The sequence below is a fragment of the Hordeum vulgare genome, chromosome 2H (genome assembly GCF_904849725.1).
Source record: "Hordeum vulgare subsp. vulgare chromosome 2H, MorexV3_pseudomolecules_assembly, whole genome shotgun sequence".
NCBI lineage: Eukaryota > Viridiplantae > Streptophyta > Magnoliopsida > Poales > Poaceae > Hordeum > Hordeum vulgare.
The window spans coordinates 567,441,473-567,585,651 of NC_058519.1; the positions used below are offsets into that span (position 1 = coordinate 567,441,473).

The 144,179-nt window shown below is 44.0% G+C and overlaps 1 protein-coding gene across 1 annotated transcript; it reads right to left on the bottom strand.

Annotated features, from left to right (window-relative positions):
- Positions 1–15,683: 15,683 nt before the first annotated feature.
- Positions 15,684–16,660, bottom strand: LOC123430569. Its single transcript, XM_045114427.1, has one exon. It carries the CDS (start codon positions 16,245–16,247, stop codon positions 15,984–15,986), a length of 264 nt encoding a protein of 87 aa, XP_044970362.1. The 5' UTR covers positions 16,248–16,660; the 3' UTR covers positions 15,684–15,983.
- Between the last annotated feature and the right edge of the window lie 127,519 nt (positions 16,661–144,179).

Sequence of the window (144,179 nt, forward strand, 5' to 3'; positions counted from 1 at the left end):
GGAAGATCCTGCTGATTCCGCGCCATCGTCTGCTGATGTTTAATTCATCTATGTTAATTTGGTACTATACTGGCTCCATGTACTGTGAGACTTCTGCTTGCTCGGTCTTTTGGTTATCTGAACCTTGGTCGCACAGGCTATTACATAGCCCTGCTTTTTCTCTATATATATTGTGCAATGGATAGTCGTTCTACGAGAAGTTGGCGTGTGCTGTGTTGGAATGTGCGTGGCCTAAATTCGGACCATAGGCAACGTGCGGTCCGTAACAAGACTGATGAGAGCCTAGCTGTTGTGGTGTGCTTGCAGGAAACCAAAATGCAGTCAATTGAGTTTCGTACAGTCAAATGTTTCTGTCCCAAACGCTTTGATCAGTTTGCCTACTCTCCCTCCAGGGGTGCATCAGGGGGGCTTATCACCCTTTGGAACTCCTCCATTCTTAATGGTCAGTTAGTTGAATGCACACCCTGTGGCTTGATCATCTCCTTTACCTCAAATCATACTGGTGAATCCTGGACTTTGGTGAATGTCTATGGTCCTTGTCAAGGTGAAGCCAGAGATCTTTTTGTTAGCTGGCTATACAATCTTCATATACCCACTGGGGCTAATTGGTTGCTTCTTGGAGACTTTAATTTCATTAGATCCCCTGACAACAGAAACCTTCCTGGGGCTGATGTAAATGACATGTTCATATTCAATGAAATTATTGGGCATCTGGGATTGCTGGAACTACCCATTAAAGGCAGATCTTTCACTTGGTCCAATATGCAAGATTCCCCTCTTCTGGAGCAGCTTGACTGGTTTTTCACATCAGCCAACTGGATCTCCTCATATCCTCTTACACAAGTGCTACCCCTTGCAAAGACAGCTTCTGATCATGTTCCTTGTGTGGTCACTGTCAACACTTCCATCCCTAAGTGCAACCTATTCCGCTTTGAAAACTACTGGGTTGAAATGGAGGGCTTCATGGAATGTGTTCAGCAATCCTGGCTCATTCCTTCCAGGAAATCCCATCTTACTGCTGTCATTATGGATAAGATGAAACATCTTAGGCAGGCTCTGAAAAAGTGGCAGACAAATCTATCTCAGTTGAAAACTTTTATCTCCATATGTAATCAAGTTGTGTTGTGTTTGGATGAGCTTGAGGAATTGAGGACACTTTTCAGACCAGAGGCTAACTTCAGGAAAATTGTTAAGTTACATTTGGAGCATCTTTTGCATCTCCAGTGCTTATACTGGAAAAAGAGAGCCACTATCAGATTTGTTAAAGTTGGTGAGGAAAACACTAAATTCTTCCATGCTATGGCTACTGAGAGATATAGGAGGAATTCCATTGCATCTCTCAAGTTAAATGATGGTTCCATCATATCTGATCATGATCAAATTGCTGCATGCTTTTGGGCATCTTTTAAGGATAGAATGGGTACTTCTCTTGGCATTAACATGGCATTTGATTTACAATCTATGCTTCATAAGGTGGAGGGTCTGGATATTCTCACAGAACCTTTTTCTAAGTCTGAAATGGACAAGACTGTTCAGGAAATGCCCATTGACAAAGCTCCTGGTCCTGATGGGTTTAATGGTCTTTTCTTCAAGAAATGTTGGCCCATTATCTCCCCTGAGTTTTATCAACTTGCTGCTGCTTTCCATGCTGGTCATGCTCAACTTGAGACCATGAACTCATCTTATATTACTCTGATTCCCAAGAAGAGATCACCTAAACAAGTGGGAGATTACAGATCTATATCACTTACTGGGATGGGTCTCAAATTTCTGTCCAAAATGATTGCTAACAGGCTACAGTTGCAGATTGTGAAGTGTCTTCACACAAACCAGTATGGTTTTATCAAGTCTAGAACCATTCAAGATTGTGTTGGATGGACTCTAGAGTACCTGCACCAATGCCATCAATCCAAGAAACCTATAGTCATTCTCAAGCCGGATTTTGAAAAGGCATTTGACTCTGTGGAACATGAGTTCATTTTTTTTCAGATTCTCAAGCACAAAGGCTTCAATGACAGATGGATACTTTGGGTCCAGCAGCTACTAACTTCTGGCTCATCTTCCGTCCTGATCAATGGTGTGCCTGGAAAGAAGTTTATGTGCAAGAAAGGAGTCAGGCAGGGAGATCCCATGTCCCCACTGCTTTTTTCTATTGCTGCTGATTTTTTACAGTCTCTGGTTAACCAACTGCTGGTGGAGGGTCTGATTCAGCTGCCCATACCTTGTCATGATAAGGATTTCCCCATAGTGCAATATGCTGATGATACCCCTATCATCCTACCTACTGATAAACCTCAATTGTTATAGTTCAAGAAAATGCTCTTACTTTTTTCACAGTCCAGTGGATTACAGGTGAATTATCACAAATCTGCCCTTCTACCTGTCAACACTCCTCCACAGCAACTCCAGGACTTGGCAGACTCCATTGGCTGCAAAGTGGGATCTTTGCCCTTCACATACCTTGGCCTACCAGTTGGGACAACTAAACCAAGAATCATTGATCTCATGCCATTGGTTGATAACATGGAAAGAAGACTCAGTGCTAGTTCACCTTTTCTAGCTCAGGGGGGAAGGCTACAGTATTTAAACTCAGCATTGTCTTCTGTGCCTATCTTCTTTCTATGCAGTCTCGATATCCCACCAGGCATATTGAAGCAGCTTGAAAGAATTCAAAGGCAATGTCTATGGAGAAAAAATGGGCAAGATCATGCACCCCCTCTTGCTGCCTGGCAACTGGTGGCAGACCTAAAAATAAAGGGGGGTTAGGAATTATGAACCTAGCAATCCAGAATGAAGCACTCCTGCTCAAGCATGTTGATAAATTTCTAAATCATGCTGATATCCCATGGGTTCACTTGATTTGGAACACTTACTATCATGACACCGTACCTCAGGGAACTGCCCTTTGTGGTTCTTTCTGGTGGAAGGATATCTGTAAACGTCTTGAAAAATTCAGATCAGTTACATATGTTCAGCCTAACAAGGGTGACTCCTTCCTGTTTTGGTCTGACTCCTGGTTGATTGGAAACTCCACTAGGCCCCTGGCTGCTAGATTTCAAAGACTGTTTTCTTTTGTGGCTGATCCTTTCTGCACAGCTCAAGAGGTCTTTACAGCCTTTTATGATGACAGCATGCTCTCTATGTTCCACTTGCCACTGTCTGCTCAAGCTTACCAGGAGCTGCTTTCAGTCCAATCTTTGCTTCAAGACCTGGATATTGATCATCAGGCCTGTGACAGATGGGTATGGGGAAAAGATGCTAAGGCCTACACAACCAAGAGATACTATACTCACATTCACAGCAGTATTACACCAAACCCTTTACTCAAATGGATCTGGAAAAGCTTTTGTACCATGAAGATTAAGATGTTTGCCTGGATGCTCATCATGGACAGGCTTAACACTCAAGGCATGCTTGAACGGCGTCACTGGAATGTTTCCGACTCCAATCTCTGTGTTCTATGTCATGCTCGAGACAAGGAAGACAGAGATCACTTATTCTTCACCTGTCTTTTCAGTACGAGGGTCTGGAATTACCTGCACATCACATGGCAGGGTCCATCCATGTGGAGTTCTACTGTTGCTGCTAAAAGAGACTTACATAGCCCCTTCTTTGCTGAGGTGGTCTTCACTGCATGTTGGAACATCTGGACTATCAGAAATGCAAAGGTCTTCAACCAGGAGCAGCCAAAGTTCAGAAAATGGGGATCTGGCTTCATTCATGACATTTCCGTGTTAGCTCATAGAATTAAGGCTAGTTTCAGGGATGATCTCCTTAAATGGGTTTCCTTTTTGCCTCCTTGAGGTTTGTAGCCTTAGCTCCTCTTCCCTTTTGTACATTCTAATTTCTTCTTCTACATACTCCTCTTATATATGGGAATAAAAGAAAAAAAGGCTGTGGGGGGTTTTCCCTACAGTAGCCGGTCAAATTTTTTTTTACTTGAGAGGCAGCTACGACACTAATAACAAGTCAAGTTGTGATAGCCCGAGACCGACGTTCCAGAAGATTCCCCCCCCCTTTATTTCCGTTTCCGTCGTGTGGCTATTTTATTTTGTTGGTTGCATCTTCATTTAGTTTGAATCGTCGCGTCATGCATGGCATCTTGCATCGTTTGTCACGTGTGGTGTATGGAGCGTTGTGCTTCGAGTGATCACCGAGTCGTAGAGCGATAGTAGTTCTCCCCCTCTCCCCTCTTATTTCGTTTTTGCGGTTGCTAAAGTTTCCCGTTTTAAACCCCTATTTAAAAGGGTTCGTCTTCTTCTTTTCAATAAAAGTCCTTTTACTAAATGTGGGGGCAACCCTTGGGTTTTTATTTCATTTCTCCTTTTGTTTTATTTTAAAACGGAGTCCCATTTTTTCTTTTCTCCTTTAAAAGAGCTTTTATTTTATTCTTTTGTTTAAATGGGGTTTTCATTTTATTCTTAAAAAAAGGTTTTATTTTTATTCGTTAAAAAAAGCCCAAACTATTTCTTATAGTTGGGGTATTTTTTTTAAAAAAAGAGTAAAAGGCATTTTTATTTTGTTAAAAACATTTTCTTTTGCGTTTGTTCTCTGTTTTTTTATAAAAGAAAAAAAATCAAAGAGAGGGAGGGAGGAGCTGCCGGCCAGGCCCAAGGCCCAGCCAAATACACCCTGACCTAGCGAGCGTGGAATCGTTCCCTCGTGGCCTCGTCCCCCCCCCCCCGCTGCGCCGTCGTCTGCCTCCCCTCGAGCCCCTCCCTCCTTCCTCCCAGCGCTCCTCCCGCGCCATGGCCGGCCTCCTCCTCCCGAGCCGCGCGAGCCCTCGCCTCTGTCCCCGCGCGCCGCCCTCGATCCTGCCGGTAGCCGCTAGCTCCAGCGCTCCCTTCCCGCCTCCAGCAGTCCCCGTCGCCCTGGCCTCGCCTCCCTTGCCCCGCCATGGCCTCGCCTCTCCTCTCCCTCGCCGCCGGTTACCCGCCTCCAGCCCCGTGCCGCCCAGCTGCGCCGCCTGCACCTCCCTGCGCCAGCAGCCCCGTGCGCCGCCTCGCCCCTCGCCCCTCGCAAGCTCGCCTCCCCGCGATGCGCCCCGCCGTGCTCCTCCCCGCGCGCCGCCCTCGTCCCGTGCCGCCCGCGCTGGCGCCGCGCGCCGCCGGCTTGCCTGCCCCGCGCGTGCAACTCTCCCCTCGCCTCCGAGCGTCTCCTCCCGCAGAACCTCGCCTCCGGTCGCCACCCGCCGGAGGTCCTCCTCCCAGCGCCGCTGTGCTCTCCTCGACGACCGTGCCGCCGCGCTCGCCGTGGCCGTAGTCGTTGCCTGCCCCCGCCTCCAGGGCCCCGGCCTCCTCCTCCTGCCGAGGTTGTGTTGTCGCGTGCTGTGCCACATGCCGTTGTTGCATTTGTTGTTGTTGGTTGCTTATGCTGTCATGCTCGCAATGTCGTTGCTACCGTTTGCTTGATGTCGCTGTCGAAGGCTGTAGCGTGCTGCCCTGCTGTTGCGTTGCTAAGCTGCTGCTCCTGCTGCCGATTGCTTTGCTATCTGCTTGCTGCTAATGCTAGCCGTCGCTAGTTGCTGCTAGTGCTGTTGGTTGCTATGCCGTATAGCTGCTGCTCTGGTTGCCTGTAGGTTGCTGTTGCGGGCTGCTGCTTGGAGATGCCCTTGTTGCCCATGCCGTGTTGCCAGCATGCTGCTGCCGTGCCTGCTTGCTATAGCCGTGTGGTGGCTAGCTCGCCTTGTTGTTAGTTGCATGCTAGGCTAGTTGTTGTAGCTGCTGCTAGATTGCCTTAGTTGTTGCTGCTGTAGCTGTTGCTTTGCTGCCGCCTTGCTGCTTGCGTCGCGTTGTGTTTGCTGTCGTTGGTTACGTCGCCAAAGACCACGAGCACCATCCCCTCTTGTCGTGGGTCGACGACAAATTCATCGAACACCACGACGTCCTCGACGACCCCGGAAAAGAGTTCGACTTCCTCGACGTCGCCGAAGACCCATGATCGCCTACCGATGTGAAGACCGTGAACCAACGCCGAAGACCCGTGAACCACGACGCTGAGAGAACGACTACCATCGACGAGACCGGTACCACGACTTCCACGACGTCCACGACGACCGTTGTTCCCCTTCACCAAACCGAACCGCTCCGATTCGCACGCGTCGAAGGTATACCGATAAGACGTGTCGTGACCGTGTGCAATGTGTTGTATGAGTTGAATGTATGTATGCACAGTATGTTGCCCGTTGCACGTTGTCCCTCTTATGTTGTGCCTCGACACATGGGAACCCGAGATACGGGATCACCCCATCTTTATTTTAGCATTCCCGCAAGCGCTCCCTATTCGTTGGCACGATATCTCGTCGAGTTATCAGGATAGGAACGTTGCCGTGGCATCGTTTCCGTTTTGCCGCCTTGGTTCGTTTTCGCTCGCCGTAGCGACATATGTTTCTTTCTCCTCTTGCCGTGGTGTTGATGACTCGCATGCATGACGCATTCATGGCATATAATCGTGTGTTGCATGCCTCTTGTGCCGTATCTCTGTTCTAAGTCCCGCGTGTTAACCGACTAGTATGACATGTAGAATCATCGCTACACCCTTGCCATGTTAAAAACATTTAATATTGCCGTGTAAATAATCGGGAGCGAATTAAATAATTAATCATGGAGTTTCGTCGATATGCAACCTGTTGCACATCGAGCTTCACTTAATGTGTAGAGTTTGCGTGAGGTGAATTTCCATGCCATCCCTTGCATCTTTGAACTGATCATGCATCATAGTAGGTTATGCATCATGTTGTGCATAGTGTGGTGAATATCTGTGTTGATGTTTGTTTCCGGTTTGCTCCGTCTCGATAGAGTTCCGCAAGCGTGTCGGAATGTGAGGACCCGTTCGACTACATTGGTTCGTCTGCTTCACCGAGTTGTTCTTCTTCCAAGCGGGATCTCAGGCAAGATGACCATTTCCCCAGATACCATTACTATCATTGCCATGCTAGTTATTTCGATGCTATCGATTATGTCTTGTTGCCTACCACATGTTAAATTCCAGCCTCTCAACAATGCCATGATTACCTTCAACCTGTTCGACCTAGAAAACCACTGATTGGCTATGTTACTGCTTGCTTAACCCTGTTGATAGCGTTGCTAGTTGCAGGTGTAGTTGCTTCCATGTGATAACATGGGTTCCTTGTCATATCACCATACTAATGCTATTTAATTTAATGCACCTATATACTTGGTAAAAGGTGGAAGGCTCGGCCTTTCTAGCCTGGTGTTTTGTTCCACCTTTGCTCCCTTAGTTTCGGCTACCGGTGTTATGTTCCATAATTGAGCGCTCCTAACACGATCGGGGTTGTTATGGGGACCCCCTTGATAATTCGTTTAGATTAAAGCTGGTCTGGCAAGGCCCAACTTTGGTACTAAGTTTGGCTAATAACTAATGAACTGCATAGGGAGTAACTAACCCGAGGAAATTTAATCAACCCCTGGGCCAGTGCTCCTCATGAGTCTTGGCCCCACCTGAGCGATGTCCGGCGTCCCTCTGGTCACCTGGAGGTTTAGCGATCCCGACGTCTAGCTCATCCGTCGTGTCCTGAGAAAGAGGTACGTGACTCCTATCAGGATCGTCAACACGTCGGGCGGCCTTGCTGGATTAGTTTTACCTTTGACGAGATATCTTGTGCATCGGGATTCTGGTGATGCTTTGGGTAATCTTAGAGTTGAGGTTTTCCACTAAGGAATCCGACGAGATTGCGAGCTTCGTGATCGAGGATTTCTATGCGACTTGTGGTAATTTGTGATGGACTAGTTGGAGCACCCCTGCAGGGTTAAATCTTTTTGGAAAGCCGTGCCCGCGGTTATGTGGCAACGTGGAAGCTTTGTTTAACACTGGTTCTAGATAACTTGAAGTTAATTTAATTAAAATATGCCAACTATGTGCGTAACCGTGGCTGTCTCTTTCGTGAGTTCCTTCTCCGATCGAGGACACGGTGGGGTTATGTCTCACGTAGGTAGGTGTTCAGGATCATTCATTTGATCATCAGTAGTTCACGTCCGCTATGCGTAGATCTTCCCCCTCTTATTTCTTGTACTCGTAAATTAGCCACCTCATATATGCTTAGTCGCTGCTGCAACCTCACCACTTAACCATGCCTCACCCATTAAGCTTTGCTAGTCTTGATACCTTTGGAAATGAGATTGCCGAGTCCCCTATGGCTCATAGATTACTATAACACTAGTTGCAGGTACAGGTAAAGGTTACTTGACGCGAGCGCGTTGATTGTTCATTTGGATTTGCTTCTTCTTCTTCGTCATCGATCTAGGATGGGTTCCAGGCCGGCAGCCTGGGATAGCAAGGATGGACGTCGTTCTTTCTTTTCTCGTTTGTTTTCGTCCGTAGTCGGACCCTGCTCTTACTCTTGATGAATATGTAATGTACTGATGTGACTCTGATGTAGCTTGTGGCGAGTGTAAGCCAACTCTCTATGTATATCTCTTCTTTTCAGTACATGTACTTGTAACGATATCCATTCTTGCGACACGACGAGATGCGCTTCTATCCTGACGAGGCCTTCGTGCCAAATTGAGCATAGGGTCGCATCTTGGGCGTGACACAAGTATACCCTACACATGCAATTCTAGTAGTATAGCAGCGGAAAGTAAACATGCACGTGTAAAGTAGAGGAGTAAGCTAGGGAGATCAAATGCATGAGGTTGACACGACGATTTTTGGCATGGTTCCGATAGGTGGCGCTATCGTAAGTCCATGTTAGTGGAGACTTCAACCCAGGGAGGGTAACGGCTGCGAGAGTCCATGGAAAGCTCCACCCACGGAGGGTCCACAAGAAGCGGCCTTGTCTATTCCACCATGGCTTCCGTCCACGGAGGACTAGTCTTACTCACGGTAGATCTTCACAAAGTAGGCGATCTCCTTGCCCTTACAAACATCTTGGTTCAACTCCACAACACGAAGTAGGAGGCTCCGAAGCGACACCTAACCAATCTAGGAGGCACCACCCTCAAAAAGGTAATAGATGTGGTAGATCAATGAACTCTTTGCTCTTGTGCTTCTAAAGATAGTCTCCTCAACACAAATCTCTCTCACAGAGAATATGCATAGGTAGGAGAGGTTGATTTGATGGAAAGCAGTTTGGGGAGTCTAGAGATCAAGTTTCAAATGATTGGAATGGAATATCTTGGTCTCAACACATGAGTAGGTGGTTCTGTCTCAGAAAATGGATATGGAAATGAAGTGTGTGTTCTGAGTGCTTCTCTCACGAGTGAGAAGTGGTTCAAGGGGTATATATAGGCAACAACCAAAACCCAACCGTTACACACAAAAGGGCAAACTCTGTGACACTAAAGTGGACAACTCGGTGGTACCGATTAGCACAAAGATGTGAACTTTTGACTCTCGGTGAGACCGATATATGAAACTCGGTGGCATCGAAAAGGTGACTAACGGTCAGAAGGTGAAACTTGGTGGCACCGATACTCAAACTCGGAAATTCCGATTTTGTGTATCCTGACAACAGAATGTCAGTCACACTAAACTCAGTAGCACCGACTTGGTTTCGGTTGCACCGATTTGGAGGGAATGGCTAGGGTTTCTGTGTGAGGTCAAACTCGATGGGTCCGATATGGATATGTTGGTGACACCGAATTTGTGTATGTGGAACTTGACAGAGTGGATATGTGGGAAAAATGACTGAGTGTTTTGGTGGCTAACTTTGAGCATTTGAGCAATCAGTTCATTTTACTACATCACCCCCTTTTAATAGTATTGGCTTTCCTATGGACTCAAAAGTGATATCTCACAAATATAAAATGAAGAGTCTTCTAGCTTGAAGCTTTATCCAATATTATTCCTTTCTTGCATCAAGGGGCATGTCCACATAAACCTTAAGCCATAGCATCTTTTGAACTTTTTCTAAAATATACTTGGAAAACACATTAGTCCAATGATGCATATGTTGTGATCAATTATCAAAATCACCCTAGGGAGCAATTGTGCTTTCAAAATGGTCTAGTAACCCTAGTTGCTCCTTTTGTGATCAAGTTGAGTCCTCTCGACACATATTTTGTATGTGGCTTGTGGCTAGAGTGAAGTGGAGAATAATGCGCCCGATCTTTGATATTGATCTTTTCCCTAACAATACGTGACAATATTTCTCTTGGTGTTATTCTTTTTGTCCTGATGGAGAGAAGTTCTTTACTGTTGTTTGTGTGTTGTTACATATATGGACCATATGGAAATTTTGTAACATGTTACCTTTGAGAATAAGATGTTTAAGACTCCTTTTTGAGATCATTTTTCGTAACCTTCACTTCGAGTTATCCTCAACAGGTCTTCAAAATACTAGAGTGGATGTGTTGAAGAAAGGGGTCCGGCTACTTCGAAGCAAGGCTGCCAACTTGACGGGAATTTGTAGTGCTCGTCAAGACATTCAGACTACTATGTCAAACTCGTGATTCCCAACTGAGGGTTGTTGTCATTGTGCGTTATATGTGATGTTAATGTGGGTAATTTCATAGGATCACACACCGAGGTGCTCCATTCCTTGAATCTAACCCAAGCATGTGCCTAGGAATCCGCATCGAGGTTGTATTTTTCATATGTATTCATGATGTATGTTTAATTTCCAATGATTTTTGAATCCTGTAATAGATGCAAGTTGCCTTGTGTAAGCTTGGCCCTCTACAAACCGATGAGGATTACACTCACGCGTGGTCGATTTTTCCGCTTAGAATTTTAATCACACCACACTTATAATTAAGTTTGAGTTACTAAGTTCAGCCTCCTTAGTTCAAAGATTCCAATACTTTTCTAACTCAAGTTCCTGACTTAAACTCAAACTTAATATCTCCATACACCCATTAATACACTTTATGATATAGAAAATTTAAAGTATTTAGTCCATATGTTCCATTTTTTCACAGAAGTTCCACACTTTAAATATACATACATCATGCATGATCATATTACAAAAATTAAAAAATCATTGAAGTTCCTAATTTAAATTAGAACTTCAAATCTGCATCCAAGCAAGATGGAATATGCCATTTTTTGCTAATCTGGAAGCCCAATAGCATCATCAAATGCACACCTATTCTTCGTAGCTTTAAGACTTAGCATCACCAACTCAATACATAATCATGAAGTAAACATGATTAATAAAGTGTTTGCTCCAAAAATTGACTAAAATAAGTGGAAAGCCAAATGAGTGAACAAATGCATGGAAATGTGCAATCAATCCATTATAATTCCAAAAATAAAATGTCACCAGTTTTTGGGAAGACCCTCTCAAGTTATTATCAATCGATTTAAATATTTCCAACATTTCAAGATACCAATTCATAGAAATTTCAAGATACCAATTATTTGAAATTATGTCTTCCAAGACAACTAAGAATTTCATGATACTAGTTCCATGGTTTTTTGAAAGAAAACATTTACACTAGTTCCCGAATTAAATTCAAAATGAAAGTTTAAGACTCAGGATTCCACGATCCTGGTTTTGACAATTTTCATTATGATGACTTCGGGACTGCTATAATAGAAAATATGTGAGAATTTCATGATACAAATTCTACCATTTTGTAAGAAGACACTTATCTCTGTTATCATTTGTCCTATTAGCATTTGCACTAGTTTGTTAGTACAACTTGTTTTGTTGTTCTACTAAGTAAGCATTACACTTAGAGCACCAATGCATGATGCACTTGCATTGGGTGTGGCATCAAGGTTGCCCCGTGAATTCAATGTGCTACACACCCAAAATTCAACGGTACTCTCTCTTCGGAGGAGTAAATTCCTTCCACTCAGTAATTGTGTTAGAAAGAGCCATTACAATGTATAGCTTAGTTATTTGTTGGTAGTATTCATCAATATATATTATATGTAGCTCTAGAGAGAATAATGGTTGGTATAGATATAGGGTTGTTGCGCACCTTAGAGCCAAAAAATCGTATCATGTTGGTATGTGTCTTTTGTGTTTACTATCTCGTTTGTTATGTGAGAAACTTTTGCATCTCTTTCTGCACTAATATGTTCTCGCCCCATGATAAACGTGTTGATAGTTAGCATATGTTGTGGGCTTAATAGTAGGGCATGAACTTGCTTTCTTTTCCTTTTCCCGTCCTTTATCATCTTCTCTGCGTCCTTTGAATGTTTTTGTTATATAAAAAATAATGGAAAATGAGACTAACTTTCAACGAATGATACTTAAGCCATTGCGTATTCGGTGTTTTTTTAAATGGTATTAGCTAGGTTAGAATAAGGACACTGGGAACCATCACACTTGTGGTGGGAGCAACATCCGACCACCGGCCCCACGAGCTCGGATTGGGCCATGTCATCGCATGTATGCACAAGTGACGAAAATGATGATGTGAGCAGAAATCTTTCGCCGTTTTAGTTTCTAAAATGTTTTATCTTTGAAAAAAAATCCGATTGAAAAACCGTTTTCACCGTTAAATCGGTCGTGATGAGATCTTCAAACTAGATCTCATATCGATATGTTTCGATGACCTTTTTTGGGTTAAAAGTTGCCATGTCTATTGCACATAACTTGCCATCATGATTAAACCGAAAATTGCCATGATATATTTTAACTATTTTTCTTCTATGTTTAAAGTAAATTTTGACATGTTATAAAAAAGGAATTAACAAACTGAACTTGACATGATGGATTACTAAAATTTCCCATGACCCATGAAATAATTTTGACATGGTTCATAAGTAAAAGAAATATGTCATCAATTACTTTAAAAATGCATAGCCAATGGCTCAAATTGGCCATGAACCATAAACTAAAGTTGCCATGGTGAATTACTTAAATTTGCCATGATATATGCCCTGAAATTTTCCATGGTTCGTGCAAAAAATATTTTTCATGTTCAAAATACTAGAATTTTCATGGTTAAAATACTAAAATTGCCATGATCTATAAACTCAATTTGCCATGATGAATTACCAAAAATTGCCATGATCCATGAATTAAATTTGTTGTGGTTAATTACTAAAAATTGTTGTGATCAATTAATAAAATTTCCGTGAAAAGTAGTTGAAATACAATGACAACTTTAAATCTAGAAGAGAAAAAATAGATGAAACATGACGTGGAAACTTTATTGTAAACAGTGACACTTTCAGTGTAAATATCATGGCAACTTTTGGCCTAAAAAAGGTCGTCGAAACATATCAATATGAGATCTAGTTTTGTAGTTCTAGGCGAGACGGGTGTAATGATGAAAACATATTTTTAATTGGATTTTTTATTTAAGAGATAAAACATTTTTAAATTCAAAAAATCAAAAAATATTCCGCTAATGTCATATGTTTGATGTGGCAAGATGGATGGTTATGAAGGCGTGTGAACCATGTTACCTCGTGCAACATGTTGCCTTAGTTTTGTTGTTCTACTAGGTAAGCATTGCACTAAGAACATCAATGTATGATGTACTTGTATTGAGTGAGGCATCAAGGTTGAGCCCGCAAATTTAGTGTGCTACACACCCAAGATTCAACGGTACTCTCCGTTCAGAGGAGTAACTTCCTTCCACTCAATAATTGTGTTAGAAAGAACCATTACATAGTATAGCTTAGTTACTTGTTGGTAGTATTCATCAATACATTTAATATGTAGACCGAGAGAGAATAACGGTTGGTATAGATATATGGGTGTTGCGCACGTGAGAGCCAAAAAACCGTATCATGCTAATGTGTGTCTTTTGTGTTTACTATCTCATTGTTACGTGAGAAACTTTTGCATCTGTTTCTACGTAGGGCATGAACTTGCTTTTCTTTTTGAATTTTCATCAGGGAAGGAAGGGAAAGCCCTTCAACCACCTGAATTGTATTCAATATTGCCTCTAAGGCTTGCAGCCTCGTAAGATAGGTTCAAGTGAATCAGAAGTATAAAAAACACAAGAAAAAAGAGAGAAACAAATAAATGCACGCCAACAACACACATTATAAGAAGAACAAAGAAGGAAAACATAACAATGAGCACCATAGAAAAGATAATCAACATTGATCAGCCGAACCAAACCATGACACTGCACCGTTGACGCAATCAAAAGGTTTCACGCATCTAAGACCGCACAACCCTGTGATACAGGACCTTGCTTTTTTTTCCTTTCCCGTCCTTTGTCATCTGCCCTCTGTTCTTTGAATGTTTCCGTTATGTCAAAAATACTAGAAGATGAGGCTAACTTTCAATGAATGATTCGTAAGCCATTGCGTATTCGTGATTTCTTTTAAAAATGGGATTGGCTAGGTTAGAATAATGGACCACACTAAGGAGGGACGCCGCACTTGGGTCTTCCGGTGCAGCGGCTCAGTTAATGGAACAGTAGTATGCATGCAAAATTAGTATGTTCCTCTAGTTGCATACTCGTTACTTTAAATAGCTTGGACATGCAGCGGCAAATTCCCCTCTCTTCATCATGCATGCATGCAATGACGTCATCAAGATTCCCTTCTATGTTTGAAATTCAAAAAGTTTTATCTATAAAACCGTTAATTCAATTAATGATCCGCTTTCACCACTGACTTTTTCGCGACGAGATCTTCAAAACTAGCTCCCATGTCGACATGTTTCGATAACTTTTGTTTTCTTCGGTACTTGCCAGATTACGATCACTTACTTGTCATATTATTTGTTACATAGTTCTCACATTAAATCAACTTGGTTATCAGGTTTATGAATGTTGATATACCCCACTAAAAGAACTTGATTCATTGTACGTGTGCTGGTTCATGTATTTACTTGCTTGTTGTTAGTGGTTTAATACCCACTTTTTAGCTTCACATAACATTGCAATACTTAAAAAGTATAAAAGTATTGTCCTGATAACTATGTATAACTTTTGTGATAACTATACATCCGTAAAATGACAACTATGATAACATAAATGTGGCAACTAGGAACGACGAAAAAAAATTCAACGAAACATGTCAACATGGGATCTTATTTTGAAGGTCTCGTCGAGACGAACCTAACGATGAAAGCGAATCTTTAATAAAATTATTAACTGTGAGATAAATTATTTATAAAATTTAAAAAAGCAATGCAATGATGTAAGCATGAGGTGGTAATTTTTGCATGTGTACCGGGCTGCGCGAGCCGCTGTATGGGAGAGCTGTGATGGAGCGCTTCTCTTTATAATTTTGCTAGAATAATAGCGGAACGCCCCTCTGTTCCACGAAAAACAGATTCTCAGTGGTAATCAGCACCGTGATGGCATGATCCATGCATGTTCTTCTGACACGTTATTCCCGGCGATGGTTGTACGTTACGGCTTAAATTTACACTGACTCAAACTGACTGCCGGCCTAGACCGGCCATTGTTTGACCTTCCAGCCTCACTACGCGGACAAACTTATATATCTCCTACGGAATCAAAAGACCAACGTAACCTACCAACAGTTTTTAATAATCTCCTACACGACGCTTCGTGCCATGTGAGGGGGCTAAGATAACAACAAATGTGTACTGATGAGATCACGCTCATAAGCGAACAAAAAGGCTAGTGAGGATCAATCATATTTTAGCCATGGCGTGACAAAGCACCAGCTTGTCGTGGCTCCCTTGTCCGCTTGCCACACCCCCCTCGCCAGCGCGAAATGACCCTGAACGCCCTCGGAAATTAAACGCGGGCGCAGAGAGGGCAGCAGCCATTGACCGTTCCGAGCTCTCGCAGGAACAGAGGCCGCAGCGAGCAGAGCTCAGCTCCCAATCAATCAATCACTCACTCACTCACTCAATCATTGTACTGCTGTTTCAGATCTTTGCTCTCCAAAGAAGAAGTGGAAACCGGGGATGGGATGGGGTGAGGAAGGAGAAGATACATCGTAGTACATGTGGTGATTTTTACACTCTTTTCTTTGGATGCAAACTCCGGAGCTCGATCTAATGGGCTGGCTAATTACAGTTACATCACCGCGTATGTGATTGTATGGCGCACACGGCACACTACTAGCTAGCCGGTGTTCTTCCGCGCGGGAAAAATGGGAGCGAGGAAGAACCTGCCGCGGCGCTAGTTGTGCAGCGGGTTGGGCCCCTGCGGAACCAGCCTCTTGGAGTCGCCCAGCGCGGCCGCCGCGCCGCCGGAACGGGTAGCCGCCGCCGTCGTCGTCGTCGTCGTGGACGCCGTCCGTCCAGTCGGCGTCGCCCCGCGCCTCCAGGCGGCGACGTCCGCCCTGGGGATCCTGTGGCCGCAGCTGAAGGTGGCGAGCTCGGACGCCAGGAGGAGGAGAAGCACCGCCAGTAGCTGCAGGGCGCCGCCGGCGTCCCTCACCATGCTAAGGGCAGAGATTGGTGGGAGGGGAGGAGCGGGCTAGCTGGCCGGCCTCCCGGAGGAGGAGGGGGCGATTCTGTACTTGTGCGCGTAACTGCGCTTGTATGGACGCGGCGCAGCTAGCAACCGAGCGGAGTGTTTTGGGGGTTGTTGCTTTGTGCCGTAGGTGCTACTACTAATAAGATGGCCGGCCGGATGGGGTCGTCGGTCACCGTTTCCCGATCTGCAGCGTAGATTGCTCGTGTCGTGTGTAGTCTGTAGTGACCCGAAGGGGAGGGAGATGATTGAGGCTTTGAGGGGTGGCCGGTTGACTATGGAAAAAACAGCCGGCCTGGCTAGCCAGCTAGCCAACTCATGTGATGTGATGTGTCTGTGTTGTGTTGTGCAAGATGTTAGAATAAAACGCTAATGCAAGATCATAGACGACACACCGGACACGATATTTGTTAACGAGGTTCACCGATACGGCTACATCCCCGGGGCATGACTACGGGCGCTCCTTTCCAAGATACCGCAACACCGGCCGCCAGGGCGCCGGCACAAGTCGTCGGCTCCCCCGCGTATCTATTGCTATCCGATCGTCATGGGTTACAATGTGTGATCCCCTCGATATATAAGAGGCCTAGGATACAACGTGTCCGACTCCTACACGACTCGTACCTATCCACACCAATTACAACTCCAAGTCCACGTAACCCCTTACGTACATAATATTCGACACAAAATATAACAAACTTCACCTTGGCGAATATTCTCCACCACCTAGAAGTCGTGCATGCGTCGAGCCTCCATGTACACCGGACTTGGGTTGTCTTCTTCGTAGCTTACTTAGAGCTACCCGACGGGTCTAACCCGCCGCCACCCTGAGACTCCACTGCTACTCCTGCAGCTCCACCCTTCATGACTCCACCTGCAATAGTGTTCCCTTGCAACTTGTAAAGATGCGAAGCCGTCCTCTCTCCTATCATCACGGTCACCCCATCTTCTATGATTTCCATGATCTTCGTATCCCGATCACAACGGAATTCCATACCACCATCATGAAGAACACCAAGCGAAATTAGATTCCTCCTTAGCCCTGGCACATACCGCTCAACTCCGTCAAACATCTTGATTTTGATGTCACCTATTCCAGCAACACGATAACCAGTGTTATCGCCCACATAGGCGAAACCAAACTCACCATACTTGTACGAAGAGAACCACTCCCTATTGGGCGTCGCATGAAAAGAGCAAGCTGAATCCAACATCCACGCTTCAGTTTTAGTTGACCGTCTGTCTGATACTACGAGAGCATCACTACTGCTGTCTGAGTCACCACCATTAGTAGACAGGTTAGCACTAGACTCACCCTTCAGTTCTGGGCATTCCCTCTTTATATGTCCCCATTCCTTGCACTTGTAGCACTGCACTTTTTTCTTCTTTTTCTTCTCCGCCTCTTGTCCCTTCCTGAGCTGATAACCTTTAACTGCCAACCCCAAACCTTGAGTACTATCCCTTTCAGCAGCATTCTTTTGCTTCCTCAACTCATGTCCAAGCAATGCTGCCGTGATTTCCTCATTATTGACGGTTGTCTTTCCATGTGTCAACTTAATGACCAAATGCTCATAGGACGGTGGCAACGAAACAAGAAGAAGCAGTGCCTTGTCCTCGTCCTCAATCTTCACATCCAGCCGTGCTAGATCCGTGACCAACTGATTAAAGGCGTTCACATGCTCCACAAGATCCGACCCCTCCTGCATCTTCAGCCCATAGAATTTTTGCTTCAAATACAGCTTATTGGTCGCTGACTTGGACATATAACGACTTGCCAACTTGTCCCAAATTCCCTTAGGAGAATCTTCATCCATGACATGATACATGACCTGGTCCGCAAGACACGGCAGTATGTTGGCGGCTGCCCGCACTTGCATATCCTCCCACGTAACGTCGTCAACCTTGGCCGGCTTCGTCTCCTGCAAACCCTTCAAGATTCCATGTTGCGCCAGAAGATCCTTGACCCTTGTCTGCCATAGACCGAAGTTTCCCGTGGCATCGAATTTCTCCACCTCAAATTTGGTGAACCCCGGCGCCATGCCGAGCCGCGATCTAACCGACCTGTTGCCGGCGGTCTGACCGCCCTTACTTGCCTCTGCGACTTCCTCACGAAAAAGATCACTGATCCCAAATTCTTCGTCTCAAGCCACACTGCAATACGCGATCTACCAAGAACCTAATGCAAGATCATAGACGACACACCGAGGCACGATATTTGTTAACGAGGTTCACCAATACGGCTACATCCCCGACTCCTACACGTCTCGTACCTATCCACACCAATTACAACTCCAAGTCCACGTAACCCCTTGCGTACATAATATTCGACACAAAATATAACACAAGATGCATATCATGCGTGTATGTCTTGCCGTGTTGTGTTGTGTTGGATTACGATATTGGTTGGGTGTGGTGTATTTTCTTGGATGGTCGTTCGTATCCATGTGTTGGATCTCTCCCCGGTCCATTAGCGAAGCCGCATAGTTCAATTCCACTACAAAGATAAAGTAAATGTAAAATTAACCATTTAACATGGATACGAACCCTGGAGATGGCCCTACTTTACAAGGGTTTATGCAGTCTTTGATTAGATCGGTAGTGATAAGATTGACATGTGGAAAAAGAATTACCACGTGCATCTTGAACCAATAGAAGAAGAAGAGGGACATGAAATTGACAAGCAAGGGCATGCACATAGTGGATAATCATCTGACAATATTGACTTTGTTGATATTGGAGGTGAGGATGAGGCTGGGCAACCCACTATAATTGATGGATCAAATGTGCCTCGAGTTTATGGGGGTCTCGGGGAACTGATTGTAATTTCTCAACCCTCTCAACTCTATTGTGGATCTAAACAGTTCACAGTCTTTTAAGGCAATGTGGGGCTTCAAGAAAAATCGAGGCTAGTTGAAGATCATATGAGAATTGACAAGTTTACAAGGGTGAATTCAAGACTAGCTCACGAAGGAGTGGACCATGAGAGAATTGTTGGTAGAGTTGCAAGAAGGATGGCGATTCAAAACATGGAAGGTAATAACATTTCATTTCTTTCTTTGTTCTCTCCAATGATAATACCAATATAAAAGCTCTGCGTATTGATTGTAGCATGTTGCATATGGAAACTATTGGTGTAGTGTTGTTAGAGATTTAGAGATAGCTAGATTTAATTTACATCATAAAAGCACGGATAAAACGGAGGAGAAAACTAGCCCTCCTAATTTTTTGGCATGTTGCCAAAAATATGTGAAAGTTGTATAATATTGATATGGAAAAAATCAGAAAGTATAGATACAACAGAGATATATCGGCATCCCAAAGCTTAATTGTTGCTCGTCCTCGAGTAGGTAAATGATAAAAAAGATAACTTTGATATGGAATGCTACCTATCATAATCTTGATCATAAATCTAATCATGGCATGAATAGTAAGATACAAGTGATTCAAGGCAATAGTCTATCATTTGACAAAAATACATCCATACTAAGGTTTACTAGAAAACAATCATATCCTTTCAAAATAACAATGCTAGAAGAATTCTATCCCTATACAATCATATAGCATGTCATGCTTGGTCTTCCTAGCACAAGGTGTAAGTCATGAGCACCCCGGTGTCAAAACAAGCAATTGGATCATATTTTTTAACGTGCTTCAGCTTTTTATTACTCACTCAATACATGAGTGTGAACCATGGATATGTCATAAAGGTGGAATACAATATGGTGGTAGGTTTCAAAGGGGTAAAAGTGAAGAAGAAAATCTCGCATCAACTCGGCGTATCAAAGGGCTATGGAGATGCCCATCAATAGATATCAATGCGAGGAGTAGGAATTGCCATGCAACGGATGCACTAAGAGTTGTAATTGTATGAAAGCTCAATAAGAAACTAAGTGGGTGTGCATCAAACTCTGTAATGAAAAATTCCCACTAGTACATGAAAGTGACAACATAGGAGACTCTCCATATGAAAAACATGGTGCTACTTTGAAGCACAAGTGTGGAATTAGCATGCCCTTTTGTTGGAAATATGCCCTAGAGGCAATGATAAAATAGTTATTATTATATTTCCTGTTTTAAGATAATCGTTTATTATCCATGCTATAATTGTATTGAATGAAAGCATAGATACATGTGTGGATATATAGAAAAAACTATGTCCCTAGCAAGCCTCTAGTTGGCTAGCCAGTTGATCAAGGATGGTTAAGGTTTTCTGACCATACGCAAGTGTTGTCACTTGATGACTGGATCACATCATTAGGAGAATGATGTGACGGACAAGACCCAAACTATGAACGTAGCATGTGATCGTGTCATTTTGTTGATATTGTTTTCTACGTGTCAAGTATTCATTCCTATGACCATGAGATCATCTAACTCACAGACGCCGGAGGAATACCTTGTGTGTATCAAACGTCGCAACGTAACTGAGTGACTATAAAGATGCTCTACAGGTATCTCTGAAGGTGTCCGTTGAGTTAGTATGGATCAAGACTTGGATTTGTCACTCCCTGTGACGGAGAGGTATCTCGGGGCCCACTCGGTAATACAACATCACAAACAAGCCTTGCAAGCAATGTGACTCAAGTGTAAGTCACGGGATCTTGTATTACGGAACGAGTAAAGAGACTTGCCGATAAGAATATTGAAATAGGTATACGGATACCGATGAACGAATCTCGGGCAAGTAACATACCGAAGGACAAAGGGAATGACATACGAGATTATATGAATCCTTGGCACAGAGGTTCAACCGATAAGATCTTCGTAGAATATGTAGGATCCAATATAGACATCCAGGTCCCGCTATTGGATATTGACCGAGGAGTGTCTCGGGTCATGTCTACATAGTTGTCGAACCCAGAGGGTCTGCGCACTTAAGGTTCAATGATGTTTTAGTATAGTTGAGTTATATGTGTTGGTGACCGAAGGTTGTTCGGAGTCCCCGAATGAGATCACGGACGTCACGAGGGTTTCCAGAATGGTCCAGAAACAAAAATTTATATATAGGATGGTTTCATTTGGTCACCGAAAAGTTTTCGGGCATTACCGGCAGTGTACCGGGAGTGACGAATGGGTTTCAGGTATTCACCGGGAGGGGCCCACCCACCCGGGAGTGAGCCCAGTGACCCTAGGGTGGATCACCAGCCCTTAGTGGTCTGGTGAGGCCAGCCCAAGAGGGCTATGGCGCCACAAGAGAAAAATACCAAAGGAAAGAAAAAAAGGAAAGAGGGAGGTGGGAAGGAAGGAGTGGACTCCTTCCCCCAAACCAAATTGGGGTGGGAGTCCACCTCCTCCCTTCGGCCGGCGCCCTTGGGGCTCCCTTAAGCCCCAAGGCTAGCCCCTTCCCTCCTCCTATATATATTGGTGATTTTAGGGCTTTTGAGACACAACTTTGCCACGTGCAACTCAAACCTATACCACGTAGTTCTTCCTCTAGATCGGATTTCTGCGGAGCTCGGGCGGAGCCCTGCAGGAGTACACCATCACCATCACCGGAGCGCCGTCATGGTGCCAGAGAACTCATCTACTTCTTCGTCTCTCTTGCTAGATCAAGAAGGCCGAGATCGTCATCGAGCTGTACGTGAGCTGAACGCGGAGGTGGCGTCCGTTCGGCGCTAGATCGGAACGGATCGTGGGACGGAACATCGGACGACGGTGATTTGAATCACGTGTTGGGGAACGTCGCATGGGAAACAAAAATTTTCCTACACGCACGAAGACCTATCATGGTGATGTCCATCTACGAGAGGGGATGAGTGATCTACGTACCCTTGTAGACCGTACAGCAGAAGCGTTAGTGAACGCGGTTGATGTAGTGGAACGTCCTCACGCCCCTCGATCCACCCCGCGAACAGTCCCACGATCTAGTACCGAACGGACGGCACCTCCGCGTTCAGCACACGTACAGCTCGACGATGATCTCGGCCTTCTTGATCCAGCAAGAGAGACGGAGAGGTAGAAGAGTTCTCCGGCAGCGTGACGGCGCTCCGGAGGTTGGTGATGACCTTGTCTCAGCAAGGCTCCGCCCGAGCTCCGCAGAAACGCGATCTAGAGGAAAAACCGTGGAGGTATGTGGTCGGGCTGCCGTGGAAAAGTCGTCTCAAATCCTACTCCACCCGGCACTCCCGGTACACTACCGATGAGCCCGAAACTTTTCCCGGTAATGCACGAAAACCTTCCGGTAACCAAATGAGGTCATCCTATATATCAATCTTCGTTTCCGGACCATTCCGGAAACCCTCGTGACGTCCGTGATCTCATCCGGGACTCCAAACAACATTCAGTAACCAACCATATAACTCAAATACGCATAAAACAACGTCGAACCTTAAGTGTGCAGACCCTGCGGGTTCGAGAACTATGTAGACATGACCCGAGAGACTCCTCGGTCAATATCCAATAGCGGGACCTGGATGCCCATATTGGATCCTACATATTCTACGAAGATCTTATCGTTTGAACCTCAGTGCCAAGGATTCATATAATCCCGTATGTCATTCCCTTTGTCCTTCGGTATGTTACTTGCCCGAGATTCGATCGTTAGTATCCGCATACCTATTTCAATCTCGTTTACCGGCAAGTCTCTTTACTCGTTCCGTAATACAAGATCCCGCAACTTACATTAAGTTACATTTCTTGCAAGGCTTGTGTGTGATGTTGTATTACCGAGTGGGCCCCGAGATACCTCTCCGTCACACGGAGTGACAAATCCCAGTCTCGATCTATATTAACTCAACGAACACCTTCGGAGATACCTGTAGAGCATCTTTATAGTCACCCAGTGACGTTGCGACCTTTGATACACACAAAGCATTCCTCCGGTGTCCGTGAGTTATATGATCTCATGGTCATAGGAACAAATACTTGACACGCAGAAAACAGTAGCAACAAAATTACACGATCAACATGCTACGTCTATTAGTTTGGGTCTAGTCCATCACATGATTCTCCTAATGATGTGATCCCGTTATCAAGTGACAACACTTGCCAATGGCCAGGAAACCTTGACCATCTTTGATCAACGAGCTAGTCAACTAGAGGCTTACTAGGGACAGTGTTTTGTCTATGTATCCACACAAGTATTGTGTTTCCAATCAATACAATTATAGCATGGATAATAAACGATTATCATAAACTAAGAAATATAATAATAACTAATTTATTATTGCCTCTAGGGCATATTTCCAACAGTCTCCCACTTGCACTAGAGTCAATAATCTAGTTCACATCACCATGTGATTCCAACGAATCCAACACCCATATAGTTATGGGGCCTAATCACGTCTTGCTCGTGAGAGAGGTTTTATTCAACGGTTCTGAAACTTTCAGATTCGTGCGTTCTTTACAAATCTTTATGTCATCTTATAGATGCTGCTACTACGTGCTATTCGGAAATGCTCCAAATATCTACTCTACTATACGAATCCGTTTCACTACTCATAGTTATCCGGATTAGTGTCAAAGCTTGCATTGACGTAACCCTTTACGACAAACTCTTTAACCACCTCCATAATCGAGAAAAATTCCTTAGTCCATTAGTTACTAAGGATAAATTTCGACCGCTGCTAGTGATTCAATCATGGATCACTCTCTGTACCTCTCAACATACTTTGAGTCAAGGCACACTTCAGGTGCGGTACACAGCATGGCATACATTACATTCTACGGTTAAGGCATAGAATACGACCTTCGTCTATTCTCTTTATTCTGCCGTGGCCGGGTTTTGAGTCTTACTCCAATTCACACCTCACAACGCAACCAAGAACTCCTTCTTTGCTTGTCTATTTTGAACTCTTTCAAAAACTTGTCAAGGCATGCATCTTGTTGAAACTTCTATTAAGCGCTTTCGATCTATCTCCATAGATCTTTGATGCTCAATGTTCAAGTAGCGTAATCCAGGTACTCCTTTGAAAACTTCTTTCAAACAACCTTGTATGCTTTACAGAAATTCTACATTACTTCTGATCCACAACATGTAAACCACATATACCTATCAGAAATTCTATAGTGCTCCCACTCACTTCTTTGGAAATACAAGTTTCTCATAAACCTTGTACAAACCAAAAATCTTTGATCATCTCATCAAAGTGTATATTCCAACTCCGAGATGCTTGCACCAGTCCATTGAAGGATCACTGGAGCTTGCATACTTGCTAGTATCTTTAGGATCGACAAAACCTTCTGGTTGTATCACATACAATGTTTGCTCAAGGAAATCGTCGAGAAAACGATGTTTTGACATCCTACGTGCAATATTTCATAAATAATGCATCAACAACTAACATAATTCTAACAGACTTTTTAGCATCACTACGAGTGAGAAAGTCTCATCATAGTCAACTGTTTGATCTTATCGAAAACATCTTTGCGACAAGTCGAGCTTTTCTTAATAGTGACTTATCACCATCATCATCTGTCTTCTTTTAAAGATCCATTTTTACTCAATAGTCCTATGACCATCAAGTAGTTCTACCAAAGTCTACACTTTGTTTTCACACATGGATCCTCTCTCGGATTTCACGGCTTCCAGCCATTTGTCGGAATCTGGGCCCACCATCGCTTTCTCCATAACTCGTAGGTTCACTGTTGCTCAACAACATGACCTCCAAGACAGGGTTACCGTACTACTCTGCAGCAGTACGCGACCTTGTCGACCTACGAGGTTTGTAGTAACTTGATTCGAAGCTCAATGATCATCATCATCAGCTTCCACTTCAATTGGTGTAGGCGCCACATAAAGAACTTCCTGCGCCCTGCTACACACTGGTTGAATTGATGGTTCAATAACCTCATCAAGTTCTACTACCCTCCCACTCAATTCTTTCGAGAGAAACCTTTCCTCGAGAAAGGATCCGTTTCTAGAAACAAACACTTTGCTTCCGGATCTGAGATAGGAGATGTACCCAACTGTTTTGGATATCCTATGAAGATGCATTTATCCGCTTTGGGTTCGAGCTTATCAGACTGAAACTTTTTCACATAAGTGTCGAAACCCCAAACTTTCAAGAAACGACAGTTTAGATTTCTCTAAACCTCAGTCTATACTGTGTCATCTCAACGGAAATACGTGGTGCCCTATTTAAAGTGAGTGCGGTTGTCTCTAATGCATAACCCATAAACGATAGTGGTAATTCGATAAGAGACATCATAGTATGCACCATACCAAATAGTGCGTGGCTATGACGTTCAGACACATCATCACACTATGATGTTCCAGGTGGCATGAACTGCGAAACAATTTCCACATTGTCTTAACTGTGTACCAAAACTCGTAACTCAGATATTCATTTCCATGATCATATCGTAGACAGTTTATCCTCTTGTTACGACGAACTTCACTCTGAAACGGAATTGAACTTTTCAACATTTTAGACTTGTGATTCATTAAGTAAATACTCCTGTATCTACTCAAATCGTCAGTGAAGTAAGAACATAATGATATCCACTGCGTGCCTCAGCACCCATTGGACTGCATACATCAAAATGTATCACTTCCAACAAGTTACTATCTTATTTCATCTCAATGAAAACAAGGCCTTGCTCATGTGGTATGATTCGCATGTCACTAGTGATTCGAAATCAGGTGAGTACAAAGATCCATCAGCATGGAGCCTCTTCATGCAATTTATACTAACATGACTCAAGCGGCAGTGCCACAAGTAAGTGGTACTATCATCATCAACTCGTATCTTTTGGCACCAATATCATGAACATGTGTAACACTACGATCGAGATTCAATAAACCATTGAAGGTGATTATTCAAGAAAATAGAGTAACCATTATTCTCTTTAAATGAATAATCGTATTGCAATAAACACGATCCAATCATGTTCATGCTTAACGCAAGCACCAAATAACAATTATTTAGGTTTAACACCAATCCCGATGGTAGAGGGAGCGTGCGACGTTTGATCATATCAATCTTGGAAACACTTCCAACACGTATCGTCACCTCGCCTTTAGCTAGTATCATTTTATGCCGTAGCTTTCATTTCGCGTCACTAATCACTTAGCAACCGAACCGGTATCCAATACCCTCGTGCTACTAGGAGTACTAGTAAAGTACACATCAACATCATGTATATCAAATACACTTCTTTCGACTTTTGCCAGCCTTCTTATCTACCAAGTATCTTGAGTTGCTCCGCCTCAGTGATTGTTCCCCTCATTACAGAAGCACTTAGTCTCGGGTTTGGGTTTAATCTTGGGTCTCTTCATTAATGCAGCAACTGTTTTGCCGTTTCACGAAGTATCCCTTCTAGCCCTTGCCTTTCTTGAAACTTAGTGGTTTTACAAACCATCAACTATTGATGCTCCTTCTTGATTTCTACTTTCGCAGTGTCAAACATCGCGAATCGCTCAAGGATCATTGTATGTATCCTTGATATGTTATAGTTCATCACGAAGCTCTCACAGCTTGGTGGCAGTGACTTTGGAGAACTATCACTATCTCATATGGAAGATTAACTCCTACTTGATTCAAGCGATTGTCGTACTCAGACAATCTGAGCACATGCTCAACGATTGAGCCTTTTCTCCTGTGCTTTGTGGACAAAGAATCTTGTCGGAGGTCTCGTACCTCTTAACAAGGGCACAAGCATGAAATCACAATTTCATCTCTTTAGAACATCACTTATGTTCCGTGACGTTTTACAACGTTTTCGGCGCCTTGCTTCTAAGCCATTAAGTATTTTTGTACTGAACTATCGTGTAGTCATCAGAAACGTGTATGTCGGATGTTCACAGCATGCACAGACGACGCTCGAGGTGCAGCACACCGAGTGGTGCATTAAGGACATAAGCCTTCTGTGCAGCAACGAGGACAATCCTCGGTTTTACAGACTCAGTCTGCAAAGTATGCTACTATCAACTTTCAACTAAATTTTCTCTAGGAACATATAAAACAGTAGAGCTATAGCGCAAGCTACATCGTAATTCGCAAAGACCATTAGACTATGTTCATGACAATTAGTTCAATTAATCATATTACTTAAGAACTCCCACTCAAAAAGTACATCTCTCTAGTCATTTGAGTGGTACATGATCCAAATCCACTATCTCAAGTCCGATCATCACGTGAGTCGAGAATAGTTTCAGTGGTAAGCATCTCTATGCTAATCATATCAACTATACGATTCATGCTCGACCTTTCGGTCTCATGTGTTCCGAGGCCATGTCTGCACATGCTAGGCTCGTCAAGCTTAACCCGAGTGTTCCGCGTGCGCAACTGTTTTGCACCCGTTGTATGTGAACGTTGAGTCTATCACACCCGATCATCACGTGGTGTCTCGAAACGACGAACTGTAGCAACGGTGCACAGTCGGGGAGAACACAATTTCGTCTTGAAATTTTAGTGAGAGATCACCTCATAATGCTACCGTCGTTCTAAGCAAAATAAGGTGCATAAAAGGATTAACATCACATGCAATTTATAAGTGACATGATATGGCCATCATCACGTGCTTCTCGATCTCCATCACCAAAGCACCGGCACGATCTTCTTGTCACCGGCGTCACACCATGATCTCCATCATCATGATCTCCATCAACGTGTCGCCATCGGGGTTGTCGTGCTACTCATGCTATTACTACTAAAGCTACGTCCTAGCAAAATAGTAAACACATCTGCAAGCACAAACGTCAGTTATAAAGACAACCCTATGGCTCCTGCCGGTTGCCGTACCATCGACGTGCAAGTGGATATTATCTATTACAACATGATCATCTCATACATCCAATATATCACATCACATCGTTTGCCATATCACATCACAAGCATACCCTGCAAAAACAAGTTACACGTCCTCTAATTTTGTTGTTGCATGTTTTACGTGGTGACCATGGGTATCTAGTAGGATCGCATCTTACTTACGCAAACACCACAACGGAGATATATGAGTTGCTATTTAACCTCATCCAAGGACCTCCTCGGTCAAATCCGATTCAACTAAAGTTGGAGAAACCGACACTTGCGAGTCATCTTTGAGCAACGGGGTTACTCGTAGCGATGAAACCAGTCTCTCGTAAGCGTACGAGTAATGTCGGTCCAAGCCGCTTCAATCCAACAATACCGCAGAATCAAGAAAAGACTAAGGAGGGCAGCAAAACGCACATCACCGCCCACAAAAACTTTTGCGTTCTACTCGAGAAGACATCTACGCATGAACCTAGCTCATGATGCCACTGTTGAGAAACGTCGCATGGGAAACAAAAATTTTCCTACGCGCACGAAGACCTATCATGGTGATGTCCATCTACGAGAGGGGATGAGTGATCTACGTACCCTTGTAGATCGTATAGCAGAAGCGTTAGAGAACGCGGTTGATGTAGTGGAACGTCCTCACGTCCCTCGATCCGCCCCGCGAACAATCCCGCGATCAGTCCCACGATCTAGTACCGAACGGACGGCACCTCCGCGTTCAGCACACGTACAGCTCGACGATGATCTCGGCCTTCTTGATCCAGCAAGAGAGACGGAGAGGTAGAAGAGTTCTCCGGCAGCGTGACGGCGCTCCGGAGGTTGGTGATGACCTTGTCTCAGCAGGGCTCCGCCCGAGCTCCGCAGAAACGCGATCTAGAGGAAAAACCGTGGAGGTATGTGGTCGGGCTGCCGTGGAAAAATCGTCTCAAATCAGCCCTAAAACCTCCGTATATATAGGTGGGAGGGAGGGGAGGAGGCAGCCTCAAAACCTAAAGGTTTGGCCGAAATTGGAGGTGGAGGAGTCCTACTCCAATCCTACTTGGAGTAGGATTCCACCTTCCCACTTGGAAACTCTTTCCACCTTGTGTTTTTTCCTTCTCAAACCTTATGGGCCTTAGTGGGAACTTATTCCAGCCCACTAGGGGCTGGTTTATCTCTTCCCATAGCCCATGAGACCCCTTGGGGCGTGACACCCCTCTCGATGGTCCCCGTCACCCCTCCCGGCACTCCCGGTACACTACCGATGAGCCCGAAACTTTTCCCGGTAATGCACGAAAACCTTCCGGTAACCAAATGAGGTCATCCTATATATCAATCTTCGTTTCCGGACCATTCCGGAAACCCTCGTGACGTCCGTGATCTCATCCGGGACTCCGAACAACATTCAGTAACCAACCATATAACTCAAATACGCATAAAACAACGTCGAACCTTAAGTGTGCAGACCCTGCGGGTTCGAGAACTATGTAGACATGACCCGAGAGACTCCTCGGTCAATATCCAATAGCGGGACCTGGATGCCCATATTGGATCCTACATATTCTACGAAGATCTTATTGTTTGAACCTCAGTGCCAAGGATTCATATAATCCCGTATGTCATTCCCTTTGTCCTTCGGTATGTTACTTGCCCGAGATTCGATCGTTAGTATCCGCATACCTATTTCAATCTCGTTTACCGGCAAGTCTCTTTACTCGTTCCGTAATACAAGATCCCGCAACTTACATTAAGTTACATTGCTTGCAAGGCTTGTGTGTGATGTTGTATTACCGAGTGGGCCCCGGGATACCTCTCCGTCACACGGAGTGACAAATCCCAGTCTCGATCTATACTAACTCAACGAACACCTTCGGAGATACCTGTAGAGCATCTTTATAGTCACCCAGTTACGTTGCGACCTTTGATACACACAAAGCATTCCTCCGGTGTCCGTGAGTTATATGATCTCATGGTCATAGGAACAAATACTTGACACGAAGAAAACAGTAGCAACAAAATTACACGATCAACATGCTACGTCTATTAGTTTGGGTCTAGTCCATCACATGATTCTCCTAATGATGTGATCCCGTTATCAAGTGACAACACTTGCCTATGGCCAGGAAACCTTGACCATCTTTGATCAACGAGCTAGTCAACTAGAGGCTTACTAGGGACAGTGTTTTGTCTATGTATCCACACAAGTATTGTGTTTCCAATCAATACAATTATAGCATTGATAATAAACGATTATCATGAACTAAGAAATATAATAATAACTAATTTATTATTGCCTCTAGGGCATATTTCCAACATCACGAAGCTATACCACTACATCAACCGCATTTCTTAACGCTCCTCTCGTAGATGGACATCACCATGATAGGTCTTCGTGTGCGTAGGAATTTTTTTGTTTCCCATGCAACGTTCCCCAATAGTGGCATCATGAGCTTGGTTCATGCGTAGATGTTATCTAAAGTAGAACACAAAAGGTTTTGTGGGTGTTGATGTTCGATTTGCTGACCTCCTTAGTCTTTTCTCGATTCAGCGGTATTGTTGGATTGAAGCGGCCCGTACCGACATTACTCGTACGCTTCCAAGAGACTGGTTTCATCGACTAACATGCAACTCGTTGCATAAAAATGACTGGCGGGTGTCGGTTTCTTCAACTTTAGTTGAATTGGATTTGACCGAGGCAGTCCTTGGAGAGAGGTTAAATAGCAATTTGCACATCTCCTTGTGTTTTTTGCGTATGTAAGATGCGATCATACTAGATATCGATAGCAACCACATAAAACATGCAACAACAAATTAGAGGACGTCTAACTTGTTTTGCACGATATGCTTGTGATGTGATATGGCCAAAGACATGATGTGATATATTGGATGTATGAGATGATCATGTTGTAATAGTTAATATTGACTTGCACTTCGATGCTACGGCAACCGGAAGGAGCCATAGGATTGTCTTTAAACTAATGTTTGTATTTGTAGATGCGTTTACTATATTGCTAGGTCGTAGCTTTAGTAGTAATAGCATAGATAGCACGGAAACCTCGATGGCGGCACGATGATGAAGATCATGGTGTGGCGCCGGTGACAAGGAGATCATGTCGGTGCTTTGGTGATGGAGATCAAGAAGCACAAGATCATGGCTATATCATGTCACTTATGAATTGCATGTGATGTTAATGCTTTTATGCACCTTATTTAGCTTAGAACGGAGGTAGCATTATAAGGTGATCTCTCACTAAAATTTCAAGATGAAATTGTGTTCTCCCCGACTGTGCACCGTTGCGACAGTTCGTCGTTTCGAGAGACCACGTGATGATCCGGTGTGATAGACTCAACGTTCACATACAACGGGTGCAAAATAGTTGCACACGCGGAACACTCGGGTTAAACTTGACGAGCCTAGCATGTTCAGACATGTCCTCGGAACACAAGAGACCGAAAGGTCGAGCATGAATCGTGTAGTTGATATGATTAGCATAGAGATGCTTACCAGTGAAACTATACTCAACTCACGTGATGATCGTACTTGAGTTAGTGGATTTGGATCATGTACCACTCAAATGACTAGAGGAATGTACTTTTTGAGTGGGAGTTTATGAAGTAATTTGATTAGTTAAACTCTAATTATCTTGAACATAGTCTAAGTCCACTTTGCAATATTTTATGTTGTAGATCAATGGCTCATCTAGTAGCAACCCTGAATTTCAATACGTTCCTAGAGAAAGCTAAGTTGAAAGATGATGGAAGCAACTTTGTAGACTCGGCACGTAATCTTAGGCTCATCCTACAAGCTGGGAAAAAGAATTATGTCCTTGATGCTGCGCTAGGAGATGAACCACTCGCTATGTCTGACCAAGATGTTTTGAACGCTTGGCAATCGCGTAAGGAGGACTACTCAGTAGTTCAATGTGCACTCTTGTATGGCTTAGAACCGGGACTTCAGTGTTGCTTTGAGCATCATGGAGCATATGAGATGTTCCAGGAGTTGAAGTTTATCTTTTAGAAGAACGCCCGGATCGAGAGGTATGAGACCTCCGATAAATTCTATGCTCGCAAAATGGAGGAGAATTCGTTTGTCAGTGAAAATGTGCTCAAAATGTCTGGGTACTCAAACCGTCTAGCTGAGCTGGGGATTGAATTCCCGCAAGAGGATATCACTGATAGAATTCTTCAATCATTGTCACCTAGCTATAAGAGCTTTGTGTTGAACTATAACATGCAAGGGATGAACAAGTCACCCGCCGAGTTATTCATGATGCTGAAAGTCGCAGAGTCAGAACTCCGGAAAGAACATCAAGTGTTGATGGTCAATAAGACCACTGGTTTCAAGAGAAACGGCAAAGGCAAGAAGGGTAACTCCAAGAAGAGCGGCAAGCCTGTTGCCAATCCGATGAAGAAACCCAAGGCTGGACCTAAGCCGGAAACAGAGTGTTATTATTGCAAGGGAATGGGTCACTGGAAGCGCAACTGCCCCAAGTATTTGGTTGATAAGAAGGCGGCCAAAGAAAAATTAGTTATATTTCATATACATGTTATTGATGTGTACTTAACCAACTCTCGTAGTAGTGCCTGGGTATTTGTTACCGGTTATGTTGCTCATATTTGCAACTCGAAGCTCGAAGTGCAGAATAAACGAAGGCTGGCGAAGGATGAAGTGGCGATGCGCGTGGGAAATGGTTCCAATGTTGATGCAATCGCCGTCACCACAGTCTCACTTCAGTTACCATCAGGATTAGTTATGAACTTAAATAAATGTTATTTAGTGCCTACGTTAAGCATGAACATTATATTTGGATCTTGTTTATTGCGAGACGGTTACTCGTTTAAGTGAGAGAATAATGGTTGTTCTATTTCTATGAGTAATATCTTTTATGGTCATGCACCCAATGTGAGAGGATTGTTCATATTGAATCTTGATTGTGATGATACACATATACATAACATTGAGACCAAAAGATGTAGAGTTGACAATGATAGCGCCATGTTTTTATGGCACTGCCGCTTAGGTCATATTGGTGTAAAGCGCATGAAGAAACTCCATTCAGATGGGCTTTTGGAGTCACTTGATTTTGAATCACTTGACACGTGCGAACCATGCCTCATGGGCAAGATGACTAAGACTCCGTTCTCTCGAATAATGGAGCGTGCAAGTGACTTGTTGGAGATCATACATACTGATGTGTGCGGTCCGATGAGTGTGGAGGCGCGCGGCGGATATCGTTTTCTCACCTTCACTAACGATTTTTGTAGGTATGGATATATCTACTTGATGAAGCAGAAGTCTAAAACCATTGAGAAGTTCAAGAAATTTCTGTAGCGACCCGACTCAAGACGAGTCAAGCCTCTGTGTTTCTGTGCCATCCCTGGATCAATATGCTGGCACACACAGTACATCAATGTATATATCAGAGTGCAATCACATGTAAAATAGCGTAAAACTGATATATACCTTAAATTTCTCAGCGGAAGCAGTCAAGGGAGTGGAGTCCCAATAAACACCAACGGCAAGTTGAGTGTAGACCGTAACCCTGAATCGTACTCTTACTCGTCGAAGAAAAATATCTGCAACATAAGACATTGCAGCTGTGTAGGTCAGCATATTGAATATGCCGGCAAGTCACATAAGAGAGGGGTGTAAAGTAATCATCTATACTATATGCAAATATGGCAGGTGGGGCTATAAGTTTTTAGCGAAAAGCAAGTTTTCTCCTACATCAAGAGGGGGCTAAAAGCAAAAATGTTACTACATTGTTGGTTGTTAACGAGATGGTTCCGCCAACCAGTTCTCGTACCCGAGTTGTCAATAGTCACCCTCATCAAATATATTTAATGGTGTTGAGAAATCCAGATAACTCCAGTTCCTTTGGCTCAAGTCGTCCATGACCGTGGACACGGCTAATCGATTAGGTTTGAGTACTCTGCAGAGTTTTGCACACGTTCCCCACAAGATTTGATCGCCTCCGTGTATGTCCTCGCACTTCAGGGTGTTTGAAGACCGGACGATCAAAACATGGTCTTTCAACGGGTCCCTCTGAATTCCTGTCGGTGCCTATCCATTCCTACCGTTCGTCTACATCTGCTAGCACCGCCTGTCCAGAGTCGCCGCGTTATCCAACCAAGCCAGAGCCCATAATGACTTGTGGCTGTGCAGGTAAGCCTTGGGTCTTGAAAATATCCGTCCGTCTCTTTGAGCCTGGGTGAAGCTTTCCGCGGGATGTCATGGCCATCCCCAGCATCCCGGGCATCCACTGGGTTCTCCAGGGAGCCGATCAACCGTCCTTCACCCAGAGTTGCATTGCGTCTGAGGTCTTGAAAATCTTGTCTTAACCGGTCTTGATTATTTAATCAACCTCGCATCACTCGTGTTATGCACTCAACCGAAATCCCGTCTACTCAAGCATAGCAATATGAACTTTGTCGTCCCGGGGCCAAGTATCGGGGTTGTTGTGTGCCTACCACATGATACTACAATCTATACTAAAATTTCCAAGTACCTAAGGAGCATGCAATTGGGCATAGGATGGTAGAACTACGATGCATAAAACATACGTGATAGTATGATCAAAGTGACTTGCCTGGTGATGTTGACGAAGAAGAATTTCTCGAGAAAATAACTTGATAGACTACTCGTCACTCTCCGATCAAAACTATATAACAAACATATCATTCACATAAGCACTCATACTAGCAATCATTCTAGCAATCAAAACAAAAGAGAGAGCGAATAGGAATTCCGAAAGAAACTTCAAATAAGACTAGGGAGTCTTCTACTACGTTAAACGCTAAATAGTTTTTGTCTAACAGAAAATAATAACAAGGAACTAAGATATAAGTTTAACTAAGATAAAATAAAGTATTTTTCACAAAACTATTTGAAAGTATTCCCAAACGGGATTTGAAACAATGCGGAAAACAATTGCAAGTTACTAAGGAACTAGAATTGATTTCATGAAAACAAACAAAAATAAAATAAAAACTTGTTGCAAAACTACTGTTTATCTAACAGAAACAAAACATAATATTTCTGAAATAATAAATAAAATATTTTAAAACAAAGCTAGAAAAGGAATTTAGCCAAAATCCTAACGGAGGTGAAACAGAAATTGTTTCACATGAAACAGTGAGCTAAAATACTCAAACAAATATGAAATTTTTACCACTGATACATAAGATCACTAGTGATCAGTACCCAAAGGAATCAAATTAAATGCTATTTTAAAATCCTGGAATAAGCAAAACAAGGTTTAAACTAAATCTGATCTAACTTATATTTGAAAATTTCAAACATAGACAAATTATATGTTTTTAAAAACTACAGGAAATTTGTGAGCTACTGGAAAAAGAATCACTATCATTGGACTTCGGGATCAAAAGTTGTGGCCAAAACAAAACAGAAACTTTCTGTTTTTGTAATATAGACAGAAAAACTGAAGCAAATCTAGCTAACTAATGGGGGTACACGTGGCATGCTACTATAGGCTGCGGGTGCTGTTTGTTGCAATGTTTGGAGCAAACGGCCGAGGCTAATAAAACTGGCTGGCTAAAACATAAGTGAAATAAAAACCGCTGGTTTTCTACTCTAAACCGAAAAGGTATCCTAAGATCTAATCTACACCATCCACTAGAGATCTAATGGCTAAAACTAAAAAAACAAAACAAGAACAGAGAGGGGAGGGAGATTACCTCGGCTGGGAGTTGCTGGCCTCCTGGTCGAGGTGGGGTGGGGTGCCGGTGGTGGAGCTCCGGTGGGGATGGTGTGGTGGCCGGCGAGAGGTGGGGAAGGGGGGGCCGAAGGTGGGGGCTCCGGGGAGGAGGTGGTGGCGAGGTGGGGTGGTGGCTGTAGGGGGGGCGAGGTGGTGGAAAACTGTTGGTGTGCTGCTGCTCGTGGTGATGGGGATGGGGAGGAGCATCGAGGTGGAGGGGTGGTGGAGGAGGGGTGCAGCGAGGCTCCTGGGAGGGGGCGGTGGCGAGGTGGGGTGGTGCAGCGAGGGTGGCCGAAGGTGTGAAGCTCCTGTGAATTTTCTGGCAGCTCTCCGGTGAGTTTTCCGGTGACGTCTCCGGTGAGGGGTGCGCGAGCTAGAGGCGAGGAGAGGTGAAGTTTTCAACGGGAATGGAACGAGGAGGACGTGGGGCTTCTTATAGAGGCGACGGGAGGCGCTGGGAAGGTATGTGCGTCGCGAATCCCAGAGGTGGGGATCTCCTCTCCATGGAAGGAAACTTCCTGCTCTGACGTGAGGGAGAGAGAGGTAGGAGATGATCCTCTGTTGGGCCAAATAGGGAAAGGTTTTAATGGGCCAGGAGGTATTTCCTAATAAAAGTGATTTCCTTCCTATTTTCAAAACTAGGAAACTAAAACGTTAAAAAGGAAATCAAATCCATTCGGAATAAAGAGTTTTTATATACTAAAATTATCAGAAAAATAAAATATAGATGATGGGCATTTTGCCACGGCAAAAATAAAAACTTCAGAAAAAATGTTTTTCCAAAAAATCCCTAAAAGCATTATTTCTTTTGCAAATAAATTTTCAAATGACCCTCTAAGTTTGAGGGTTCAAATAACTTTCAAAATGCCCGTGGGTTCGAGGGTCTTGTTCCTCCTCTCTAGAATGTATTTCCCGGCATTTTGTTGCACGGAGAAAACGAATGGAAATGCAAAAGAATTCAATGCAAATATCTCCGTTCAAATTCTTTATAGTTGAAGAAGTCATGTCATCTTCTCTCTTTGCTTTTAAAAGCTTGAATTTGAATTCACCGGAGAAGGGGAAAGTCATTTTATTCCCTCTCATTCAAAAGTTTCAAAAAGTTTCATATTTCACACAAGTTTCAATCACTCAGCAAACAAACAAACAATCAATCTAATAATTATATTAACATTCCAAAATTTATAATTTTGGGATGTTACAATTTCAGAGTGAAGTTGAAAATCATTGTAACAAGAAGATCAAGTTCCTACGTTCTGATCGTGGGGGTGAGTATCTGAGTTTCGAGTTTGGTGCTCACTTAAGACAATGTGGAATTGTTTCAGAGTTGAAACCGCTTGGAACACCACAACATAATGGTGTGTCCGAACGTCGTAATCGTACTTTGTTAGAAATGGTGCGATCTTTGATGTCTCTTACCGATTTGTCGTTATCGTTTTGGGGTTATGCATTAGACAGAGCTGCATTCACTTTAAGTAGGGCACCATCAAAATCCGTTGAGACGACACCATGCGAACTATGGTATGGCAAGAGGCCAAAGTTGTCGTTTCTTAAAGTTTGGGGATGGGATGCTTATGTCAAAAAGCTTCAGCCTGAAAAGCTGGAACCCAAAGCGGAAAAGTGCGTCTTCATAGGATACCCAAAGGAGACAATTGGGTACACCTTCTATCTCAAATCCGAGGGCAAAGTGTTTGTTGCTAAGAGCGGAGCTTTTCTTGAGAAGGAGTTTCTCTCGAAAGAATTGAGTGGGAGGAAGATAGAACTTGATGAGGTTGTCGAACCTCTAATCCCTCTGGATGGTGGCGCAGGGCAGGGGGAAACCTCTGTCGAAGTGATGCCGGTTGAGGAGGATGTTAATCATGATGATCATGAAACTTCAGATCAAGTTGCTATCGGACCTCGCAGGTCAACAAAATCACGTACTGCTCCTGAGTGGTACGGTAATCCTGTCTTATTAATCATGTTGTTAGGCAACAATAAACCTGCGAATTATGAAGAAGCAATGGTGGGTCCGGATTCCAACAAATGGCTGGAGGCCATGAAATCCGAGATAGGATCTATGTACGAAAACAATGTGTGGACTTTGGAAGTATTACCTGAAGGCCGCAAGGCTATTCAGAACAAATGGATCTTTAAGAAGAAGACGGACGCTGACGGTAATGTGACCGTTTATAAAGCTCGACTTGTGGCAAAGGGTTCTTCACAAGTTCAAGGGGTTGACTACGATGGGACATTCTCACCGGTAGTGATGGTTAAGTCCGTCTGAATCATGTTAGCAATAGCTGCATTTTTCGATTATGAAATCTGGCAGATGGATGTCAAAACGGCGTTCCTTAATGGTTTTCTTGAGGAAGAGTTATATATGATGCAACCCGAAGGTTTTGTCGATCCAGAGAATGCTAACAAAGTATGCAAGCTCCAGCGATCCATTTATGGACTCGTGCAAGCATCTCGGAGTTGGAATAAGCGCTTTGGTGAAGTGATCAAAACGTTTGGGTTTATACAAGTTGTTGGAGAATCTTGTATTTACAAGAAAGTGAGTGGGAGCTCTATGGCGTTTCTAATATTATATGTGGATGACATATTGCTGAATGGAAAAAATGTGGAGTTTTTAGAGGGTGTAAAAGATTACTTAAACAAGTGTTTCTCTATGAAGGACCTAAGAGAAGCTGCTTACATTCTAGGCATTAAGATCTATAGGGATAGATCGAGACGTCTGATAGAACTTTCACAAAGCACATACCTTGATAAAGTTTTGAAGAAGTTCAAAATGGAACAGTCCAAGAAGGGGTTCTTGCCAGTATTACAAGGTATAAAATTGAGTAATACTTAGTGTCAAGTAACTGCGGAAGATAGAGAAAAGATGAGTACCGTCCCCTATGCTTCAGCCATAGGGTCTATTATGTATGCAATGCTGTGCACTAGACCGGACGTCAGCCTGGCCATAAGTATGGCAGGCAGGTTTCAAAGTAATCCAGGAATGGATCACTGGACGGCGGCCAAGAATATTCTAAAGTACCTGAAAAGGACTAAGGAAATGTTTCTCGTGTATGGAGGTGACAAAGAGCTCGGCATAAAAGGCACGTCCACGTAAGTTTTGACACCGATCTGGATGACTCTAAGTCACAAACCAGATACGTATTTATTCTTAATGGGGGTGCGGTAAGTTGGTGCAGTTCCAAGCAGAGCGTCGTAGCAGATTCTACATGTGAAGCGGAGTACATGGTTGCCTCGGAGGCCGCAAAGGAGGGTGTCTGGATGAAGCAGTTCATGACATATATTGGAGTTGTGCCGAGCACACTAAATCCAATAACTCTGTTCTGTGACAAAACTGGTGTCATTGCTTTAGCAAAGGAACCAAGGTTTCACAAGAAGACCAGACACATCAAACGATGCTTCAACCTCATCCGCGACTACGTCGAAGGAGAGGACATGAATATTTGCAAAGTGCACACGGATCTAAATGTAGCAGATCCGCTGACTAAACCTCTTCCACGAGTAAAGCATGATCAACACCAAAACTGTATGGGTGTTAGATTCATTACAATGTAAATCACATAGAGATGTGAGGACTAGATTATTGACTCTAGTGCAAGTGGGAGACTGTTGGAAATATTCCCTAGAGGCAATGATAAAATTGTTATTATTATATTTCCTGTTCAAGATAATCGTTTATTATCCATGCTATAATTGTATTGAATGAAAGCATAAATACATGTGTGGATATATAGACAAAACTATGTCCCTAACAAGCCTCTAGTTGGCTAGTCAGTTGATCAAGGATGGTTAAGGTTTTCTGACCATACGCAAGTGATGTCACTTGATAACTGGATCACATCATTAGGAGAATCATGTGATGGACTAGACCCAAACTATGAACGTAGCATGTGATCGTGTCATTTTATTGCTATTGTTTTATGCGTGTCAAGTTTTCATTCCTATGACCATGAGATCATATAACTCACCGACACCGGAGGAATACCTTGTGTGTATCAAACGTCACAATTTAACTGAGTGACTATAAAGATGCTCTACAGGTATCTCCGAAGGTGTCCGTTGAGTTAGTATGGATCAAGACTGGGATTTGTCGCTCCGTGTGACGGACAGGTATCTCGGGGTCCACTCGGTAATACAACATCACAAACAAGCCTTGCAAGCAATGTGACTCAAGTGTAAGTCACGGGATCTTGTATTACGGAGTGAGTAACGAGATTGAAATAGGTATACGGATACCGACGATCGAATCTCGGGCAAGTAACATACCGAAGGACAAAGGGAATGACATACAGGATTATATGAATCCTTGGCACAGAGGTTCAACCGATAATATCTTCGTAGAATATGTAGGATCCAATATGGACATCTAGGTCCCGCTATTGGATATTGACCGAGGAGTGTCTCGGGTCATGTCTACATAGTTCTCGAACCCGCAGGGTCTTCACACTTAAGGTTCGATGATGTTTTAGTATAGTTGACTTACATGTGTTGGTGACCGAAGGTTGTTCGGAGTCCTGTATGAGATCACAGACGTCAAGAGGGTTTCCGGAATGGTCTGGAAACAAAGATTTATATATATGATGGTTTCATTTGGTCACCGGAAAGTTTTCGGGCATTACCGGCAGTGTACCGGGAGTGACGAATGGGTTCCGGGTATTCACCGGGAGGGTCCCACCCACCCGGGAGCGAGCCCAGTGACCCTAGGGTGGCTCACCAGCCCTTAGTGGTCTGGTGAGTCCAGCCCAAGAGGGCTATGGCGCCACAAGAGAAAAATACCAAAGGAAAGAAAAAAAGGAAAGAGGGAGGTGGGAAGGAAGGAGTGGACTCCTTCCCCCAAACCAAATTGGGGTGGGAGTCCACCTCCTCCCTTCGGCCGGCGCCCTTGGGGCTTCCTTGAGCCCCAAGTCTAGCCCCTCCCCTCCTCCTATATATATTGGTGGTTTTAGGGCTTTTGAGACACAACTTTGCCACGTGCAACTCAAACCTATACCACGTAGTTCTTCCTCTAGATCGGATTTCTGCGGAGCTCGGGCGGAGCCCTGCAGGAGTACACCATCACCATCACCGGAGCGCCGTCACGATGCCAGCGAACTCATCTACTTCTTTGTCTCTCTTGCTAGATCAAGAAGGCCGAGATCGTCATCGAGCTGTACATGTGCTGAACGCGGAGGTGGCGTCCGTTCGTCGCTAGATCGAAACGGGTCGTGGGACGACAGTGATTTGAATCACGAAGCTGTACCACTACATCAATCACGTTTCTTAACGCTTCCCGCTTAGCGATCTACAAGGGTATGTGGATCTAATCTCCTCTCGTAGATGGACATCACCAAGATAGGTCTTCGTATGCGTAGGAATTTTTTTGTTTCCCATGCAACGTTCCCCAACACTGCACACTTAAGGTTCGGTGACGTTTCGGTATAGTTGAGTTATAGGTGTTGGTGAACGATGGTTGTTTGTAGTACCGGATGAGATCAAAGACATCACAAGGGTTTCTAGAATGGTCCGGAAATGAAGATTGATATATATGATTCTTTCATTTGATCTCCGGAAAGATTTCGGGCATTACCGGCAGTGTACCGGGAGTGCCGAATGGGTTTCGGGTTTTCACCGGGATGGACCAACCCACCTAGGAGTGAGCCTAATAGTCCAAGGGTGGCGCACCAGCCCTTAGTGGGCTGGTGAGTCCAGCCCAAGTGGTCTATGTCAGTAAAAAAACCAAAGAGAAAAGAAAAAAAGGAGAGGGAGGTGGGAAGGAAGGAGGGGACTCCTCCTCCTACAAACCGAATTGGAGTTGGAGTCCTCCTCCTCCTCTCTCGGCCGGCGCCCTTGGGGCTCTCTTGAGCCTCTAGGCTAGCCCCTCCTATCCTCCTATATAGACTAGAGGTTTTAGGGGTTTTGAGACACAACTTTGCCACGTGCAACCCAAACCTCTACTTCGTAGTTCTTCCTCCAGATCGGTTTTCTGCGGAGCTCGGGCGGAGCCCTACAGGAATAGATCATCACCATCACCGGCGCATAGTCACGCTGCCGGAGAACTCATCTACTTCCCCATATCTCTTTCTGCATCAAGAAGGCGGAGATTTTCATCGAGCTGTACGTGTGCTGAACGCGGACGTGTCGTCCGTTCGGTGCTAGATCGGAACGGATCGTGAGACGATGGTGATTTGAATCACAAAGTTGTTCCACTACATCAACCGTGTTTCTTAATGCTTCTCGCTTAGCGATCTACAAGGGTATGTGGATCCGATCTCCCTCTCATAGATGAACATCACCATGATAGGTCTTCGTGTGCGTAGGAAATTTTTTGTTTCCCATGCAACGTTCCCCAACAGTGTCATCATGATCTAGGTTCATGCATAGATGTAATCTCGAGTAGAACACAAAAGTTTTTGTGGGCGTTGATATTTGATTTGCTTCCCTCCTTAGTCTTTTCTCGATTAGGCGGTATTGTTGGATTGAAGCGGCCCGGACCAGCCTTACAAGTACGCTTACGAGAGACCGGTTTCATCGAGCAACATGCAACTCGTTGCATAAAGATGACTAGCGGGTGCCTGTTTCTTCAACTTTAGTTGAATTGCATTTGACCGAGGCGGTCCTTGGAGAAAGGTTAAATAGCAATTTGCACATCTCCGTTGTGGTTTTGCTTAAGTAAGATGCGATCATACTAGATACCCATAGCAGCCACGTAAAACATGCAACAACAAATTAGAGGACGTATAACTTGTTTTTGCAGGGTATGCATGTGATGTGATATGGCCAAAGACATGATGTGATATATTGGATGTATGAGATGATCATGTTGCAATAGTTAAATATTGACTTGCACGTCGATGCTACGACAACCGACACGAGCCATAGGGTTGTCTTTAAACTAATGTTTGTGTTTGCAGATGCGTTTACTATAGTGCTAGGTTGTAGCTTTAGTAGTAATAGCATAGATAGCACGACAACCTCGATGGCGGCACGATGATGGAGATCATGGTGTGGCGCCGGTGACGATGAAGATCATGTCGGTGCTTTGGTGATGGAGATCAAGAAGCACAAGATCAAGGCCATATCATGTCACCTATGAATTGCATGTGATGTTAATCCTTTTATGGACCTTATCTTGCTTAGAACGACGGTAGCATTATAAGGTGACCCCTCACTAAATATCAAGATAAAATTGTGTTCTCCCCGACTGTGCACCATTGCGACAGTTCGTCATTTCGAGACACCACGTGATGATCGGGTGTGATAGACTCAACGTTCACATACAACGGGTGCAAAACCATTGCACACGCGGAACACTCGGGTTAAACTTGACGAACCTAGCATGTGCAGACATGGCCTCGAAACACAAGAGACCGAAAGGTGGACCATGAATCGTATAGTTGATATGATTAGAATAGAGATGTTTACCACTGTAACTTGATAACCCACAAGTATAGGGGATCACAACAGTTTTCGACGGTAGAGTATTCAACCCAAATTTATTGATTCGACTCAAGGGGAAGCCAAAGAATATTCTCAAGTACTAGTAGTTGAGTTGTCAATTCAACCACACCTGAAAGATTTAGTATCTGCAGCAAAGTATCAGTAGCAAGGTAGTATGATAGCAGCAGTAGCAACAGTAACCAGTAGCACCAGAGTAACAACAGTAGCAGCAGAGTAACAGTACCAGCAGTGACAACAGTAGCGGAAAAGTAATGTAGCAAGGACCAGTAGTAAAAGACTCGTAGGCATTGGATCAGTGATGGATGATTATGCCGGATGCTATTCATCATGCAACAGCTATAACATAGAGAGATATGTAACTAGCTCTAGTTCGTCAATCTAATGTAGGCATGTATTCCGTATGTAGTCATACATGCTTAGGGAAAAGAACTTGCATGGCATCTATTGTCCATCCCTCCCGTGGCAGCGGGGTCCTAATGGAAACTACGGGATATTAAGGTTCTCCTTTTAATAAAGAACCGGACCAACGCATTAACACTTAGTGAATACATGAACTCCTCATACTATGGACATCTCCGGGAGTGGTTCCGGCTATTGTCACTCCAGGGTTGCCGGGTCATAACACATAGTAGGTGACTACAACTTGCAAGATAGGATCAAGAACACACATAGATTGGCGACAACATAATAGGTTCAGATCTGAAATCATGGCACTCGGGCCTTAGTGACAAGCATTAAGTATGGCAAAGTAGTAGCAACATCAATCTCAGAACATAGTGGATACTAGGGATCAATCCCCGTCAAAACTAACTCGATTACATGATAGATCTCATCCAACCCATCACCGTCCAGCAAGCCTATGATGAGATTACTCACGAACGGTGAAGAGCATCATGGAATTGGCGATGAAGGATGGTTGATGATGGCGATGGCGATGATCTACCCTCTCCGGAGCCCAGAACGGACTCCAGATCTGCCCTCCAGAGGAAGAACAGGAGGTGGCGGCGCTTCCGTATCATAAAACGCAATGAACTCTTCTCCTTGGTTTTTTTCCGAACGAAAGAGGCTAAATAGACCTGAGATTGGAGGCGGTGGAGCAACGTGGGCCCCACAAACCTGCCAAGCGCGGCCAGGGGGCGCGCCTGGTGGGCTTGTGGGCTCCACGCTCCACTTCCTCCGTTGATTCGTGCGCTAGTATTTTTTATATATTCCACCAAAATTCTTAGTAAATTTCCAGGTCATTCCGAGAACTTTTATTTCTGCGTAAAAACAACACCATGGCAATTCTGCTGAAAACAGCGTTAGTACGGGTTAGTTCCATTCAAATCATGCAAATTAGAGTCCAAAACAAGGGAAAAAGAGTAAGGAAAAGTAGATACGACGGAGACGTATCAATTCCCCCAAGCTTAAAACCTTGCTTGTCCTCAAGCAATTCAGTTGACAAACTGAAAGAGAGAAAAGAAAAACTTTTACGAACTATGTTTGATCTTGTTGTTGCAACTATGTCTATCTCATATCCAGAATTTCAGCAAGATCACAAGCAAACCACATAAGCAAATGACACCTAGGTTTCACGGTAAACTCATATCAATCGCATAATCAACTAGCGAGCAAATAATAATAAGTTTCATACGTCAACACTTCAATCAAAACAATCATGAAGCAGTACGAACATATGGCATCTCGCTAGCTCTTTCTGAGACCGCAAAACATAAATGCACAGCACCTTCAAAGACCAAGGGCTGACTAAACATTGTAATTCATGGCAAAGAAGATCCAGTCACAGTCATACTCATCAGATTTAAAAGCAAAGCATAAAAATGACAGAGGTGCTCTCTAATTGGTGCTTTTATAAGAAGAGGATGACTCAACAGGAACATAAATAGACAGGCCCTTCGCAGAGGGAAGCATTGATTTGCAGAGGTGCCAGAGCTCAAGCTTTGAAAATAGAGATAATAATTTTGGGTGGCATGCTTTCATTGTCAACGCAATGACTAAGAGTTCTCGCCATCTTCCACGCTACACATGCTATAGGCGGTTCCCAAACAGAAAAGTAAAGTTTTGACTCCCCCACCACCGATTAATCACACTCCACGACTAGCCAAATACTCGGGTGCCGTCCATACCAACATCAATCCAGGGGGAGTTTTGTCTGCAATTATCTTTTCGATTTGAGCATGGAACTGGGCATTCCAATTACCGGTCCCTTTCTCGTGAATGATAGTGAATAAACACATATCGAGGATAACACGCCTAGTATGTAAGATAATGATAGCCCCCTGTCACCACATGAGCGGTTCGGGCATGCAAAACAGATTATTTCTTGAAGGTTTAGAGAGTGTCACATGCAAATTTACTTGGAACGGCAGGTAGATACCACATATAGGTAGGTATGGTGGAATCATATGGAACAACTTTGGGTTTATGGAAGTGGATGAACAAGCAGTATTCCCACTTAGTACAAGTGAAGGCTAGCAAAAGACTAGGAAGCGACCAACTAGAGAGCGACAACAGTCATCAAAGTGCATTGAGATTAACCAATATTGAGTGCAAGCATGAGTATGACATAAATCACTATGAACATGAATATCATAGGGGCTATGTTGATTTTGTTTCAACTATATGCGTGAACATGCGCCAAGTCAAGCCACTTGAATCATTCAAAGGAGGATACCATCCTATCATACTACATCATAGTCATCTCAAAATTTATGTTGGCATCCAAGACAAACCATTATAAGCTCCTAGCTAATTAAGCATGGCATCAGAAACTATGATCTCTAAGTTGTCATTGCAAACATGTTTCTCTCACAACAAAGCTGAATCAGGAACAATGAGCTAGTCATATTTACAGAAACAAAATAGATCGAGTTCATACCAGCTTTTCTAGGCTCAGTCACTTCATCATATATCGTCATTATTGCCTTTCACTTGCACGACCGAATGATGTGAACAATAATAAGGGTGCTCGTGCATTGGACTAAGCTAGAATCTGCAAGCAAACACAAAGGAGAAGACAAAGTAATATGGCTCTTTGACAGATAAACAGATATGCATGCGAGAGCCACTAAACATTGTAACCATGGTCTTCTATCTTGACCCAAAGAAAAAGAAAACTATTTACACGGGAAAGCTCCCAACAAGCAAAAGAAGAAAAGTAAAATCTTGTTGGGTTTTCTGAAACTAGACAAACACACGAAAAGAAAACAAGAAAAAGAAATAAACTAGCATGGATGATACAGTGGCAAAGTGTGAAAACCGACTAACAAAGTGAAAGTGTAAGCATGAATATAAAGTCGGTGAGAAACACGTACTCCTCCAAGCTTAGGCTTTTGGCCTAAGTTGGTCTACTCCCAAGGAGGGAAATAACCAGCTCTGGGGTACTAGGAAGTGTACTGAGGGTGCCACTGCTGTGTGAGCTCCTGTGGATCCCACTGATAAACTGGCGTCTGGTACTCGACTGGTGGCTCGGGCATGGGCACCTGTGGTTGGGCTATGCCCCAATATGCATAGATGTCCGAGGGCATAATAATGTACCTGCCTGCATGAAGATTGAACAAAGAAGGAGCAGGCAAAGTAATAGTCTCACGAGTACCCTGACTAAATACCAGGTTATAAATCATCCTTCTATTTATATCTCTATCAAGAAGGTCATGGCGAACCATGCTATCATAATCTAGATATCTCTCGGGAAGAAGAATCTCTTCTTCCTCGTCGAGTCTAATGGGTATCTCAAAATGTCTAGCAAGACGAGCAGCATAGATACCTCCATAGACAACGCCTTTAGAACGGTTCGTGTTCAACCGTTGAGCTACTATAGCGCCCAAGCTATAAGTTTTATCATTACAAAGGGCTTCGTGCAAGACCGCAAGATCTGGGGAGCTAAGGGACCCAGCTTTCCCACGACCAATCAAACGTTTTCCCACGAATAATGAGAAGTACCGAAGCACGAGAAAATGTATTCTAGCAGCTGTAGCGCAAGATACTCCTCTCTCCTCTCCTACATCAATAGTATTTATGAAAGCCTCCAACTCCCGTGGACGCGGTTCATGAATATCCCCAACAAAAGGCAATTTGCAAACATTATAAAAATCCTGGAGTGACATGCGCTGGGGGATATCATATAATTTTAACTCAACCATAGGAGGATTCTTCCTTGGATAGAAATTAAAGCTTTGTATGAAAATATTGGTGAGGAGGAGGTATTGCGGACACTTATCTTCAACGAAGGCGGTAAGGCCTGCATTCTCCACCAAGTGATAAAAGTCCTCATAGAGTCCGACGCGCGTAAGAACACATCGCTTGGCCACTCGCACGCTCGAACTTCTACAACTCGGGGGACAGGATACTTGGGTATCTTCTTATCATTCCCATCATCCTTGGGGTCACGGCTTGAAGAGCCTCTTAAGAACCTCCTCATCTTTTCCTTTTTCTAACTCTGAAAATTTATGAAATTTTAGTGACTCTAAGGAAAAGTGAACAAGGCTCAATGAAACTCGTAGCAACTACTCCTTCAAGCGCCTAGAGGCCATATTACGCATCAAAACTACTTGGGACCAGCTAAAATTAGCATGCAAAGCTCAAGAATAGGGTCACCAAGGCAGCAAAATTACGCGAAGTATAAGGCACTAGAGCAAAAACTAATTGGACCAATGGAGGAGTCACTTACCAAGGAGCAATTTCCCCAAAACAGTTTGGTAAATGGTGCTTTGCACAAGGAGATCGAAAATCCGAGCAAGAAGAGCAAGAACATGGGTTTGAGCTGCGAAACGATTTTTTTCTGGAGGTAGGAGAAGCAGATGGGAGCTAGAATGAGTGGAGGGGGTGCACGTGCACCCCACAAGCCTGGTAGGTGCGGCCATGGGGGTGCCCACGCTGCCAAGGCTTGTGGCCCACTGGTGCAGCCCCCTGACTAGCTCTTCATCTCAGTATTTTTCAAAAATTCCAGAAAAAATCATACTTGATTTTCAGGACGTTCGGAGAACTTCTATTTTTGGGGTACTTTTCTACGGGACGCAAAAAGCAGTAAAAAGGGAAAACTAAAGCTAAATCTATCATTTTTCTTCTAAGCAACCGAAGGTGAAAGCTTGGAACAGAGGTTTGTGACTCCTCGATTCATCCATCTCATGGTCATCGGAAGGAATCCGTCAATGAGGTTGATCAAGTCTCCTTGACAAACTTTTTCGAATCACAAAAGAAGACGGAGAATTTTCGAATTGTCACTAGGTTACCTCAATGGGGATGTGCCCAACAAGCAAATCATACTTCATCTTAACAGGAGGAATAGGGCATTCAAAGCTCCCAATAAGAATCGATGAAGTTTTTTCGATAGCATTGATGCAATGTACTCGATATTGTTTCTTCGGAAAGTGCACTATATGCTCATTACCTTTGACATGGAAAGTAACATTGCCTTTGTTGCAATCTATAACAGCCCCTGCAGTGTTCAAAAAGGGTCTTCCAAGGATGACCGCCATGGCGTCATCCTCGGGAATATCCAGAATAACAAAGTCAGTTAAGATAGTAACGTTAGCAACCACAACAGGCACATCCTCGCAAATGCCGATAGGGAAAGCAGTTGATTTGTCGGCCATTTGCAGAGAGATTTCAGTGGGTGTCAACTTATCCAGTTCAAGTCTACGATAAAGAGAGAGAGGCATAACACTAACACCGGCTCCAAGGTCGCATAAAGCAGTTCTAACGTAGTTGCCTTTAATGGAGCAAGGTATAGTGGGCACTCCTTGATCACCTAGTTTCTTAGGAGTTCCACCCTTGAAGGTATAATTAGCGAGCATGGTGGAAATCTCAACCTCAGGTATCCTCCTCTTATTAGTCACAATATCTTTCATGTACTTAGCATAAGGATACATTTTGAGCATATCTATCAAACACATTTAAAGAAAGACAGGTCTAATCATTTCAACAAATCTCTCAAAATCCTCATCATCCTTTTTCTTGGTTGGTTTGGGAGGAAAGGGCATGGGTTTCTGAACCCATGGTTCCCTTTCTTTACCATGTTTCCTAGCAGCGAAGTCATTCTTATCGTATCTCTTATTCTTAGGCTGTGGGTTATCAAGATCAACAAGTTCAATCTCCACATCCTTATCATTGCTAGGTTGAGCATCATCATGAACATCACTATTGATATTATCATTAGGCTCATGTTCATCACGAGATTGTGTTTCGGCATGAGAGACACAGACATCGTTTGGACTCTCAGGTGTAGCAGGGTTGCTAGCGTGCAAGTTCCGATCATCTTTCTTCTTCTTTCTGGGATGACTAGGTGCATCAGTGCTAACTCCTTGAGAATCTTGTTCACTTCTCTTAGGATGACCCTCAGGATACAAAGGTTCCTGGGTCATTCTACCGCCTCTAGTGACGACTCTGACAGAATTGTCATTCAACTCATTGAGAAAGTCATTCTGAGCTTTAAGTAATTTTTCTACTTGAGTAGTAACCATAGAGGCATGTTAACTCAAGAGCTTAAGATCATTGACATTTCTGTCCACACAAGCACTTAAATGACTAAGCATACGAGCATTCTGTTCCAATTGTCTGCTAACATAATCATTGAAACTTTGTTTTTTGGCAACAAAGTTATCAAATTCATCCAGGCATAAGCTAGCAGGTTTATCAAAAGGAATATCACTCTCATCGAATCTACGAAGAGAATTTACCTCTACTACCTGTATCGGGTTATCAAGACCATGGATCTCTTCGATAGGTGGTAGATTTTTGACATCTTCAGATTTAATGCCTTTCTCTTTCATAGATTTCTTAGCTTCTTGCATATATTCGGTACTGAGGAATAGAATACCTCTTTTCTTTGGAGTTGGCTTAGGAGGTGGTTTGGGAATAGTCCAAGCATTCTCATTGCACAAGATGTTATTCAACAGAATCTCAGCTTGTTCTACGGTTCGTTCCCTAAAAACACAACCAACACAACTATCTAGATGATCTTTGGAAGCAACGGTAAGCTCATTATAGAAGATATCAAGTATTTCATTCTTCTCAAGAGGGTGATCAGGCAAAGCATTCAGTAGCTGGACGAGCCTCCCCCAAGCTTGTGGGAGACTCACTTCTTCAACTTGCACAAAGTTGTATATTTCCTACAAGGCAGCTTGCTTCTTATGGGCAGGGAAATATTTCTCAGAGAAGTAGTAGACCATATCCTGGGGGCTACGCACACAACCAGGAGCAAGAGAAGTGAACCAAGTCTTAGCATCATCCTTTAGCGAGAAAGGAAACAGCTTGAGGATATAGTAGTGGCGGATCTTTTCCTCACTCGTGAATAGGGTGGCTATATCGTGCAGTTTGGTAAGATGGGCTATAACCGTTTCAGACTCATAACCGTGAAAAGGATTAGATTCGACCAGAGTGATTAACTCAGGGTCCACAGAGAATTCATAATCCTTATCGGTCACAAAGATAGGTGAAGTAGCAAACTTCGGGTCGTATTTCATCCTAGCGTTCAGAGATTTTTCTTTCCACTTGCGCAGTAAGTTCTCAACATCATAGCTATCCTTACACGCAAGAAAATCCTGAGCTATCTCTCCCTCCATAACATAACGCTCAGGCATATCAGGCAATTCATATCTAGGAGAGGTAGCTCTATCAGGAAAAATAGCAGGTTCTACTTCAATAGTATCGGCAGTCTTAGAAGTATGATAACATCTAGCAGCAACTCTAGCAATTTGTGCATCAAGGAATGCACCAAGTGGCAAAGCAGTATCAAGCATAGCATCATCATAAGCATCATGGGCAGCAGAATTAGCATCATCAAGCACAGGCGAAATATCAAGATTTCTAGCAGGAGGTGGTGTCGCAAACTTACTCATAACTAAAGGCGAATCAAGTGCAGAGCTAGATGGCAGTTCCTTACCTGTCCTCGTAGTTGAGGGCAAGACTTTAGTTCTTGGATCTTTTGGATTCCTCATAGTGATCAACAGACGTAAATCCCAAGTGACTCAGAGAATATAGTTGTGCTTCCCCGGCAACGGCGCCAGAAAATAGTCTTGATAACCCACAAGTATAGGGGATCGCAACAGTTTTCGAGGGTAGAGTATTCAACCCAAATTTATTGATCCGACTCAAGGGGAAGCCAAAGAATATTCTTAAGTATTAGCAGTTGAGTTGTCAATTCAACCACACCTGAAAGATTTAGTATCTGCAGCAAAGTATCAGTAGCAAGGTACTATGATAGCAGCAGTAGCAATAGTAACCAATAGTAGCAGAGTAACAATAGTAGCAACAGAGTAACAGTAGCAGCAGTGACAACAGTAGCGGCAAAGTAACATAGCAAGGACCAGTAGTAAAAGACTCGTAGGCATTGGATCGGTGATGGATGATTATGCCAGATGCTATTCATCATGCAATAGTTATAACACAGAGAGATATGTAACTAGCTCCAGTTCGTCAATCTAACGTAGGCATGTATTTTGTATGTAGTCATACGTGCTTAGGGAAAAGAACTTGCATGACATCTATTGTCCATCCCTCCCATGGCAGCGGGGTCCTAATGAAAACTACGGGATATTAAGGTTCTCGTTTTAATAAAGAACCGGACCAACGCATTAACACTTAGTGAATACATGAACTCCTTATACTATGGTCATCTCCGGGAGTGGTTCCAGCTATTGTCACTTCGGGGTTGCAGGGTCATAACATATAGTAGGTGACTACAACTTGCAAGATAGGATCAAGAACACACATATATTGGCGACAACTTAATAGGTTCAGATCTAAAATCATGGCACTTGGGCCCTAGTGACAAGCATTAAGCATGGCAAAGTAGTAGCAACATCAATCTCAGAACATAGTGGATACTAGGGAACAATCCCCGTCAAAACTAACTCGATTACATGATAGATCTCATCCAACCCATCACTGTCCAGCAAGCCTACGATGAGATTACTCACGAACGGTGAAGAGCATCATGGAATTGGCGATGAAGGAAGGTTGATGATGACGATGGCGTCGATCTCCCCTCTCCGGAGCCCAGAACGGACTCCAGATCTGCCCTCCAGAGGAAGAACCGGGGGTGGCAGCGCCTCCGTATCGTAAAACGCGATGAACTCTTCTCCTTGATTTTTTTACGGACGAAAGAGGCTAAATAGACCTGAGATTGGAGGCGGTGGAGCAACGTGGGCCCCACAAGCCTGCCAGGTGCGGCCAAGGGGGCCCGCGCCTGGTGGGCTTGTGGGCTCCACGCTCCATTTCCTCTGTTGATTCTTGGACAGTATTTTTTATATATTCCACAAAAATTCTCCGTAAATTTCCATGTCATTCCGAGAACTTTTATTTCTGCGCAAAAACAACACCATGGCAATTCTGCTGAAAAGAGCGTTAGTCCGGGGTAGTTCCATTCAAATCATGCAAAGTAGAGTCATAAACAAGGGCAAAAGAGTTTGGAAAAGTAGATACGACGGAGACGTATCAAAACTACACTCAACTCACGTGATGATCGGACTTGAGTTAGTGAATTTGGATCATGCCACACTCAAGTAACTAGAGGGGTGTCTATTTGAGTGGGAGTTTATTAGTAATTTGATTAGTTAAACTCTAATTGTGTTGAACATAGTCTAAGTCCACTTTGCAACATTTTATGTTGTAGATCAATGGCTCACGCTGTAGCATCCCTGAATTTCAATAGGTTCCTAGAGAAAGCTATCTTAAAGATGATGGTAGCAACTTTGTAGACTGGGCTCGTAATCTTAGGCTCATCCTACAAGCTGGGAAAAAGAATTATGTCCTTGATGCTGCGCTAGGAGATGAACCACCCGCTACGTCTGATCAAGATGTTTTGAACGCTTGGCAAGCACGTAAGGAGGACTACTCACTAGTTCAATGTGCCGTCTTGTATGGCTTAGAACCGGGACTTTAACGATGCTTTGAATGTCATGGAGCATGTGAGATGTTCCATGAGTTGAAGTTTATCTTTAAGAAGAACGCCCGGATCGAGAGGTATGAGACCTCCGATAAATTCTATGCTTGCAAAATGGAGGAAAATTCATCTGTCAGTGAACATGTGCTCAAAATGTTTGGGTACTCAAACCGTCTAGCTGAGCTAGGGATTGAACTCCCGCAAGAAGCTATCACTAATAGAATTCTTCAATCACTGCCACCTAGCTATAAGAGCTTTGTGTTGAAGTATAACATGCAAGGGATGGACAAGTCACCCGACAAGTTATTCGCGATGCTGAAAGTCGCAGAGTCAGAACTTCGGAAAGAACATCAAGTGTTGATGGTCAATAAGACCACTGGTTTCAAGAGAAACGGCAAAGGCAAGAAGGGTAACTCCAAGAAGAGCGGCAAAACTGTTGCCAATCCGACGAAGAAACCTAAGGCTGGATCTAAGCCAGAAACAAAGTGCTATTATTGCAAGGGGATGGGTCACTGGGAGCGCAACTCCCCAAGTATTTGGCTGATAAGAAGGCGGCCAACGCCAAACCAGGCATATGTGATATACATGTTATTGATGTGTACCTAACCAACACTCATAGTAGTGACTGGGTATTTGATACCGGTTCTGGTGCTCATATTTGCAACTCGAAGTAGGAACTACGGAATAAACATAGGCTGGCGAAGGATAAAGTGACAATGCATGTGGGAAATGGTTCCAAGGTTGATGCAATCGCCGTGGGCACAGTCTCACTTCAGTTACCATCAGGATTAGTTATGAAGTTAAATAATTGTTATTTAGTGTCTACGTTAAGCATGAACATTATATCTGGATCTTGTTTATTGCGAGACGGTTACTCATTTAAGTCAGAGAATAATGGTTGTTCAATTTTTATGAGTAATATCTTTTATGGTCATGCACCCAATGTGAGGGGTTTGTTCATATGTAATCTTGATTGTGATGACACACATATACATAACATTGAGACCAAAAGATGTAGAGTTAACAATGATGGCGCCACCTTTTTGTGGCACTGCCTCTTAGGTCATATTGGTGTAAAGTGCATGAAGAAACTCCATGCTAATGGGATTTTGGAGTCACTTGATTTCGAATCACTTGACACGTGCGAACCATGCCTCATGGGCAAGATGACTAAGACTCCGTTCTCCGGAACAATGGAGCGTGCAAGCGACTTGTTGGAGATCATACCTACTGATGTATGCGGTCCAATGAGTGTGGAGGCACGCGGCGGATATCAATATTTTCTCACCTTCAGTGATGATTTGAGTAGATATGGATATATCTACTTGATGAAGCACAAGTCTGAAATGTTTGAAAAGTTCAAGCAATTTCAGAGTGAAGTTGAAAATCATCGTAACAAGAAGATCATGTTCCTATGATCTGATCAAGGGGGCGAATATGCGACTTTCTAGTTTGGTGCTCACTTAAGACAATGGGGAATCATTTAACAGTTGACACCGACTGGAACACCACAGCATAATGGTGTGTCCGAACGTCGTAATCGTACTTTGTTAGAGATGGTGCGATATATGATGTCTCTAACCGATTTGCCATTATCATTTTGGGGTTATGCATTAGAGACAACTGCATCCACTTTAAATAGGGCACCATAAAAATCCGTTGAGACGACACCATATGAGCTATGGTATGGCAAGTGGCCAAAGTGGTCGTTTCTTAAAGTTTGGGGATGCGATGCTTATGTCAAAAAGCTTCAGCCTGAAAAGCTGGAACCCAAAGCGGAAAAGTGCGTCTTCATAGGTTACTGCTATCCCACAGACAACAACACCAGAAGTTGACACGCTGACAGAGGCTGGGCTTGCGTTGGTTCTTCCCTTGAAGAGGAAAGGGTGATGCAGCACAGGAGCAGTAAATATTTCCCTCAGTTTGAGAACCAAGGTATCGATCCAGAAGGAGGGTCTCGTCAAGTCCAGAGTACATGCGCAAACACAAACAAGCTTGCACCCAACGCTTCAAAGGGGTTGTCAATCCCTTCAAGATTGTTTACAAAGTGAGATCTGAAGGCGGAAAGTGCAACGAAGTAAAAAGTGTAAGGCTGAAAATATGGTGTGGAGTAGACCCTGGGGGCCATAGTGTTCACTAGAGGCTTCTCTCAAAATAGCAAGTCTTACGGTGGGTGAACAAATTACTGTCGAGCAATTGATAGAACCACGCAAAGTCATGATGATATCTAAGGCAATGATCATACATATAGGCATCACGTCCGAGACAAGTAGACCGATACTTTCTGCATCTACTACTATTACTCCACACATCGAACGCTATCCAGCATGCATCTAGTGTATTGAGTTCATGACGAACAGAGTAACGCTTTAAGCAAGATGACATGATGTAGAGGGATAATCTCAAACCAATGATGAAAACCCCATCTTTTAACCCTTGATGGCAACAACATGATGCATGCCTCGCTACCCCTTCTGTCACTGGGTGAGGTCACCGCACGGTATGAACCCAAAACCAAGCACTTCTCCCATTGCAAGAATCATAGATCTAGTTGGCCAGACAAAACCCACAACTCGAAGAGAATTACAAGGATATGAAATCATGCATAAGAGAGATCAGAAGAAACTCAAATAAGATTCATAGATAATCTGATCATAAATCCACAATTCATCGGATCTCGACAAACACACCGCAAAAGAAGATTACATCGGATAGATCTCCATGAAGATCATGGAGTACTTTGTATTGAAGATCCAAGAGAGAGAAGAAGCCATCTAGTTACTAGCTATGGACCCGTAGGTCTATGGTGAACTACTCACGCATCATCGGAGAGGTCATGGTGTTGACGGAGAAGCCCTCCGTGTCTGAACCCCCTACGACAGGGCACCAGGACGAGCCCCAAATGGGATCTTGCGGAGACAGAAGCTTGCGGTGGCGGAAAAGTGATTGCCATGATCTCTTGATTTTTTCTAGAATTTTTGGGATTATAAAGGAGAAAGATCTAGGTCAGGGACCTCCAGGGGGCCCACAAGCCTGGATGGCGCGACCCCCCTGGCCACGGGGTGGGGGCTTGTGGGGCCCCTGGAGCTCCTCTCGCTTGGCTCCCAAGTTCTCTGATCTTCTTCCGTTCCAAAAAAAAACTTTTCGGGGATTTTCTTCCGTTTGGACTCCGTTTCAAAATTTCTTCTGAAAGGGGTCAAAACATGGAAAAAACGGGAACTGGCACTTGGCACTGAGTTAATAAGTTAGTCCCAAAATAAATAAAAGGCATGCAAAACATCCAAAGTTTGACAAGATAATAGCATGAAACCATCAAAAATTATAGATACGTTGGAGACGTATCAGTTACCCAAAGGAGACAGTTGGGTACACCTTCTATCTCAGATCCGAGGGCAAAGTGTTTTTGCTAAGAACGAAGCTTTTCTTGAGAAGGAGTTTCTTTCGAAAGAATTGAGTGGGAGGAAGATAGAACTTGATGAGATTGTGGAACCTCTACTCCCTCTGGATGGTGGCGCGGGGCAAAGAGAAATCTCTGCCGAGGCAACACCGGTTGAGGAGGAAACTAATGATGATCATGAAGCTTCGGAGCAAGTTACTGTCGGATCTCGCAGGTCGACAAGATCACGTACTGCTCCCGAGTGGTACGGGAATCCTATCTTATCTATCATGTTGTTAGACAACAACGAGCCTGCGAATTATGAAGAAGCAATGGTGGGCCCGGATTCCAACAAATGAGTTAGAGGCCATCAAGTCCGAGATAGGATCTATGTATGAAAACAAAGTGTGGGCTTTGGAAGTATTACCTGAAGGTCGCAAGGCTATTCAGAACAAATGGATCTTTAAGAAGAAGACGGACGCAGACAGTAATGTAACCGTTTATAAAGCTCGACTTGTGTCAAAGGTTTTTTCACAAGTTCAAGGAGTTAACTATGATGAGACGTTCTCACCCGTAGCGACACTTAAGTCCGTCCGAATCATTTTAGCAATAGCTGGATTTTTTTATTATGAAATCTAGGAGATGGATGTCAAAATGGCATTCCTTAATGGTTTTCGTAAGGAAGAGTTGTATATGATGCAACCCGTAGGTTTTGTCAATCCGAAGAATGCTAACAAAGTATGTAAGCTCCAGCGATCCATTTATGGACTGGTGCAAGCATCTCAGAGTTGGAATAAGCGCTTTGATGAGGTGATCAATGCATTTGGGTTTATACAAGTTGTTGAGAATCTTGTATTTACAAGAAAGTGAGTGGGAGCTCTGTAGCGTTTCTAATATTATATGTGGATGACATATTGCTGATTGGAAACAATGTGGAGTTTTTAGAGAGCATAAAGGATTACTTGAACAAATGTTTTTCAATGAAAGATCTAGGAGAAGCTTCTTACGTATTTGGTATTAAGATCTATAGGGATAGATCAAGGCGTCTAATAGGAATTTCACAAAGCACATACCCTGATAAAGTTTTGAAGAAGTTCAAAATGGAGTAGTCCAAGAAGGGGTTCTTGCCAGTATTACAAGGTATAAAGTTGAGTAAGACTGAGTGTCTAGTAACTGCGGAATATAGAGAAAAGATGAGTACCGTCCCCTATGCTGCAGCCATAGGGTCTTGTTGGGGAACGTCGCATGGGAAACAAAAAAATTCCTACGCGCACGAAGATCTATCATGGTGATGTCCATCTACAAGAGGAGATTTGGATCTACGTACCCTTGTAGATCGCACAGCACGAAGCGTTAAGAAACACAGTTGATGTAGTGGAACATCCTCACGTCCCTCGATCCGCCCCGCGAACCGTCCCGCGATCCGTCCCACGATCCGCTCTGATCTAGTGCCGAACGGACGACACCTCCGCGTTCAGCATACGTACAACTCTACGATGATCTCGGCCTTCTTGATCGAGCAAGCAAGACGGAGAAGTAGATGAGTTCTCCGGCAGCGTGATGGCGCTCCGGTGGTGGTGAAGGATCTACTCGTGCAGGGCTCCGCCCGAGCTCCACAGAAATACGATCTAGAGGAAAAACTGTGGTGTTTGTGGTCGGGCTGCTGTGGCAAAAGTTGTCTCAAATCATCCCTAAAACTCCACTATATATGGGAGGAGGGGAGGGGAGGCTTGCCTTGAGGGCCAAGGCCCCCTTGGTGCGCTAGCTAGGGATAGGAGGAGTCCTCCTCCAGTCCTAGTCCAACTAGGATTGGAAGGTGGAGTCCTTCTCCTCCTTCCCACCTCCTTTTTTTCTTTTCTCTTTGATTTCTTATCCTTGGCGCATAGGGATCCCTTGGTGTAATGCCCAAGATGCGATCCTATCCTTATTTTGGCACGAGGGCGTCGACAGGGATAGAAGCGCATCTCGTCGTTTCACAAGAATGGATATCGTTACAAGTACATGTACTGAAGGGAAGAGTATATGGAATTGGCTTACACTCGCCACAAGCTACATCAGAGTCACATCAGTACAATACATAAATATCACGAAGAAAAGCAGGGTCCGACTACGGACGAAAACAAACGAGAAAAGGAAACGACGTCCATCCTTGCTATCCCAGGCTGCTGGCCTGGAACCCATCTAGATTGATGAAGAAGAGGAAGAAGAAGCAACTCCGAATGAACAATCAACGCGCTCGCATCAAGTAACCTTTACATGTACCTGCAATAGGTGTTGTAGTAATCTGTGAGCCACAGGGGACTCAGCAATCTCATTTCCAAAGGTGTCAAGACTAGCAAAGCTTAATAGGTGAGGCATGGTTAAGTGGTGAGGCTGCAACAAGCGGCTAAGCATATGTGAGGTGGCTAACTTACGAGTACAAGAATAAAGAGGGGGAAGATCCTCGCATAACGGACGTGAACTACTGATGATCAAATGAATGATGCTGAACACCTACTTACGTCAAACATAACCCCACCGTGTCCTCGATCGGAGAACGAACTCACGAAAGAGACGGTCACGGTTACGCACTCAGTTGGCATATTTTAATTAAGTTAACTTCAAGTTGTCTAGAACCAGTGTTAAACAAAGTTTCCACGTTGCCACATAACTGCGGGCACGGCTTTCTAAAAGATTTAACCCTGCAGGGGTGCTCCAACTAATCCATCACAAATTACCACAAGCCACATAGAAATCCTCGATCATGAAACTCGCGATCTCATCGGACTCCTTAGTGGAAAACCTCAACTCTGAGATTACCCAAAGCATCACCGGAATCCCGATGCACAAGACATTCGTCAAAGGTAAAACTAATCCAGCAAGGCCGCCCCACGTGTCGACGATCCCGATAGGAGACGCGTATGTCGTTCTCAGGACACGACGGATGAGCACTACGTACGGTGGCCGGATAGACATCCCCCGAGTTGCACCGGGTGGCCCCGCAAGTGGCTCTGTTTTTGGACCATCACCATCAGCACTGGCCCTCCCTGTATTATGTAAAATTACTCCTCGGGTTCATGACGCCCTATGCATTTCAGTATTAACAGAATTATTATGTTGGGCAAATGTAGAACCAATGTTGGGCCTTTCCAGACCAGCTCTAATCTAAAACGAACTATCAAGGGGGTCCCCATAACAACCCCGATCGTGTTAGGAGCGCTCAATTATGGAACATAACACCGATAGTTGAAACTAAGGGGGCAAAGGTGGAACAAAACACCAGGCTAGAGAGGCCGAGCCTTCCACCTTTTACCAAGTATATAGGTGCATTAAATTAAATAGCATTAATATGGTGATATAACAAGGAACCCACGTTATCACATGGAAGCAACTGCACCTGCAACTAGCAATGCTAACACATGGTTAGGCAAGTAGTAACATAGCCAATCAGTGGTTTGCTAGGTGGTGAACAGGTTGAAGGTTTTCATGGCAATGTTGAGAGGCTGATATTTAACATGTGGTAGGCAACGAGACATAATCGATAGAAACGGTAAAACTAGCATGGCAATGATAGTAATGGTATCTGGAGAAATGGTCATCTTGCCTGAGATCCCTCTTGGAAAAAGAATGACTCCGTGAAGCAGACGAACCGATGTAGTCGAACGGGACCTCACTTTCCGACACGCTTGCAGAACTCTATCGAGATGAAGCAAACCGGAAACAAGCATCAACACACGATATACACCACATGATGCACAACACATATGATGCATGAACGTTGTACATATGCAAGACATGGCACGACGAGTCACAACAATCAAACACTACACATTAAGTGAAGTTCAATATGCAACAAGTTGCATATTGACGAAACTCCACATAGGAATTATTTAGTTCTATCCCGATTAGGTACACGACCATATTAAATGTGGTTAAATATGGCAAGAGGTGAAGCGTAATTAAACTCCCTATCTAGGCATTATAAATGAGGTCGGAAATGACATATAGCACCTCCGAGACGACCTCACATGTTAATTTACATTTCTGTCCAGATCTAAACTAACACGTTTAAATGTTTGTTAAACAGCAAAAAAATAGGTTCACATGATTCTACGCGTCGTTACAAGCAATTTACCCATAGAGAACATCTCCAACGGAGCTAAGGTTCAACAACTACAAGCTAAACAAGAAATAGACACAATCTGCCAAAATCAGCCACATAGCATTTGCTACACCCCACAACTACGACTACACAAATCCAATATACTCAACCAAGGCATGATACGATAGAGGTCAAGATGCACTACAACATACAACTAATAACATTTAGCATGGAAGCAAGGATCACTAGGAAAAGAAGTCACAAAATGGCATCTCACACACTATTTCAGACTTAGTGAAAACCACAGTTTGTGAAAGTGCAGTTTTTGATCTGAAGGCATATTGACAGCAGCAAAACCATAAACTACAGGACTCCAAAGGGCATGAAAATTGACAACATGCTAGAGAATCCTAAAGTCTACATCGAACTCCATTGCACCAACCTCAAAAGAGCTATAGATCACCAGATAAACTCATGCAAAGACAGCAACAAAATATAACAGATTTCAGACTTAGAAATATTTCAGCATCTCCAAAATAACACTATTTCCTAGCAAGTTTATAACAAGCAAACCACACCTAAACATGGATTTCTATTGCAATCAAAATCACCAGGGGCAAGACTAAACATCCAAGAGCAACTCTCTAGTTGACAACTCCTTCATATCTCGCACGGATTAAACCCCACAAAATAAACAGAAGGGCAACATGGAAAATTATCACGCGAACTAACTTGCTCAAAAGATAAAACTAAATGCACAGTTAAATTATATGGATTTTTCTACCCCAAAAACACATATAACATGTGGGGTTGCAAAACAAAAATCACGCCACACGAATATGCGAGAATATGTCCTAAACGCGTATAGCAAACTAGCGACGGAATCCTACATGCAAAAATACAAACAACTACTCTAAAATACATGGCAAAAGGTCCCTAAAAACATGAGCATTTTATCTACGGAGTTTGAGCAATCCGAACACGCACGAAAAATAAATATGGGACAAAACATAATAGGACAACACACGTTTCTAGGCATTCGGCGGGTCAAACTATTTCAAACATGCATGCAAGTTGCAAAAACATAATCTGCGCGCAAAACTACACAAGTTACATATATAGATCACCTCGATCCGACATACGGTTAATTAATTACGGGCGTTTTAATATTTAGCTAAAACCTGAAATTAATTAAATCGCCGGGAAAATACTAAATCTAAATGGGCCGAATCTGCATGCGTAATATTAATAAGCAGCGCCCATGCGCGGGATAGGGCTGAGGGGGTGGCTCACCTTGGGCCTGGCTCGGTTTGGAGGTGGGCCAAGGTTGGTGGAGCTTGGGCCGGCGGGGGAGGCCGAACTGGGCGAGGGACGACGAGGTGCTAGCCTCGGCCACGAGGCGGTGCGGCTGGCTGGTTGGAGCGCTGCTCTCCCTCGAGCGAATGAACGCGGCGGCGGCGCGCTGAAGAACTCCGACGAGGGGTGGCGCGCTGCACTCCGATGAGGTCAGGATCGGCAGGGACGGGCAGAGGCGGCATGGATCTGGTGCTGGCGGAGGCGGATCCGACCAGCTAACGGGGCGAATGACGGCGGGGCGCGAGGTCGGGCGGATCCGGCGAAGCACTACTACACGGGCGGCTCCGGTGGCGGGAGGGAGCTCTCGGAGGGGCTCGCTAGGGAGCCTTCGACGGGGAAGCCAGGCCCCATGCGAGAGGCACATGCGCAGCGGCTCGGGAGGCAGCTCGGGGATGGAGGGCGGCGGCGCGGACGAACCGGGCTCGGGCGGGGCCCGGATGGGCTTCGCGGGCCCAGCGGGTGGAGCGGGAGAGAGAGGCTGATGGGGGTAGATGGAGCGGATTTCGAGGCTCGGGCTAGGGTTTCCGTTAGGGGCAGGTTAGGGGTGCTTAAATAGGCAAAGTGGGTAGGTTTAGCACTTTTTCGCCCCGGTTTCAACCGCGCGGTCTAAATCGAACGGTTTCGCATGCGGGGACGGTTAAGTGGCTGTGTAGAGTGGTTAGCCGAGGAAGAGAGGGAAACGGTGCGGCGCGGCAACGTGATTTTTAAAACACCGATAAACGTCCGATGGTAGACCGAATACAGTGCCGCTACGGTCGACCGTTCGGGTACCAGACGGACCCCAATTGCGACGAAATTTGACAGGCAGCCTAGCTACAACTAATTAAGACCGCACGCCAAGTTTCAACCCAACCAGAGGAAGTTTTATACACACTTTTAAAAACAGGATTTTGACGATGTCGCGGGCGCTTGCGAGTGTGGTCGGGCTCAACACGGACAATGACGAGAACCGGCAACTACTAACAGATGCAACTTTGAAAACTGGCGGCAACGGAATGCCGTTGCAATGAGGATGATGCGAATGATGCGATGATGATGCAATAATTAAAAATAATCACATGACGTAAACAGAATAAAGGGGGAATCTTCTGGGGCGTCGGTCTCGGGTTGTCACACTTGGGCTGTCCTACTAGTCCACCAAGGGCTGGTGTGCCACCCCTAGGACCTATGGGCTTCTCCGGGTGGGTTGGCCCCCTCCCGGTGAACATCCAAAACCCATTCATCACTCCTGGTACATTCCCGGTAATGCCCGAAAACTTTCCGATAACAAAATGAGGTCATCCTATATATCAATCTTCACCTCCAGACCATTCTGGAAACCCTCGTGACGTCCGTAATCTCATCGAGGACTCCGAACAACATTCGGTAACCACACATATAACTCAACTATACAAAAACATCGCCGAACCTTAAGTGTGCAGACCCTACGGGTTCGAGAACTATGTAGACATGCCCCGAGGTACTCCTTTGTGAATATACAGTAGCGGGACCTGGATGCCCATATTAGATCCTACATATCCTCCGAATAACTTATCGGTTGAACCTCAGTGCCAAGGATTCAGGTAATCCCGTATGTCATTCCCTTTGTCCTTCGGTATGTTACTTGCCCGAGATTCGATCGTCGGTATTCGTAGACCTATTTCAATCTCGTTACCGGCAAGTCTCTTTACTCGTTCCGTCATACAAGATCCCGTGACTTACACTTAGTCACATTGCTTGCAAGGCTTGTGTGTGATGTTGTATTACCGAGTGGGCCCCGAGATACCTCTCCATCACACGGAGTGATAAATCCCAGTCTTGATCCATACTAACTCAACGGACACCTTCGGAGATACCTGTAGAGCACCTTTACAGTCACCCAGTTATGTTGTGACGTTTGATACACACAAGGCATTCCTCCGGTGCCAGTGAGTTATATGATCTCATGGTCATAGGAACAAATACTTGACACGTGGAAAACTATAGCAATAAAACGACACAATCAATATGCTACGTTCATAGTTTGGGTCTAGTCCATCACATGATTCTCCTAATGATGTGATCTAGTTATCAAGCAACAACACTTTGCACATAGCCAGAAAACCTTGAGTATCCTTGATCAACTGGCTAGCCAACTAGAGGCTTGCTAGGGACATTGTCGTGTCTATGCATCCACACATATCTATGTTTTCATTCAATAGAATTATAGCATTGATAATAAATGATTATCTTTAAACATGAAATAAAATAATAACTATTTATCATTGCCTCTAGGGCATATTTCCAACAATCTCCCACTTGCACTAGAGTCAATAATCTAGTCCTCACATCGTCATGCGATTTACATTGTAATAAATCGAACACCCATACAGTTCTGGTGTTGATCATGTTTTGCCCGTGGAAGAGGTTTAGTCAGCAGGTGTGCTACATTCAGATCCATTTGCACTTTGCAAATATTCACGTCCTCTCCTTCGACGTAGTCGCGGATGAGGTTGAAGCGTCCTTTGATGTGTCTGGTCTTCTTGTGAAACCTTGGTTCCTTTGCTAAGGCAATGGCACCAGTGTTGTCACATAATAGAGTCAATGGATCTAGTGCACTTGGCACTACTCCAAGATCTGTCATGAACTGCTTCATCCATACACCCTCCTTTCCGGCCTCCGAGGCATCCATGTACTCCGCTTCACATGTAGAATCTGCTACGATGCTCTGCTTGGAACTGCACCAGCTTACCGCACCCCCATTAAGAATAAATACGTATCAGGTTTGTGACTTAGAGTCATTCGGATCGGTGTCAAAACTTGAGTTGATGTAACCTTTTATGGCGAGCTCTTTGTCACCTCCATACACGAGAAATATTTCCTTAGTCCTTTTCAGGTACTTTGGAATATTCTTGATCGTCGTCCAGTGATCCACTCCTGGATTACTCTGAAACCTACCTGCCATACTTATGGCTAAGCTGACGTCTGGTCTAGTGCACAACATTGCATACATGATAGAACCTACGGCTGAAGCGTAGGGGACAGAACTCATTGTCTTCCTATCTTTCGCACTTGCTGGGCACTGAGTCTTACTCAATTTTATACCTTGTAACACTGGCAAGAACCCTTTCTTGGACTGATCCATTTAGAACTTCTTCAAAACTTTATCAAGGTATGTGCTTTGTGAAAGTCCTATGAGGCATTTCGATCTATCCCTATAGATCTTAATGCCTAGAATGTAAGCAGCTTCTCCTAGGTCCTTCATAGAGAAACTTCTATTCAAGTAAACTTTTATGCTCTCCAAAAGCTCCACGCTATTTCCAATCAGCAATATGTCGTCCACATATAATATTAGAAATGCTACAGAGCTCCGACTCACTTTCTTGTAAATACAAGATTCTTCAACCACTTGTATAAACCCAAATGCTTTGATCACCTGATCAAAACGCTTATTCCAACTCTGAGATGCTTGCACCAGTACATAAATGGATCGCTGGAGTTTGCACACTTTGTTAGCATTCTTAGGATCGACAAAACCTTCGGGTTGCATCATATACAGCTCTTCCTTAAGAAAACCGTTAAGGAACGCCGTTTTGACATCCATTTGCCAGATTTCATAATCGTAAAAGGAAGCTATTGATAACATGATTCAGACAGACTTAAGCATCACTACCGGTGAGAAAGTCTCATTGTAGTCAATTCCTTGAACTTGTGAAAAACCCTTTGCCACAAGTCGAGCTTTATAAACGGTCACATTACCGTCTGCGTCTGTCTTCTTCTTATAGATCCATTTGTTCTGAATAGCCTTGCGGCCTTAAGGTAGTACTTCTAAAGTCCACACTTTGTTCTCGTACATGGATCCTATCTCTGACTTCATGGCCTCTAGCCATTTTTTGGAATCCGGGCCCACCATTGCTTCTTCATAATTCGCAGGTTCATTGTTGTCCAACAACATAAGCGTTAAGACAGGATTACCGTACCACTCATGAGCAGTACGTGATCTTGTCGACCTGCGAGGTCCAACAGTAACTTGATCCGAAATTTCATGATCATCATCATCAACTTGTTCCTCAACCGGTGCCGCAGCAACATGGGTTTCCCCTTGCCCTACGCCACCATCAAGAGGAATTAGAGGTTCGACAACCTCATCAAGTTCTATCTCCCTCCCACTCAATTCTTTCGGGAGAAACTCCTTCTCAAGAAAAGCTCCATTTTTAGCAACAAACACTTTGCCCTCGGATTTGAGATAGAAGGTATACCCAACTGTCTCTTTTGGGTAACCTATGAAGACACACTTTTCCGCTTTGGGTTCCAGCTTTTCAGGCTAAAGCTTTTTGACATAAGCATCACATCCCCAAACTTTAAGAAACGACAACTTTGGTCTTTTGCCATTCGCCCTATTTAATGCATAACCCCAAAACGATAACGGCAAATCGGTAAGAGACATCATAGATCGCACCATCTCTAATAAAGTACGATTACAACATTTGGACACACCATTACGCTGTGGTGTTCTAGGCGGTGTTAACTCTGAAACAGTTCCACATTGTCTTAAGTGAGTACCAAACTCGAAACTCAGATATTCACCCCCACGATCAGACCGTAGGAACTTGATCTTCTTGTTACGATGATTTTTGACTTCACTCTAAAATTCCTTGAACTTTTCAAACATCTCAGACTTGTGCTTCATTAAGTAGACATAACCATATCTACTCAAATCGTCAGTGAAGATGAGAAAATAACGATATCCGCCGCGCGCCTCCACACTCATCGGACCACACACATCGGTATGTATGATTTCCAACAAGTTACTTGCATGCTCCATTGTTCCAAAGAACGGAGTCTTAGTCATCTTTCCCATGAGGCATGGTTCGCACGTGTCAAGTGAATCAAATTCAAGTGACTCCAAAAGCCCATCGGTATGGAGTTTCTTCATGCGCTTTACACCAATATGACCTAAGCGACAGTGCCACAAAAACAAGGCGATATCATTGTTATCTCTTAACTCTTTTGGTCTCAATGTTATGTATATGTGTATTATCACTATCAAGATTCAATATGAACAATCCTCTCACATTGGGTGCATGACCATAAAAGATATTACTCATAGAAATAGAACAACCATTATTCTCTGACTTAAGCGAGTAACCGTCTCGCAATAAACAAGATCCAGATATAATGTTCATGCTTAACACAGGCACTAAATAACATTTATTTAAGTTCATAACTAATCCTGATGGTAACTGAAGTGAAACTGTGCCGACGGCGATTGCATCAACCTTGGAACCATTTCCCACGCGCATCGTCACTTCATCCTTCACCAGCCTTTGCTTATTCCGCAGTTCCTGTTTCGAGTTGCAAATATGAGCAACAGAACCGGTATCGAATACCCAGGCACTACTATGAGAGCTGGTTAAGTACACATCAATAACATGTATATCGAATATACCTGATTTTTCCTTGGCCGCCTTCTTATCAGCCAGATACTTGGGGCAGTTGCGCTTCCAGTGACCCATACCCTTGCAATAATAGCACTCCGTTTCAGGCTTAGGTCCAGCTTTGGGTTTCTTCGTCGCATTGCCAATATGCTTGCCGCTCTTCTTTCAATTACCCTTCTTTCCTTTGTCGTTTCTCTTGAAACTAGTGGTCTTATTCAGCATCAACACTTGATGCTCTTTACGGAGTTCTGACTCTGCGACTTTCAACATCGCGAATAAATCGTCGGGTGACTTGTTCATCCCTTGCATGTTATAGTTCAACACAAAGCTCTTATAGCTTGGTGGCAGTGATTGAAGAATTCTGTCAGTGATAGCCTCTTGCGGGAGTTCAATCCCCAGCTCAGCTAGATGGTTTGAGTTCCCAGACATTTTGAGCACATGTTCACTGACAGACAAATTCTCCTCCATCTTGCAAGCATAGAATTTATCGAAGGTCTCATACCTCTCGATCCGGGTGTTCTTCTAAAATATAAATTTCAACTCCTGGAACATCTCATATGCTCCATGACGCTCAAAGCGACATTGAAGTCCCGACTATAAGCCATACAAGACTGCACATTGAACTACTGAGTAGTCCTCCTTGTGTGCTAACCAAGCGTTCTTAGCATCATGGTCAACCGTGGAGGGTGGTTCATCTCCTAGAGCAGCATTAAGGACATAATCCTTCTTCCCAGCTTGCAGGAGAAACTTAAGATTACGAGCCCAGTCTACAAAGTTGCTTCCATAATCTTTCAACTTAGCTTTCTCTAGGAACATATTAAAATTCAGGGTGACTGTCGCGTGAGCCATTGATCTACAACACAAATATTTTGAAAGTGGACTTAGACTATGTTCAAGATAATTAGAGTTTAACTAATCAAATTACTTGCTAAACTCCCACTCAAAAACTACATCTCTCTAGTCATTTGAGTGGTACATGATCCAATTCCACTAGCTCAAGTCTGATCATCACGTGAGTTGAGGATAGTTTCAGTGGTAAGCATCCCTATGCTAATCATATCAACTATATGATTCATGCTCGACCTTTCGGTCTCATGTGTTCCGAGGCCATGTCTGCACATGCTAGGCTCGTCAAGCTTAACCCGAGTGTTCCGCGTGTGCAACTGTTTTGCACTCGTTGTATGTGAATGTTGAGTCTATCTCACCCGATCATCACGTGGTGTCTCGAAACGACGAACTGTAGCAAAGGTGCATAGTCGGGGAGAACACAAATTCGTCTTGAAATTTTAGTGAGAGATCACCTCATAATGCTACCATCGTTCTAAGAAAAATAAGGTGCATGAAAGGATTAACATCACATGCAGTTTCATAAGTGACATGATATGGCCATCATCATGTGCTTCTTGATGTCCATCACCAAAGCACTGGCACGATCTTCTTGTCACCGGCGCCACACCATGATCTCCATCAATGTGTCGCCATCGGGGTTGTCGTGCTACTCATGCTATTACTACTAAAGCTACGTCCTAGCAATATAGTAAACACATCTGCAAGCACAAACGTTAGTTTAAAGACAACCCTATGGCTCCTGCCGGTTGCCGTACCATCGACGTGCAAGTCGATATTAACTATTACAACATGATCATCTCATACATCCAATATATCACACCACTTCATTGGCCATGTCATATCACAAGCATACCCTGCGAAAACTAGTTAGACGTCCTCTAATTGTTGTTGCAAGTTTTACGTGGCTGCTATGGGTATCTAGTAGACCGCATCTTACTTACGCAAAAACCACAACGGAGATGTGCAAATTGCTATTTAACCTCTCCAAGGACCGCCTCGGTCAAAACCAATTCAACTAAAGTTGAAGAGACCGACACCCGCCAGTCATCTTTATGCAAGGAGGTTGCATGTCGAGCGATGAAACCAGTCTTTCGTAAGCGTACGAATAATGTCGGTCCGGGCCGCTTCAATCCAACAATACCGCCGAATCAAGAAAAGACTAAGGAGGGCAGAAAATCGAACATCACCGTCCACAAAACCCTTTGTATTCTACTTGAGATTACATCTACGCATGAACCTAGCTCTGATACCACTATTGGGGAACGTCGCATGGGAAACAAAAAATTTCCTACACGCACGAAGACCTATCATGGTGATGTCCATCTACGAGAGGAGATTTGGATCTACGTACCCTTATAGATCGCACAACAGGAAGCGTTAAGAAACGCAGTTGATATAGTGGAACATCCTCACGTTCCTCGATCCGCCCCGCGAACCGTCCCACGAACCGTCCCGCGATCCGTCGCACGATCCGCTCCGATCTAGTGCCGAACGGACGGCACCTCCGCGTTCAGCACACGTACAGCTCGACGATGATCTCGGCCTTCTTGATCCAGCAAGCAAGACGGAAAAGTAGATGAGTTCTCCGGCAGCGTGATGGCGCTCCGGTGGTGCTGGAGGATCTACTCCTGCAGGGCTCCGCCCGAGCTCCGCAGAAATACGATCTAAAGGAAAAACTGTGGTGTTTGTGGTCGGGCTGCTGTGGCAAAAGTTGTCTCAAATCAGCCCTAAAACTCCACTATATATAGGAGGAGGAGAGGGGAGGCTTGCCTTGAGGTCCAAAGCCCCCTTGCTACGCCGGCTAGGGATAGGAGGAGTCCTCCGCCAATCCTAGTCCAACTAGGATTGGAAGGTGGACTCCTTCTCCTCCTTCCCACCTCCCTTTTTTCTTTTCTCTTTGATTTCTTATCCTTGGCGCATATGGCTCCCTTGGGCTGTCCCACCAGCCCACCAAGGGCTGGTGCGCCACCCCTAGGGCCTATGGGCTTCTCCGGGTGGGTTGGCCCCCTCCCGGTGAACATCTAGAACCCATTCGTCACTCCCGGTACATTCCCGGTAATACCCGAAAAGTTTCCGGTAACCAAATGAGGAAATCCTATATATCAATCTTCATCTCCGGACCATTCCGGAAACCCTCGTGACGTCCGTGATCTCATCCGAGACTCCGAACAACATTCAGTAACCACACATATAACTCAACTATACTAAAACATCGTCGAACCTTAAGTGTGCAGATCCTGTGGGTTCGAGAACTATGTAGATATGCCCCGAGGTACTCCTCGGTCAATATCCAATAGAGGGACCTGGATGCCCATATTGGATCATACATATCCTCTGAATAACTTATCGGTTGAACCTCAGTGTCAAGGATTCAGGTAATCCCGTATGTCATTCCCTTTGTCCTTCGGTATGTTACTTGCCCGAGATTCGATCGTCGGTATCCGCATACCTATTTCAATCTCGTTACCGGCAAGTCTCTTTACTCGTTCCGTAATACAAGATCCCGCAACTTACATTAAGTTACATTGCTTGCAAGGCTTGTGTGTGATGTTGTGTGACGTTTGATACACACAAGGCATTCCTCCGGTGCCAGTGAGTTATATGATCTCATGGTCATAGGAACAAATACTTGACACGCAGAAAACTATATCAATAAAACGACATGATCAATATGCTACGTTCATAGTTTGGGTCTAGTCCATCACATCATTCTCCTAATGATATGATCGAGTTATCAAGCAACAACACTTTGCACATAACCAGAAAGCCTTGACTATCCTTGAACAACTGGCTAGCCAACTAGAGGCTTGCTAGGGACGTTGTTGTGTCTATGTATCCACACATGTATCTATGTTTTCATTCAATACAATTATAGCATGGATAATAAACGATTATCTTCAAACAAGAAATATAATAATAACTATTTATCATTGCCTCTAGGGCATATTTCCAACAGGTCTATCATGTATGCAATGTTGTGCACAAGATCAGACGTCAGCCTGGCCATAAGTATGGCAGGCAGGTTTCAAAGTAATCCAGGAGTGGATCATTGGACGGCGGTCAAGAATATCCTGAAGTACCTGAAAATGAGTAAGCAAATGTTTCTCGTTTATGGAGGTGACAAAGAGCTTGTCATAAAGGGTTACGTCGATGCAAGCTTTGACACTGATCCGGATGAATCTAAGTCTCAAACCGGATACGTATTTATTCTTAATGGTGGTGCGATAAGCTGGTGCAGTTCCAAGCATAGCGTCGTAGCAGATTCTACATGTGAAGCGGAGTACATGGCTGCCTCGGAGGCGGCTAAGGAGGGTGTCTGGATAAAGTAGTTCATGACGGATCTTGGAGTTGTGCCGAGCGCACTAAATCCAATAACTCTGTTATGTGACAAAACTGGTGCCATTGCTTTAGCAAAGGAACCAAGGTTTCACAAGAAGACTAGACACATCAAACGACGCTTCAACCTCATCCGCGACTATGTCGAAGGAGAGGATGTAAATATTTGCAAAGTGAACACGGATGTGAATGTAGCAGATCCGCTGACTAAACCTCTTCCACGAGCGAAGCATGATCAACACCAGAACTCTATGGGTGTTAGATTCATTCCAATGTAAATCGCATAGCAATGTGAGACTAGATTATTGACTCTAGTGCAAGTGGGAGACTGTTGGAAATATGCCCTAGAGGCAATGATAAAATACTTATTATTATATTTCCTGTATCTAGATAATCGTATATTATCCATGCTATAATTGGATTGAATGAAAGCATAGATACATGTGTGGATATATAGACAAAACAATGTCCCTAGTAAGCCTCTAGTTGACTAGCCAGTTGATCAAGGATGGTTAAGGTTTTCTGACCATATGCAAGTGTTGTCACTTGATGACTGGATCACATCATTAGGAGAATGATGTGATGGACAAGACCCAAACTATGAACGTAGCATGTGATCGTGTCATTTTGTTGCTATTGTTTTCTGCGTGTCAAGTATTCATTCCTGTGACCATGAGATCATGTAACTCACTGAGACCGGAAGAATACCTTGTGTGTATCAAACATCACAACGTTACTCGGTGACTATAAAGGTGCTCTGCAGGTATCTCCGAAGGTGTCCGTTGAGTTAGCATGGATCAAGACTAGGATTTGTCACTCCATGTGACGGAGAGGTATCTTGGGGCCCACTCGGTAATACAACATCACATATAAGCCTTGCAAGCAATGTGACTCAAGTGTTAGTCATGGGATCTTGTATTACGGAACGAGTAAAGAGACTTATCGGTAACGAGATTGAAATAGGTATAGGGATACGGATGATCAAATCTCGGAAAGTAACACACCGGAGGACAAAGGGAATGTTATATGGGATTATATGAATCCTTGGCACAGAGGTTCAACCGATAATATCTTCGTAGAATATGTAGGATCCAATATGGACATCCAGGTCCCGCTGTTGGATATTGACTGGGGAGTGTCTCAGGTCATGTCTGCATAGTTCTCGAACCCGCGGGGTCTGCACACTTAAGGTTCAGTGACGTTTCGGTATAGTTGAGTTATATGTGTTGGTGGACGAAGGTTGTTCGGAGTCCCGGATGAGATCACGGACATCACGAGGGTTTCCGAAATGGTCCGAATACGAATATTGATATATAGGATTGTTTCATTTGGTCTGCGGAAAGATTTCGGGTATTATCGGATGTGTACCGGGAGTAACGAATGGGTTCCGGGTTTTCACCGGGAGGGGCCCAGCCACCCGGGAGTGAGCCTAATAGCCCAAGGGTGGCGCACCAGCCCTTAGTGGGCTGGTGAGGCCAGCCCAAGTGGGCTATGTCGGCTAAGGAAAAAACAAAGAGAAAATAGAAAAAGGAGAGGGAGGTGGGAAGGAAGGAGGATACTCCTCCTCCTCCAAACCGAATTGGAGTTGGAGTCCTCCTCCTCCTCTCTCGGCCTGCGCCCTTGGGGCTCTCTTGAGCCTCAATGCTAGCCCCTCCCCTCCTCCTATATGTACTAGAGGTTTTAGGGTTTTTGAGACACAACTTTGCCACGTGCAAACCAAACCTCTACTTCGTAGTTCTTCCTCTAGATCGGTTTTCTGCGGAGCTCAGGCCGAGTGATACATCTCCGTCGTATCTACTTTTCCGAACTCTTTTGTCCTTGTTTTGGACTCTAATTTGCATGATTTGAATGGAACTAACCCGGACTGACGCTGTTTTCAGCAGAATTGCCATGGTGTTGTTTTTGTGCAGAAATAAAAGTTCTCGGAATGTGCTGAAAATTTACGGAGAATTTTTCTAGAACAAAAGAAAAATGCATGCGCAAAGACCCACCGGAGGGGGCGTGCCAGTGGGCCACAAGCCCACAGGCCGCGGCCACCCCCTAGGCCTCGCCGTGAGGGCTTGTGGGGCCCATGTGGCACCACCGCCCCCAAACTCAGCTCTATATCTTCCGTCTCGCGTGAAAAAAATCAGAGAGAAGGTTTCATCGCGTTTTACGATACGGAGGCGCCGCCACCTCCCGTTCTTCATCTGGAAGGTAGATCTGGAGTCCGTTCGGGGCTCCGGAGAGGGGAAATCGTCACAATTGTCATCATTAACCTTCCTCCATCGACAATTCCATGATGCTCTTCATCGTTCGTGAGTAATCTCATTGTAGGTTTGCTGGACAGTGATGAGTTGGATGAGATCTATCATGTAATCGAGTTAGTTTTGACGGGGATTGATCCCTAGTATCCACTATGTTCTAGATTGATGTTGCTACTACTTGGCTATGCTTAATGCTTGTCACTAGGGCCCGAGTGCCATGATTCCAGATCTGAACCTATTATGTTGTCGCCAATATATGTGTGTTTTAGATCCTATCTTGCAAGTTGTAGTCACCTACTATGTGTTATGGCCCGACAACCCTGGAGTGACAATATCCGGAACCACTCCCGGAGATGACCATAGTATGAGGAGTTCATGTATTCACCGTGTGTTAATGCGTTGGTCCAGTTCTTTATTAAAAGGAGAACCTTAAGTAGTTTCCATTAGGAGCTCGCTGCAATTGGAGGGATGGACAATAGATGTCAAGCAAGTTCTTTTCCCTAAGCACGTATGACTACATACGGAATCCATGCCTACATTAGATTGACGAACGGGAGCTAGTTACTTATCTCTCCGTGTTATAGCTGTTACATGATGAATCACATCCGTCATACTCATCCATCACCGATCCACTGCCTACAAGTATTTTACTATTGGTCCTCGCTACGTTACTTTGTTTAGGCTTGTCCCTTGCTACAAAAGGGATTGGGCCACTTTGCTAGTGTTGTTGCTACTGCTGTTACTCTGCTGCTGCTGCTACATACGGAATCCATACAAGATCTTTTCCGACACTGTTGTCGGGGAAGAATAGCTACTCGCCCACGTGCAACCTACTGGCGCCATTGATACAACAGTTAGGAATAGTCTGCCGTCAACAGATCATTTCTGGCACCGTTGCTATCATACCACTTTGCTACTGATACTTTGCTTGCAGACACTAATCTTTCAGGTGTGGTTCAATCTGAAAAACTCAGCTGCTAATACTTGAGAATATTCTTTCGCTTCCCCTTTGGCGAACCAACAAATTTGGGTTGAATACTCTACCCTCGAAAACTGTTGCGATCCCCTATACTTGTGGGTTATCAAGACCTTTTTCTGGCGCTGTTGCCGGGGAAGCATAGCTATATTCTCTGAGTCACTTGGGATTGACGTCTGCTGATCACTATGAGGAATTCGAAAGATCCAAGAACTAAAATATTGCCTTCCACTATGAGGAGAGGTAAGGAACTACCATCTAGCTCTGCACTTGATTCATCTTCAGTTATGAGTAAGTTTGCGACATCACCTCCTGCTAGAAATCTTGATATGTCGCCTGTGTTTGATGATGCTACTTCTGCTGCCCATGATGCTATGCTTGATACTATGCCTGATGATGCTATGCTTGATACTATGCCTGATGATGCTATGCTTGATACTATGCCTGATGATGCTATGCTTGATACTACTTTGCCACTAGGTGCCCTTGATGCACAAATTGCTAGAGTTGCTGCTAGATGTGATGATACTTCTGAAACTGCTGATACTATTGAAGTAGAACCTGCTACTATGCCTGAATTGCCTGTTATGCATGATACGCGCTATGTTATGGAGGGAGAGATAGCTGAGGATTTTCTTGCGTGTAAGGATAGCTATGATGTTGAGAAATTACTGCGCAAGTGGAAAGAAAAATCTCTGAACGCTAGGATGAAATACGACCCGAAGTTTGCCACTTCGCCTATCTTTGTGACTGATAAGGATTATGAATTCTCTGTCGACCCTGAGTTAATCACTCTCGTCGAATCTGATCCTTTCACGGTTATGAGTCTGAAACGGTTGTAGCCCATCTTACCAAACTACACGATATAGCCACCTTATTCACTAGTGAGGAAAAGATCCGCCACTACTATATCCTCAAGTTGTGTCCTTCCTCGCTAAAGGATGATGCTAAGACCTGGTTCACTTCTCTTGCTCTTGGTTGTGTGCGTAGCCCCCAGGATATGGTCTACTACTTCTCTGAAAAATATTTCCCTGCCCATAAGAAGCAAGCTGCCTTGCAGGAAATATACAACTTTGCTCAAGCTGAAGAAGAGAGTCTCCCACAAGCTTGGGGGAGGCTTATCCAGCTGCTGAATGCTTTGCCTGATCACCCTCTTGAGAAGAATGAAATACTTGATATCTTCTATAATGGATTTACAGATGCTTCCAAAGACCACCTAGATAGTTGTGTCGGTAGTGTTTTTAGGGTGCGAACTGTAGAACAAGCTGAGATTCTATTGAATAACATCTTGTGCAATGAGAATGCTTGGACTATTCCCGAACCACCTCCTAAGCCAACTTCCAAGAAAAGAGGTATTCTATTCCTCAGTCCTGATGATATGCAAGAAGCCAAGAAATCTATGCGAGAGAAAGGCATTAAATCTGAAGATGTCAAAAATCTACCACCTATCGAAGAGATCCGGGGTCTCGATAACCCAATATAGGTTGTAGAAGTAAATTCTCTGCGTAGGTTTGATGAGAGTGATATTCCTTTTGATAAACCTGCTAGCTTATGTCTGGATGAATTTGATAACTTTGTTTCCAAACAACAAAGTCTCAATGATTATGTTAGCAGACAACTGGAAAAGAAAGCTCGTATGCTTAGTCATTTAAGTGCTTGTTCGGACAGAAACGTCAATGATCTTAAACTCGTGAGTAAACATGCCTCTATGGTTACTGCTCAGGTAGAGAAAGTACTTAAAGCTCAAAATGACTTGCTCGATGAGTTGAATGACAATTCCGTCAGAGTCGTCACTAGAGGCGGTAGAATGACCCAGGAACCTTTGTATCCTGAGGGTCATCCGAAGAGAATTGAACAAGATTCTCAAGGAGTTAGCACTGATGCGCCTAGTCATCCTAGAAAGAAGAAGAAAGATGATAGGAACCTGCACGCTAGCAACCCTGTTGCTGCTACACCCGAGAGTCCAAACAATGTCTCTATCTGTGATGCTGAAACACAATCTGGTGATGAACATGAGCCTAATAATAATATCAATAGTGATGTTCATGAAGATGCTCAACCTAGCAATGATAAGGATGTGGAGATTGAACCTAGTGTTGATCTTGATAACCCACAGCCTAAGACTAAAAGATACGATAAGAATGACTTTGCTGCTAGGAAGCATGGTAAAGAAAGGGAACCATGGGTTCAGAAACCTATGCCCTTTCCTCCCAAACCATCCAAGTAAAAGGATGATGAGGATTTTGAGCGCTTCGTTGAGATGATCAGACCTGTCTTTCTACAAATGTGCTTGATAGATATGCTCAAAATGTCTCCGTGTGCTAAGTACATGAAAGATATTGTGACTAATAAGAGGAGGATACCTGAGGTTGAGATTTCCATCATGCTTGCTAATTATACCTTCAAGGGTGGAACTCCTAAGAAACTAGGTGATCACGGTGTGCCCACTATACCTGGCTCCATTAAAGGTAACTACGTTAGAACTGCGTTATGCGATCTTGGAGTCGGTTTTAGTGTTATGCCTCTCTCTCCTTATCGTAGACTTGAACTGGATAAGTTGACACCCACTAAAATCCCTCTACAAATAGCTGACAAATCAACTGCTTTCCCTATCGGCATTTGCGAGGATGTGCCTGTTGTGGTTGCTAACACCACTATCTTAACAGACTTTGTTATCTTGGATATTCCCGAGGACGATGCCATGGCAGTCATCCTCGGAAGACCCTTTTTAAACACTGTAGGAACTGTTATAGATTGCAACAAAGGCAATGTCACTTTCCATGTCAACGGTAATGAGCATACGGTACACTTTCCGAAGAACAATATCGAGTACATTGCGTCAATGCTATCGAAAAAACTTCATCGATTCTTATTGGGAGCTTTGAATGCCCTATTCCCTGTGTCAAGATGAAGTATGATTTGCTTGTTGGGGAGATACACATCCCCATTGAGGTGATTGATACGTCCATTTTGCATCATGCTTTCATGTTGATATTTATCACTTTATGGACTGTTATTATACTTTGTGGTACCATAGTTATGCCTTTTCTCTCTTATTTTGCAAGTTTTATTTGAAGAGGGAGAATACCGGTAGCTGGAATTCTAGAGTGGAAAAGGAGCAAGTTTGAGTCCTCTATTCTGCGCAACTCCAAATGCGCTGAAAATCAACGTGGATTTTTTTGGGATTATATAAAAAACATTTGGCGAAAGAAGTGCCAGAGGGGAGCTGCCAGGGGCCCACAAGCCTGGTGGCCGCGGCCTGCCCCCCTCGCCACGGCAACAGGGCTTGTGGGCACCCTGGTGGCCCACAGGCCCCCCTCTTCTGCTATATGAAGGGTTTCGTCCAGAAAAAAATCAGAGAGGAGGTTTTTCGTGGATTCTTCGCCGCCACGAGGTGGAACTTGAGCAGAACCAATCTAGAGCTCCGACAGGACGATCCTGCCGGGGAAACTTCCCTCCCGGAGGGGGAAATCGTCGCCATCGTCATCACCAACACTCCTCCCGTCGGGCGGGAGTCATCTCAATCAACATATTCATCAGCACCATCTCTTCTCCAAACCCTAGTTCGTCTCTTGTAACCAATCTCCGTCTCGTGACTCCGATTGGTACTTGTAAGGTTGCTAGTAGTGTTGATTATTCTTTGTAGTTGATGCTAGTTGGATTACTTAGTGGAAGAGTTTATGTTCTGGTCATGATTATGATTATGCTTTGTGAGTAGTTACTTTTGTTCCTGAGGACATGGGATAAGTCATGCTAATAATAGTCATGTGAATTTGGTATTCGTTCGGTATATTGATATGTGAATGTCGACTACATAACACTTCACCATTATTTGGGCCTAGAGGAAGGCATTGGGGAGTAGTAAGTAGATGATGGGTTGCTAGAGTGACACAAGCTTAAACCCCGGTCTATGCGTTGCTTCATAAGGGGCTGATTTGGATCCACTAGTTTAATGATATGGTTAGACGTTGTCTTAATTCTTCTTTCGTAGTTGCGGATGCTTGCGAGAGGGGTTGATCATAAGTGGGATGCTTGTCCAAGTAAGGGCAGTACCCAAGTGCCGGTCCACCCACATATCAAACTATCAAATTAACGAACGTGAATCATATGAACATGATGAAACTAGCATGACAGAAATTCCCGTGTGTCCTCGGGAGCGTTTTTCCTCCTATAAGACTTTGTTCAGGCTTGTCCCTTGCTACAAAAGGGATTGGGCCACTTTGCTGCACCATTACTATTACTTGTTACTTGTTACTTTTCACCAGCTATGTTTCACCTCACTACAGCTTCACTTGTTACCACTACTTTCAGTGCTTGCAGTTATTGCCTTGCTGAAAACCGTTTATCAGAGCCTTCTGCTCCTCATTGGGTTCGACACTCTTACTTATCGAAAGGACTACGATTGATCCCCTATACTTGTGGGTCATCAGTGACCTAGTGACTATTCGAAAATTCTCCGTCTTCGTTTGCGATTTGAAAAGTTTTGTCAAGGAGACTTGATCAACCCCATTGACGGATTTCTTTCGATGACCATGAGATGGATGAATCGAGGAGTCACAAACCTCTGTTCCAAGCTTTCACTTTAGGTTGCTTAGAAGAAAGATGATAGATTTAGTTTAGTTTTCCATGTTTTCTGTTTTAGCGTCCGGTAGAAAAATACCCCAAAAATAAAAGTTCTCCGAACGTCCTGAAAATCAAGTATGATTTTTTCTGGAATTTATGAAAAATACTGAGACAAAGAGCTTGTCTGGGGGCTGCACCAGTGGGCCACAAGCTCTAGGGGCGCGGGAACCCCCTGGCTGCGCCACCCAGGCTTGTGGGGCCCACAGGCACCCCCTCCATTCATTCTTGCTCTCATCTGATTCTCCTACCTCCAGAAAAAATCGTTTCGCAGCTCAAACCCGTGTTCTTGCTCCTCTCTCTCGGATTTTCGATCTCTTTGCTCAAATTACCATTCTCCGAACTGTTTTGGGGAAATTACTCCTTGGTAAGTGACTTCTCCATTGGTCCAATTAGTTTTTGCTCTAGTGCCTTATACTCCGCGTATTTTTGCTGCCTTGGTGACCATGTTCTTGAGCTTTGCATGCTGATTTTAGCTGGTCCCAAGTAGTTTTGATGCGTAATATGGTCCCTAGGCACTTGTGGGAGTAGTTGCTATGAGTTTAGTTGAGCCTTATTCACTTTTCCTTAGAATCACTAAAAATTTCAGAAATTTTCAGAGATAGAAAAGGGAAAAGATGAGGAGGTTCTTAAGAGGCTCGTCAAGCCGTGACCCCAAGGATGATGGGAGTGAGAAGAAGCCCAAGTATCTGGTCCCTCGAGTCGCAGAAGTTCGAGCGTGCGAGTGGCCAAGCGACATGTTCTTACGCGCCGCTAGAATTTATGAGGACTTTTATCACATGGTGGATAACACAGGCCTTACCGCCTTCATCGAAGATAAGTGTCCGCAATACCTCCTCCTCACTAATATCTTCGTACAAAGCTTTCACTTCTATCCGAGGAAGAATCCTCCTATGGTTGAGTTCAAACTTTATGATATCCCCCAGCGCATGTCACTTCAGGATTTCTGCAATGTTTGCAAATTGCCTTACGTTGGGGATATTCATGAACCTCGTCCATGGGACTTGGAAGCTTTCATCGATACTATTTTTGTAGGAGATGAGAGAGGAGTGTCTTGTGCTAGAGCTGCTAGCATTCATTTTCCCGTGCTTCGGTACTTCTCATTATTTGTGGGAAAATGTTTGATTGGCCGTGGGAAAGCTGGGTCACTTAGTTCCCCAGATCTTGTGGTCTTGCACGAAACCCTTTATAATGATAAAACTTATAGCTTGGGCGCTATAGTAGCTCAATGGTTGAACCTGAACCGTTCTAAAGGTGTTGTCTATGGAGGTATCTATGCTACCCGTCTTGCCAAACACTTTGAGATACCTATTAGACTGGACGAGGAAGAAGAGATTCTTCTTCCCGAGAGATATCTAGATTATGATAGCATGGTTCTCCATGACTTTCTTGATAGAGATATAAATAGAAGGATGATTTATAACCTGGTGTTTAGTCAGGGTACTCGTGAGACTGTACTCGTGAGACTATTACTATGTCTTTGTTCAATCTTCATGCAGGAGGTACACTATTATGGCCTCGGACATCTACGCATATTGGGGCTTAGCCCAACCACAGGTGCCCGTGCCCCAGCCGCCAGTCGAGTACCAGACGCCAGTTTATCAGTGGGAGCCAGAGGAGCTCACACAGCAGTGGCATCCTCAGTCCACTCAAGAGTACCCCGGAGCTGGTTATTTCCCTCCTTGGGAGTAGACCAACTTAGGCCAAAAGCCTAAGCTTGGGGGAGTACATGTTCTCACCGACTTTACATTATTGCTTATGCTTTCACTTTGTTAGCCGGTGTTCACACTTTGCCACTGTATCATCCATGCTAGTTTATTTTCTTTTTCTCGTTTTCTTTTCGTGTGTCTGTCTAGTTTGAGAAAAACCAAAAAGATTTTATTTTTCTTCTTTTGATTGTTGGGAGCTTTCCCGTGTAAATAATTTTCTTTTTCTTTGGGTCAAGGTAGAAGACCATGATTACAATGTTTAGTGGCCCTTGCATGCATACCTGTTTAGCTTTCAAAGAGCCATATTACTTTGTCTTCTCCTTTGTGTTTGCCTGCATATTCCAGCTTTAGTCCAATGCACGAGCAATCTTATTATTGTTCACATCATTCGGTCGTGCAAGTGAAAGGCAATAATGACGATATATGATGAAGTGACTGAGCCTGGAAAAGCTGGTATGAACTCGATCTATTTTGTTTTTGTAAATATGACTAGCTCACTGTTCCTAGTTCAGCTTTGTTGTGAGAGAAACATGTTTGCAATGACAACTTAGAGATCATAGTTGCTTATGCCATGCTTACTTAGCTAGGAGCTTATAATGGTTTGTCTTGGTTGCCAACATGAATGTTGAGATGACTATGATGTAGTATGATAGGATGGTATCCTCCTTTGAATGTTTCAAGTGGCTTGACTTGGCGCATGTTCACGCATGTAGTTGAAACAAAATCAACATAGCCTCTATGATGTTCATGTTCATGGTGATTTATGTCCTACTCATGCTTGCACTCAATGTTAGTTAATCTCAATGCATTTTGATAACCGTTGTTGCTCTCTATTTGGTCGCTTCCCAGTCTTTTGCTAGCCTTCACATGTACTAAGCGGGAATACTGCTTGTGCATCCACCTCCATAAACCCAAAGTTGTGCCATATGAGTCCACCATACCTACCTATGTGCGGTATCTACCTGCCGTTCCAATTAAATTTGCATGTGTCACTCTCTAAATCTTCAAGAAATAATCTGTTTTGCATCCCCGAACCGCTCATGTGGTGACAGAGGGCTATTGGTATCTTCCATGCTAGGCGTGTTATCCTCGATATGTGTTTATTCACTATCATTCATGAGAAAGGGGCCGGTAATTGGAATTCCCAGTTCCATGCTCAAATCGAAAAGATAATTACAAACAAAACACCCGAGGATTGATGTTGGTATGGACGGTACCCGAGGATTCGGCTAGCCGTGGAGTGTGATTGATTGGTGGTGGGGGAGTCAAAACTTTACTTTTTTGTTTGGGAACCGCCTATAGCATGTGTAGTGTGGAAGATGTTGAGAACTCTTAGTCATTGCGTTGACAATGAAAGCATGCCACCCAAAATTATTATCTGTGTTTTCAAAGCTTGAGCTCTAGCACCTCTGCAAATCAATGCTTCCCTCTGCGAAGGGCCTGTCTATTTATGTTCCTGTTGAGTCATCCTCCTCTTACAAAATTACCAATTAGAGAGCACCTCTGTCATTTTTATGCTTTTCTTTTAACTGTGTTGAGTATGACTATGACTAGATCTTCTTTGCCATGAATTACGATGTTTAGTCAGCCCTTGGTCTTTGAAAGTGCTCTGCATTTATGTTTTGCGGTCTCAGAAAGAGCTAGCAAGATACTATCTACCCGTACTGCTTCATGTTGTTTTGACTGAAGTGTTGACATTTGAGGCTTATTATTATTTGCTCGCTAGTTGATTATGCCATTGATATGAGTTTACCATGAGACCTAGATGTCATTTGCTTATGTGGTTTGCTTGTGATCTTGCTGAAATTCTGGTTATGAGTTAGACATAGTTGCAACAACAAGATCAAACAAAGTTCGTCAAAGTTTTTCTTTTGTCTCTTTCTGTTTGTCAACTGAATTGCTTGAGGACAAGCAAGGCTTTAAGCTTGGGGGAGTTTATATGTCTCTGTCGTATCTACTTTTCCGAACTCTTTTGCCCTTGTTTTGGACTCTAATCCGCATGATTTGAATGGAACTAACCCGGACTGATGTTGTTTTCAGCAGAATTGCCATGGTGTTGTTTTTGCGCAGAAATAAAAGTTCTCGGAATGTCCTGAAAATTTACGGAGAATTTTTCTGGAATAAAAGAAAAATACCTGCGCAAATATCCACCGGAGGGGGCGTGCAAGTGGGCCACAAGCCCACAGGTCGCGGCCACCCCCCTAGGCCGCACCGTGAGGGCTTGTGGAGCCCACGTGGCACCACCGCCCCTAAACTCAGCTCTATATATTCTGCCTTGCCCGGAAAAAAATCAGAGAGAAGGTTTCATCGCGTTTTACGATACGGAGGCGCCGCCACCTCGTGTTCTTCATCTGGAGGGCAGATCTGGAGTCCGTTTGGGGCTCCAGAGAGGGGAAATCGTCGCCATCGTCATCGTCAACCTTCTTCCATCGACAATTCCATGATGCTCTTCATCGTTCGTGTGTAATCTCATTGTAGGCTTGTTGGACGGTGATGAGTTGGATGAGATCTATCATTTAATCGAGTTAGTTTTTTACGGGGATTGAGCCCTAGTATCCACTATGTTCTAGATTGACGTTGCTACTACTTTGCCATGCTTAATGCTTGTCACTAGGGCCCGAGTGCCATGATTTCAGATCTGAACCTATTATGTTGTCGCCAATATATGTGTGTTTTAGATCCTATCTTGCAAGTTGTAGTCACCTACTATGTGTTATGACCCGGCAACCCCGGAGTGACAATAGCCGGAACCACTCCCGGAGATGACCATAGTATGAGGAGTTCATGTATTCACCGCATGTTAATGCGTTGGTCCGGTTCTTTATTAAAAGGAGAACCTTAATATCCCGTAGTTTCCATTAGGACCCCGCTGTCACGGGAGGGATGGACAATAGATGTCATGCAAGTTCTTTCCCTAAGCACGTATGACTACATACGGAATACATGCCTACATTAGATTGACGAACGGGAGCTAGTTACTTATCTCTCCGTGTTATAGCTGTTACATGATGAATCACATCCGTCATACTCATCCATCACCGATCCATTGCCTACGAGTCTTTTACTACTGGTCCTCGCAACGTTACTTTGTTTAGGCTTGTCCCTTGCTACAAAAGGGATTGGGCCACTTTGCTACTGCTATTGCTACTGCTGTTACTCTGCTGCTGCTACTGCTATTCCTTGCTACTTCACTGTTACTTGTTGCAAGATCTTTTCCGACACTGTTGTCGGGGAAGAATAGCTACTCGCCCACGTGCAACCTACTGGCGCCATTGATGCAACAGTTAGGAATAGTCTGCCGTCAACAGATCGTTTCTGGCACCGTTGCTATCATACCACTTTGCTACTGATACTTTGCTTGCAGACACTAATCTTTCAGGTGTGGTTGAATCTGACAAACTCGGCTGCTAATACTTGAGAATATTCTTTCGCTTCCCCTTTGGCGAACCAATAAATTTGGGTTGAATACTCTACCCTCGAAAACTGTTGCGATCCCCTATACATGTGGGTTATCACGGAGAACCCTGCAGGAATAGATCATCACCATCACCGGCGCGCCGTCATGCTGCCGGAGAACTCATCTACTTCCCCGCCTCTCTTGCTGGATCAAGAAGGCGGAGATCGTCATCGAGCTATACGTGTGTTGAACGCGGAGGTGCCGTTTGTTCGGCGCTAGATCGGAACGGATCGTGGGACGACGGTGGTTTGGATCACGAAGCTGTTCCACTACATCAACCACATTTCTTAACCCTTCCCGCTTAGCGATCTACAAGGGTATGCGGATCCGATCTCCCTCTCGTAGATGAACATCACCATGATAGGTCTTCGTGTGTGTAGGAAATTTTTTGTTTCCCATGCAACGTTCCCCAACACCCTTCTCGATTTTTTTCTCATTTTTTATTTCTTTCTCCATGTTTTCTTTCTTTTTCTTTCTCTTTTCTTTCTTTTTTTGTGGTGGGCTCATTTGGCCTCTCCCATTTTTTATTTTTCATCCGAAGTCTCGTCCTGACTTGTGGGGGAATCATAGTCTCCATCATCCTTTCCTCACTGGGACAATGCTCTAATAATGATGATCATCACACTTCTATTTACTTACAACTCGATACCTAAAACAAAGTATGACTCTATATGAATGCCTCTCGCAGTGTACCAGGATGTGCAATGATCTAGCGTAGCATGCACATAAAAAAATGGACAAGCCGTGGAAGTATCATCCTATCTATCTTACGATAATGCAAAGCAATATGACAATGAATACTCAAGTCATCAAAACGGAAGCGATGGAAGTTGCATGGCAATATATCTCGGAATGGCTATGGAAATGCCATAATAGGTAGGTATGGTGGTTGTTTTGAGGAAGATATAATAGGGCTTATGTGTGATAGAGTGTATCATATCACGGGGTTTGGATGCACCTACAAAGTTTGCACCGACTCTCGAGGTGAGAAAGGGCAATGAACGATACCATAGAGGCTAGAAAATTGTGGAAAGGTAAGAGTGATTATATCCATTGATTCACATTGTTCACAAAGAACTCACATACTTATTGCAAGATTTTATAAGCTCTCTTGAAGCAGAACACTACTGACATGATCCTAGGGAGAAGGTTGGGAGGATTTAACCATCGCACGACTCCGATTATAATAGCACAAAGGATTTCAATCAAGGATAAATTATGCTCCAACCTCATCGCATAACCAGAGACTATACGTGCATGCTTCGGGAATCACAAACCTTAACATCAATATTCTTACTAATCCACAAGCATCAACTAGTGCACCCACATATTACTATCTTAATGTCGCAAAACTATTGTAAGGAATCAAGCATATCATACTCAGTGATCTACAAGTTTTATATAGGATCTTATGACTAACCATGTAAATGACCAATTCCTTTTGACTCTCTAAATAGATATAAGTGAAGGATGAGAGTTTAATTCTTTCTACAAAAGACCATGCTATAATAAATATAAGTGAAGCACAATATCATTTTGCAAATAACAGTTTTCTATATGTAGAGAAACAGGCAATCCAAACTTCAAATGATATAAGTGAAGCACATGAAGCATTCTATAAAGCCATACTCAAAATATATAAGTGAAGTGCAATGAGCTTTCTATAAATCAACCATGGACTATCTCATACCAGCATGGTGCATAAGATAAAAGTGAAAACTAAACACAAAAGATGCTCCAAGATTTACGCATATCACGTGAATGAAACAAAGACGAAAATATAATGATACTTATTGAACAAAGATGGGGTGCCTTCCGGGGCATCCCCGAGCTTAGACGCTTGAGTCTCCTTGGATATTTACTTGGGGTGACTTGGGAGTCCCCAAGCTTAAAATCTTGCCTCTCTTCCTTCTTCTCATATCGAGACCTCCTCGATCTTCGAACACTTCATCCACACAAAACTCAAGAGAAAACTAGTGAGATCCGTTAGTATAATAATGCAAATTACTACCTTAAGTACTGTTGCAAAACCATTCATATTTTGTTATTGCATTATATCTATGGTAATTAACTCTTCCATGGCTTATACCACCGATACAATCGATAGTTTCATCAAAACGAGCAAAATAATGCATCAAAAAAATGTATCAAAAAATAGGACAGTCTGTAGTAATCTGAACATTTACCATAAACAATTTTCATAGCATTATTGTGTAAAAATTTCAGAAAATTTTGACGTTCCAGTAAAAAATGTAAATTCACGCACTACAGCCAAAGTTTCTGTTTGTACACCGCACATACGAACAAGCAATCTAAGCATCCTAAAGGCAAATCCTTGCACATTATTTTTATAATACAATTGTATTTATACAAGGGGATGATTATTTTTGTTGAAAACTTTCTGTAATCAAGATTCACAATGTTTTCATGGGCATGAATAAAGTTCAAGGCTAACCCCCACTCCAACGGTGCTCGTCCTTCTCACTTTCACTTTTATTTTGAAAAAGTTTTAAGTTCCCCACTTTTTTATATATTTTTTAAAATCACAAAACATAAATAAATGACTCTAAAACTTCTGGGTTGTCTCCATGGCAGCGCTTTTTTTAAAGCCATTAATCTAGGCATAAAGTGCTCAAGTAATGGAGCCACCCGGATCCCAAGGTATATCAAAGCCAATTTTAATTAACAATGATTTGTAGTTTAGTAGTGAACAAAAGAAAAATATATCATGCAATGACAAAGTCTAACTCTCTTCCTATGCATCAACATGTCTAAAATAACAATTCATGCACACCAAGTAAAGGCCAATACATAACATAAGCAGTTTCTTACAATTTTATCGTGTTGGAAACATAAAGAGGTGGAGATGTAGTTCCTCTCTCATAATAATTGCAAGTAGGAGAAGCAATCACATGCATATTATATCCATCAAAATCATCATGTGTAGTGGTAAAAGGCAACCCATCAATATAATCCTTAATAAGTGCAAACTTCTCTGGTATGGTGTAGTTGGGAGAATTCAAAAATATAATAGGACTATCATATGTGGGTGCAATAGCAACAATTTCATGCTTAACATAAGGGACTACGGCAATTACATCTCCATAAGCATAATTCATATTGCATCATGGCCACAATCATAGCAAGCATCAAGTTCATCAAAAAGGGAAATTCCAAACGAATACAAGGGATCATAGCAATCATCATAGCATTCATCCTTCGGTATGTGCGAAGGGAAATTAAACAATGTATGAGTTGAAGGGTTACTCTCATTAGAAGGTGGGAACAAGTAGCTAATTCGCTTTCCTCCTTTTATTCTTCGCTCTCCTCCTCATCTTTTTCATCTAATAAGCTCACAGTTTCATCAATTTCTTCTTACATAGACTCATGCAAAATATTAGTATCTTATTGGACAACGGAGACTTTCTCAAGAAATTCATCAATATCGTAATTGTATTCATAATTCTCATAGCAAAATTTAAGTATAGCAAAATTTTCAGGTATGTAAACATCATCATCATAATTTTCACACTTCAAACAAAGATTCAATTTCATAAGCACCCTTAAAATCAACAAATTTTCTATTCATTCCACATCATAGTAATCATATATACCATTAGCATAAGAAGAAAAGGTTTCATTATCATTAAATTCACATAGAAAGGGAGCATGTGAAGTCTATTCCTTATAGCAACAAGTATAATCACACCTCAAGCATAAACTCCAAGCATACCAACGCAACATTTTAATTTGATCCCATATGTGTTTCCCTTTTTGATTCAAGTGATAATCCCAAAAATAGTCGCGTTGATCCAATGTGTATCCCATCATAAAGTTAAATGGAGAATTATTAGTATTATCAAAGTAGTATTTAATGTTTTCCACATAACCATCATTGGCGTTTTAGGAGGTTCCCCATATCCATGAGTAGCAAGTAAAACTAATGTTTTTGGTGTTTCGTGTTCCATATCCATAACTAAAGATATAAAACAGCTAATAACAGGATTTTTTTTACTTAGTGATAAAGCAAACAAGCACACACGAGAATATTCACCCAAGCTATCGCTCCACGACAACGGTGCTAGAAAAAGGTCTTGATAGCCCACAAGTATAGGGGATCATTTTTAGCCCTTTTTGATAAATAAGTGTCGAACCCAATGAGGAGCTAAAGGTAGAACAAATATTCCCTCGAGTTATATCGACCACCGATACAACTCTATGCGCACTTAATGTTTGCTTTACCTAAAACAAGAATAAAACTAGAAGTACTTAGTAGGTGTAATAGATAGGTTTGTAAGATAATAAAGAACAAGTAAATAAAAGTTAGGTGTTGTTTTGCAAGAAAATAAAGAGCGTGGAAATAAAAGTTAGAGGTTGTTTAGTATAAAGCTTTTTGTGTAAAGCAAGAAAAAGATTGTCCATAGGCAATTGTATATAACATGATAGATACTTATCATGTGCAATGAGGGTGAGGCATACGCTAACACACTTTCTGTACTTGGATCGTATGCACTTATGATTGGACCTCTCGCAAGCATCCGCAACTACTGGAAATCATTAAGGTAAACCCAACCATAGCATTAAACATCATACGCGCACAACTCCCTTACTCGGGTGTAAGTATCTGTCACTCTCGCCACCCATTATAAGCGAATCATGAACATATTGTAAACCCTCCAGCATGTATCCTTCACGTGTGCGCCTCACGGAAGGCACCTTAGTATAGCACCATATCAACACACAACTCATATCAATAACATCATATCACAATTAACCTGTAGGACAAAACAGATCTACTCAAACATCATATGATAGCCATATATCATTCGGAAATAGTATGTAGTGTTGAGCACTTCTACTTCTCAAACAACAGCGCCAGAAATTGACACGTTGACGGAGACTTGCTTGCGTTGGTTTTTCCCTTAAAGAGGAAAGGGTGATGCAGCATAGGAGTAGTAAGTATTTCCCTCAGTTTGAGAACCAAGGTATCAATCCAGTAGGAGAATCTCGTCAAGTCGAGAGTACCTGCGCAAACACAAAAGAGCTTGCACCCAGCGCTATAAAGGGGTTGTCAATCCCTTCAAGATTGATTGCAAAGTGAGATCTGAAGGCGGAAAGTGCAACGAAGTAAAAGAGTAAGGCTGATTATATGGTGTGAAGTAGACCCGGGGGCCAGAGTGTTCACTAGGGGCTTCTCTAAAAATAGCAAGTATTACGGTGGGTGAACAAATTACTGTCGAGCAATTGATAGAACCGCGCAAAGTCATGACGATATCTAAGGCAATGATCATACATATAGGCATCACGTCTGAAACAAGTAGACCGATACTTTCTGCATCTACTAGTATTACTCCACACATCGACCGCTATCCAGCGTGCATCTAGTGTATTGAGTTCATGACAAACATAGTAACGCCTTAAGCAAGATGACATGATGTAGAGGGATAAACTAAAACCAATGATGAAAACCCCATGTTTTTACCCTTGATGGCAACAACACGATGCGTGCCTCGCTACCCCTTCTGTCACTAGTTGAGGTCACCGCACGGTATGAACCCAAAACCAAGCACTTCGCCCATTGCAAGAATCATAGATCAAGCTGGCCAAACAAAACCCACAACTCGAAGAGAATTACAAGGATATGAAATCTGTTGGGGAGCGTCGCATGGGAAACAAAAATTTTCCTACGCGCACGAAGACCTATCATGGTGATGTCCATCTACGAGAGGGGATGAGTGATCTACTTACCCTTGTAGATCGTACAGCAGAAGCGTTAGTGAACGCGGTTGATGTAGTGGAACGTCCTCACGTCCCTCGATCCGCCCCGCGAACAATCCCGCGATCAGTCCCACGATCTAGTACCGAACGGACGACACCTCCGCGTTCAGCACACGTACAACTCAACGATGATCTCGGCCTTCTTGATCCAGCAAGAGAGACGGAGAGGTAGAAGAGTTCTCCGGCAGCGTGACAGCGCTCCGGAGGTTGGTGATGACCTTGTCTCAGCAGGGCTCCGCCCGAGCTCTGCAGAAACGCGATCTAGAGGAAAAACCGTGGAGGTATGTGGTCGGGCTGCCGTGGAAAAGTCGTCTCAAATCAGCCCTAAAACCTCCGTATATATAGGTGGGAGGGAGGGGAGGAGGCAGCCTCAAAACCTAAAGGTTTGGCCGAAACTGGAGGTGGAGGAGTCCTACTCCAATCCTACTTGGAGTAGGATTCCACCTTCCCACTTGGAAACTCTTTCCACCTTGTGTTTTTTCCTTCTCAAACCTTATGGGCCTTAGTGGGAACTTATTCCAGCCCACTAGGGGCTGGTTTATCTCTTCCCATAGCCCATGAGACCCCTTGGGGCGTGACACCCCTCCCGATGGTCCCCGGCACCCCTCCCGGCACTCCCGGTACACTACCGATGAGCCCGAAACTTTTCCGGTAATGCACGAAAACCTTCCGGTAACCAAATGAGGTCATCCTATATATCAATCTTCGTTTCCGGACCATTCCGGAAACCCTCGTGACGTCCGTGATCTCATCCGGGACTCCGAACAACATTCGGTAACCAACCATATAACTCAAATACGCATAAAACAACGTCGAACCTTAAGTGTGCAGACCCTGCGGGTTCGAGAACTATGTAGACATGACCCGAGAGACTCCTCGGTTAATATCCAATAGCGGGACCTGGATGCCCATATTGGATCCTACATATTCTACGAAGATCTTATCGTTTGAACCTCAGTGCCAAGGATTCATATAATCCCGTATGTCATTCCCTTTGTCCTTCGGTATGTTACTTGCCCGAGATTCGATCGTTAGTATCCGCATACCTATTTCAATCTCGTTTACCGGCAAGTCTCTTTACTCGTTCCGTAATACAAGATCCCGCAACTTACATTAAGTTACATTGCTTGCAAGGCTTGTGTGTGATGTTGTATTACCGAGTGGGCCCCGAGATACCTCTCCGTCACACGGAGTGACAAATCCCAGTCTCGATCTATACTAACTCAACGAACACCTTCGGAGATACCTGTAGAGCATCTCTATAGTCACCCAGTTACGTTGCGACGTGATACACACAAAGCATTCCTCCGGTGTCCGTGAGTTATATGATCTCATGGTCATAGGAACAAATACTTGACACGCAGAAAACAGTAGCAACAAAATGACACTATCAACATGCTACGTCTATTAGTTTGGGTCTAGTCCATCACATGATTCTCCTAATGATGTGATCCCGTTATCAAGTGACAACACTTGCCTATGGCCAGGAAACCTTGACCATCTTTGATCAACGAGCTAGTCAACTAGAGGCTTACTAGGGACAATGTTTTGTCTATGTATCCACACAAGTATTGTGTTTCCAATCAATACAATTATAGCATGGATAATAAACGATTATCATGAACTAAGAAATATAATAATAACTAATTTATTATTGCCTCTAGGGCATATTTCCAACAGTCTCCCACTTGCACTAGAGTAAATAATCTAGTTCACATCACCATGTGATTCCAACGAATCCAACACCCATATAGTTATGGGGTCTGATCACGTCTTGCTCGTGAGAGAGGTTTTAGTCAATGGTTCTGAAACTTTCAGATTCGTGCGTTCTTTACAAATCTTTATGTCATCTTATAGATGCTGCTACTACGTGCTATTCGGAAATGCTCCAAATATCTACTCTACTATACGAATCCGTTTCACTACTCATAGTTATCCGGATTAGTGTCAAAGCTTGCATTGACGTAACCCTTTACGACAAACTCTTTAACCACCTCCATAATCGAGAAAAATTCCTTAGTCCATTAGTTACTAAGGATAAATTTCGACCGCTGCTAGTGATTCAATCATGGATCACTCTCTGTACCTCTCAACATACTTTGAGTCAAGGCACACTTCAGGTGCGGTACACAGCATGGCATACTTTAGATTCTACGGCTAAGGCATAGAAGACGACCTTCGTCTATTCTCTTTATTCTGCCGTGGTCGGGTTTTGAGTCTTACTCAAATTCACACCTCACAACGCAATCAAGAACTCCTTCTTTGCTGGTCTATTTTGAACTCTTTCAAAAACTTGTCAAGGCATGCATCTTGTTGAAACTTCTATTAAGCGCTTTCGATCTATCTCCATAGATCTTTGATGCTCAATGTTCAAGTAGCGTAATCCAGGTACTCCTTTGAAAACTTCTTTCAAACAACCTTGTATGCTTTACAGAAATTCTACATTACTTCTGATCCACAATATGTCAACCACATATACCTATCAGAAATTCTATAGTGCTCCCACTCACTTCTTTGGAAATACAAGTTTCTCATAAACCTTGTACAAACCCAAAATCTTTGATCATCTCATCAAAGTGTATCTTCCAACTCCGAGATGCTTGCACCAGTCCATTGAAGGATCACTGGAGCTTGCATACTTGTTAGTATCTTTAGGATCGACAAAACCTTCTGGTTGTATCACATACAATGTTTGCTCAAGGAAACCGTCGAGAAAACAATGTTTTGACATTCTACGTGCAATATTTCATAAATAATGCATCAACAACTAACATAATTCTAACATACTTTTAGCATCGCTACGAGTGAGAAAGTCTCATCATAGTCAACTGTTTGATCTTATCGAAAACATCTTTGCGACAATCGAGCTTTTCTTAACAATGACTTATCACCATCATCGTCTGTCTTCTTTTAAAGATCCATTTTTACTCAATAGTCCTATGACCATCAAGTAGTTCTACCAAAGTCTACACTTTGTTTTCACACATGGATCCTCTCTCGGATTTCATGGCTTCCAGCCATTTGTCGGAATCTGGGCCCACCATCGCTTTCTCCATAACTCGTAGGTTCACTGTTGCTCAACAACATGACCTCCAAGACAGGGTTACCGTACCACTCTGTAGCAGTACGCGACCTTGTCGACCTACGAGGTTTGTAGTAACTTGATTCGAAGCTCAATGATCATCATCATCAGCTTCCACTTCAATTGGTGTAGGCGCCACATGAACAACTTCCTGCGCCCTGCTACACACTGGTTGAAGTGAAGGTTCAATAACCTCATCAAGTTCTACTACCCTCCCACTCAATTCTTTCGAGAGAAACCTTTCCTCGAGAAAGGATCCGTTTCTAGAAACAAACACTTTGCTTTCGGATCTGAGATAGGAGATGTACCCAACTGTTTTGGATATCCTATGAAGATGCATTTATCCGCTTTGGGTTCGAGCTTATCAGACTGAAACTTTTTCACATAAGTGTCGAAACCTCAAACTTTCAAGAAACGACAGTTTAGATTTCTCTAAACCTCAGTCTATACTGTGTCATCTCAACGGAAATACGCAGTGCCCTATTTAAAGTGAGTGCGGTTGTCTCTAATGCATAACCCATAAACGATAGTGGTAATTCGATAAGAGACATCATAGTATGCACCATACCAAATAGTGCATGGCTATGACGTTCAGACACATCATCACACTATGATGTTCCAGGTGGCATGAACTGCGAAACAATTTCCACATTGTCTTAACTGTGTACCAAAACTCGTAACTCAGATATTCATTTCCATGATCATATCGTAGACAGTTTATCCTCTTGTTACGACGAACTTCACTCTGAAACGGAATTGAACTTTTCAACATTTTAGACTTGTGATTCATTAAGTAAATACTCCTGTATCTACTCAAATCGTCAGTGAACTAAGAACATAATGATATCCACTGCGTGCCTCAGCACCCATTGGACTGCATACATCAAAATGTATCACTTCCAACAAGTTACTATCTTATTTCATCTCAATGAAAACAAGGCCTTGCTCATGTGGTATGATTCGCATGTCACTAGTGATTCGAAATCAGGTGAGTACAAAGATCCATCAGCATGGAGCCTCTTCATGCAATTTATACTAACATGACTCAAGCGGCAGTGCCACAAGTAAGTGGTACTATCATCATCAACTCGTATATTTCGGCACCAATATCATGAACATGTGTAACACTACGATCGAGATTCAATAAACCATTGAAGGTGATTATTCAAGAAAATAGAGTAACCATTATTCTCTTTAAATGAATAATCGTATTGCAATAAACACGATCCAATCATGTTCATGCTTAAAGCAAGCACCAAATAACAATTATTTAGGTTTAACACCAATCCCGATGGTAGAGGGAACGTGCGACGTTTGATCATATCAATCTTGGAAACAATTCCAACACATATCGTCACCTCGCCTTTAGCTAGTCTCCGTTTATGCCATAGCTTTCATTTCGCATCACTAATCACTTAGCAACCGAACCGGTATCCAATACCCTCGTGCGACTAGGAGTACTAGTAAAGTACACATCAACATCATGTATATCAAATACACTTCTTTCGACTTTTGCCAGCCTTCTTATCTACCAAGTATCTTGAGTTGCTCCGCCTCAGTGATTGTTCCCCTCATTACAGAAGCACTTAGTCTCGGGTTTGGGTTTAATCTTGGGTCTCTTCATTAGTGCAGCAACTGTTTTGCCGTTTCACGAAGTATCCCTTCTAGCCCTTGCCTTTCTTGAAACTTAGTGGTTTTACAAACCATCAACTATTGATGCTCCTTCTTGATTTCTACTTTCGCAGTGTCAAACATCGCGAATCGCTCAAGGATCATTGTATGTATCCTTGATATGTTATATTTCATCACGAAGCTCTCACAGCTTGGTGGCAGTGACTTTGGAGAACTATCACTATCTCATCTGGAAGCTTAACTCCCACTTGATTCAAGCGATTGTCGTACTCAGACAATCTGAGCACATGCTCAACGATTGAGCCTTTTCTCCTGTGCTTTGTGGACAAAGAATCTTGTCGGAGGTCTCGTACCTCTTAACAAGGGCACAAGCATGAAATCACAACTTCATCTCTTTAGAACATCACTTATGTTCTGTGCCGTTTTACAACGTTTTCGGCGCCTTGCTTCTAAGCCATTAAGTATTTTTGTACTGAACTATCGTGTAGTCATCAGAAACGTGTATGTCGGATGTTCACAGCATCCACAGACGACGCTCGAGGTGCAGCACACCGAGTGGTGCATTAAGGACATAAGCCTTCTGTGCAGCAACGAGGACAATCCTCGGTTTTACAGACTCAGTCTGCAAAGTTTGCTACTATCAACTTTCAACTAAATTTTCTCTAGGAACATATAAAACAGTAGAGCTATAGCGCAAGCTACATCGTAATTCGCAAAGACCATTAGACTATGTTCATGACAATTAGTTCAATTAATCATATTACTTAAGAACTCCCACTCAAAAAGTACATCTCTCTAGTCATTTGAGTGGTACATGATCCAAATCCACTATCTCAAGTCCGATCATCACGTGAGTCGAGAATAGTTTTAGTGGTAAGCATCTCTATGCTAATCATATCAACTATATGATTCATGCTCGACCTTTCGGTCTCATGTGTTCCGAGGCCATGTCTACACATGCTAGGCTCGTCAAGATTAACCCGAGTGTTCCGCGTGCGCAACTGTTTTGCACCCGTTGTATGTGAACGTTGAGTCTATCACACCCGATCATCACGTGGTGTCTCGAAACGACGAATTGTAGCAACGGTGCACAGTCGGGGAGAACACAATTTCGTCTTGAAATTTTAGTGAGAGATCACCTCATAATGCTACCGTCGTTCTAAGCAAAATAAGGTGCATATAAGGATTAACATCACATGCAATTTATAAGTGACATGATATGGCCATAATCACGTGCTTCTTGATCTCCATCACCAAAGCACCGGCACGATCTTCTTGTCACCGGCGTCACACCATGATCTCCATCATCATGATCTCCATCAACGTGTCGCCATCGGGGTTGTCGTGCTACTCATGCTATTACTACTAAAGCTACGTCCTAGCAAAATAGTAAACGCATCTGCAAGCACAAACGTTAGTTATAAAGACAACCCTATGGCTCCTGCCGGTTGCCGTACCATCGACGTGCAAGTCGATATTATCTATTACAACATGATCATCTCATACATCCAATATATCACATCACATCGTTGGCCATATCACATCACGAGCATACCCTGCAAAAACAAGTTAGACGTCCTCTAATTTTGTTGTTGCATGTTTTACGTGGTGACCATGGGTATCTAGTAGGATCGCATCTTACTTACGCAAACACCACAACGGAGATATATGAGTTGCTATTTGACCTCATCCAAGGACCTCCTCGGTCAAATCCGATTCAACTAAAGTTGGAGAAACCGACACTTGCCAGTAATCTTTGAGCAACGAGGTTACTCATAGCGATGAAACCAGTCTCTCGTAAGCGTACGAGTAATGTCGGTCCAAGCCGCTTCAATCCAACAATACCGCGGAATCAAGAACAGACTAAGGAGGGCAGCAAAACGCACATCACCGCCCACAAAAACTATAGTGTTCTACTCGAGAAGACATCTACGCATGAACCTAGCTCATGATGCCACTGTTGGGGAGCGTCGCATGGGAAACAAAAATTTTCCTACGCGCACGAAGACCTATCATGGTGATGTCCATCTACGAGAGGGGATGAGTGATCTACTTACCCTTGTAGATCGTACAACAGAAGTGTTAGTGAACGCGGTTGATGTAGTGGAACGTCCTCACGTCCCTCGATCCGCCCCGTGAACAATCCCACGATCAGTCCCACGATCTAGTACCGAACGGACGACACCTCCGCGTTCAGCACACGTACAACTCGACGATGATCTCGGCCTTCTTGATCCAGCAAGAGAGACGGAGAGGTAGAAGAGTTCTCCGGCAGCGTGACGGCGCTCCGGAGTTTGGTGATGACCTTGTCTCAGCAGGGCTCCGCCCGAGCTCTGCAGAAACACGATCTAGAGGAAAAACCGTGGAGGTATGTGGTCGGGCTGCCGTGGAAAAGTCGTCTCAAATCAGCCCCAAAACCTCCGTATATATAGGTGGGAGGGAGGGGAGGAGGCAGCCTCAAAACCTAAAGGTTTGGCCGAAACTGGAGGTGGAGGAGTCCTACTCCAATCCTACTTGGAGTAGGATTCCACCTTCCCACTTGGAAACTCTTTCCACCTTGTGTTTTTTCCTTCTCAAACCTTATGGGCCTTAGTGGGAACTTATTCCAGCCCACTAGGGGCTGGTTTATCTCTTCCCATAGCCCATGAGACCCCTTGGGGCGTGACACCCCTCCCGATGGTCCCCGACACCCCTCTCGGCACTCCCGGTACACTACCGATGAGCCCGAAACTTTTTCGGTAATGCACGAAAACCTTCCGGTAACCAAATGAGGTCATCCTATATATCAATCTTCGTTTCCGGACCATTCCGGAAATCCTTGTGACGTCCGTGATCTCATCCGGGACTCCGAACAACATTCGGTAACCAACCATATAACTCAAATACGCATAAAACAACGTCGAACCTTAAGTGTGCAGACCCTGCGGGTTCGAGAACTATGTAGACATGACCCGAGAGACTCCTCGGTCAATATCCAATAGCGGGACCTGGATGCCCATATTGGATCCTACATATTCTACGAAGATCTTATCGTTTGAACCTCAGTGCCAAGGATTCATATAATCCCATATGTCATTCCCTTTGTCCTTCGGTATGTTACTTGCCCGAGATTCGATCGTTAGTATCCGCATACCTATTTCAATCTCGTTTACCGGCAAGTCTCTTTACTCGTTCCGTAATACAAGATCCCGCAACTTACATTAAGTTACATTGCTTGCAAGGCTTGTGTGTGATGTTGTATTACCGAGTGGGCCCCGAGATACCTCTCCGTCACACGGAGTGACAAATCCCAGTCTCGATCTATACTAACTCAACGAACACCTTCGGAGATACCTGTAGAGCATCTCTATAGTCACCCAGTTACGTTGCGACGTTTGATACACACAAAGCATTCCTCCGGTGTCCGTGAGTTATATGATCTCATGGTCATAGGAACAAATACTTGACACACAGAAAACAGTAGCAACAAAATGACACGATCAACATGCTACGTCTATTAGTTTGGGTCTAGTCCATCACATGATTCTCCTAATGATGTGATCCCGTTATCAAGTGACAACACTTGCCTATGGCCAGGAAACCTTGACCATCTTTGATCAACGAGCTAGTAAACTAGAGGCTTACTAGGGACAATGTTTTGTCTATGTATCCACACAAGTATTGTGTTTCCAATCAATACAATTATAGCATGGATAATAAACGATTATCATGAACTAAGAAATATAATAATAACTAATTTATTATTGCCTCTAGGGCATATTTCCAACAAAATCATGCATATAAGAGATCAGAAGAAACTCAAATAAGATTCATAGATAATCTAATCATAAATCCACAATTCATCGGATCTCGACAAACACACCGCAAAGAAGATTACATCGGATAGATCTCCATGAAGATCATGGAGAACTTTGTATTGAAGATCCAGGAGAGAGAAGAAGCCATCTAGCTACTAGCTATGGACCCGTAGGTCTATGGTGAACTGCTCACGCATCATCGGAGAGGTCATGGCGTTGATGAAGAAGCCCTCCGTATCAGAATCCCCCCCTCCGGCAGGGCACCAGAATGTGCCCCAGATGGGATCTTGCGGAGACAGAAGCTTGCGGCGCCGGAAAAGTGTTTTCGTGGCTCCCTGATTTTTTCTAGGATTTTAGGGAATATATAGGCGAAAGACCTAGGGCAGAGGAGGCCCAGGGAGCCCACAAGCCTGGGAGGCGCGGGCCCCCCTGGCCGCGCCTAGGGGGCTTGTTGGGTCCCTAGTGACCCGTGCCTTGGTTCCCAAGTCTCCCGATCGTCTTGTGTTTCGCAAAAAATCATTTTGGAAGTTTCTTTCCGTTTGGACTCCGTTTAAAATTTTCCTCTGAAAAGGTTTAAAAACACAAAAAAAACAAGAATTGGCACTTGGCACTGAGTTAATAAGTTAGTCCCAAAAAAGATATAAAAGGCATACAAAACATCCAAAGTTTGACAATATAATAGCATGAAACCATCAAAAACTATAGATACATTGGAGATGTATCAAGCACCATGTTTAAGTAGATACTTACAGCGGGAAAAGAGGTGTTACACCATTGCATAGAGGGAGAGAGAGTTGGTGTTGACGGCAGCAAGATTGTTGATGTGGATCGCCGTCATGCTCCTTGCCCCAACGACACTCTGACGCCACCGGGATAGAGGGGGAGAGCCCCCTCCTTCTTGTTATTCCTTGGCCTCCCCCTAGATGGAGGAGAGTTCCCCCTCCCGTCCATGGCCTCCATGGAGGCGGCGGGGCGGGAGCCCCTCCGAGATTGGATCTCCCTCTGTGCTCTCTTGTGTTCCGCGTTCCTGTTTTCTAGCCCTTCACCGTTTCTTAAATATCCGGAAATTCGTAACTCCGATTGCGCTAAAATTTTAAGACGATTTTTTTCAGGATATAAGCTTCCTTGCGCCCTAAGTAGAGGCCCAACCGACTTAAGGGTTGCCCACTAGGCACCACCACGCGCCGGGGGGGCAGGTGCACCCTGCTAGGTAGTGGAGGATATGGGCCTCTGTTTGCATTGATTCCGCCTCCCAAAAATCACATATATTCCAAAATAATTCTCCGTAATGTTTTAGCATGTTTTGACTCCGTTTGATATGGATATTCTGCAAAATAAAAAACATGCAACAAACATGAACTGACACTTGGCACTGGATCAATATGTTAGTCCAATAAGTCATATAAAATGTTGCCAAAAATAGGTGAAATTTGTATAATATTGGCATGGAACAATAAAAAATTATAGACACGACAGAGACATATAACTCGATCACCTCCTTAGGCACACCGGGCATGTGTGATGGTGTCCAGACGAACATATAACCTTTTGGTCAGAGGAAGGCAACGAGATCGCCTTCCTTTGAGGGAGAGGCCGCGACCAAAGGTAACGGTGGGTGCAGAGCCACTGCCGTACAATGACACTTTGTCTCGACGTTCTCCTTAGAGAAGAGTGACTTCTTCTTCGTGGGTGTAGCCTCAGGGCGCTCAGCGTCGTCTTCGTCAGTGGGGTAGGCAATGGCGGCGACCTTGTATGCGTGCTCGATGGAGTGCACAACCTCTTTCTCTTCGTAGCGAACAATGATTGTATTGCAGCGGCCTGGCATCTTGAAAGTGTTCTAGGCTTGATGGGTCACTGCCATAAACTTGGTGAGCGCTGAGTAGCCCAAGATGGCCTTGTACGGCAGGCTGATGTGCGCCACATCAAAATCGATGAATTCCGTGTGGTGGTTCGTGGAAGATCCAAAAGTGACTAGGAGTCGCACCTTCCCAAGGGGCAGGGTGGATCCGTCTATCACGCCTAGAAGGGCCTCGTGGGCAACAAGCCCTTGTAGGGCACATGAAGCTGCTCGAAGGTGTCGATGGAGAGCATGTTGAGGCCAACGCCTCCGTCGATGAGTGTCTTGGTGACGCCAACATTGTTGATGTGGGAGTGCACAACATGGGGATTGTACCCACATCCCTCGTGGACTTCGGGTAATCCCCGGAGTCAAAAGTGATTGTGCATTGAGACCACCTGAGGGTCCTCAAGGCCTTAGAGCTTGGTAGGGCGGCGTTCACCTCACGGGAAAACTGCTTGAAGTGTCGGTTGGAGGCGGGAGCCTGGGATCCGCCAAGGATGCACGTTATCCTATGGGGCTCCTGGTAGCCCCTAGGATCCTTATCGGACAGGTTTCCGTTGTCGGCGTTGGGACGCAGAGGAAGACCATTGGCTGGAGGGTTGGCGCAGCATAACTGGCCCCGCCAGCCTTGACGGTTGTTATTGTCGCCATTGTCGTTGCCGTTGTTGCGCTCTCCCAAGCGGTCGCCACTGTGGCCACCACTGTGGCTCGTACCACGGCTACTGTGTCTGGGGCGGAGGTTCTATCCCTGCTCACAAAGCAGATTGAGTTCATGGCAGTCCTCGGTGTTGTAGGAGTATGTTGTGGTAGGCGCAAAAAGCCTTCTTTGGGGCTTCCTCGCGATCATGTACGTGCTTTTTCTCACACTCCGCCGCAAGCACGGCGGGGTCCTTGCACTTGACATCCTTGCTCATGGCCTTGGCAGCGTCGGTGATGGTATATATGTTATTGTGGGCGAAGAGTTGGCTCTCTTTAGCCTTGGCGTACTTGTCAGTAAGGTCGAACAACATGGCCAGAGTGTCGAGCTCGTCGTTGATGGCGAGCTTCTCATGCATCATGATGTCCGTGACACCCGCAGAGAATGCAGAAATGATGGCAGCATCAGACGCACGTGGGATCTTGTTGCGCACTTGACTGAAATGCTGGATGTATTTGCCGTGTGTCTAGCCTGGTTGCTCGCGCCTATCACGCATGTCATTGAGGGTGAGGGGACGCTCGTACGCACCCTTGAAGTTGGAGACGAATTGCATGAACAACTCACACCATGATACGTCTCCAACGTATCTATACTTTTTTATTGTCCCATACTACAATATTACCATCCCGGGATACTTTTTGGGTGTTTATTTACCAATTAGTGTCATTTTTGAGCACTAAGCTATTAACCCAGTGCCTAGTACAGGTTGTTGTTTTCTGCATGTTTTTGGCTTTTCAGGTTTATAGTACCAAGCGAAGTCCAATTGCCCCGAAATTTTTTGACGGTTTTTTCTGGACCAAAAGAAGACGTGGAAGCTTCCAGAGGAGGCCGGAGGCTCCGCGAGGGAGCCACAACACAACAGGGCGATCCGAGGGGGTGGTCACGCCTTGTTATGTGGTGGGCCCCCAGGGGCCTCCCGACGCCCCTCTTTGGCCTATAAATTCCTAAAAATCGCAAAAACCCTAATGAGCCTCCCAAAACACTTTTTCTACCGCCGCAAGCTTTTTTGCCGCTGTGTTCACATCTGGAGCCCTGTTTCGTTGACTGTCGGAGGTGGGATCAATCATGGAGGGCCTCTACTTTATGAAGATTTACCATAGGTGAGGCTAGTGCTCCATGGGCATAAGCCATGATGGTGTAGCCACCATTGGTTCTTCATGAACCCTTTATGGGTGGAGCCCTCCGTTGACTTGCGTAGTCATTACACTCCATGGTTGAAGTCTCCATCAACGTGGACATATGATAGTACCACCTATAGGAACCACGCCAAAAATCACCGTGTCTTCATTCTGTTTGATTATCTCTGAATCCCTCCTTTATTCTCATATGCAAAGTATTTATTTTCCGTTGCCACTACATTAGACTTGCATGTGTAGGGTGCTAGTAGACTTGGGGAAAGTTATTTTGACTCGATTATGAAGAATAATAGTTTAGAAATCAAAATTGCAAAAGAAATCATCTATGCCCTAGGAATTGTCTAGAATCAATCCACAATCACAAGGCAATCTAGAATTGTCAAAAATTGGTGATTGTCGCAATTCTAGGCAGCCCCTAAAACAAAACGTTTCGTTTTCACCAAGTACCCCGGCCTGTTGGACAAAATATTTACAATCAAACCGCCCCTCGGACCAGACTGAAAAAGGCATGCACGCTACCGCGTTACCCCACCCCACCACCTCTCCTCCGCCCGACCGCTCGCACTGCAAGGGTTTGCACCACCAGTGAAGACTCCAGACCGACGTCACCCAATCTGCCCCATCCCGTCTACTCGCCTCTAGCCAGGCTTTGCGCCGCTGAAAGTGCAGTCATGCCCTTAATCGTGTTTTGGTGTTGCTGACAACACACATATAGATAATTAATCACTAATCCCCTTTAAGCTATTGTGAATGATCATGTGTTGATAAGGACAAGCTCATGTGCTAACAAGGACAAGATCAAGATAAGCATTCCTGAGCACTACATGCTTGATCCTTGTGGATGTTCACATGGTGGACAAATGAAGATGAATATATAAGCTAGGCTTTCCACATTGTGTATGGGAGAGCTACTTGAAGACTTCATCATGTCTTGCTTTCAACATTGAGCCAAGAAGGAACAACAACAACAAGCTCAAGTGAAAGGGCTAACTCAAAGGTATCAGTCCATTTGACATTAGTGGTGCGCAGTGATGATCAGCGAATAAAAGCATACACTCAAGTATGGATCATCGGTACCCTTTTACAATTCTTGAGTCTTTAGAGATCCCGCACTATTAAGAGGGGATCACAGGTTTTGTGATGAACTTGCTCAAACTAGATATCCACTGTTCTGCTCATACCACATCTCCACTGCTCTACTGTTATCGGAAAATAGAACCAGTGCCTCGGACATCCGGCTTCCTCCAGACGTCCGAGGGCCGGACGACCGACTGCTTCGGAAATCCGGAATCCTATACCAGAGAAATCAGAGCCATATACATCGGACATCCGGCCTCCTCCGGACGTCCGAGGGCCGGACGTCCGACCTGCTTCGGAAATCCGGAATCCTATACGAGAGAAATCAGAGCCATATAACTCGGACTTCCGGCTCCCTCCGGACGTCCGAGGGCCGGTCGTCCGACCAGCTTCGGAAATCCGGAGCTTTGCACCAGAGAACCTTGAGCCATATAACTCGGACTTCCGGCTCCCTCCGGACGTCCGAGGGCCGGACGTTCGTCCACTTTCGGAAATCTGGAATCTTGCACCAGAGAAGTTTGAGTCAAATAACTCAGACTTCCGGCTTTCTCCGGACGTCCGGTCCCTGTTCAACTACATAGTGGTTCCAGATATATTTACATCCCTCGGACGACCGACCCCTGTCGAACGTCCGACTCCTTGTGGACGCCCGGACATCCGTGAACTTCCGGATGTCCGACCCCTGTGTGACTTAAAGTGTCCCCAACGGCTGTTTTACTCTCCCCACTATATATACCCCCCTCCCACTTCGTGAGAGGGTGCCAAACACAGCCATATCCTCATAAGAACACATTTCTACCCCCACATACATTTGCTCACACCAAATCTTAGATCCCAAGAGCATTTGGGAGCCCCTTTGAGAGTTGTTCCAATCAAAAGATAGATCGTCTCCCTCTCCTTCTCTCAACCCAAGCTATTTGAGATTTGAGCAAGTTTTGAGCATTCCCCGTGATCTTGTTACTCTTCGAGGTTGGAGACTCCTAGGCGGTAGGAGTTCTTCGGAGAGGAATCAATCCGTGTGATTACACCCGGAAAAGTTTGTGAGGGTTTGGAAGCCACCTCAAAGGCTTACCACTAGTGGTTGAGAAATGCCTTCGTGGTGTTATCTCAAAGGGAGAATAGGGTGAGCCTTCGTGGCGTTGGTGTGCCTTCATGGTAACATCCACCTCTCTAACGGTGACTAGCTTCCCTCCAAGGAAGTGAACATCGGGATACATCTTCGTCTCAGTGACCTTGGTTATCCTTAACCCTAACTCCTTACTTGTGGTTTACTTGTGTTACTTGAGCATACATACATTGCATATTGTTTGTGCTCATTATATTGTGTTGGCTATTTCTTGTACAGGATTAATCATTCAAGCATACCCTCTATATCCACACGTTCACACTTGCAGCTTTTGATATATCGTGTGCTATAGTGTGATCTAGTATCTTGTGTCGTTCACCTACTTGTCGTGTGATATAGCTCAAGTAAGTTTGTGTAACTTACTTTGGCTTGTTAGTAACTGTATTGTGTCCATCTTGGTAGATCGTGTTGTTGATACACGTTGTAGTTCCTAGTGGATTTAGGATTTGTGCTTGACAAGTATCCTCTTAGTTTATTTCCGCATTAGGTTTAAGCCAAATCCGAAGAAGTTTTTAAATAGCCTATTCACCCCCCCCCTCTAGGCGTCATCGAGGTCTTTTCAATTGGTATCAGATCTAGGTCTCTCTTTAATTAGGTTTCATGACCTAGAGAGTATCGATGTCAACTATTGGATTAGTGCACAATGACACCTTTGACTTTGATGGCACAAATTATACCCTATGGAGAATTCGTATGCTTCATCACTTTCGGGCCATGGTCCCAAATACCTTACGAATTGTTCTTGTAGGGATTGCCGACAAAAAGGATGATGCATCTTCATCTACTAATAAAATGTATCTTGACTGTGAGGCTTTTCTTGCCATTCATCGAACCATAAGTCCTGAAGTGTTTAAGTCTATCTCGACTTGCAAGTCAGCTCATGAAGTTTGGACTAAACTTGAAGATATATATGGTGGGTCCAATCTTGATGAAGATGATATTATGATGAAGGAATTGGTGCATGAGCTCTTCACTCTTTTCGATCATAAAGAGTCCACCACTACTTCCATATCCGTTTGCTTGCACACCTCAGCATCTGCAATCTCACAAGGTAATGACATGGTGAGTGAAGAAATATATGTTGATGAAAATATCATAGCCTCTATGTACACGAGCATATCTAGCACCACACATAGTGTAAATTATTGTGCTGATAGGTCATGCATTTAACCTAAAGATCCCTCGACAAATGTCTGTGGTGATATGCCTGCTCTCGCGTGTCCTCTTGATCAAAATATCTTGTTTCTCCCTAGTTGTTCTATGACTAATCATTTAGGGGAAATCAAGAAATATGAAGTACTTTTGACTAATGAAGAATCTGATTCACCAAAAGAATCATCATCAACTCCTCCAGTTCACATGTGCCTCATGGCAAGAGGTAATAATGAAGTATCATCTTCCCTGTGCAATAACGATGATATTTGTGATGAGGATGATGATGATGACTTGACTGAAAATATCTATGTGATCAGTAAAATTCTTCATAAAGCTAAAAATAACGCGCTTCAAAGGTTCCAAGATGTTCTTGCTTACTTTGAAAATTGTAATGATTCACTTAATCATGAACAAGCTAAAAGTGAACAACTTGAACATGAACTTGAGAAGAGTCATCAAGCATGTAGAGACTTAAGATCTTCAAAAGGAGAGATTGAAGTTGCTCATGATAAACTTAAAAAGGATTTTGAGGTCCTTCTCCTTGAATGCAAGAATGTCAAGGGAGAGCTCATCAAAACCTCTAAGATCTATGAGGAGCTTCAATCTACTCATGAGAAGTCTCTAACCGCTACTTACTCCTCTCATATTGTTGATGATACTTGTACATCTAACCCTATCTCTTTTGAAGTATCAACATTGAAGGAGAATGTTGAGCTACGTGCTCAACTTGATTTACTAACTAGCAATTATGGGAAGTTGGAAGAAAATCATGTAATGCTCACAAGCTCTCATGCCGATCTTCTAACATCCCATAATGTGATAAGTTAGCTCATGAGGCTATCATCACCAAGGTAACATCAAGTGAGCCTCATGTGGACAATGGCACTACTTCTAGTCAAAGTGTTATATTTCCATGTGCTAGTCCTTGTAATTCGTCTACTCATAATGTTGCTACCTTGTGTGATGAATTACTTTCCTTGCCTTGTTGCTCTAACATTGAAGCTTACACTTCCTCTAGTACTTGCATTGACACTAACCGTGCAGAGGAAATCGAAGAGCTCAAGGCCCAAGTCACTTCTTTGAAGAAAGACTTGGAACAGTGTCATGAAGGGATGTCCACACTCAACAATGTCATGTGTGAGCAAACATCTCCGAATGACAAAAATGATGTTGGAGTAAACTCAAACAAGAACAAGAGTGGCCTAGAACAAGTTAAGAATTCGGCCAAAATCATTTGCTTCAAGTGCAAAGTTAAAGGGCACCATGTTAGATCTTGCCCTCTGAAGACGAAGTATCAAAGTCACAAGCAACAAGGGAAGCGGCCACAAACTCAATCACACACTCAGCTACAAGTTAAAGGAAGGCCTCTTCCCAATAAGACCCAAGCCAACACTCCCCGAGGTGAGAGATCAACTGGGAAGAAAACAAAGGGTAGATGTTGCTACTTATGTCGTGAGAAGGGTCACGTCGCTTCGTCTTGCACGAAAGGTAACTTATCCAACCCAATCACTATTGATGATAGCTATTCCCTTGGGAAGGATAAAGTTGGCAATGTGTTTGCCAAGTTTGTTGGTACTCAAAATGGTGTCAAGAAAAAAACCATTTGGGTTTCCAAGCCTATTGTGACTAACCTCTTAGGACCCAACGTAGTTGGGGACCAACAAGCTCAAACTTGATCAATAGGTGGCTTTGGAGGACATTGGAGACTTGGATACACAATGAAGATTTAAGGACTCTTCATCATTCGTATTATCTCAAGCCAAGTCATTTGGATTATCAAGCCCATATCCCATATCCAATGTGCCTCTTTCCGGTAACTTGTACTTAAATTGTTTACATTGAAAGTTGCCTGCCCCACTCCTTCTCATGTGTAGGTTTGGTACCTTGCATGTACTTTGACATGTTGCGCCTACTAGTATGATTTTTATGTGTTATCTATCATGTGTAGGTCGTTATGTATGTCATATAGTTGTGTGTAGTCCTGATCATTACTTACATCCTAGCTGCACCGATGTGTGGGTCTTTTGAGACGTTAATAGCTCATCACATTAAGGGGGAGTGTTCTTCTCTACGCACATCACTAACCCAAAATGTGTATATATGTATTGGACTCCATCTGGTATTCACGGTGCAAGATTATCCAATCAATTCGTTTGATGTCAAAGCCATTCGAAGGTCAAATTGGCATCCACTTATTAGCTTAGTTGGATGATTGATTGCCTTGTATGATAAATACATGGATTATCACATTATGGGAGTGTGATATGCCGTGTGCACGTCACATCCCCTGGTAAGATAAAACATCTGTTGTATGCCACTCAGAATCTACCACATGGGGTTATTCTATAACTGTGTGGCGTGTCATGCTCCACATGTCTTAATTCGCATTATAACCCTGTTGGTGTCTAAATCCCTTAGATGTGCGTGAGTATAACGTCCTACTGCACCAATACTCATGGCTTAGCCGATAGATCGTATCTAAAAGAAGGGCATAGTTGGTGCATGCCTTTCGAATTATTTCTCCACACTATGATCTAACTAATTGGGATGTTAATGTATGACATCTAAACATTATGCTTATGATTGAACTCCCATATCACACTTGTGTGAGTATAAAACGATCTTTGTGCTTGTTTGGCACCTACCACCACTGATAACTCTAAATGCCATTGTGTTCTCTTTCACTTGGTATCTCTGGCTTGGTAGTGCTTTTCATGGTCATTTTATTTCGGTTTTGTCCTCATTTGACCTACTTAACTTGCCGAGAAATTCATGTCTCTCCCGGTAATCTCCCATGCATGTCTTTGAGCTCTCACTATTTATTTCATAATGTTGCGGGAGTTATAATCATATTACCTACACTTATACATCTACTGGGGTGAGACATGCATGTAAGGCTGAGCAAAAGGCATACCTTACATGGTTTGGTGCCTTGACCGGTTCATGTGTTGAACTTGGGGGTGCTACCATATGTTGATTTGTCACCCTGATCCATTTTGGACGACATGAATGTTCTGTAATAGAAAATTATGTGTTCATTTGTCCAAATTGTATATCCTTGGATTTTGATAGGCTTGTGTAGGCATATCTACTATGTGTAGATACACATGTCGTGTCTATCGTATCTTTGATCCAATATATGTATATGGTAAATCAGACGTATCCATTAAAAGGTTAAGGTGTGCTTGAGAGTAAAACTTATATCTATATGCACATAATTGAGTGATCTTACCCTATATATATTGTAGTTGGACTAACCACTTCGAACCCAATAAGTTTGGGGACCATATTGTGCTCAATTGGTGGTTTAGGTACTTTGGAGAAGCATTGCTATCTTGGCTTATTCTCAGAAGAAGATGGTGCTGGTCACGAAGAAATTAGAGTCAAGACAGGACTCGGCTACTTCTACACCATACCAATGCTTTTCCAGTAACAAGTATTTACTTCATGCATGTACAACATTAGAGTCAACACTGTGTAGGTTGCATCATGGCATGAACATAATACTTTTTCCACTTTGTAAATTCCTGCATGTCCTTGTCAATCACATTGATGAAATGCTTAGTGTTGGTATTCTCTTAGCACTTCATGGTCATATGAATGAGACAAATTTGTGCCATGACCCTTGTGTCATGTGCCTTGCTCTTATAAGAGGATAACTTGTGCATGAGTCTATGCACTCATGCGTTTGACGGTATTTTGGACCCACACTTATCATAGTAATCGAATTAAAAGATTTACATCATAACATGTCCAAAATATGTTAGTTGAGAGGCCCCTTTGGTTGCTACACATGCAAGAATACTCCTTATCACCTCATCATCCAAATCCCAGAAATTGCCTCTGCCTTCTCTCTCTCGGTCATCCGACGGATCTCGGACGTCTGACGGCTAAACAATCTCCGGACGTCCGACGCCCTTCGGACGTCTGATACTTCGGGAGCTCTATAAATAGAAGGGCGCGGGCTGGGCCTTGCCCTAGCCCCCACCCGCCTCCTTTTCTCCCAGCCACCACCACAGCCGCCGCCGCCAGCGCCAGAGGTGCTCGCCGGCGCCGCCACCAGGGGCCCTGCTCTGGGATCTGACTGATTTCCTCCACGGGATCCGATCTCCTCCGTCTTCCTTTCCTCCTCACTCTCGATCTGCAGGTATCCCCTCGGTCTCACTCACGTTTGGTTCCCCCTTCTCCCAAGATTCATGTGTTCATTCATGTGGTTTGACCGTGACCGTTCTCCATTGGGTTTCCAACCGTGTAGGCCTTGTTCATCATGCCCAAGATTAAGCACACCGCCCGGAAGAACACTGCTGGCTCATCCTCTCGTGCCCCTACTGGCACGGGTCGGATGACTCCGAGGGGCAACTCGTCCCTTCAAACGGATCGCCCGGCATCCTCCTCGTCAGCCGCACTCCTCGTCTGATGGCTCAGATTTCAAGGATGAGCTTGCAGATGAGGAACGCGTTGAATACGTCGTTGTTCGGAAGACTATGCCGAAGCCTGGGAATCGCAGGCCCTCCTATATGCCACCACCTCCTCCTGAACAGCCCGAAGGTGAAGCTCGTCGCATCTCTCTTGAACCTCCTGCTACTTTAGGTCGTGAAGTCAAGAACTTCACCATGAGTCCTAAGTCTTCCTACCTCACTTTCCCCCGTGATGTTGACCAATTCTCTGTTGTACGTGACTCTATGGACTCACGTTTCCGCACAAACGTCCAGGCGGACATCTTTACTACGGTCATTGTTCCTAAGGGTCTCTCTGTCCATCACTTTATTGATCCTGAGCATATTCGCACGCACCCGACGAAATACCCGGGTGCCATTGAGCTCATTGAGTCATCGGGGCTTGCTGCCCCCTTTGCTTTTCGGTGCGATTTTAACGCTGCTCCTATTCACCAATTTTATGCCACATGTTTCTTTGGCCCAAACAACACTGTTAGCTGGATGACCTCTGACGTTCAGTTCACAGCCTCTTATGATGAGTTTGTTGTCGCACTCGGTTTCCCCGACTCCGGCTTCAAAATCCATAAGAATGATCCTAATCATGCACATAAGCCAATTGAGGCATGTGGGTTTCTCCTCAAACCACTCCGTGAACTTGATGCAAACGAACGGATGAAGGATCTTAACCAAGTATCCATCTGGCGCTCTCCCTACTTTATCATCTTTCAGTGTCTTATCCGCACCATCTATCCCAAGATGGGTGATAAGGGATCCTGGAGTGGCTACTGTATTGACATCATGTCACATTTGCACGAGAACCCCAAGCGCAAAATTAATGTGCCTCACTTTCTATGGCATGAGATTCAGCTTGCTAGTTTTCAATACAAGCGAGCCTTCCCTCATGCCCCCTTCATCCAGGCTTTTATTAACCGTGTTGCTGAATTCACTGTTGTTGTCTCTCACACGCATCACAAGTGGGTCATTCCCGCTCACATGGCGGATAACTATGCTCCCAAGAAAACCCCATCATCCACCTCCACTCGCCGCACTGCTGCCCGGTCAGCAACCCCTTCATCCAGCTCAGCTCCTCTCGGTCGCTTTGCCAAATTCATTGGCAAGGCGCATTCTGCTATGATGAAGGCCTTCTCTTTCCAGTGCGGTCAAACTCATGATGTGGTTTCTCGCCTCGTCTCCTCCAAGAATGCCCTCGAGGCTCGTCTGAGAGACTCGGGTGCTCTTGATGTGAGTGACGATGAGGCCCTTCCTGCTGCTCCTCCTTCTGACTTTGGCTTCCCATCTGGTCCTAAGTGGGCTGATTTTCCTGATGAGGCTGGTGGCAGTGGTTTGCCTGAGGATGAGGATGAGGATGATGAGGATGATGCCCGATGATGATGATATTGATGAGGGTGATATTTGAGTATGTGGTAGCATTGTCGGGTTTCCCTCCTTTTTGGTCCTTGATGCCAAAGGGGGAGAACATTATCTTATCTTAGTTTCGATTTTAGTATGATGTATTATGTCGAACTTAATGATGTGTCATCATGTAACGATACTTATGGATGATGTGCTATGCCATCACTTATGGATGATGTATTGTTGAACTATCATGTGGTGATGAGATATCATGATATTATCGTTGTGTCATATGATGATGAGTTTTATGCTATCCTATTGATTCATATGATATGATATGAATTATTGATTCTTATGATATGCTATGTATTGTTGAACTATTATGGTGTTATATCATGCTATTATCTTCAATGCACACATTAAGGGAGAGCTCCCGCACTTACCTATTTTACTATGCATGTAATAAGGGGGAGCTTCATAAGCATCGTAACAAATCTCTCCTAAGCCACACATGTTTATTACTATTTTTGAGAGCTATATGTATGTTGTCATCAACTATCAAAAAGGGGAGATTGAAAGTGCAGTCATGCCCTTAATCGTGTTTTGGTGTTGCTGACAACACACATATAGATAATTAATCACTAATCCCCTTTAAGCTATTGTGAATGATCATGTGTTGACAAGGACAAGCTCATGTGCTAACAAGGACAAGATCAAGATAAGCATTCCTGAGCACTACATGCTTGATCCTTGTGGATGTTCACATGGTGAACAAATGAAGATGAATATATAAGCTAGGCTTTCCACATTGTGTATGGGAAAGCTACTTGAAGACTTCATCATGTCTTGCTTTCAACATTGAGCCAAGAAGGAACAACAACAACAAGCTCAAGTGAAAGGGCTAACTCAAAGGTATCAGTCCCTTTGACATTAGTGGTGCGCAGTGATGATCAGCGAATAAAAGTATACACTCAAGTATGGATCATCGGTACCCTTTTACAATTCTTGACTCTTTAGAGATCCCGCACTATTAAGAGGGGATCACAGGTTTTGTGATGAACTTGCTCAAACTAGATATCCACTGTTCTGCTCATACCACATCTCCACTGCTCTACTGTTATCAGAAAATAGAACCAGTGCCTCGGACATCCGGCTTCCTCCGGACGTCCGAGGGCCGGACGACCGACTGCTTCGGAAATCCAGAATCCTATACCAGAGAAATCACAGCCATATACATCGGACATCCGGCCTCCTCCGAACGTCCGACCTGCTTCGGAAATCCAGAATCCTATACCACAGAAATCAGAGCCATATAACTCGGACTTCCGGCTCCCTCCGGACGTCCGAGGGCCGATCATCCGACCAGCTTCGGAAATCCGGAGCTTTGGACCAGAGAACCTTGAGCCATATAACTCGGACTTCCGGCTCCCTCCGGACGTCCGAGGGCCGGACGTCCGTCCACTTTCGGAAATCTGGAATCTTGCACCAGAGAAGTTTGAGTCAAATAACTCAGACTTCCGGCTTTCTCCGGACGTCCGGTCCCTGTTCAACTACATAGTGGTTCCAGATATATTTACATCCCTCGGACGACCGACCCCTGTCGAACGTCCGACTCCTTGTGGACGCCCGGACATCCGTGAACTTCCGGATGTCCGACCCCTGTGTGACTTAAAGTGTCCCCAATGGTTGTTTTACTCTCCCCACTATATATACCCCCCTCCCACTTGTTGAGAGGGTGCCCAACACAGCCATATCCTCATAAGAACACATTTCTACCCCCACATACATTTGCTCACACCAAATCTTAGATCCCAAGAGCATTTGTGAGCCCCTTTGAGAGTTGTTCCAATCAAAAGATAGATCGTCTCCCTCTCCTTCTCTCAACCCAAGCTATTTGAGATTTGAGCAAGTTTTGAGCATTCCCCTTGATCTTGTTACTCTTGGAGGTTGGAGACTCCTAGGCGGTAGGAGTTCTTCGGGGAGGAATCAATCCGTGTGATTACACCCGGAAAAGTTTGTGAGGGTTTGGAAGCCACCTCAAAGGCTTACCACTAGTGGTTGAGAAACGCCTTCGTAGTGTTATCTCAAAGGGAGAATAGGGTGAGCCTTCGTGGCGTTGGTGTGCCTTCGTGGTAACATCCACCTCTCTAACGGTGACTAGCTTCCCTCCAAGGAAGTGAACATCGGGATACATCTTCGTCTCAGTGACCTTGGTTATCCTTAACCCTAACTCCTTACTTGTGGTTTACTTGTGTTACTTGAGCATACATACATTGCATATTGTTTGTGCTCATTATATTGTGTTGGCTATTTCTTGTACAAGATTAATCATTCAAGCATACCCTCTATATCCACACGTTCACACTTGCAGCTTTTGATATATCGTGTGCTATAGTGTGATCTAGTATCTTGTGTCGTTCACCTACTTGTCGTGTGATATAGCTCAAGTAAGTTTGTGTAACTTACTTGGGCTTCTTAGTAACTGTATTGTGTCCATCTTGGTAGATCGTGTTGTTGATACACGTTGTAGTGCCTAGTGGATTTAGGATTTGTGCTTGACAAGTATCCTCTTAGTTTATTTCCGCATTAGGTTTAAGCCAAATCCGAAGAAGTTTTTAAATAGCCTATTCACCCCCCTCTAGGCATCATCGAGGTCTTTTCAGCTGCCAGCGGACGACTTCGGTCCGGGATCGCACGATCCGTCGCCGATAGGGGCCCATGTTGTTGCCCCACCCTGTCTGTCGCCATCCTCGTTCCCTACAGACGTGTTTTTTTGCTTGCATTAGGCCCAGCCAGGCCCACGTCGGATGAAAATGGGATGTTTGGTAGTATGCATTCACGATTTGGCCCGCATAGCACGAACCTCAAAGCACCTCTCAGCCTGGCCCGCTGGGAACGGTCGAATCGGTCGTTTTTTCGAGCCAGGCTAGAGCGATGCAGGGGAGGGGAACGCCGCACTACCCCGCGCATGGGGGGAGATGGCAGGAGTGATGGCGCATCTACAAAAAAGCGGCAGTACAAATTTGAGTCATCGCCTGCCGATTTGGACGCCCTATATATCGAGGTTGAACGCGGCGGCAAAACTCTCGCCACCATTTCCCCCATCTCGAGCTTTCCTCCGGCGTGGATTCATTTTGACAACGAGGTAAGGGGCACAACAACTTCGACGAGTGGTTGACTGCAGTGGTGGGTCCTCCTCCTCCTCTCCGACGTGCCAGGTGCCTCCTCCTCGACTGTTCCAATGGCGTTTGTAAGTTCAATCATTACCTCCTCTCTTTAATAGTTCTAGCTAGATCTTTCCATGTGGTAGGGTTAGGTCCTCCGATCTATTTAACTGTGATGTTGTAGTAGCTAGCTGTGATGGATTTGGAGCATGCTGGGGTTGTTTTCATGTGGGCAAGTGTTTGTAGTTGTCGGGAAGGACACCTATGGGAACCTCCATGGATCCCTTGATCATTCGGCAGGAGAGGGGTGACGCCAAGAGCAGAGCTAGCGATCAGAACCGGAAACATTTTTACCCAGGTTCGGGCCGCTTAGTGCGTAAAACCCTACTCCTCCTTTGTGTGTTGTATTAGGTGTTTGTTGTAGGATTACTTGCTACAGTGATTGCCTACTGGCCAACGCCCAAAGTGTCTAACCCCTTAGAACTGAGCCTTGGGCCTCCTTTTATAGGCAAAGGGGTCACCAACAATGCTCAACAGTGGGTTCACGAGGTGTATAGTGAACAGGGCTCACTGTTATCCATCTATCGCGGTGTCACGGGCAGTAAAAGCTTCGCCAGTATCCTGATCTGCATCAGGATGGTGTCGACACGTACCCAGGTGTTTCGACGCCTGGGTGTTGTGCTGGCGCATGAGGGATGCGTTGGCACTATGGTAGTCGGTGGCACTATGGCAGGAGGGAACACCTAGTGGGTGAAGGGGGCTTGTCGGGTTGGTGCCCTCGCCAGTGGCCTAGTTTGCCTTTTCGGCAAGGAAGGCTTGCCGGGGCCTTGTCTATCTTCCCGGCAAGGAGGACTTTCCGGGGTCTTAGATGTCTTCCCGACAAGAAAGGCTTGTCGGTGCCTTGTAGCTTAGACTTGTTCTTCACACCCTTGGAGGGGTGTGGCCTTGGTGAGCTTAGGGATTAATCTTCCTGCCAGCCTTCGTCATGCCTTGCCGCCAAAGGGGTTGCCGGCGCCCGTGCACAAGTCTGGGGCGCAGGAGACCCCAGTCTTCAGTGCATCGACACGAGCCCCCGGGCTTGGGCCACACACGCTTGCGAGGTGTTGTTAGGCCAGGCCCAAAGTGGTGCACGAGCCTCTGTGACACGGTATCTTGTAGGTTGGAGTCGTTGCTAGTGGTCTTTCCCCACGTTGCGCATCGGACGCACGAAGTGGAGAGGCATGCACACAGTGGTCGTCCCACCTCCCGAAGTGTTTCTGCCACGCGCGAGGCATGCGCAGTAACGGTTAGGCAAGTGGCGATCGTGGCCTTAAAAGTCGCAGTCGTGGTAGGGCCCGCCCTTGCATGCATTTGTGCAACAGGGCGGCTCCGTGTTCACCCGTGACAATGGGCGATTGGGCGAGAGGGGCGGCGGTTTCTGGAGTGAGGAGGGCTAGCCCCCGTGCCTTGTCCTATAAATTAGGGGGTTTGCGAGGGGTTTTTGCTCATCCATCCAACTACTGAAAGGCACAACACCGCCAGCCTGTTCTGTAGTATCTTCTTTAGCTTCAGGTGGTGCTCGCCCTAATCATGGTTAGGGGACGAGGGTGTCCACCATCATCCGCCAGAGCAGCGAGAGGATCTCGTCCGGATCATGCCACAACTTCAGGAGCCACAGCTGCGGAGGGCGGCTTGAGCGCCTGAGGTGGCGGAGGGGCGAGGGGCCATGGTCGCCGTGGAGGTCGTGGCTGGGGAAGGCAGGATGCTACTTGATACGTCTCCAACATATCTATAATTTTTTATGGTTCCATGCTATTATCTTGTCAAACTTTGGATGTTTTGTATGCCTTTTATATCTTTTTCGGGACTAACTTATTAACTCAATGCCAAGTGCCAGTTCCTGTTTTTTCGTGTTTTTGACCCTTTTCAGAGGAGGATTTTAAACGGTGTCCAAACGGAATAAAACTTCCGAAAAGATTTTTTTCCAGAACAGAAGATACGCACGGGACGTGAGAACCAAGGCAGAGGCCACCAGGGGACTCCACAAGCCCCCTAGGCGCGGCCAGGGGGGCGCGCCTAGCAGGCTTGTAGGCCCCCTGTGGCTCGTCTTCCCTACCTCTTCCGCCTATAAATTCCTGAAAAATCCAAAACTACGCGAGAGATCCACGAAAATACTTTTCCGCCGCCGCAAGCTTCTGTCTCCGCAAGATCCCATCTGGGGTACGTTCTGGTGCCCTGTCAGAGGGCGGATTCGGATACGGAGGGCTTCATCATCAACACCATGACCTCTCCGATGATGCTTGAGTAGTTCACCATAGACCTATGGGTCCATAGCTAGTAGCTACATGGCTTCTTCTCTCTCTTGGATCTTCAATAAAAAGTTCTCCATGATCTTCATGGAGATCTATCTGATGTAATCTTCTTTTGCGGTGTGTTTGTCGAGATCCGATGAATTGTGGATTTATGATCAGATTATCTATGAATCTTATTTGAGTTTCTTTTGATCTCTCTTATGCATGATTTCATATCCTTGTAATTCTCTTCGAGTTGTGGGTTTTGTTTGGCCAACTTGATCTATGATTCTTGCAATGGGAGAAGTGCTTGGTTTTGGGTTCATACCGTGCGGTGACCTCACCCAGTGACAGAAGGGGTAGCGAGGCACGCATCGTGTTGTTGCCATCAAGGGTGGAAAGATGGGGTTTACATCATTGGTTTGAGTTTATCCCTCTACATCATGTCATCTTGCTTAAGGCGTTACTCTCTTCATCATGAACTCAATACACTAGATGCATGCTCGATAGCGGTCGATGTGTGGAGTAATAGTAGTAGATGCAGAAAGTATCGGTCTACTTGTTTCGGACATGACGCCTATATGTATGATCATTGCCTTAGATATCGTCATGACTTTGCATGGTTCTATCAATTGCTCGATAGTAATTTGTTCACCCACCGTAATATTTGCTATTTTGAGAGAAGCCTCTAGTGAACATTGTGGCCCCCGGGTCTACTTCACTTCATATTTTCAGCCTTACACTTTTTATTTCGTTGCACTTTCCGATCTAATCAATCTTGAAGGGATTGACAACCCCTTTATAGCGTTGGGTGCAAGCTCGTTTGTGTTTGCGCAGGTACTCTGGACACTTGGCTTGATTCTCCTACTGGATTGATACCTTGGTTCTCAAAACTGAGAGAAATACTTACTGCTCCTCTGCTACATCACCCTTTCCTCTTCAAGGGAAAAACCAACGCAAGCTCAAGAGGCAGCAGAAGGATTTCTGGCGCCGTTGCCGGGGAGGATCAAGTTCTAGGTGAAGCTCATCGAAGTAACTGTCGCAAACTCATATCTTGCATTTACTTTTTTGCCTCTCGTTTTCCTCTGCCCCACTTGTGAAAAACAAAAATTTACAAAAATATTTGCCTTTTTTGTTTGCCTTTCCTTTGCTTGTGTGCTATGTGCCTTCAATATGCTTGCATCTTCGCTTGCTGAAAATCTAGTGATATGGATCCTCACCCACTTGCTAATCTCTTTAAGAGATCCACTTATGTGGAACCAATTGCTAGTGAGTTGAGTGCACTTGACTTTCTCTATGGAGTTTTTCTTGAGATGCGTGAATCTGAAAATCGTGATGAAGAAATTTATGAAATGATTCACGAGGGCTCCTTGAATGAAAAGCATGATTGCAATGACTTCATTATAAATTCTATTAATGACAATCATGCTAAAAATATGCAAAACTCTAAGCTTGAGGATGCTAGTTTTGCTATGTCCACTACTTGTTGCAATGATCGTAATTGGGGTGATAATTTTTCTTATGCTCTTGAAAATTTGTTTAAGCCTCGTGATGAATTTGATATTTGCAATTATATTGAAAGTGGGTTTGGAGAAGTCATGACTTTAGTTGATGATAATCCCACTATTTTTGAAGAGCGTCAACTTTGCATGCATGTGGATCATGAAAACAATATCCTTTGTGATAGCTATATTGTTGAATTTGATTATGATCCCACATGCAATTGCTATGAGAGAGGAAAATATTGTAGTAGAAACTTTCATGTTACCAAATTACCTCTTGTTATGTTGAGATTGCTATTGTCTCTTTCTTCTTCCTTGCATTTGGTAACTATTGGTTGTCTTGCCAATTTGTTCTCATATAAAATGCCTATGCATAGGAAGTATGTTAGACTTAGATGTGATTTTCACATGCTTTATGATGCTCTCGTTGTGCTTCAATTCTTGTCTTTTGTGTGAGCATCATAGATTTATCAATGCCTAGCTAAGGGCGCTAAACAATAGCGCTTGTTGGGAGGCAACCCAATGAATTTATCTTTGTGTTTTGCTTTCTGTTTTGTTGTGTCCACACCATCATAATTCCGTTATGATTGTATCTTTTGTGTTTCTTTTTGTGTTTGAACCAAGTAAAACATGCATGACTAGTTTGGTGATGGTTGTTTGATCATGCTGGAAAAATACAGAAACTTTTCACTCACGAAATTATTTTTCATTTTTATCCGGAAAGATCTTTTGAGTTCATTCTTTTTTATGCTGGTTGATATGCCAACTGCCCAAATTGTCGTAATTTTTCAGAATTTTTGAGATACCATAAGTATACGAAGTATACAGAGTGCTACACGCTCGTCTGTTTTTGACAGATTGTCTTTTTGTTGTGTTGGTTGCTTGTTTTGATGAAACTATGGATAGTATCGGGGGGTACTAGCCATGGAAAAGTGAGAATACAGTAATTTAACACCAATATAAATAGAAATCAAGATTTCTACAGTACCTCAAGAGGTGGTAGTTTGTTTTCTTGTGCTAATGATATCATGAGTTTCTGTTTAAGTTTTATGTTGTGAAGTTTTCCAGTTTTGGGTGATGTTCTCATGGACAAAGGGATAAAGAGTGGAAAGAGATCAAGCTTGGGGATGCCCAAGGAATCCCAAGCCAAATTCAAGGACACCAAAAAGCCTAAGCTTGGGGATGCCCCGGGAAAGCATCCCCTCTTTCGTCTTCAATCCATCGGTAACATTACTTGGAGCAATATTTTTATTCACCACATGATATGTGTTTTGCTTGGACAGTCTTGTATCGTAGGATTTTTTTTTGTGTCACAATCATCCTTGCTGCACACCTTTTGAGAGATACACGCACTCATCGTGATTTTGCTAGAATGCTCATTTTTATTCACTTATATCTTTTGAGCTAGGAATGTTGCTCCATGTGCTTCACTTAGATCTTTTAGAGCACGGCGGTGCGTAACTTGGTAGTTGTCTTGTGCTATGAAAGTAGTCCCAAAGGTGATAGGTACCCAAAGAGGATACAATAAAACTTCCATCTTCATGTGCATTGAGTAGAAAGAGAAGTTTGATTCCTCTCAATTAGTTTCGAGACGTGGATTCTGTAATATTAAGAGTTATGTTAGTAGGGTGTTGTGAATCTAGAAATACTTGTGTTGGAGTTAGTGATTCTTGTAACATGCACGTATGGTGAACCGATATGTTAGGAAGTCGGAGCATAATTTATCTATTGATTGCCATCCTTTGTGTTGCGGTCGGGATCGCGCGATGGTTAACACCTACCAACCCTTCCCCTAGGAGTATGCGTTTAGCACTTTGTTTCGATTACTAATAAAAACTTTCGCAACAAGTATGTGAGTTCTTCATGACTAATGTGAGTCCATGGTATAGATGCACTTTCACCTTCCACCATTGCTAGCCTCTCTAGTACCGCACAATTTTCGCCGGTGCACAAACCCACCATATGCATTCCTCAAAACAGCCACCATACCTACCTACTATGGCATTTTCATAGCCATTCCGAGATATATTGCCATGCAACTCCCACCGTTCAATCTCATGACTTGTGCCGTCACTCTCATATTGCCATTGCATGATTGTAATATAGCTAGCGAGATGTTTCAACGTCATACGCCAAGCTAGATCGTTGCACATCCCGGTACACTGTCGGAGGCATTTCCTATAGAGTCATCATCGTTCTAAGCTTTGAGCTGTGAGTAAATAAAAGTGTGATGATCATCATTATTAGAGCATTGTCCCATGTGAGGAAATAAAAAAAGAGGCCAAAGTTGCCCACAAAAAAAAGAGAGATATGGAAAGAGGCCAAATAGCCCAAACAAAAAAGAAGAGAAAAGGAGAGAAGGGACAATGCTACTATCTCTTTCCACACTTGTGCTTCATAATAGCACCATGTTCTTCATGATTGAGAGCCTCTCGTTTTTTCACCACCATATGCTAGTGGGAATCTTCATTATATAACTTGGCTTGTATATTCCAGTGATGGGCTTCCTCAAAATTGCCCTAGGTCTTCGTGAGCAAGCAAGTTGGATGCACACCCACTAGTTCTCCTTTTGAGCTTTCACATACTTATAGCTCTAGTGCATCCGTTGTATGGCAATCCCTACTCATTTACATTGATATCTATTAATGTGCATATCCATAGCCCTTTGATACGCCGAGTCAATGTGACCATCTCCTCCTTTTTGTCTCACAACCTCCACCACACTCTATTCCACCATAGTGCTATATCCATGGCTCACGCTCATGTATTGCGTGAGAGTTGAAAAAGGTTTGAGAAAGTAAGAGTGCGAAAACAATTACTTGGCCAATACCGGGGTTGTGCATGATTTAAATTAGTTGTGTGGGGATGATGGAGCATAGCTAGACTATATGATTTTGTAGGGATAACTTTCTTTGGCCTTGTTATTTCGAAAGTTCATGATTACCTTGCTAGTTTGCTTGAAGTATTATTGTTTTCATGTCAATAGAAAACTATTGTTTTGAATCTTACGGATCTTAACATTCATGTCACATGAAATAAATTACAAAGGACAACTATGCTAGGTAGCATTCCACATGAAAAATTCAGTCTTTATCACTTCCCTACTCGAGGACAAGCAGAAGTTAAGCTTGGGGATGCTTGATATGTCTCCAACGTATCTCTCATTTTTTATGGTTCCATGCTATTATCTTGTCAAACTTTGGATGTTTTGTATGCCTTTTATATATTTTTTGGGACTAACTTATTAACTCAGTGCCAAGTGCCAGTTCCTGTTTTTTTCGTGTTTTTGACCCTTTTCAGAGGAGGATTTTAAACGGTGTCCAAACGGAATAAAATTTTCGAAAAGATTTTTTTTCCGGAACAGAAGATACGCACGGGACGTGAGAACCAAGGCAGAGGTCACTAGGGGACTCCACAAGCCCCCTAGGCGCAGCCAGGGGGCACGCCTAGCAGGCTTGTGGGCCCCATGTGGCTCGTCTGCCCTACCTCTTCCGCCTATAAATTCCTGAAAAATCCAAAACTCCGCGAGAGATCCACGAAAACACTTTTCCGCCGCCGCAAGCTTCTATCTCCGCAAGATCCCATCTGGGGTATGTTCTGGTGCCCTACCGGAGGGGGATTCGGATACGGAGGGCTTCTTCATCAACACCATGACCTCTCCGATGATGCGCGAGTAGTTCACCATAGACCTACGGGTCCATAGCTAGTAGCTAGATGGCTTCTTCTCTCTCTTGGATCTTCAATACAAAGTTCTCCATGATCTTCATGGAGATCTATCCAATGTAATCTTCTTTTGCGGTGTGTTTGTCGAGATTCGATGAATTGTGGATTTATGATCAAATTATCTCTGAATCTTATTTGAGTTTCTTCTGATCTATTATATGCATGATTTATTATCCTTGTAATTCTCTTTGAGTTGTAGGTTTTGTTTGCCAACTTGATCTATGATTCTTGTAATGGGAGAGGTGCTTGGTTTCGGGTTCATACCGTGCGGTGACCTCACCCAGTGACAGAAGGGGTAGCGAGGCACACATCTTGTTGTTGACATCAAGGGTAAAAAGATGGGGTTTACATCATTGGTTTGAGTTTATCCCTCTACATCATGTCATCTTGCTTAAGGCGTTACTCTGTTCGTCATGAACTCAATACACTAGATGCATGCTGGATAGCGGTCGATGTGTGGAGTAATAGTAGTAGATGCAGAAAGTATCGGTCTACTTGTTTCGCACGTGATGCCTATATGTATGATCATTGCCTTAGATATCATCATGACTTTGCGCGGTTCTATCAATTGCTTGACAGTAATTCGTTCACCCACCGTAATATTTGTTATCATGAGAGAAGCCTCTAGTGAACACTATGGCCCCCGGGTCTACTTCACTTCATATTTTCAGCCTTACACTTTTTATTTCGTTGCACTTTGCGCCTTCAGATCTCACTTTGCAATCAATCTTGAAGGGATTTACAACCCCTTTATAGCGTTGGGTGCAAGCTCGTTTGTGTTTGCGCAGGTACTCTGGACACTTGGCTTGATTCTCCTACTGGATTGATACCTTGGTTCTCAAAACTGAGGGAAATACTTACTGCTCCTGTGCTGCATCACCCTTTCCTCTTCAAGGGAAAAACCAACGCAAGCTCAAGAGTCAGCACTACTCCAGCACCCCTGCCTTCGCTGAGGTTTCTTCCTGCGGGGACTCGTGTTCAAAGGACTCCGTTGGAGTTCCTTGTCAACCTGCGAGGCCGCATCAGGACCCGACTTCAACTCCCCCGCGCCTTCGCCAAGGCAATGGAGGAAGAGAAGCTCCCGGTGTTGTGGCTCCGGATGCATGGCTGCAGCAAGGGCGCCCTACCGGTGGCCATGCAACATCCAGGGCCTCGGCTCCTGTTCCTTGGCCATGGGCGGAAGAGCTTCACTCGCGCCCACAATCTCTGGGATGGGCACGTTCTCCGCTTCAAGATGATGGCGGACAACCTGCTCTCCGTCAAGCTATACGGGAGCTCAGGTGTACGCCTCAGCTGCTGCAAAGAGAGCTCGAGCGGGACTGAAAACCCTTCCTTGCATGGGAGCGACGAGGAAGGGACAAATGGGAGCGACAACGGGTACGGGTCAGACCCTTGGCAGGCTAAGCCTGGGTACGAGGTTCTGACCTCGGACTGACCGCTGGCCGCACCATCACCGTCAGTCCGCGACTCTCCTCCTCCCGAGTTGGGACCGACGCGCTGGAAGAACCGACGCTGCCTTATATTCCTGGCAGCGCCTCGTTCCTAGCTCCTTCGTCTCTTCTGGCCCCGTTTGCCTCTCCGCAGTGTTGGTCTAGGAGGAACCATCCTGGGTTGCGCCGCGGGCCTCACCGTTTTTTGTCTTCTTGAACTCCTGTCCAGCAAGCATCGTCCCTCGCAAAGACAGTATCATAGGTTAGAGTAGTAAATTTCATCCATGTAATATGTCTGAGTTTGTCTCAAACAAATGAATGAAATATTGTTTCCCTTTTGTGTGATCCCCCTTTTTGTATGATACATCCCTTGCGTTTTTCAGAACCTTGCCGGCTTGACTGGTCCCGCCGCTAGTGATTTTAGGAACGGATCCTTAGCAGTTCATCGGAGGGGTCGTTACCGGCAAGACTCCTTGCCGCACTCAATGCAACCGTTTAAATCGTCGAGCGTTGCTCGAGGCAAAATAAGGTGATGCGTAGCCGCTTGGTCTGTTGAGCAAGTTCGAAACAGTGTGAAGGCGCTCTGTGTCCATTCAGGTTGTTGAACGAGTTCGAAACAGAACCAAGGTGCACTGATCCTAGCAAGGTTCCTGTGCGCGTAGGTTTCTCATACAAAGTTCGGGATCTTTAGAAGGGAAATAATCTATCTACTCAAAAATCTCATCTAGAGTTTCTGTCACTTATCTGTCGTGCCACAACACTTCTTCTCGCGGCGTCTGAATCTTTTGCCGGGGCCTCAGATCCCCGGCAAGCCGGATGTTACACCCCCCCCCCCCCCGCGGCAACCTCCTCGCCGGAAAGGTTCTTGCCGATAGTCTTTGACCATCGTGTAGGAAAGGGGTTTGCCGGGGTGTAACTCCTTTTTATCTCTTGCCAGGTCGTGCTGACGGAGCCCCCGATCACATCTTTGGCGGCGACGCGACACTTCCAGGGGAGAAAACGTTTTTGCTGGAGTGCGTGTTGGGGCTTCGGGACCTGTTGGCGCATCCTCGAAGGCTATGCATCACTCCGCAGAGGTGCGTCCGCCGGAGTATGCGTGGGAGGCCTTACCGAAATTCCCAGGCACACCCTCGACAACAACGTACTGTCCTGGAGCGGCGCATCAGCCTGATGGCGTCGGACTTGGGGTCTCCGCCTCCCCGGCCCGCGCTTGCGCAGCAGTGCCCCCGTGCAGGCGCTAGGAGGCCATAGCAGAGTGGAGCGACCGCCACTGTGTCCCGCTTCGGGGAACTGCGGTGGTGCACTCAACTTCTAAAAATCCGACGCAAAGCTTGCCTAGGTTAGCGCAAATGCTCTCCATCCCTATCTAGCGCGCCAAAGATGTCGGGATGGACACCTATGGGAACCTCCATGGATCCCTTGATCGTTCGAAGGGAGAGGGGTGACGCCAAGAGCAGAGCTAGCGATCAGCACTGGGAACGTTTTTACCCGGGTTTGGGCCACTTAGTGCGTAAAACCCTACTCGTGCTTTGTGTGTTGTATTAGGTGTTTGCTGTAGGATTACTTGCTACAGCGATTGCCTACTAGCAAATTCCCAAAGTGTCTAACCCCTTAGAACTGAGCCTTGGGCCTCCTTTTATTAGCAAAGGGGTCACCATCAGTGCTCGATAGTGGGTTCACGAGCTGTACAGTGAACAAGGTTCACTGTTATCCATCTACCGCGGTGTCAGGGGCAGTAAATGCTTCGCCAGTCTCCTGACCTGCATCAGGATGGTGTCGACACGTACCCAGGTGTTTCGACACCTCGGTGTTGTGCTGGCGCATGAGGGATGCGCTGGCGATGTGGTAGTCGGTGGCACTGTGGTAGGAGGGAACACCTAGTGGGCGAAGGGGACTTGCCGGGCTGGTGCCCTTGCGAGTGGCCTAGTCTGCCTTCCCGGCAAGGAAGGCTTGTCGGGGCCTTGTCTATCTTCCCGGCAAGGAGGACTTGTAGGGGTCTTGGATGTCTTCCCGGCAAGAAAGGCTTGTCGGGGCCTTGTAGCTTAGACTTGTTCTTCACACCCTTGGAGGGGTGTGGCCTTGGTGAGCTTGGGGATTAATCTTCCTGCAGGCCTTCATTGTGCCTTGCCACCAAAGGGGTTGTCAGCACCCATGCACAAGTCTGGGGCACAGGAGACCCCATGTCTTCACTACACCGACAGTAGCTAGTGGTCATGGATGGTTTGCTCGTAGTGTGCAAGTGTTGAACAAGATCATGACGCTTACGTTTGTAGGACATGACCACACAAACGCAAGAGATTAGTCATGCCCTCGTGTTGTCCGAGAGCCAGTTTCTGTCGTCCTACATTGAGGACTCCCAGCCTCCTATGGGACAGATGCCTCTTGATTCATAGGTTTTCGAGGTGCTGCTAATGATTCCTTCATTTGTGCTGGCTGAGCCCAATGCTGTTGCGCATGATGTTTCTCAAAAGGCAACAACAAAGGATAAGAAGGATGGCAGGGGGAACAACATGCAATGACAATTGTTCCTCTCCACTTTTATGCTTAACAAGATGTGTGAGATCATATCTATTGGGGTGAGGACTAACAAGGGCTTCAAGGAGGTTCACTTGAACCTTGTTGCAAAGCAGGTGTTCAACTTTTGTGTATAGGAGGTCAGCTCGACCCAGATGTACAACCACCTGAGAAAGTGGAGAGCTAGGTGGATCACTGCGTCCAAGCTCAGAGACCTCAGCGGTGCTTCATGGGATGAGGACACCTGCTCAATCCTTCTAGAGGGAGATCACTACCAAGGCCACGTCGCGGTTAGCTCAAAAACCATGCCATTCTAACAGAACAGAAGTTCAAGCCTATGGACCATTGCCATACTAACTAACCTGTTTACCCTGTTTCTTCTTAGGCTCACCCCAAGGACACAGAGTTCCTCAACATCCCTATCCAGAACTACCACCAAATGTAGCAGATCTTCTCCTTCAGGCTGGCAACCGACAAGCATGCCATGGGCTCTGGTCAGCCGATGGGCTCGTCGTTGCTCGAGTATCCAGACACCGAGGAGTCAGACATCATCAACATTGATGTTCATGAGAAGGATGGTGAGCATGTTCTTGTGCTTGATAGGAAGAGGAAGAGGGAAAGCTTCAGGGAAGAGGAGATCAACGTCTTCAGCAGCATGACTGAGGCAGTGAAGGAGGTGGCCATCGCCATCAGGGAGAGCAAGAGTATGGATGTCCACCCTCAGCTCTACGACACCGTCATCGAGCAGACAAGCTTCAGCCTAGAGTCTCTCACGGTGGCTCTTAGCCACCTGTTGGACAACAAAGCCTGGGGCGTTGGGTTTGTTGCCATAGGACCATCCCACAAGGTTCTCTCGCTGAGGACCTGGCTGGGCAAGCACTACTACTAGTGCTGCTTCTGCTGGTGGTGATGACGTGCACGATCCTCAACGATGATGGCGACAAGGACGATGATGATAATGACGACATATATTTTGTGTAGCTAGGTCTTAAAAACAATCTTATGGTCTGTATATTTTGGTGAGGTGGTATATACAAACCCCTCGTGGTGATCCTCGCGGTGATCACGAACCTGCGATGGTAGAAATACACCCTCTTTTGGATGTGGTGGTAGGATGACACCAAAGTAGTGTAGGTTGAACTTGCTATGGTCATGCATGCTTACTAATGCTCTTCTACTCCACCGTTGCTCCTAGAGTTCTTCATTGCTTGTTGTATGTGTGTTGCAATGCTTGTTGCTTGAACTTATTGCTCTTGTGCCAGGGCAAGTGGTATGTGGTGTTCGAAGGTAGGGTTCCAGGGGTCTACAGTTCAAGGGAAGCTTGCAACAAACAAGTTTTAGGGTACGGCAACAACAACCACAGAGGAGGGTTTAAGACTAGGCAGGCGACAGAAGATGCTTATTCGAAGTATGTGTGAGAGCATTCATGCAGCAAGGTTGCGGTTGGCAAGGTGGATCGACCATTAGGGCTGAAGAACTTCATCATCATCGTCCAGTTCATCGTCATAGTTGTGTTGTGGCATTGGTGTGTGATACATCCATTTTGCATCATGCTTTCATGTTGATATTTATCGCTTCTTGGGCTGTTATTTCACTTCACAGTACAATACTTATGCCTTTTCTCTCTTATTTTGCAAGGTTTACATGAAGAGGGAGAATGCTGGCAGCTGGAATTCTGGCCTGAAAAAGGAGCAAGTTTGAGATGCCTATTCTGCGCAACTCCAAAAGCCGTGAAAATCAACGTGGATTTTTTTTGGGATTTATAAAAAATATTGGGCCGAAGAAGTCCCGGAGGGGCGCGAGGAGGGCGCCACAAGCCTGCTAGGCGCGGCCACCCCCCTGGCCGCGCCTAGGGGGCTTGTGGGCTCCCAGCTGGCCCTCTGGCTCCCCCTTTTTGCTACAAGAAGGGTTTCGGTCTGGAAAAAATCAAGAGGAGGCTTTTCGGAGGATTAACCGCCGCCACGAGGCGGAACTTGAGCAGAACCAATTTAGAGCTCCGGCAGGACAATCCTGTCAGGGAAACTTCCCTCACGGAAGGGGAAATCATCGCCATCGTCATCACCAACACTCCTCTCATCGAGGGTACACGTCACCATCAACATCTTCATCAGCACCATCTCATCTCCAAACCCTAATTCATCTCTTGTAACCAATCTCCATCTCGCGACTCCGATTGGTACTTGTAAGGTTGCTAGTAGTGTTAATTACTCTTTGTAGTTGATGCTAGTTGGATTACTTGGTGGAAGAGTTTATGTTCAGATCCTTGATGCTACTCATTACCTCTCTGGCCATTGATACGCCTCCGTCGTATCTACTTTTCCAAACTCTTTTGCCCTTGTTTTGGACTCTAATTTGAATGATTTGAATGGAACTAACCCGGACTAACGTTGTTTTCAGCAGAATTGCCATGGTGTTGTTTTCGTGCAGAAATAAAAGTTCTCGGAATGACTTGAAAATTTACGGAGAATTTTTCTAGAATTAATGAAAAATACCGCCGCAAAGATCCACCGGAGGAGGTGAGCCAGTGGGCCACAAGCCCAGGAGGCGCGGCCACCCCCCAGGCCGCGCCTACCAGGCTTGTGGGGCCCACAGAGCTCCACCGCCTCCAAACTCAGCTCTATTTAGTCCGTCTCGTCCGAAAAAAAATCAAGGAGAAGAGTTCATCGTGTTTTACAATACGGAGGTGCTCCCACCTCGTGTTCTTCATCTGGAGGGCAGATCTGGAGTCCGTTCTGGGCTCCAGAGAGGGGAAATCGTCGCCATCGTCATCATCAACCTTCCTTCATCGCCAATTCCATGATGCTCTTCACCGTTCGTGAGTAATATCATCGTAGGCTTGCTGGACGGTGATGAGTTGGATGAGATCTATCATGTAATCGAGTTAGTTTTGACGGGGATTGATCCCTAGTATCCACTATGTTCTGAGATTGATGTTGCTACTACTTTGCCATGCTTAATGCTTGTCACTAGGGTCCGAGTGTCATGATTTCAGATATGAACCTATTATGTTGTCGCCAATATATGTGTGTTTTAGATCCTATCTTGCAAGTTGTAGTCACCTACTATGTGTTATGACCCGGCAACCCCGGAGTGACAATAGCCGGAACCACTCCCGGAGATGACCATAGTATGAGGAGTTCATGTATTCACCAAGTGTTAATGTGTTGGTCCGCTTCTTTATTAAAAGGAGAACCTTAATATCCCGTAGTTTCCATTAGGACCCCGCTGCCACGGGAGGGATGGACAATAGATGTCATGCAAGTTCTTTTCCCTAAGCACGTATGACTACATATGGAATACATGCCTACATTAGATTGACGAACGGGAGCTAGTTACTTATCTCTCCGTTTTATAGCTGTTACATGATGAATCACATTCGGCGTAATCATCCATCACCGATCCAATGCCTACGAGTCTTTTACTACTGGTCCTTGCTATGTTACTTTGTCGCTACTGCTGTCACTACTGCTGCTGTTACTCTGTTGCTACTGTTGTTACTTTGTTGCTACTGGTTACCATTGCTACTGCTGCTATCATACCACCTTTCTACTGATACTTTGCTGCAGACACTAAATCTTTCATGTGTGGTTGAATTGAAAACTCAGCTGCTAATACTTGAGAATATTCTTTCGCTTCCCCTTGAGTCGAATCAATAAATTTGGGTTGAATACTCTACCCTCGAGAACTGCCGCGATCCCCAATACTTGTGGGTTATCAGTCATGAATATGATTATGGTTTGTGAGTAGTTGCTTTTGTTCCTGAGGACATGGGATAAGTCATGCTATAAGTAGTCATGTGAGTTTGGTATTCGTTCGATATTTTGATGTGTTGTATGTTGTTTTTCCTCTAGTAGTGTTATGTGAACGTCGACTACATAACACTTCACCATTATTTGGGCCTAGAGGAAGGCATTGGGAAGTAGTAAGTAGATGATGGGTTGCTATAGTGACAGAAGCTTAAACCCTAGTTTATGCGTTGCTTCGTAAGGGGCTCATTTGGATCCACTAGTTTAATGTTATGGTTAGACTTTGTCTTAATTCTTCTTTCTTAGTTGCGAATGCTTGCGGGAGGGGTTAATCATAAGTGGGATGCTTGTCCAAGTAAGGATAGTACCCAAGCGCCGGTCCACCCACATATCAAACTATCAAAGTAATGAACGTGAATCATACGAACATGATGAAAACTAGCTTGATAGAAATTCTCATGTGTCCTCGGGAGCGTTTTTCCTCCTATAAGACTTTGTCCAGGCTTGTCCTTTGCTACAAAAGGGATTGGGCCACTTTGCTGCACTGTTGCTACTTTTGTTACCTGTTGCTTGCTATGAATCATCTCACCACACAACTACTTGTTACCGATAATTTCAGTGCTTGTAGATATTACCTTGCTGAAAACCACTTGTGAGATCCTTCTGCTCCTCGTTGGGTTCGACACTCTTACTTATCCAAAGGACTACGATAGATCCCCTATACTTGTGGGTCATCAAGACTCTTTTCTGGCGCCATTGCCGGGGAGTGAAGCGCCTTTGGTAAGTGGAACTTGGTAAGGAAACATTTATATAGTGTGCTGAAATTTATTGTCACTTGTCACTATGGAAACTAATCCTTTGAGGGGCTTGCTCGGGGTATCTTCACCTCGAACGGAAGCACAAAGAGTTGCTCCTCAACCTGCTACACCTACTGAAAATATTTGCTTTGAATTTCCTTCGGGTATGCTTGAGAAACTGATGGCTAATCCTTTTACAGGAGATGGAACATCAGATCCAGACTTGCATCTAATCTATGTAGATGAAGTTTGTGGTTTATTTAAGCTTGCAGGTTTGCCCGGGGATGAGGTCAAGAAGAAGGTCTTTCCCTTATCTTTGAGGTATAAGGCGTTGACATGGTATAGGCTATGTGACGATACTAGATCATGGAACTACAATCGGTTGAAATTGGAATTTCATCAGAAGTTTTATCCTATGCATCTAGTACATCGTGATCGGAATTATATTTATAATTTTTGGCCTCGTGACAGAGAAAGCATCGCTCAAGCTTGGGGGAGGCTTAAATCAATGTTATATTCATACCCGAACCATGAGCTCTCGAGAGAAATTATCATTCAGAACTTCTATGCTCGGCTTTCTCATGATGATCGCACCATGCTTGACACTTCTTGTACCGGTTCTTTTATGAAGAGAGATATTGACTTAAAATGGAATTTATTGGCGAGAATTAAACGCAGCTCTGAAGATTGGGAGCTTAATGAAGGTAAGGAGTCAGGTATGAATTTCAAGTTTGATTGCGTTAAATCCTTTGTTGAAACAAATACTTTTTGTGATTTTAGCGCTAAGTATGGACTTGACTCTGAGATAGTAGCTTCATTGTGTGAATCATTTGCTTCTCATATTGATCTCCCCAAAGAGAAGTGGTTTAAATATCATCCTCCCTTAGAAGTCAATGTAGTTAAACCCAATCTAGTTGAAGAGAAAGTCATTGCCTATAATGATCCTATTGTTCCCAGTGCTTACATTGAGAAACCACCTTTCCCTGTTAGGATAAAGGATCATTCTAAAGCTTCAACTATGATACGTAGAGGCTACATTAGAACACCTACACCCCCTGAGAAAATTAGAGTTGAACCTAGCATTGCTATTATCAAAGATCTCCTGTCCGACAATATTAATGGCCACAACATTCACTTCTATGAAGATGCTTCTAGAATTGCTAAACCACACGCTAGAGACAAACATAGGCATGTTGTTGGCACGCCTGTTGTTTCTGTTAAGATAGGAGATCATTGTTATCATGGCTTATGTGACGTGGGTGCTAGTGTTAGTGCAATACCTCAATACTTATATGATGAAATCAAAGACGAGATTGCACCTGTTGAGATAGAGCCTATTGATGTCACTATTCAGCTTGCCAGTAGAGATACTATCTACCATGTGGGAATTGTTAGGGGTGTTGAAGTCTTGTGTGGTAAAACGAAGTATCCTGCTGATTTCCTCGTTCTTGCTACCACCCAAGATAGCTTTTGTCCCATCATATTTAGAAGACCCTTCCTCAATACCGTCAATGCTCATATTGACTGTGAGAAGCAAACTGTCACTGTTGGCTTTGAAGGCGTGTCACATGAGTTCAATTTCTCCAAGTTTGGTAGACAACCTCATGAAAAGAAGTCGCCTAGTAAGGATGAAACCATTGCCTTAGCTTCTATTGTCGTGCCTCCTACTGATCCCTTAGAGCAATACTTGCTTGAGCATGAAAATGATATGCATATGGATGAAAGGGATGAGATAGATAGAGTTGTCTTAGAACAATATCCTATTCTTAAGAATAACTTGCGTGTTGAACTGCTTGGGGATCCACCCCCACCAAAGGGTGATCCTATGTTCGAGCTTAAATAGTTGCCTGATACTCTTAAGTATGCTTATCTTGATGAAAAAGAGATATATACTGTCATAATTAGTGCTAGCCTCTGAGAGCATGAAGAAAAGAAGTTACTAAAAACTCTGAGAAAGCACCGTGCTGCTATTGGATATACTCTTGATGATCTTAAGGGCATTAGTCCCACTCTATGCCAGCACAAGATTAAAACCGATCCTGATTCCAAACCAGTTGCTGATCATCAAAGGAGATTAAATCCTAAGATGAAAGAGGTAGTAAGAAAATAAATACTAAAGCTCCTGGAAGCAGGTATTATCTATCTTGTTGCTCATAGTGATTGGGTGAGTCCGGTGCATTGCGTCCCTAAGAAGGGAGGTATTACCGTTGTCCCTAATGATAAGGATGAATTGATCCCACACAGGATTATTACTGGCTATAGGATGGTGATCGATTTTAGGAAATTGAATAAAGCCACTAGGAAAGATCATTACCCTTTGCCTTTTATCGACCAAATGCTAGAAAGACTGTCTAACACACACACTTCTGCTTTCTAGACAGTTATTCTGGTTTCTCCCAAATACCTGTTGCACAATCTGATCAGGAGAAAACCACTTTCACCTGCCCTTTTGGTACCTTTGCTTATAGACGTATGCCTTTTGGCTTATGTAATGCACGTGCCACCTTTCAAAGATGTATGATGGCTATATTCTCTGACTTTTGTGAAAAGATTGTTGAGGTTTTCATGGACGACTTCTCCGTTTACGGGTCTTCTTTTGATGATTGCCTCAGCAACCTTGATAGAGTCTTGCAGAGATGCAAAGACACCAATCTTGTCTTGAATTGGGAGAAGTGCCACTTTATGGTTAATGAAGGCATCGTCTTAGGACATAAAATTTCTGAAAGTGGTATTGAAGTCGATAAGGCTAAGATTGATGTGATCGATAAAATGCCATACCCCACAGATATCAAAGGTATAAGAAGTTTCCTTGGTCATGCTGGTTTCTATAGAAGGTTTATTAAAGACTTCTCTAAGATTTCTAGGCCTCTTACCAATCTCTTGCAAAAGGATATTCCTTTTGTCTTTGACGATGATTGTGAGGAAGCCTTCGAAATAATTAAGAAGGCTTTGATAACTGCACCTATTGTTCAACCACCTGATTGGAACTTACCTTTTGAAATCATGTGTGATGCTAGTGATTATGTTGTTGGTGTTGTCCTAGGGCAAAGAGTTGATAAGAAGTTGAATGTTATTCACTATGCTAGTAAAACTCTAGACAGTGCCCAAAGAAACTATGCTACTACGGAGAAGGAAATTTTAGCAGTCGTGTTTGCATGTGAAAAGTTCAGGTCTTACATAGTCGATTCCAAAGTCACTATTCACATTGATCACGCTGTTATTAAGTGCCTCATGGAGAAGAAAGACACTAAACCTAGACTTATCAGATTGGTTCTCTTGCTACAAGAATTCGATTTGCACGTTGTCGACAGAAAGGGTGCTGATAACCCCGTAGCAGATAACTTGTCTAGGTTGGAGAACGTTCTTGATGACCCACAACCTATTAATGATAGCTTTCCCGGTGAGAAAATGAATGTCATCAATACTTCACGCAGTGCACCGTGGTATGCTGATTATGCAAACTATATCATTGCCAAATATATACCACCTAGTTTCACATACCAGCAAAAGAAGAAATTCTTCTTTGACTTGAGACATTACTTCTGGGATGATCCTCACCTTTATAAGGAAGGAGTAGATGGTGTTATTAGACGTTGTGTACCTGAACATGAACAGGGACAGATCCTACAGAAGTGTCACTCTCAGGCCTACGGAGGACACCATGCGGGAGATAGAACTGCACACAAGGTATTGCAATCAGGTTTCTATTGGCCCACTCTCTTCAAGGATGCCCGTAAGTTTGTATTGTCTTGTGACGAATGTCAAAGAATAGGTAATATCGGTAAACGTCGGGAAATGCCTATGAAATATTCACATGTCATTGAACCATTTGATGTTTGGGGCTTTGATTATATGGGACCTTTTCCAAAATCCAGTGGGTATACTCACATCCTTGTTGTTGTTGATTACGTCACTTAGTGGGTAGAAGCTATTCCCACTAGTAGTGATGATCACAACACATCTATTAGGATGCTTAAAGAAGTTATTTTCCCTAGATTTGGAGTCCCTAGATATCTAATGACCGACGGTGGTTCACATTTCATTCATGGTGCTTTCTGTAAAACGATTGCTAAGTACGATGTCAACCATAGAATTGCGTCTCCCTATCACCCTCAGTCCAGTGGTCAAGTAGAGCTAAGCAATAGAGAGATTAAATTAATTCTGCAAAAGACTGTCAATAGGTCTAGGAAGAATTGGTCTAAGAAGCTCCATGATGCACTATGGGCTTATAGAACTGCCTATAAGAATCCCATGGGCATGTCTCCGTACAAAATGGTGTACGGAAAAGCATGTCATTTACCTCTTGAGCTAGAGCATAAAGCTTATTGGGAAATCAAAGAGCTCAACTTTGATTTCAAACTTGCTGGTGAGAAGAGGTTATTTGATATTAGCTCGCTTGATGAATGGAGAACTCAGGCATATGAGAATGCCAAGTTGTTCAAAGAAAAGGTTAAGAGGTGGCATGATAAAAGGATACAAAAGCGTGAGTTCAATGTAGGTGATTATGTCTTGCTATATAATTCTTGTTTAAGATTTTTTGCAGGCAAGATTCTCTCTAAATGGGAAGGTCCCTACATTGTTGAGGAAGTATATCGTTCCGGTGCTATCAAGATCAACAACATGGAAGGTAATCGTCCGAGAGTGGCAAATGGGCAGAGAATCAAGCATTATATCTCAGGTACTCCCATAAATGTTGAAAGCAATATTATCAATACCATAACTCCGGAGGAATACCTAAGGGATATTTATTAGCCTATTTCAGACTCCGAAAACGAAGAGGTATGTGTTTCGGTAAGTAAACAGACTCCAAAACTTTTCCAGTAGGAATTTTTCTCCGTTTTGGAATATTTAGAAAAATAGAAAAATTTGAAGTAGTCCGAAAAGCGCACGAGGAGGCGACAAGCCTGCCAGGCGCGGGCCACCCCCTGGCCGCGCCTGGGGGGCTTGTGGCCACCTCGTGTGCCTCCCGGACTCCGTTTTCGTGCGGAGTACTCCTTCTGGTCAGAAAAAATCATTATATATTCTCCCGTAGGGTCTGACCCTATATTCCTCTGTTTTCGTTTCGAGCCTGTTTTCTATCGCAGATTTGGGTCAAGATGTCTTCTCATGATTCAGAGGGTGAGAGCTATGTGGCTGATTACCTTGCTAACCCCAAGGTATATGGGGACTTGGATCATTATGGATGGACCACTTATGAGGAAGAAGATTATGAACCCAAGGGGAAGGAAGGAACAAGTTCCGATGAGGAGGAGGCTCCTCTACCTCCACCTGGAAACACCCATGTGGAGTTCAAGAAGTCGAGCCTCCCTGACTCAAGGAAGAAGCCTAAGACTCTGTTTATCCCTTCTCATTTCTTGCAGGAGAGTAAGCAGGAATTATGCCAAAGGGTGTTAAGGCTTCAAAAGGAAAATGATGATCTGAGGGAGCAGAATTTTATGCTCGAGTGGAAATTAAACAAGGTCAAGGCCTCTGCAAACAACTCCACCACCATCACCTCCAAAGGAAGACAACTGAACATGGGTATGGGCAATCCCCTTGGCTTGTGCCAAGCTTGGGGGAGTTGCCCCGATATCGTATCACCATCACATCTTTTGCCTTTACCTTTGTTTTAGTTTGTTCCTTTTCAGTTTTCTCATTTTCTAGTAGAATAAAAGTCTTAGTGTTTTAGTCTTGAGTTTTGGTTTGTGTCACCCCCGATGTATTCGAGCTCGTGAGCCATATAATAAAGAGTGTCTTCGTTGAGGGCTTTGCCTCTTGCCATGATCAAAAGAGTGAGAAAAGAACAAAAGCATGAAAGATCATGTAATGATCTTATGGGAAGTGATGGCTTCACATATAAAAAGAATGTTGACTAAAACTTGTTGAGGGTAGACAAACGTAGACCTTGGTCATTCTTGCAATTAATAGGAAGTGATAAAGAAGGAGAGGTTCACATATAAATATATCATCTTGGACACCATCTATGATTTTGAACACTCACTAAACTATTGCATGCTTAGAAGTAGATGTTGGACAAGGAAGACAACATGATGAATTGTGTTTGCTTGTTTCAAACAATGTTATATGACTAGAGATCCCTTAGCATGTGACGATTGCTTCCACCTCATATTAGCCAAAACTCCCGCACCAAGTAGAGATACTACTTGTGCATCCATAAACCTTCAACCCCAGTTTTGCCATGAGAGTCCACCATACCTACCTATGGATTGAATAAGATCCCTCAAGTAAGTTGTCATCGGTGCAAGCAATAAAAAATTCTCCCTAATATGTATGATCTATTAGTGTGTGGAAAATAAGCTTTGTACGAACCTATGACGAGGAAGACATAAAAGCGACAGACTGCATAATGAAGTTCTTTATCACAAGAGGCAATATAAAGTGACGTTCCTCCACACTAAGAGACACACATCCAAACCTCAAAAGCGCATGACAACCTCTACTTCCCTCTGTGAAGGGCCTATCTTGTACCTTTACTTTTTGCCCTTAAAAGAGTCATGGTGATCTTCACCAATTCCTTGTTCCGCCTTTATCTTCGCTAACGTCATATGCTAGGGAAAGATATATATTAATATGTAAACTTGGAGGTAAGCATTCATGAATTATTATTGTTGACATTACCCTTGAGGTAAATGGTTGGGAGGCTAAACTATAAGCCCCTATCTTTCTGTGTGTCCAGCTAAAACTTTGATCTCATGAGTACCACGTGAGTTGTAGCGATTGTAGAGAACGAAAAGATGATTGAGTATGTGGATTTTCTTTATAAGCTCTTATTTGACTCTTTCCGATGTTGTGATAAATTGCAATTGCTTCAATGACTAAAGGCTATCGGTTGTTAATTCTCGGTAAGGTTCTTGATCCATGCTTTACCTTGTGAAGGAATTGTCACTTTAGCATAAGAGTTCATATGATGGTATTGCTATTCTGATCATGATCATGATGCGTGCATGTTCGTATTTTGTTTTGTCGACACCTCTCTCCCTAAACATGTGGGCATGTTTATTGATCTAGGCTTTCGTTTTAGGACAAGCGAGGTCTAAGCTTGGGGGAGTTGATACGTCCATTTTGCATCATGCTTTCATGTTGATATTTATCGCTTCTTGGGATGTTATTTCACTTCATGGTACAATACTTATGCATTTTCTCTCTTATTTTGCAAGGTTTACATGAAGAGGGAGAATGTTGGCAGCTGGAATTCTGGCCTGAAAAAGGAGCAAGTTTGAGATGCCTATTCCGCGCAACTCCAAAAGCCGTGAAAATCAACGTGGATTTTTTTTGGGATTTATAAAAAATATTGGGCCGAAGAAGTGCCGCACGGGCGCCAGCAGGGGGCCACAAGCCTGCTAGACGCGGCCACTGATACGTCTCCAACGTATCTATAATTTTTGATGGTTTCATGTTATTATCCTGTCAAACTTTGGATGTTTTGTATGCCTTTTATATCTTTTTTGGGACTAACTTATTAACTCAGTGCCAAGTGCCATTTCATGTTTGTTCCGTGTTTTTGACCCCTTTCAGAGGAGGATTTTAAACGGAGTCCAAACGGAACGAAACCTCCAAAAAGATTTTTCCGAAACAGAAGAAGATCGGGAAGCTTGAGAACCAAGGCAGGGGGCCACCAGGGACACCACCAGCCCCCTAGCCGCGGCCAGGGGGGCCCGCGCCTCCCAGTCTTGTGGGCTCCCTGGGCCACCTATGCCCTAGGTATTTCGCCTATATATTCCCTAAAATCCTAGAAAAATCAGGAGATCATCGAAAGTACTTTTCCACCGCCGCAAGCTTCTGTCTCCGCAAGATCCCATCTAGGGCACGTTCTGGTGCCGTGCCGGAGGGGGGATTTGGATACGGAGGGCTTCTTCATCAACACCATGACCTCTCCGATGATGCGTGAGTATTTCACCACAGACCTACGGGTCCATAGCTAGAAGCTAGATGGCTTCTTCTCTCTCTTGGATCTTCAATACAAAGTTCTCCGTGATCTTCATGGAGATCTATCCGATGTAATCTTCTTTTGCGGTGTGTTTGTCGAGATCCGATGAATTGTGGATTTATGATCAGATTATCTATGAATCTTATTTGAGTTTCTTCTGATCTCTCTTATGCATGATTTCATATCCTTGTAATTCTCTTCAAGTTGTGGGTTTTGTTTGGCCAACTTGATCTATGATTCTTGCAATGGGAAAAGTGCTTGGTTTTGGGTTCATACCGTGCGGTGACCTCACCCAGTGACAGAAGGGGTAGCGAGGCACGCATCATGTTGTTGCCATCAAGCGTAAAAACATGGCATTTTCATCATTGGTTTGAGTTTATCCCTCTACATCATGTCATCTTGCTTAACGTGTTACTCTGTTCGTCATGAACTCAATACACTAGATGCATGTTGGATAGCGGTCGATGTGTGGAGTAATAGTAGTAGATGTAGAAAGTATCGGTCTACTTGTCTCGGACGTGATGCCTATATGTATGATCATTGCCTTAGATATCGTCATGACTTTGCATGGTTCTATCAATTGCTCGACAGTAATTTGTTCACCAACCGAATTATTTGCTATTTTGAGAGAAGCCTCTAGTGAACACTATGGCCCCCGGGTCTACTTTACATCGTATTTTCAGCCATACACTTTGACTTCGTTGCACTTTTCGCCTTCAGATCTCACTTTGCAATCAATCTTGAAGGGATTGACAACCCCTTTATAGCGTTGGGTGCAAGCTCTTTTGTGTTTGTGCAGGTACTCTGGACTTGACGAGATTCTCCTACTCGATTGATACCTTGGTTCTCAAACTGAGGGAAATACTTACTGCTCCTGTGCTGCATCACCCTTTCCTCTTCAAGGGAAAAACCAGCGCAAGACAAGTCTCCGTCAACATGCCAATTTCAGGCGCTGTTGTCTGTTGCCATCGCAGAAGAATTTTTGGCGTCGTTGCCAGGGAGGATCAAGTCAAGAACTCATCCAAGTAAGTGTCGCAAAGTCATCTCTTGCATTTACCTTTTTTGCCTCTCATTTTCCTCTCCCCCACTTATGAAAAACAAAAATTTACAAATTTTTTTTGCCTTTTTCGTTTGCCTTCTTCGTTTGCCCTTTTTTCTCGCTTGCTCTTTGTTCGTTTGTGTGCTTGCTTGCTTGCTGAAGTCACCATGACTGAAAACACCAAACTTTGTGACTTCTTGAATACTAATAGTAATGATTTTATTAGTACTCCGATTGCTCCCGCCACTAGTGCGGAGTCATACGAAATCAATGCCGCTTTGCTGAATCTTGTTATGAAAGAGCAATTCTCCGGCCTTCCTAGTGAAGATGCCCCATCCCATCTTAATACCTTCATTGAGCTTTGCGATATGCAAAAGAAGAAAGATGTGGATAATGATGTGATTAAATTGAAGCTTTTTCCTTTCTAGTTGTGAGATCGAGAAAAAACTTGGTTTTCGTCTTTGCCCAAAAATAGTATTGATTCTTGGAATAAGTGCAAAGATACTTACATATCCAAGTATTTTCCGCCGGCTAAGATTATCTCTCTCTGTAATGATATCATGAATTTTAAGCAACTTGATCATGAACATGTTGCACAATCTTGGGAGAGAATGAAATTGATGATTAGAAATTGTCCCGCTCATGGCTTGAGTCTTTGGATGATTATACAAATCTTCTACGTTGGCTTGAATTTCGCTTCTAGGAACATCTTGGACTCCGCCTCTGGTGGAACGTTCATGGAAATCACGTTAGGAGAAGCCACAAAACTCTTAGATAATATCATGACGAACTACTCTCAGTGGCACATTGAAAGGTCACCTACTAGTAAGAAGGTACACGCTATAGAAGAAATTAACTCGTTGAGTGCTAAGATGGATGAGTTAATGAATTTGGTTGCTAGTAGAAGTGCTCCTTTAGATCCTAATGATATGCCCTTGTCTTCCTTGATTGAGAGTGGCAACGCTAGCTTGGAGGTTAATTTTGTTGGTAGGAATAATTTTGGCAACAACAATGCTTTTAGAGGAAACTATGTTCCTAGGCCTTTTCCTAGTAACTCCTCTAATAACTTTGGCAACTCCTACAACAATACTCATGGAAATTAGAATAGATTACCCTCTGATCTAGAGAGTAATATCAAAGAGTTTATTAACTCACAAAAGATTTTCAATGCGTCCATAGAGGAAAAACTACTCAAAATTGACGATTTGGCTAGGAGCGTTGATAGAATGTCTAGTGATATTGATGCTTTGAAAGTTAGATGTGCTCCTCCCAAGATCAATATGGATGAAACTTTGAAAGCTATGCGTGTTTCCATGAGTGAGAGCAAAGAAAGAACCGCCCAAATTCGTGCTAGACATGAATGGCTCAAAAAGGCGTGTTCTCGTGATAAGAATCATGAAGATTTTAAAGTGCTTGGTGTGACTACCATTGAATATTTGTTTTCTTGTGTCAAACCTAATGATTATGGGGCTGGATATGAATCCGCCTTGGTTGAAAAATGCCCCAATGATTCAGAGCCCATCTATCTTGATGCTAAAAGCATTGAAAGTGGAGTAGAAGATATTAAAACTTTGAGTAGTAATGAAATTACTACTTTGGATTTCAAGGAATTCAATTATGATAGTTGCTCCTTGATTGAATGCATTTCCTTGATGCAATCCATGCTAAACTCTCCACATGCTTATAGCCAAAACAAGGCCATTACCGATCATATCGTCGAAGCTATGATAAAATCTCTTGAAGAGAAACTTGAATTGGAAGTCTCTATCCCTAGAAAGATTCATGATGAGTGGGAACCTACTATCAAAATCAAAATCAAAAACTATGAATGCAATGCTTTGTGTGATTTGGGTGCTAGTGTTTCCGCGATTCCAAAGTCTTTATGTGATGTTCTGGGTTTTAATGAGATTGAGGAGTGTTCTCTTAATTTGCATCTTGCGGATTCTACTGTCAAGAAACCCATGGGAAGGATCAATGATGTTCTTATTATTGCAAATAGGAACTATGTACCCGTGGATTTCATTGTGCTTGACATTGATTGCAATCCTACATGCACTATTATTCTTGGTAGACCTTTCCTAAGGACTATCGGTGCTATCATCGATATGAAGGAAGGGAATATTAGATTTCAATTTCCTTTAAAGAAGGGCATGGAGCACTTTCCTAGAAATAAAATAAGATTGCCTTATGAGTCCATGATGAGGGCTACTTATGGTTTGAGCATCAAAGACGACGATACGTGATTCCATCACCTTATGCCTAGCTAAGGGCGTTAAACAATAGCGTTTGTTGGGAGGCAACCCAATGAATTGATCTTTTTCTTTCTGTTTTGTTGCGTCCACACCATCACAATTCTGTTGTGGTTGTGTATTTTGTGTTTCTTTTTGTGTTTGAGCCAAGCAAAACCTTTATGACTAGTCTTGGTGATGGTTGTTTGATCCTGCTGGAAAAAGACAGAAAATTTTCGCTCACGAGTTTAATTTTCATTTTTACTCAGAAAGAGCTTTTGAGTTGATTCTTTTTGATGCTTGTTCATATGCCTTTTTCCCAGGCAGTCATAATTTTTCAGAATTTTTGAGATACCAGAAGTATACGAAGTATACATATTGCTACAGACTGGTCTGTTTTTGACAGATTCTGTTTTTGTTGAGTTGGTTGCTTGTTTTGATGAAACTATGGATAGTATCGGGGGGGTACTAGCCATGGAAAAGTGAGAATATAGTAATCTAACACCGATATAAATAGAAATCAAGATTGCTACAGTACCTAAAGAGGTGGTGGTTTGTTTTCTTGTTCTAATGTTATCACGAGATTCTGTTTAAGTTTTGTGTTGTGAAATTTTCAAGTTTTGGGTGATGTTCTCATGAACAAAGAGATAAGGAGCGGAAAGAACTCAAGCTTGGGGATGCCCAAGGAATCCCAAGCCAAATTCAAGGACACCAAAAATCCTAAACTTGGGGATGCCCCGGGAAGGCATCCCCTCTTCCGTCTCCAATCCATCGGTAACATTACTTGGAGCTATATTTTTATTCACCACATCATATGTGTTTTGCTTGGAGCATCTTGTATCATACGAGTCTTTTCTTTTCGTTGTGTCACATTCATCCTTGCTGCACACCTTTTGATAGAGACATGCACTCTCGTGATTTTGCTAGAATGCTCATCGTGCTTCACTTATATCTTTTGAGCTAGATAATTTTGCTCTATGTGCTTCACTTAGATATTTTAGAGCATGGCGGTGCGTAACTTGGTAGTTGGCTTGTGCTGTGAAAGTAGTCCCAAAGGTGATAGGTACCCAAAGAGGATACAAAAACCTCCATCTTCATGTGCATTGAGTAGAAAGAGAAGTTTTGATTCCTCTCAATTAGTTTTGAGACGTGGATTTGGTAATATTAAGAGTTATGTTAGTAGGGTGTTATGAATCTAGAAATACTTGTGTTGAAGTTAGTGATTCCCGTAGCATGCACGTATGGTGAACCGCTATGTTAGGAAGTCGGAGCATAATTGATCTATTTGATTGTCATCCTTTGTGTTGCGGTCGGGATCGCGCGATGGTTAACACCTACCAACCCTTCCCCTAGGAGTATGCGTTTAGCACTTTGTTTCGATTACTAATAAAAACTTTCGCAACAAGTATGTGAGTTCTTCATGACTAATGTGAGTCCATGGTATAGATGCACTTTCACCTTCCACCATTGCTAGCCTCTCTAGTGCCGCGCAATTCTCGCCGGTGCACAAACCCACCATATGCCTTCCTCAAAACAGCCACCATACCTACCTACTATGGCATTTTCATAGCCATTCCGAGATATATTGCCATGCAACTCCCACCGTTCCGTCTCATTACTTGTGTCGTCACTCTCATATTGCCATTGCATGATCGTAAGATAGCTAGCGAGATGTTTCAACGTCATACGCCAAGCTAGATCGTTGCACATCCCGGTACACTGCCAGAGGCATTTCCTATAGAGTCATCATCGTTCTGAGCTTTGAGATGTGAGTAAATAAAAGTGTGATGATCATCATTATTAGAGCATTGTCCCATGTGAGGAAATAAAAAAAAGGCCAAAGAGCCCAAATAAAAAAAAGGAGAAAAAGAGGCCCAAGAGCCCAAATAAAAAAAGAGAGAAAACGAGAGAAGGGACAATGCTACTATCTTTTTCCACAGTTGTGCTTCATAATAGCACCATGTTCTTCATGATTGAGAGCATCTCGTTTCATCACCACCATATGCTAGTGGTAATCTTCATTATATAACTTGGCTTGTATATTCCAATGATGGGCTTCCTCAAAATTGCCCTAGGTCTTCATGAGCAAGCAAGTTGGATGCACACCCACTAGTTCTCCTTTTGAGCTTTCACATACTTATAGCTCTAGTGCATCCTTTGTATGGCAATCCCTACTCATTCACATTGATATCTATTAATGGGCATCTTCATAGCCCTTTGATATGCCGAGTCAATGTGACCATCTCCTCCCTTTTTGTCTCACAACCACCACCACACTCTATTCCACCTATAGTGCTATATCCATGGCTCACGCTCATGTATTGCGTCATAGTTA

Excerpts from the sequence above, each read along its gene's own strand:
- LOC123430569 (XM_045114427.1), bottom strand. The coding sequence starts at position 16,247 with ATGGTGAGGGACGCCGGCGGCGCCCTGCAGCTACTGGCGGTGCTTCTC.